Genomic DNA, 144,179 nt, shown 5'->3' on the forward strand with positions numbered 1-144,179 from the left:
TTAATTAATTAATTAATTATAATTAAATTACTTCTCACCCTATTCCTCTATAAACCCAAAAACAACTCATAAAAAAATTACACAATTAACTTATTTTCCAATTAATAACAGATTAATAAAAAATGTTTACACAACTAACAATATACAATATCAATTGAATAAATATTAATTTATACAATTATTAATTATAATTAAATTACTTGCCACCCTGTTCTCCTATAAACCCACAACCCACTACGGGACCAAAACGCAATATTTATATATTTTTTAAATTAACTTCTAAAAAATTATTATTATTATTTATTTTTTAAATGTTTTTATTGATTTTATTAGTTTTACATGCGGAGCGATAGTCATGGTTACTGGGCAGGAATCAACTGTTGTCTTTGCTTGACCATGCTGTGCATAGACAGTCGATCTGCTCCTGTGCGCGTAACGCACGTGACGAGTAATCTATTGGAGTTAGTTTTGCTGTAAAATGCATGATATACCAATCAATCAACAACAAATGGAGGGTAGGGAGCGGAACTTGGAGTTGAGTCGGAGTAGCGTCGTGTTTCTGAAACCGTTGACGTGTGTGAGTGCAATCAGTGGGCCTCCACCCCTTCAGTGGGCGCGCGTGGTAAAATGTTGGTGTGCACTAAGGGAGTACCGGCCTAGTGCCTATGACAAGTCTAAAGATGATGGGTGCCTGCGCAGGCCCACCCCGATGGTTCGGGTGATTTTGTGGGCTGATTTAGCTGATCTCCATCTAGATGAAGCACTACCAGGATTGCGTTCCAGTATGTGGAAATAGGTGTTTTCCTGAGGCCTGTGACTTCCTCCCAACGTATCGCTACACTTTCAGCCCTAGCACATGCGAGTGCAGAGCGCTTCCTAGCCTGTGCTTGCGGGGGGTCGGGAGCTTTCCGCCTTTTCGTAATCATCCGCTTCGCCGCCACAATGCCCAGGTCAAGGAATCTAGAAGTGACTTTAGTGTTACGTGTTCTATGGAACGTGTGCAGCAAGTAGGTGGGCCAGTCAAAGGGGTTCTCTCTACCTGTGCAGGTGCAAAGTGTGTCCGCCACCCCTCTCCAGTACGCAGCTAGGCTAGAGCAACCCCAGAGCATGTGCACGAAGTCTACGTCTGGGCCGGGGCATCTGGGGCAGGTTGCATCAGTGCAAAGAAAATATCTATTGATGTGAGATGGTGTAAGGTATGCTCGTTGTGTAATGTAGTACTGTATATGTCCAAAACGAGCGTTTCTGGGAATCTGGGCTGGACTGGCCAGTACTTTTTCCCAGTCCTTATCTGAAAATGGTCGGCCCAGGTCCTGTTCCCACTTTCGTCTGATAGGGTCTAAACTGAATGCTGCATGTTGGCGGATTGAAGCTGCGAACCACTTCGTTAGGTGTTTACCCTGTCCCATTACATGCAAATATTGCACAGTAAGGTGTGTTTGTGGTTCAGTGGCCAGGTCCCCTCATCTCAACTAAAGTGTGGCTACCAGCGATCTGTGCAGGAGGAGCTTCCCCGCAGGGAGCCCGTCACTTTCTACCAGTGTTGTGTAAGGGATGAGGGATACCTTGTTTTATAAATCCCCTAGTGTTTGTATCCCCGCCGCATGCCAGTGTTGCAGTTCGGCCATCGTGAGTATAGCATGCCTCCTAGGGGTACCGTCAAGTGGGAGCACAGAAGCATAGCGTGTTGTGTCCTGAATTAGGTAGAGGCTTCTGTAATAGCATCTATGGGCCATGCTTAGTAATTGGGATTCCGGGGGTTGCATTTGCGCACCAGGATGGAATAGCGCATGGATCTGGGGTAGTGTGTAAGCTGGGCACGTGGTTGCTGTGTCATTGCGCTGGTGATCTGCCATCCATCGGGCAATCCATTGCAGCTGCAACGCCAGATAGTAGTGCTCAAAGCAAGGCATCACCAGGCCTCCCTGTTTAGTTGGCAAGTACAGCTTTTTCACTGCCACCCTGTGGCAGTTGGGACCCCAAATGAAATCTCTGGCTGTTTTTTCCAGAGACGTAAAGAAGGAAGCAGGCACATAGATAGGCAGATTGGCAAAGTAGTACAGAATTCTGGGAGGGCCACCATTTTAACCAACACTACTGCTAGGGGGAGTGGGCTCCAGAACTGCATCTGGGATTTTACGGCCGCAAGTGCCCCTCCGAGATTACCATCAAAGAGGTCTAACAGTTGGCGGTACACACGTATACCTAAGTAGCAGAAGGTGTCCATGCACCACTGCACTCGCGTGCCATTGAGTGTGAGTGCCGGGTCATGGCATCCCTCTTGAAAAGCGTATAATTTAGATTTGGCTACATTCACTCAGTCCTGAAATGGACGTGAAGTCCCGTAGAATGTGAGCCAAGCGCTCAGGCACCTGATGGATGTCACACAGATATATTAACAGATCATCGGCGTATAGTGACACTTTGTGTGTGCCATCGCCCAGTGGAATGCCATCCTGCAGCTGTGTCCGCAGCGCCTCAGCCAGCGGCTCCATCACGAGGCGGGCAGCCCTGCCTAATACCACGCCTCACTTGAATCGCACCTGAGACATAGGATCCTACCTTCATCCTCACCACTGGGTTGGTGTAAACCAGACGGGTCAGCTGCAGGAAAGTAGGATTCAGCTTGTCTCTCTCTAGGGTTGCGAACATGTATCCCTATTCTAGAGAGTCAAAGGCTTTCTCAAGGTCTAGGATGAGGCAGCCCTCTCTCGGCCATTCATGTGTGGAATAAGTTGTTATCCGAATAAAATGCTGCAGGTTGAGTGAGGTGTTTCGGGACGGCACAAAGCTGTTTTGGTCTGGGTGCAGGAGGGTGGGGACTGCTTGTGCCAGCCTGCCGGCCAGGAGTTTTGCCAAAACTTTATAGTCGGTGTTTAGCAGGGCAAGAGGTCTATAGGAGCTCACATCGGATGGATCCTTGTCAGGCTTGGGCACTGAGATCAGCTGAGCCTCGCATAGCGAAGGGGGAAGTTGCCCCTCATCCACAGCAGTTGCATAGAGGGCGTGAAGTCGTGGCACCAACAGCACCTGATATGCTTTATAGAATTCTGCCAGGAGCCTGTCTGGTCCTGGGAACTTTCCTTTAGCTAGGGATGCAATTGCTGCCCTGATCTTCTCTGGCGAGATCTGCTCACCCAGGAGTTCATTCTGTGATGGCGTCGCCTCAGGTAGTTGTATCTGGCTAAGGAAGGAGAGGAGGGCGTGAGGCTCTTGGTGACTTTGGCGTTGATATAACTGGGTGTAGTGGTGCGTCAGAGCCGCATAAATGTCACGTTGTGTGTATGCTAGGTGCCCTGTGTCATCTTGTAGCGCCACAATAGGTTTGCGGGTGTGTCCTTGGCGAATTAGCCAGGCCAGGAGGCAACCCGCCCAATCGGCTGTGGAGTGTGCACGGGCAGTGTGTGCAGTGTGGTTGTGACAGCAGAGGCATTCCATCAATTCAGCATGTCGTGTACGAAGTGTCTCTAGCTGTTGCCCATCCCTGCCTCCACCCTCCCCTTCCACCTCATATTGCAGGAGTCTCTTTTCTATTTTGGTCAGGTTAGAGGTTAGTGACTTTCTGATGTTCCAGGACGCGCCCAAACAATGCCCCCTTGTTGTAACCTTAAAGGCGTCCCATTCCACTAGCGCATTTCCCGCTGTACACTCATTGAGTTAAAAAAATTAGAGAATCAGCGTGCCTAGAGAAGATCGGAATGGGGAGTCTTCTAGTGCCGCCATTTGGAGTCTCCATGTTGGAGTAGAGGGGCACTCAAGTTCCCAGACAAATTGGAGGTGTTGGGGATTGTGATCAGAGTGTGTATTGCCCAGATATTCAATGTGGCGGACTAGGGCAGTAATGCAGGGTATCCCACTATTCTGTCCAGCCGCACATGCAGTCTCTGTACCACAGAGTAGTGTGAGTAAACCCAGGCATTTGGGTTGTTGGTCCAACAACGCCCAGTGCGTAAGCCAATTTGTGAGTGCCCGTGCATTGGACACTGCTGTGGTCCTAGACAGAGGTGGGAAGGATCTGTCTAGATGCACACTAAGTACTGAGTTAAAGTCCCCTCCCAGTAACCAGGGGATCCCGTTCCAACCAGCTAAAGTCTGTGATAGGCTTTTCAAGAAGAGTGGCTGGCCGACATTCGGTGTGTAGATAGAGCTGAGAAGGATTGGTTGGCCTTTTAGTCACCCACATACTATCGTGTATCGTCCTTCAGGGTCAACCAGTACATTATCGCTGGTAAATGGGACCCCAGCCCTAACCCAGATGAGTACCCCTTGTGAGTGGGCTGAATAGCTAGTGCCATGTACCTGGCCTCTCCACCTTTTGCGTAGGTGCCCTAGTTCTGTATGGGACATGTGCGTTTCTTGAAGTAGCGCAATGTCTGCAGCTCTACGATGTACGTATGCATATATCAAGTATCTACGCGACAGGATGTGCAGACCATGCACATTCCATATGATTATGTTAACCTGTGTCATGATTGCCGTGTATAAGGACTGGACCTGTGTCGGGGGGGGCAAAGGTGCAGCATGTTTGGGTCTGCGTGAGCGTACTCCAACTCAGTGTGTCTAACAACAGGGGACTGATGTATACTAAACTATGCGTAACTGGAAGTGCGAGTTCCAAACTGGTATTCGTCCAAACTGTAACGCCCTTTCAGGGCTTCAACTGTGTCAAACTGACGTATGGTGTGGGGGGTGTGGCGTGGGTTAATGCCAAGATTAAAGAAAAAAAGAGGGAGTGTTTGCAGGCAGTGTTTGCCGGTCTATAGGTATTATGTGTCCCTCTATGTCAGCGGAAGAACACCTGTGACCCCATCAGTGGGCTGCATGCACGGTATACTAAAAGCACTGCATGATGTCTACAGCCTAAGCACAGCATATGTGTGAATGTCTCGTGCGAGCAATTGCAGCATGGCATGTGGTATAGACAATCAACATCATTAACAGGGCAAAATGTCTGTACTTGCATGTGCAGACCCCATCGTTGCTCTAAGCAATGGGAGACTCCTTGATAATGTCATCAGAAGTCTGCGGGTTGACATCAGACAGTCTCATCCCATCACAGTCTTCCAGTCTAGGGGTAGATGAGCCGCTGGCAGTCACCAATTCAGAGGAACTGATTTCCCAGGTAGCTCGATGGGCCTGAGACCCCAGTGTTGCAACTGCCTCCAGGGCGATGCGGCACTCCATTGCGCTCTGTTCAGGTCATTGTGCTTGTAGGAGAGTAGGATCTGCTTCACATGGGTACCCCCACTTTTTGCTGGTGTTTCACTGTTTTCGACATTAGTCTGGCTGTGGCCCTGCTAATTAGGACCCCAGCCTAGCTGCTTCCACTCTAAAATGGTTTCCATGTACATTAGGTACATTTTTAATTGGATTCTGGAGTGCCTTATAAGCCCCTAGTATATGGTATACTATGTACCTAGGGCATAGGTACCTCAGAGGCCTACCGGGGGCTGAAGTATGTATTATGCCACCCCTGGGAAGCACTCCAAAATGACACCACAGGTCTGCTACTGCAGCCTGGGTAATGTGGTGCTTGCACCCCTTACTGTGGTATAGGCTACCTATATCACTACCATTGCACACACATATAAAACCTATAAGTCACTCCTATGGCAGGCCTTGACAATCCTGCGGAGTGCTTGTTTTTTATGTGAGAGGGTGCCCCTGCATGAGCAGAGCCCCTCTGCAGCCTTCGGAGTACCTCCTCTGATGCTGTTTGTGGTGCAGCCTGACCATATACTCTTAAGTGCATTATAACCTTGCGGTAAATGCTAACTTTGGACTGGCTGGATGGAAACATGTCGTGTTTGGTGTCAAACACTTTGGAATACTACCCCCCGCCAGATCTGGCGGCGGGGGTAGCATTCCACCCTTCTAGAGGGAGAGACATGTTCACACTTGTCTACCCGGTAAAGACTTTCTACAGCCCTGGCATCACAAAATGGATGCCTCTGCCATAGACACGGGTCTGACCTCCTGCTGCTGACCGAAACTCCAGCAGGGGAGGCCTGGACAATAGGTTTCCTGTCCCAGGGCGATGTAACCACCTCCCCAGACAGGCAGATGTGTATCGGGGCTGGGAGGGAGCACTCTCTGGTGCTTTGAAGTCCTGCAATGGGGGCACACTCGGTGTCCCTGTGCATAGTCCAGTTGAAACCGGTTGCAGGGGCTACCTACCCCTGCTCTGGTGCGAAACTGGACAAAGGAAATGGGTGTAACCACCCAGTCAGTCATAAAGTCTTTATTCGGTTTAAGTGCAAACCATAAAAGCATACTACAATAAATACATTTTAAAAAATACAAAGTTCATTATAAAAGATTACTACGCCTAAAAAACACATTGACACAAGTAAAATTAAACAGGGCAACGTGTCCGGTTAAAAACATTAAAAGGGTACAGTTCATTTCTTCAAGGAGCGTATTACCACAGTTAAAAAGTTCGCAATATTAAAAGTTTCCCATACATCATTTAACAACTGAAGATATAAAAAAGCAGGTCTCACTTGAACAAAGCCTTTGTTTCTCAATATGGGGAATAAAAAGCGTTTCCTAATATCAATAAAGTGCTCACAAAAGAAGAAAATGTGTATCATATCCTGAGGGGAAAAATTATCACAAGAACAAGGGTCAAGGTCCAGGGCCCTTTTCCAACCTTTCTTATCTCCAATCAGGAGATGTAATTGATTTAATATAAATCTAGTTAGAAGAAAACGGTGATTCGCATTTGTGACAAATCCTAAATAAGGTTCCATGGAGGGTGTTGTTTTACAGAGCTGGTGGGCCCTAACGGTGCCCTTGACCAGCTCCTTCCCTTCCCTATCCATGGTAGATATGTACATAAATGTTTCTTTACACCATTTATTGTCACCTTTCACCAGGGTCTCCGGAGAATGAAACAATTCAGGTCTACCAAGCTTAATAGCCAGGTTCCGAATATATTTCAGCCAGGGTATATGCAACCCATAGTCTAGCAACATACAATCTCTCAGAATTGTATGATTCAGATGTAAATCCGGGTTAAGCCAAATGCGAATCCATTTCAATAGCGGGGCCAGGGCAATACTATCTTCTAGAAAACCGATTCCAAGTTCCTGGTGGACATTATAGTTAGCAGTTGAGATCGGGACTGAAAGGAGGTTTTTTAGAAACCTATCCTCGACAGTCTGAATGCTTTTGGCATTTTTAATGCCCCATATCTCAGCTCCGTATAAAGCTATAGAGAGACACTTAGCCTTATATACCTGGATCAGGGCCCTCATTGGCCTGGCACCTAGCTTTCTGGCAAAACCCACAGTTGCTCTTGAAAAAACAATCTTTTTTGCCGTTATTTGGGTTACCCAAGAATCTCGGTCGTCAAAAAGAACGCCCAAATAAGGAAAAGAAGATACCCTGGATAATTGGTGACCCCCGCATAAAAAGGTTTTAGATTTGGCGGATTTAGGGCCAATGACCATGACATGTGATTTGACAAAGTTAACAGATAGGTCCAAAGCCTTCATAAAATCAGCAAATGAATCGAGCAATAGCTGAAGGCCCACTCCCATTCTAGCAATTAGGGCGGCGTCGTCAGCATATAAAAGGGCAAGGATTAAACATTTCCCTGCACGGGGGATATCATTACATGAGGCAATTAGGGTATTATCTAGTTCATTTATGTACAATGTAAAAAGGAGAGGTGCCAAAATGCACCCCTGCCTAACCCCATTTGATATGGGTATATCTTTTGTACAATTACCCCTTTGGTCATAGCGAACTGTTGCTGATAACTCTCGATGTAGATCCGCTAAGAAGTAGACGATGTCTTTGTCTACTCCAAGGGATAGGAGCAGGGACCACAGTTTTGACCTGTTTACACGGTCAAAGGCCGATGACAGATCCATGAAGGCAACTAACAAGGTTCCCTTCTTGGCCACCGTGTATTTGCCAATTAATAGTTGTAGATTTAGACATTGGTCTATGGTACCCATCCCTTTTCTAAATCCGTACTGGACCTTAGAGAGTTTTCCCGATTCCTCTAACCAACCGTTCAGTTGGGCAAGGACCACCCTCCCCAATACTTTCACGGAAGAGTCTATAATGGAGATTGGACGATAGCAGCTCGGGTCGCCTCTATCCCCCTTTTTAAAAATAGGGATGATGACAGATTTCGCCCACGTCGACGGTAGGCCCCGTTGACATGCGTTTATAAAAACATTAAATAAGATTTTGGACCAGAGTTTTATATCTGATTTAAAAAGATCTGCCGGGACCCCGTCAGGTCCCGGCGCCTTATTGCTTGTCATTTGCATGATAGCGTTTGTGACCTCTAGTTCTGTGAAGGACAGGGTATAACTCTCCAGGTTAAGTGTGGACCCCACCCTCGGACCATCTCCATCATACACCTGTTTAAAATGGGTAAACCATTTTTCTTCTTGAATACCGCAGTCAAGCTCATTATTACTTTTACCATTAAAAAAAGGCTTGTTTACGATAGACCAAAATTTAGCACTATTATTGATAACATCAATGGACAGGAGTTCATTCCATGCCTCATCCCTGATTTCATTTTTGCGCTTGTTCTGAGCCATTTTATAGGCCTTCCTACATATAGCAATTTCTGCTCTATCTAGTGGGACCGCTTTCAAAGCTGTCATTAACTTCCGTTGGGCAGATGAGCAGCTGTGATCAAACCATTTCTCCTCATTTATGGTTTTAACCTTACATACTTTTTTAAGATCACTATTTACCTGACAGCAAATTTTATCATAGGCTGTCAGGACTGCAGCACCAAGGATCCCATCTTGCAAACACAAGTGTATTTCATCCCCAACCTTTCCCCACAAGTTCTCAATAAAATCCTTAGGGACCACCCGACACCATTTCAGGCGACGTGATTGGTCAGTTGGCCTTATGTCCAGGGTTCTGACGGTAGAATTATCTGATTCTCTTTTCTTAAGATCATCAGTCAGAGTTAACTGGACAGGGTTATGATCACTATAAATAGACCATTTTACCTTATATTGACTTACATTATCTACTAAATTAGAGCTAACAAAAATGTAGTCAATGGTGGAACCTAAGCCACTTCCTTTGTAGGTTGGGATGTCATTAATGTGATTGACGGGATGAACCAAGTTGTTTCCAACAAGGAGCTCATCTAGAAACATCCCCTGTGGTGTATGATCAAAATGTGTGTTTCCTTGGTTTGACGGACCTAAACTGTCCCATATAAAACAATTATTAAAACAACAATGAACATTAAAATCACCAAGCACTATAACCGAATAAGGATTTTCGCTAGTTTCATTATACATTTGCAAAAAATCATATAGACTGACTAAATGTTCATTTGGCGTACTCTTAGTGAATGAATTATAAAAATTTACAATAAGCCAATTCCCATTCGAGTTGGATTGAATTTCTACTACTAGACAATAACTCGAACCTGACTCCACTTTAGTGTATTTACCCTCAATGGTCAATGAGATAAGAGTTAAGAGTCCGCCTTTGGCCCTCCCCCTGCAAGAGACCACTGCAGGTGACCAAAAAGCAGAAAACCCATCCAACAAAAAGGTACTTTCAGTGTCCCAAGTTTCTTGTAAACCAATGATTTCATGGCCTAATAATCAGTCCCTCCATGTGGGATCATCTGCTTTGCTGTTAAGGCCAGCTATATTCCAACTAAGGACACTTGTACCTAAGGGCAGCCGAGGGGCAACAACAATATTATCCACATTTTCAACAATGACATTCCTCACTGCAGTCATAGCATTTGTGGTGCCCTCTACGCTTGTGCCTAGCGCAGTGCCCCTAGAACCCTGGTCCTCTTCCCATGTAGAAACTAAATTTTCCCTAGTAGATCTAAAGGTAACCCCGTCACGGTGCAGTCAGTCATTAGAATCTAGGTTACTCAAAGCTTGAAAGCGGTTGGAGGTGACAAGACCTTGAGGAAACTGACCTTCCAAGTAACGTACTCTGCCCTCCAACGGAACACTGATGGGTAAATTTGTCTGTTGTTTGTAAAAATAACCCAGTGAGCAAAGGGTAATACCCTCATCAGTGTGGGGGAGCAAAGTAGCTTTTAATAGAATGTTATTCACTGTGAAGGGATTTCTGAAATTTATTACAACACAGTCCCCCTTTATGGTCTTACGGGAACGCCCTACCCAGGAAACTCTTCTCGTTGTTATTATCTGGTGGGCTAAGTGCACTGGAAAACCACAGTGCTTATTTAACCACGAGACTGTTTTATTTTTAAGAGATTCGTGGGTTTCTTGGTTAATTTTCTGGGCACCATCCTTCAAGGGGGGTACATTTGTCAACACTACAACGAATGGGGCGCAATCAGGGGGTAAATCTGGTTTCACTCCTCCTGTATGCATGCTTACCACTTGCGACTTCGGATTACCCTGGACGAAAATCTGCAATATATATCCTGGACCTTCGACTTTCTGTTTCACCTAGAAGACCGAAGAAATCTCCCTTGGGGTCGAGTGACTCCCCTGCTTGGCAGGCACCAAAGAAGCAACTGACCGGTCTGCATTGCTGAAGCTCCCGTCAGACGCCGAAGTCTTTGCATCACCAGAGGTGGATTTCCAGACTTCCACGAGGCTACCCAGAGTCCACAGCAAAGCTGAGGCCCGTGGCTATTGTGGGTGACGTGGAACCGTGACCCCTGGACACCGTGATCTTTTGCTGCTCCATCATCTTCCTGGTCTTCCTCGAAGTTGTGCTTAGGGCTCAGAGTAGCCCCAGCCTTGAGCACCTCCTGCACCGACGATTGCTGGTCTCCACTCCACGAGTGACCAGTGGGCCAGCTTCCAGTGCGACCGCTCGACGCTCCTTCATGATCACTAGCCCATTGGCTAGTAGGTCCCCATGAAGGCAACTCCTCTTCTGATTGGACTTTCCTGGTTGCTCCAGAAGTGCCCCAACTTACCCTTGCTGGGTGAGTCCCCCAGACTTGATTCCAAGTGACTTGCCATTGCCAAGACTTGTTGGGTCCCTTCTGGCCACCGACACAGCAGCACTCGACAGGCTTCATGGGAAAGCTTGAATCCAGCTCCTGTTTCATCGGTGCCTCCTGGACCTCGTGGCTGAATAATCAAGACACGCGTCAACTCACCTGAAGCACCCAACATTTGTGGGCATTGTTCCATCTTGCACTTGGTCACTGGTAAGTGACCCAGATTCTGTCCCCTCTGCTTTCAGGTCCCTTTCATCCTAGATCCATGCTTGGATCGCTTCGTACACTTCTCCTCTTCACTGCAGCAGCACTTCTTGAGCAGCTTCCATTGAAATCAGCGACGCGACCCGACACCATTTGACACCTATGCACCCGGCTTCCCTGGGTGAGGTAACTCGAGTACTACAGTACTCCCATGGGTGTTGGCCCTAGACACCTCTAATTCCAAAAGGGTTCACTCGTAGATATCCCTTAAACTCTAAATTTTCAACCACGACTTTCCCCATAGAAGTTAACGGCGATTCGCGGCTGTGTTCTCACACTGCACGCGTCCCCCGTGGGTCCCCTGTGTCATTGCCAGGGGTGGTTCCTTGTGGCCCAAACACTTCTACAGGCTCTAGGCCTTGTGTCTAGCTCATTCGTGGTTCTTATACCACTTTATTGGTATATGGTTTGGTACGCCCCTAGGGCCCAAACGTGTATTTGTGCTAATAATGTTGATTACTGACTTAAGTACTTCGAACTCCAGCCTCATACAGAGACTAGAGGGGTGTGTTTTATCTTAAATACATATATTTTAAATATATACCTGGTGTGGTTGTCCTTTCGTTTGGTCATTCAAGAGATTATAGACTGGTAAAACAAGCTGCTTTATATTCCTTCAAGACTTAGCCTGAAGGCTGCTCTCCATAGCTACCACAGGGATAGCTTTCAATAAAGGTTGTCTTTAACCAATCACCATAAGGGGTTGTTTGGACTGATGCAAGGTGCCCACTATAACTAGAGGACTGCATATATCAGGTCAACTTCTCACAGCGGCCATATGTTTTTAATTAACGTGGCCGCGCTGCTGCTCGCTCCCGCAAGGTGGATGCCACCACAAGCACGAGTGCAGTGCTTGAAAAAAGTGAAGACTGATGGCTAAAGGTCCTCCTAGGGCAGCGCATGCGTGCTGCCTAGGTGAGACCTAAAATATGGAACCAGTGCCTGACCTCCTCTCCGACAATTTGTAAGACTGGTCAATGGACGGAGCTGACAGGCCAACAGCACAGAGAAGAGGCCAGCAGCACAGAGACTGCAAGCAGGTGCTGAGGCAGTTTTCTCGTCTTTTTACTTTGTCCCCAGGTACCACTGATTTGTGTGTGCACCACATTGACACTGGCGACAGCCCACTTGTCAAAAACAAACTGCACATGTTCTTTGACCAGATCAGAGCTAGCATAAAGGCAGAGGTGGCTAAAATGCTGGAGTTGGTGATAATTAAGCACTCTGACAGTCCATGGGCCAGCCCAGTGGTGCTGGTGCTGAAACCTAATCCCCAGAGAGAAAAGAAGGAGTTAGGGTTCTGTTTGGACTACAGAGAACTGAATGCTGTCACTAAGGCTGATACTCACTCTATTCCTAGAGCGTATGAGCTCATTGATAGGTTAGGGGTTTTTAAGTATCTGAGTACATTTGATTTTACTTCAGGCTACTGGCAGATTGCCCTCACTGAAGGAGAGGTCAGCATTCTCCACACCAGAGGGACATTACCAGTTCAAATTAATGCCCTTTGGCTTAAAGAACGTCCAGAGAGACATTTCCAGTTCAAAGTCATACCCTTTGGCTTAAAGAATGTCCAAAGGTAGGTGAACAGGGTCCGATTGGGGTTGGAGTAGTTCAGTTCAGCTTATCTGGATGATATAGATGTGTATAGTTTTATCTGGGAGGATCACTTAAACCATCTGAGAAAAGTGTTTCAGGCCATGTGGCTGGCAGGTCTGACTATTATGGCCAGCAAGTGTCAAATAAGGCAGAGTTCTGTGGTGTCCCTGGGCCACCTGGTAGGTGGGGGCCATGTAAACCTCTCCAGGCCAAAATACAAACCATTTTGAATTGGACAGCTCCTACTACCCAGACACAGGTCATGGCACTCCTTGGTCTGACTGGCGACTATCGAAGATTTTTTCACAACTATGGGTCCATTGCGGCTCCACTGACAGAACTTACTTCTCAGAAAAGGCCAATGAAAGTGGTGTGGACCCCAGAGTGTCAGAGTGCCTTTGACACTCTGAAAAAGGCTATGTGTGCTCATCACTAGTGTTACTGGCCCCTGAATTTGTGGTACATACAGAGGCTTCAGAACAAGGGATTGGGGTATTGTTGGCTCAGGTAAATGAGGCGGGCCTTGATCAGCCAGTTAACTTTATCAGCAGGCAACTGCTCCCCAAAGAACAAAGATGGAGAGCCATTGAGATGGAGGCCTTTGCTGTAGTTTGGTACCTACAAAAGCTGAGACCATACCGGTTTGGTACTCACTTTTGTGTTCAAACTGACCACCGACCTTTCAGGTGGCTCATGCAGATGATAGGGGAGAATCCTAAGTTATTTACGTGGTCCATTTCTCTAAAGAGATGGCCTTCACAGTGGAACACAGTCCTGGGGATGCCCATGCCAATGTGGAAGGACTTTCCAGGTTTTTCCACTTAGATGATGAAGACCTCCAGGGTGCAGGTTAGCTACCCATCACCTTTCATCTGGGGGTTGGAATGTTAGAAAGTCATCCTGTTGCCCTGTTCACCCTCATTTTTTGCTGAATGATTCTGTTGGTTATTGACCCTTAGTGTACCCTGGGCTCCGCTTACCTGGCCCAGGGCTGTTATGTTTAAAAAGGTACATGTAATAGGGTACACTTAGAATTGGCAATGCCAGACCCTATAAGTGTCTAGTAGATTATAGGACCCTGGGGGTGCAATCTACCTGTAAGTCCCTAGTATATAATGGGGCATGCGGGTTTCAGGCCCAGCAGATTTCCTGCACTTGCATGTGTGCACTGCTGTGTGCCTGCTGTCCTTTTAAAGGCAGCCTGGCTTTGCAGACTGTATTCAAAAGTAAATCGTGTGAATAAATATGTGAAAGCTGCGCAGTCTCTCAGATCTGCTGCCTGAAATTAAAAGAAGGGGAAGAACTGACCTGCTGGAATCTGTGTCTGCAGCCAAAGGCCTGCATTCTGAATGACTGTGCCTGCTGCACAATTTGATAATACAGCCCTGAGTACTGTGCTTTCCTTCAAGAAGGACTAAGGAGTGGGCTTCCTGCACACTACAGGTGAACAGAACCAACATGAATACTCTCCACCAAGAGTCCCGGTCCTGGATTGTGTCCAGTTGACTTTTACGAATTTGGCCGGGTGCGTTGTGGGAATTGTAGTCCAGACATACCAGAGACCATTTAGGAGATTCCAAACCTTTGAATTGGTGTTCTGGACACTTTAAACCTCCAGGAAGCACCTCCTAAAGTCTTGAGGACTTTAGAGGACTTTTGTAAAAAAGCTCCATGATGTGACAAACGACGAGAATCAAGCCGACTACCTTCAAGCACAACCAAGTTTGGATTGCAGGTTGATCCAGCTGAAATCTTTGAAGCTACAGACTTCCAGGAGTTGACAGGGGCCTCACAGAATGTCAAGCCAGTGAACCTTCACCAAATTCGGCCTACTGTGAGGGGTCGAGCGAAGTCGGAAAAGTGTGAAGGTTAAATTTTGACCAGGGCTCCCACTTAGCGTATCGGACCAGGGCGCCATTGTGGTAGGCCTTCAACTTTGACTTTGTCCCGGTCAAGAGTGACCGTATGCCACAGAGAGAGTGGCGCTATATGTTTTTAAGCAATATAAAGTGGTTAATCTTTAAAAAGCCATATCTCTCTTTTTCTACATTTTATGCTTGTCATGTTGGTGTCTATTTGTTCGTAAAAATCTTTCCTATTTTAGTAAACTGATGTGAGAATTTTGTTGTGTGTTGTTTCTTACTTATTAGATGTATTGATGCTTTTAAAGGCTTTATACATATATCTGCTAAGTTAGGCCTGACTGCTCGTTGTCAGCTACCAAGGTTTGAGCAAAGGGCTCTGTAGTAATTACACGAAGCAGAACGTAGTAAACTGCAAGTCTTTATTCATACAAACTCCTACGGGCACAACGCTTGCTTGTCGCTGCACAGTAATGAATCAACTGTCATCGCCAACTGTCAAACTGTCAGCACCCCCACGTCACGGAGGGCAGCGCGAGACATTCTAAGTGCACCTCGCGCTCTAGCAGCGCGAGGCAAAGCAGGCCACTACATATCTCCTTTCCTTTAGAAACAAGAGAAGCAGAGAGAGAGCAGCGATGAGGAGGAAAAGGACATGGAAGAAAAAGAAAGTAGGAAGGAAAAGAAAAGAAAAGAAAAGAAAACCCGCTAGAGAGTAGGAGGGAGAGAGAGAGAGAGAGAGAGAGAGAGAGAGAGAGAGAGAGATAGAGAGAGAGAGAGATAGAGAGAGAGAGAACAAGTGCAGAAGAAACACCAACATCATTGACGGTATCTAACAGGAATATTAACTGTTCTGGTACTCCTCCTGACAGTGGCGTGGCTGGGAGGAGAATTCGGGACATCAGGTTTACCGTGAGAGATCCTAAGAGAGGCCTCACTTCTCGACCTGGGATACTTGACATCATTGAGCATATTTTTAACTTTCGCCACCTTGTTACTATTCCACCAGTCTTTTCCATTAACTCGAACAGCATTACCACACACTTTATCCACCACTGCAATTTCCCCATACTTGGCTTCTCCTTTCCTTACAAAGCCTGGTTTCTTTATTCTGATCCTGTCTCCCACAGTAAATTCTCTGGTCTTAACACGCTTCCTTTCATCAAAGTACTCCTTTTGTTTGACCTGGACTTCAGCAGACTTGGACCTCACCTTTTCATCCATTTCTTGGGGAGAAGAATACGATTTATTCCATTTAGACATCCAAGCCGGTCTAAACTCGGTACATGGTTTCCTACCTCTCAGTAGTTCAAAGGGGGACACCCCAGTAGACGAATGGGGGGTGGTTCTATAAAACCACAACATAGTCCTAACACTATGGGGAACATCTTTGTGGTGAGCGAGAGCCCATTTGACACAATCAACTATGACTCTATTAAGTCTCTCCACCAAGCCATTGGTTTGAGGATGATAGAGAGAACTACGGTGATGAATGATGGCAGATTCTCTAAGAAACTCTTGTACCTCAGATGATACAAATTGTACCCCGTTATCTGAGATTAAAGTTTGAGGAAACCCTTCTCTCATAAATGTTTCCCTTAAAAAGTCAATGATTTCTTGGGAATCAACCTTAGAGACAAACTTGGCCTCGGGCCACTTAGTGTAATAGTCCACCATGACAATGGCGAATTTGCACTGATGGGGAAGGCTGTGAAAGGGACCTAGGACATCTATGCCGAGTTTCTCCCACGGGCCACCCGGGAGGGGAATGGGAGTGAGGGGAGGACAACTAGTGTGGAGGCTTTTGTCACTTGACGCACACACGGTGCAATCTTGCACCATTTCCTCAATGTCTCTATCCATTTTGGGCCACCAAAAGTACTCTCTTACTCTACGCTTGGTTAATGTGGCACCCAGGTGCCCCTCATGTGCTTTGGTGAGAAGAGTGGGTCTGATGTCCACAGGTGGAACAAGTTTCTCTAACCTGAAGACCAGACCATCCTCAATCGAGAGTTCATCACACACCTTGACATAGGGTTGTAACCAGACATCTACATTCCTTTCTCTGGGCCACCCTTGGGAAATATATTTCATCAGTTTTATAAAGACTTCATCTCCAGCCACCGCCTCCCTCCATTTTTGCTGATCAATAGTACAAACATTACTAAGTTCAACACTGGCTATGATATAATCCTCCTTCTCATCAAAACAGCATTCATCTACGCCTTGTATGTCCTGACTCGTATTAGCAGGCAAACGTGACAGAGCATCCGCTCTTACATTTTTTCCCCCAGCAATATGTATAATTTCAAAGTTGTATTGTAAGAGTTTGGAGGCTAGGCGTGCGATACGGGGAGTGGCCCCCCGGCTGTTGGTGCACCCTAAAATCGCCACTAATGGTTTGTGGTCCGTTTGCAGAATGAATTTCTGTCCCCACAAATAGTTTTTAAACTTTTCAATGCCCCACCAACATGCTAGAAGCTCCTTTTCAATGACCGAATAGTGAGTTTCAGCTTCTCTTAGTACTCTGGATGCAAACCCTACAGTGTGTTCCTCTTTGTCAACCATCTGTGTCAACACTGCGCCCAGACCATAACTGCTGGCATCAACAGTTAGCGTACACTGGACCCCTTGTACGAACGGCTTCAAGGCTTTGACCGTGCTGAGTTGTTCCTTGATCCAGTCAAAGGCGTCCTTGCATTCGTCATCCCACACAAATTCATTTCTGTCTTGGAGCAGCTTGGAAATGGGACGAATTTTTGTAGCGTAGTCTTGAATAAAACGGGCATAAAATTCTGTGAGACCTAACAGAGACTTGACACCAGCTTTGTCTTTGGGAGCGGAAGCATCAACAATGGCTTGAACCAAACTCGGTTTAGGCGTGACACCCTCACTCGATATAGTGTGACCCAGATAATCCATCTTGTCTTTAGAGAATTCACACTTGTCCCTTTTTAGGACCACACCATGTTCCTGAAATATGGACAGGATCTTGTTTAACGCAATGTCGTGTTCATGTTGGTCTCTCGCGAACAACAGGATGTCATCCTGGAATATGGCAACATTCTTTATTCCCTTCAGTAGGTTAACCATGACCCTCTGAAACACAGAGGCTGCTGAGGCCAACCCGAAGGGCATGCGACAAAACTGGAACAATCCTGCAGGGGAGTTGAACGCTGTAAAATGGCGTGAATCCTTGTCCAGTTCAATTTGGTGATACGCCGAGGCCAGGTCGAGTTTGGTGAAGACCTTGGCACCTTCGACTACCCCCAGCATTTCCGATATGTTCGGTAGGGGATGCGAATCCACCCAGATGACCTTGTTTAAATTGCGCAAATCGATGCAGATCCTGAGATCATTATTTTTCTTCCTTGCAACGACTAATGCTGAAGACCAGTCAGACGACTCTATGGGTTCAATAACCCCTCTTTTTTGCATGGACAAAAGTTCTTTCTCCAGGTCTCCTCTGATACTGAAAGGGATACTCCTTATTTTGTGTTTTACAGGTACTACATCATTCTTTATCTTGATCTTGTGTTTGAATCCTTTGATTTTCCCCAGTTCACCTGAAAACACTCTGGGATATTTATTGAGTAGTTCCTCGACCCGTGTTTGGTCCCGAACCACTAGAATCTGTTCCTTGGCTCCAGGGCACAGCATCATACTGAACAGACCTTGGTGGAACCATCCTAATATGTCTAGTCCATTGACAGCGACATATACTTTTCCGTAAATGTGTCTGTTCTTGAAAATCAAAATGTCCTCAAAGTACCCCATCAATTCTATACTTCTCCCTTCATAGGATACAGGCTCACGGTCTGGCGGTTGCAGGGGTCTGTTACCCCATTTTCTCCTGAACAAAGATTCACTGATCATAGTGATCCTCGCCCCAGAATCTACGAGCAGCCTTACACTCTCTTCCCCTACCCCGATGATGGCATAGGGATCGACACAGTCATCAGGGTTACCACTTTTTATGTCCCCTTCCCTAACAACCACTACCATGTCCTTTAGTTCGCACAGGGTGTCATCACTGTCACTCCCACTTGCATCCATGGCACATGCTACCTGTTCTTTCTTATATTTGTGGCTTTGACATACTTTGTCAAAATGTCCCAATTTCCCACATTTGCGACAGGTTGCATTTCTCGCAGGACATGGTCTACCATTTTTCACATGGGAGGGATATCCACACCTGTAACATAAATCTGTCCTTTTGAAGAAATTATTTTGTTGATAATCCTTTTTTCTTTCATGCTTTTTAAAGCGGACAGGGGTAACAACTTCAATACTTTTACTTTCCAGTTCCTTTATGGAAGTTTGTGACGTTTCAATGCTTTTCGCTATGCGAATAGATTCATCCAGTGAGGGATTTTCCAAAGATAAAAGTTTTTGTCTTATAGTTTTATCCAGACACTTCCCTATAAACTGATCACGAATCAACTGTTCACTGAAATTTTCAAATTCGCATTCTGCCACCAACTTCCTCAAAGCAGTAATGTATGTGTCTACATCTTCCTCATTTTTCTGCATTCTTTTAAAAAATTTGTGTCTAGACACCACCACACTGGGTTGCTTATCAAATCTGGCTTTTAATTTTTTCACTGTGTCTTTGTATTCATCATTTTCTTCATCTTCTTCCCCTACTACATCCGGTAAATGTTTAAGGGTTTCTCTCCCTTCATACCCCAGGGAATGGAGTAGTAAAAACTTTTTCCTTTCTGCCCTGAACCTATGTGCTCCTATGGCACCCAAGTAATTTTCAAATGCATCAAACCATTTCCTCCAAGGCACAGGAGGTTCACCGGGTGTGTCCAGGAAAGGAGAAGGTGGAAGAATGGACTGCATCATGAGAAATTTCCTCGTTCTAAGCAAGTCACAACTTATGAAACAGCCCTGTGACCTCCACACGGAAGATGGGGAGAGAAATAATGTTTATATATTTGTGCAACTTAAGGTCGTGCCCTCATAACGTCGTTTTTTCCAAATGTAGATAACCCTTATACTTTGCTCCAAAACATATGTTATGCTGCCCAGGGTTTTTCAGTCCACGATGACTTTCCCATGCTAATGTTATCCAAAATTGGCCCAAATATGCCTGTCGCTTTAAGAGCTGGGCGGGGTTACAGCAACAACAGAGACGCGCGAAACGCCTCTCGTAGCACGTTCCCTCACCTCAGCTTGTTACGAACAGTAACCGGAGACGTCAGGAGGCAGGCGGTCACCGCTTCCGTGAAAGGCTGGGGCAGGAGACCTTCACCGATCATCAAGTGAGGAGTGCGCCGGGCATCCGATACTTCAGGTACTGTAACCGGAGTAGGCTGTGGGTTCTGTAGGAGTCGTACTCGTCGCCAGTAAATCGTGTAGTAATTACACGAAGCAGAACGTAGTAAACTGCAAGTCTTTATTCATACAAACTCCTACGGGCACAACGCTTGCTTGTCGCTGCACAGTAATGAATCAACTGTCATCGCCAACTGTCAAACTGTCAGCACCCCCACGTCACGGAGGGCAGCGCGAGACATTCTAAGTGCACCTCGTGCTCTAGCAGCGCGAGGCAAAGCAGGCCACTACAGGCTCATTTGCAGAGACATTTAATGGATCCCATACCATGTTGGTGGCCTTATTACTTGTGGTAGGTGAATACTTACCCCTACCATTAAACAACTTTCCACCAGGATGCTGCCATCAATTAAACTGAATGTTAGTGAAGTTGCAGTAATTGCAAAAAATCCAAGCCATTCATTAGTATAGTGGTAAGTGTGTGAAAGGCAGCTGGTGGTGCATTTTGGAGCACACAGCAATAAATATGTTTCTTACCTATTGTTAGAAATGGGGTTCTCTAGTTGGCAATGGTTTGCACTGTTTGTCCAAGTATGGAGCCTTCTTCCTACTCAAATTAAGGGGGAAGCACTTCTAAAATAACCCTCGCTCACCCTCTTGGTAGCTTGGCATGAGCAGACAGGCTTATCTCAGAGGCAGTGTGTAAAGCATTTGTGCACACAAAGGTGCCGATTACGATCCTGTAAAAACCGGGTACGAACCGTCGGACGGAGCATATTCTCCGTCCGACGCGTACCCGGTCGTCAAAATTTACAAACATGGAATTACGATTCGCACGGGAACACCATTTCCGTACGAATCGTAAAAAACCCAGACCGAACAAAATAAACCTACAAATGCGATCCGGGAAAGCGCCGACCTGACGTCGGGACGCTCGCAGCCTGCCATTCACGAACCAGGAATTACGATTCGCACCGACGTCATCCCGCACGGTGAATATTTTCTGGCTGCCAAAAACTGCCGGGAAATCAGGACGACGCGAACAAGGACTACCAGTACGCGACGGACAGACAGGACTACGCGAACAAGGAGTACCAGTACGCGACGGACAGACAGGATGACGCGATCAAGGAGGACCAGTACGCGACGGACAGACAGGACGACGCGAACAAGGAGGACCCGTACGCGATGGACAGACATGGACCCGAACCTACGTGTCATCCCGGCCCTCATAGCAGTCGACCTCCTCTACAGGTTCGGACGCAGACGCCGCAGAAGGTCAGAACAACAAAGGGAGGGGGGAAAGTGGGGTGGGGTGGGGGTGGCAGGACCAGGGCAGGCCACAAACCCCCCACCAAAGTCACACAGCACACATGCCCTGGACATACCTGACTCCCATGCTCTGGTCACTACGAGGGGGTGGGGGCGTGTCCAGCTAAGCCAGCGACAGCCACAATGGAAGTCCGTCATGACGCGAACCGGCAACACAACCAGACAGGTACGCCCCGTACCCACGCCTGAAGAGCGTGGGTACGAGTCGTACCACGCCCACACCCACGTCACCCCAACAATGGTGGGACGGCTCGTACCCACGTGGCAAAGGCCTGGGTATGGGCCGCACAAGCACCACATGGCGTGGGGACGGATATGTACGGACCCTACCCCTACCCCGTATGCATGGAGCGTACCCCCACCCCAACAGTGTAAGTACGACCCGTACCCCCACCCGCGTACGTATGGAGCGTACCCCCACCCCAACAGTGTAAGTACGACCCGTACCCCCACCCGCGTACGTATGGAGCGTACCCCCACCCCAACAGTGTTAATACGACCCGTACCCCCACCCGCGTACGTATGGAGCGTACCCCCACCCCAACAGTGTAAGTACGACCCGTACCCCCACCCGCGTACGTATGGAGCGTACCCCCACCCCAACAGTGTAAGTACGACCCGTACCCCCACCCGCGTACGTATGGAGCGTACCCCCACCCCAACAGTGTAAGTACGACCCGTACCCCCACCCGCGTACGTATGGAGCGTACCCCCACCCCAACAGTGTTAATACGACCCGTACCCCCACCCACGTACGTATGGAGCGTACCCCCACCCCAACAGTGTAAGTACGACCCGTACCCCCACCCGCGTACGTATGGAGCGTACCCCCACCCCAACAGTGTAAGTAAGACACGTACCCTCACCTCGAATGCATGGAGCGTAGCCCCACCCCAACAGTGTAAGTACGACACGTACCCCCACCTCGAATGCATGGAGCGTACCCACATCCGTGTATGTCATGAGCGTACATATTGTGAAATTGGAGAGGTGGGTGCAGAGTCCTCCCAGCAGTGCCCAGAGACAGCAGGGGTGGGGGCCTATCACTCCCAGCAGTGCCCAGACACAGGAGTGGTGGGTGCAGAGTCCTCCCAGCAGTGCCCAGTCACAAGAGTGGTGTGTGCAGAGTCCTCCCAGCAGTGCCCTGAGACAGGAGGGGTGGGGGCCTATCACTCCCAGCAGTGCCCTGAGACAGGAGGGGTGGGGGCCTATCACTCCCAGCAGTGCCCTGAGACAGGAGGGGTGGGTGCAGAGTCCTCCCAGCAGTGCCCTGAGACAGGAGGGGTGGGTGCCTAACACTCCCAGCAGTGCCCAGAGACAGGAGGGGTGTGTGCAGAGTCCTCCCAGCAGTGCCCAGAGGCAGGAGAGGTGTGTGCAGAGTCCTCCCAGCAGTGCCCAGAGACAGGAGGGGTGTCTGCAGAGTCCTCCCAGCAGTGCCCAGAGGCAGGAGGGGTGTGTGCAGAGTCCTCCCAGCAGTGCCCAGAGGCAGGAGGGGTGGGTGCAGAGTCCTCCCAGCAGTTCCCATGGAACGCAAAGGGTGGAGTAGTCACAGATACCATGCCCACAAATGTCAGTCAGGTGCACAAAGACCCTGCAGTACATGTCCCACATGTGTGCGAGGCTGGGAGTATACGCATGCATAGCGCAGAAAAGAAAACATGTACACATGAAGTAATGTCAATAGGCCACATACACAAGTACAATGACTACCAAGGATGCCACGAATGATGCAGGTGGAGACATCGCTCAGCATGCATGTGCAAAGGTGAAGGACTACGTCACACACCCAGCTAATGGACACACAGCTCTGTGCCAAAGTCAGGGGACACCCTGCAGGGAAGAAGTCAGGGTACACAGAGGAAGGAATACACCTTGGGACAATTGCAACATGCAGCAACTGCTTACATGAATGGAGAAAGGTAGCTAACACCGTGTGATGGCACACAGATCCCAGGGTCCCCCCTATGAGCAGCACACTACTACATTTCCCACACACCCAACACATGACCAACACCCACAACCATGTAGCAGCCCCACCAACAGCAATGCCAGCAATGCAGGAGTGTTCCAAGGGCAAAAAATAAATAGCTTTATTCAGCATGAGCAAAAAACTAGTATGACGTAAGTCCAATGTCAACAAAGGCCATAGGGCAGTCCAGGAGTCCCAGCTGGATGGGGGACACAGTGGGATGCGTGTCCCCTAGCTTGCCTGCACAGTTACAATCCGTTGTCTTCCACAGGGGTCAGGGCATCATGTGGGGGGGAAGAAACAGGCACCGCAGGGACAGGAGGGTGAAGGGTAGGCGTCGTGGGTGCAGGGATGGAGGACTCCACCACAGGGGGTGGGGCAGGGCCAAAGGCGGAGGCCAGGATCTCGCTGCACACCTTAGCAAGGTCCTCCAGGGACTCCCCTGCACCCGAAGGAACCACAGGCCCCAAGGGGGGGGTCAGAGGGATGGGTCGCAGCGCCACTGGGGGAGGGTGTGGACAGGGGGGGGGACTCAACCACCCTGACCGAGGACTTCCTTGACCGCTTGCGTGGTGGCGTCACTGTGGGGCTCAGGGACAGAGCGGCCATGAAGGAGTCTTTGGGAGAGATGTGGCCAGGAGAGCTGAGGGGAGGGGATTTGGAGGGAGTGGATTGGGTGGAATGCGGACTCCCACTCTGGCTGCGTGTCACACGTTTGCCCCCTGACCCAGTGGGTGTGCCTACTGCACCCTGTGTGTGCGTGTCAGGAGGTGTGCGGCGGACCTTCCCTGCTGGTGTGGTGCCTGTGTCTGTTGTGGTGGTGCATGCTTACGTCTGGGTGTATGTGGGACAGGCATGGGAGTGGGAATTGTGGAAGGAGCAGGGGTAGGGGGTGGGACGTAGCGCTGCAGGAGACCCACTGCTGCAGTCAGTGTGGAGTCTATGGACCTCAGCAAGTTGCGTTGGTCAGCCTGCGATGAATGAATGCCCTCCAAGTATGCCTCCATGTTGTTGAGGACCTGGCTGTGGCCATGGAGGACATTAAGGATCGCAGTCTGACCAATCTGCAACTGCCGCTGGATGTCCACAGACTCAGCATTGGCGGCAGCAGTGGAGACAGGGGCAGGGGGTGCGGTGCCTGGCAGGAAGGAGACATGTGGTGACCGGGCATGTTGGGAAGGGACACGAGCACGTGGGAGGCGGCTGATGCCAATGGAGGGGGCGGTGCCAGATGTAGGGCTGCTGTCAGATGGTGGTGCAGCCACCGCCCACTCTGAGAGATCATCCTCGGACCCGTCAGCTTCATACTCTGTTGTGCCAGTCGACAGGTCCCCGGGTTCACTCTCCTCCGCCTCAGTCCCACTCGAAGTGCCAGCCCCGATGTCACCGCTGGCACTGGTGCTCGGTCCCTCCGCGCCGTCTGTGTCCATGTCTCCCTCCGTGTCCCCCGACGATGCTGTGGGCAGGGTGAAGAGACAGAAAGTAATCATACACCTGTATACATATGTCACATGAGTACAATCTACGTAGGTTACAGTGCATAGCCTGAAACAAAGGATGAGTTACAACTACAAAACAAGGTACATACGTAGGCCCTGCAAGACACAGTTGTGTGACCCACCATGCCATGGAAAAACTATGGAGAGCATGACACAATAGCAAATGAGATGACATGGTATTCTGACTGAGGAGCAAGGCCCTGGGGACAATCCAGCACTGCATCTGCACCACACAGCGTGGCAGGAAATTGGGATGAGCAGGGACCAAATCCAGGAACTAGAGGCACATGCAGCATAGGTAATACTGAGAACATGCCCACCCTGACTGGCACGCTGCACCTTGAGTGTATGTCCAGACAAACATCACACACTGGCCAGTCCGAGCAAGGAGATGACAGGTCTTGACATGTAGGCCATGGCCGCCCCACCCACCCCCTACATGAGACAAATCTGTGGAGACACAGGAAGCAATTACATCTCTTAGTCTGGGTGAAATACACATGGGATGCAATCATTCAAGATTGTACACCAAATACCCAAGGTGCGCCTGTCCAAAGAATCATGTACAAATGGGCATCATCAGATGATTGCTACAAGACACACAGGTATGCTGTCCGGTTTTAGGTTTAAACCTATAATAACTGATAAAACCCCACAGAAAGAGAAATAGCCCTCACCAGTGAAAACATATAAACACTGAAAAAACACCTGCACAACCACAAACTAAATGCCATTCAAAGAAAGGAAAAAGAGAGTGAAAGAGTCATTTTTTTCTTCCTGTAGTGGCCAATACAATGTAACTTGGTTATACAAGCTAGTAGTAAGAAAGCCTGGGCTAACATTAGTCTGCTTGAGTTTTGTTGTTTAGGGATGCCACTAAAATATTGTTTCTTCTTCCTTTTTTTTTTTTTAGTTTTGTCGTCTTTGGTCTAAAGATGCAGGGTTTAGAAGCATGTTTTAGGTCTTGTTTAATTATTTTATAAACAGTAGAGAATCAGGAAATATCAAAATCATATTTGATATTTTGACTGCGTTTGATTCTTTCACTGATAGGTAAAATGGCTGGTTTCATAAGAATCTTTGCTAATATGTGTCATCACATTTACCCACAGAGAATGGGTAAAAACCCTTAATAAATCAGCGCCCAGTTTCTAGTGAGTCAGTATTGATAGTAGGTGAATTGCCACCACCTCAGGCTTTAAACATTCAATGCAAGGTATAGTGATAAGTATATGTGAAAAGAGTGCTATCACCAAGCATCTGGGATAGTGGTTAAAACATGACACCATTCTTTTGGAAAACACTGAACACAGTGTCACTAGGAATACTCTGCAAAAAAGGTTCTTTCCAAGTTCAAAAAAGATTGGAGTGATATTGTTTGTATTTGCAGCGATTCAGCTATGTGTATGAAAATGTTGTGTGATGTCAAAATTGATACGTGAGCTGAAGTGCTTCCCTGTAAGAGATCCTTGCCACTTGTTAGTTGGTATGCTGCAAGCATCTTTACAATCTTCAGAGTTAAGGAGGAATGCTATTGACATTTTTCAGTCCATTCTGGTGCACTGTTTTCTTATGCACAGGAACTAAAACACAAATATTTCTCGCTTGGTGTGCCATCAAAGAAGGAGTCATCCCAAATGTATCACTTAGCTGGTGGTTCTCAGTCCTAGAAGCCACGAATACTATATTTCCCACGTTGCAACCGTTTACAGAACTTTTGCTGAGTGATGATGCCAAAGGCAAGAAATGTGAGGATCTTTGGTCACATATTGATAGTGATGAGAAAAAAGTACACTCTGCTGCATTCTTGGATTTTTACAGGAAAACATAACTGCTGTAGTGGACATAATAAAAAAACTGAAAACACCCTTGTCTGCGAAGTGTTCAGCATAATTGGTGCAGATGTGAAACATCTCCTTGAGAGTAGGCTGGGAGACACCTTTAGTGACTTTGGCACTGCAACATGTTCCATGTTTGAGTGCTTGCCACTTGATATGCAAAGCAATGGTGAAGAGCAATTCAGGAACTTTTATTTTACAATATATGAGAAATGCATAGAAACGTACCTTCACCACCAATGGCATTTGAAGTCGATGAAACCTCACTGTGGTATTCTGTTCTAGATCCCTTCCGTGAAGGGGAATTTCCTCCATAGATTCAAAAGTGATGCTTTAGTTTTGACCTCTTCAATAACTCTGAGGGCATAAGTGCCCAGATCAGCACAAATATTGCAGACCCTGCACTGAGAGTCACAATCTTCAAGTAAACCAGTATTGACATGGAAAGCTATGTCCGTGGCCAGAGTTAAAAAATTGTGTACTAGCTATTTTGGCGTTGCCCATCTCAAGTGTCAATGTTGAGAGGGCTTTTTCACAGAAGTTTACATGGGAAAGAAAGAAAGAGCGCACATGACCAAAGACTCACTGAAGAAGTATTGTATGGTGTACTACAATAGGTTTAATTGCAATTTACTTACACTGTCTATATACCATGCGTATCAGTGCAGAAAGCAAGCAATAATAAGAGCAAAATGTTCCAAAAACACCTGAAAAACACTGTTTCTGTAGTTTTTAATGGCCGAAAATGTGTAACCACTGATAATCACTGTTTTTGTAAGGTATTGAAATCACTTGAAAACACTGAAAAAACCCCACCAGAATTTACCAAAAATAGAAACTGAAAACAGGAAAGCCTACACACAGGCAATGGCCACCGTGAGTATGTACTTGGAAAATCAGGTCAGGCTGGACAGTGGACACTTGTAATACATCTCACGTCAATAAACATGGTGCCAGAAGACAATTTCACAGAGCACAACCTATGCTGTAGACACAGAGATTGTCGACATTCTCGGATTACACACATGATACCTAGGAAAAGATGCCCCTGGGGACAGTAGTGGCCACACAACTCCATGCTCCTGAATGGGAATGACTGCAACACACGCTAACATCCCTGCACTATGCGTAACGCACACTCATGCACATCATGTCACAGGACACCACATGGGACATGCCTGCTGGAAGGCCTGGCACTCAAGAGATTAACTCCCATGTCTGGAATCAGCATTAGTGCCAACTTACATGGAACCCACAAGTCCAGAACTGGACAGGGCACAGGCAAGGTCACTAAACCTATTACACACCACCCCCACACCGGATGCTGCAGGCATTGTACACTCGGAGAAGGTGTCAGGCTACATAACTTTGTGATGGAGTGACTACACAGAGACCAGGGAACACATTGCAAGGTGGGGAAGGGAGGCAGGAGAGGCCTGCAACACTGTGGGTAACAGGATCTGCACAGCACCATAAACCCTGGAAGTGTATCCATGGAACAGTGCACTTACAAATGCTGGTGAAACACAACAAACACACACATGTACCTACCCCCTTCCGGCTGCTGCATCTCCTGTAGGCGCCTGTCCAAGTCAGGAAAGACCACCGCCAGCACACGTTTCTGGATGTGGGAGAGACGGCGGCGCCCGCGGTTTTTATGGCTCTCAGGTGAGTCCCCCAGCAGGACCCGTGCGATCCTCCGTGTCCAGCACCGGATATCCTGCCAGCGTTTCCTCACCTGGGGCAGGCGCCGCTTCCGACCATCCGCACTCCTCACGGCGCTGACGGCGTCCAGCCATATCTTCTCCTTGGCAGAGGCGTCTACCTGTGAGGATGGACAAGTGACACTACCTCAATACACCTGGCACATGTCACAGGGACACAGATCATAACACATTTGCTGTTTCCAACAAGGCATAGTATGCATCCAACGCATTGCACCTTTGTCATAGGGACATGATCCTCTGGGGGAAGGCCAAAAGCAGTACGTGCCATTTAAAGGACACAGGTGGAATGAGGGCAACTACACAAGCAATGCTCCAGGCTCACACTGTGCATCACACCCACCCCTCCTGTCTCTGGGCACTGCTGGGAGTGATAGGCCCCCACCCCTCCTGTCTCAGGGCACTGCTGGGAGTGATAGGCCCCCACCCCTCCTGTCTCAGGGCACTGCTGGGAGTGATAGGCCCCCACCCCTCCTGTCTCAGGGCACTGCTGGGAGGACTCTGCACACACCCCTCCTGTCTCAGGGCACTGCTGGGAGGACTCTGCACACACCCCTCCTGTCTCAGGGCACTGCTGGGAGGACTCTGCACAAACCCCTCCTGTCTCAGGGCACTGCTGGGAGTGATAGGCCCCCACCCCTCCTGTCTCAGGGCACTGCTGGGAGTGATAGGCCCCCACCCCTCCTGTCTCAGGGCACTGCTGGGAGGACTCTGCACATACCCCTCCTGTCTCAGGGCACTGCTGGGAGGACTCTGCACACACCCCTCCTGTCTCAGGGCACTGCTGGGAGTGATAGGCACCCACCCCTCCTGTCTCAGGGCACTGCTGGGAGTGATAGGCCCCCACCCCTCCTGTCTCAGGGCACTGCTGGGAGTGATAGGCCCCCACCCCTCCTGTCTCAGGGCACTGCTGGGAGGACTCTGCACACACCCCTCCTGTCTCAGGGCACTGCTGGGAGGACTCTGCACCCACCCCTCCTGTCTCAGGGCACTGCTGGGAGTGATAGGGCCCCCCCCCTCCTGTCTCAGGGCACTGCTGGGAGTGATAGGCCCCCACCCCTCCTGTATCAGGGCACTGCTGGGAGACATCAGGCATTCCCCCCCGCGGGACCCCCCCCTACAGTACATAGCATGTGTGTCACACCTGGACACAATGGCAGAAGTCACAGTCACAAAAAAGGGACACAGTCTGTGCCAGTGGACACTGAACTCACCTGATAACCTGGTCGCCCATACAGCATGGGGTACCGTGGGAGGATCACATCCACCAAAGCCATGTTCTCCTCCAGGGTGAATGGCTGTGACCTCTCCACAGCCCTTGACATGGTTCCAGGGAATCAGTAGCAGCAGCTGGGTCGTGGAATACAGAGATGTGCAGGCAAGTGCTCCCTCATGGGACCTGGCTGCCTTATATCTGCCTTGCTGGCCCATCTCATGCACAGGAGTACAGAGTGATTGGTCACTCACATTTGCATCCTATGTTTCCTCCAATCCCTTCAAACCTAGCAGTCTGTGGGTTCTCAATCAGTTTTTTTCTCCTGCATGATGTCAGCCCCACAAACACATTGCAACAATGTAGATTCATTCCAACTGACTTCTGCTGTGCACCTTCCTGAACAAAAACAAATTTTGAACTTGGTCACCATGACAACCAGCATGCATGTAGGCCTTAATACTTGTCCCTCATGTGTCCCCTATGTAATTTGGAGCTTCACACATAGGTACGGTGCGTTCCGGGGCCCTAGGGCACCCCAAATGCATAGCAACGGCCCGTACACGCGTGCCTATGTTCACAAAAAAAAAAAAAAAAAGTCAAAAGTCAAAAAGTTTTTATTTTTGTTACGGTACTCTTTCGAGGACCACAAAGTAAAATATACATTATACTTTCCATTTAATACATTTTCAATGAAATTTTCAAAAACTTAAAAATTCTATAACAGATGAATTCATTAGGAGGATTTTTACATAATATTAAAAAGTCTTTTGATTTAACGATCCTACAGGACCGATAGACGGGCTTAAGACATGTTGACCTTGCGTTTACAATTTTTGCATTTGGACATATAAAAAGTAAGTGTTCCAAATTCTGGTTGCCCCCTTGACAGAGGGTACAAATGGCAGAACTATCAGGCCTCCAGGAGGAAGTAAAGGTTTGTACTGGAAGTGTTCCCAGGCGCAACATCATAATTGCACGCCTTGCACCGTGTTGAAGTGAATACTCTAAATAAGGCTGGCATTGTTTGTATTCCTGGGAGGCTGCATAGATCTTATATAATGATAGTCTATTACAATGTGAATAGTCAATCTCGTAGCTCAGTTTGGGAGAGAAATTTTTTAGAAAAAGCTTGAGTTGGGCTGGTGACCATGTAGACAAAATTTCCACACTAACTTTTGCAAGCTGTAGGGCCTTTCGCATATTTGTTAAAAAGGTAATGTGGGTAGAGCTAGTCTCAAATGTCTCTTTTTTTAGTAAATTTCTTAGAGTACCTTCTTTTGAGTGAAGAAGGTTATAGGCCCACCTTATAATACTAGCAGTGGCTACCGCATATGCACTAGTGATGTTACATTCAAGTCTCAAAGCTTGTACCGGGGTAGGTGTAGAAATCCTCAGTAGTTTTTTCAATATTTTACCTTCTACTGAGTCCATATATGTCCATTGTTTAAAAGGAATATATTCCGAGGCATAAGACAAGACCGGTGTGATTTTGGCTCGATAGACTTGAATTAGTGCAGAGAAATGCCTTTGTCCAGTAGCTAAGTATAAGCGGGACAAAGCCCAGGCATGTAGGTCACTTTTCCTTTTCAGGTGATTAATTTGGTTGATGTTGCTCATATTTTGTGAGAAAATTCTGCCCAAATATGTATATTCCGTTACTTGTTCTAACTTCTCACCACCCAACTTCCATTCGTACCTTACCCTTTTCTTCTGGTTTGAAAAAGCAACCACTTTAGTTTTGTTTGTATTTGGGATTAAAATTTTTTTTATAGAGTACTTGAATAGAATATCTAAAAGATTTTGTAGTCCGAATGGTGTTTGATCAAACATGACTATATCGTCTGCGTACAGCAGGGAATGAATATATTCAGTGGCAATCTTAGGAGGGATGCATATCCCTTGCTGCAGTTGGGAAGGTAAGTCACTTAAATACAGTGAGAATAAAATTGGAGCCAAGAGGCACCCTTGTTTCAGGCCATTTGAGGTTCGTATTATCTTCGATAGGCCCTTGTCACTCCCCATTTGGACACGGCACCAGGTGTCACTGTGTAGGTTTACTATCAACTGCAATAGCTGCTCCGGAATGCCCATTCTTCTTAGCTTTGACCACAGGGTCGGTCTGTCCACTCGATCGAAAGCTGTCGAGTAATCAATGAACGCTGCGTAAATAGTTTGTTTTTTCCCTGTTGCGTACTTATCTAAAATAGTTTGGAAGATTGCTACATTATCAGTGACTGAATGATTTGAGCGAAATCCGGACTGAAACTTAGGGATTAGACCCGATGAAAAGGCCCAATTTTTCAGCCTATCCAGGATTTCTGCTGCAAAAATCTTACCTGCTGCATCCATGAGGGCAATTTGCCTATAATTTCCCGGTATGTTTCTTTTTCCTTTTTTATAAATCGGGATTATAATGCTTCCTTTCCAGGAGTTTGGCATTTGACCACTATCGAATATATAATTAAATAGCGGCGAGAGCACCAGTCCCCACTCTTTATGTTCAGTTTGGTAAACCTTGATAGGTATCTGATCGGGGCCAGATGCACCCGTACTCCTTGCCTTCCTGATGTTCATAGAGACTGATATTGCCGATGTATTGTTGATCTTAATATCTTTAGTTTCCGCAGTTTGTTCACCCTCCTTTTCATTATTAATAGACGTATTCTCTTTATATAGCTCGCGGAGGTAGATCTCCCAGTTTTCCTCTGAAACAGGAGTTGCCTCCAGCTTTTTTTTGGATCCCGTCATTATTGCAATCAGTGACCAATATTTACGCTGGTTGTTTTGTTTAGCTGCTTGTTGAATTTCAGTCCAATTGAAGTCCTGTTTCAGTTTTTTCTGTTTAGTTTTTTCTCGTCGTATTTGATTCTTTAATCTGTTGATTTCCTTTTTGTTTGCTGACGAAAAGTTCAGATACTGTGCACGTATCAGCTTATTGAGATGTTTTACAACTGGTTGGTTCCAGTTTTTATTCCTATTTCTCCATTTACTTTTTACTGATCTGCTATGTTCTAACTTATTTTGTAAAGCTTGTTTGAGATTATTCGTTAATTGTTCGAAATTCTTTATAGGGTCATCGGAATATATGTTGGTCAATATCTTAGTTTCGGAAATTAACAACCTCAGATAGTCCAGATTTTCTGTCCCCCAATAAATGCGACGCCTTGTTATGTTTACTTCTGTTTTTGTTTTAGGAAATATTGGCTGATTATAAAAAGAGGACTGTGCAATCCAATGGGTTGAAAGGTATAGAAGAGCATGATCACTTTCTGCCTTGAATATTATTGAGAGTTGAGTCATTTGTTCTTTTGCTTCAATCCCGCATATAAAGTAATCCAGGGTAGAAGGAGATCCATTTCCTTGCCGTGTGTATGCTGCTGGTATGTCACCGTTGATGTTACCGTTTAATATAGTCCCATTAATGCTGAAGAGAAAAGATAGTAGTACGCGTCCTCTCTTATCTGATTTAGATCCTTTTGGGAATTCAGGAAGTAATGTTTCCAAAGATTCCTCTTTGAAAAGACGAGCCCATTTCTTTATCTCACAGTTTGAAATTTTAGCGTTCAAATCACCCATTATAAGATATTGAGATTGAGGTTGATCTTCAATGATATGGGTGATAATCTCCATTAGGCGATCAAACAGCAAATCATTATTGTTACTGGGAGGTGCGTAGATATTAAATAGTAATATTTTTTCAAGTTTGGCTGACGCTTGAGTTCTAAGGGATACTTTTAAACATTGTAGATTGTCTGAGTTTGTATCGATTATTTCCTGTGACCAAGAGTGATCTTCTTTTAATAATATTGCCAGACCACCCTTAGCATGTCCCCTTCTAGATCTTTTTGCCAATGTTTCAAATACATAGTATCCTTTTTGAGTAAAGGTATTAATTGACCATGTTTCCTGGAGGGCAATGATATCCGGGGAGTTTTTGATAGCATGTTTCATTTTTAATTCAGTTTTCCCTGCCAGGTTCCAGGACAATAACGTCAGACCATTGCTAAACTTGATGTTTTTGTGGATTCGCCATTTTTTTGCTGTTTAAGGTTTCTGATAACCATGCCCATGATTTTATTGAGTTCTCAGTGTTACTTGAGCTAGAATTCCGGGACCATACTGACCTCTCACCCTGAATTACTTGTACTTTAAGTGAATCTTTCCTCATAATATTTGATGCTGGGTCTCCCCAATTAAAGCTATTGTTTTCTTTTCTTCTATTGGTTTGTCCTAATGTGCCTTTGTTTAGGTTGTTGATTCTAAGATCTTCCACCGAAATTACATCATAACCATTTTTGTGAAGAATTTCCTTCTCTCTGATTATTATTCCAGGCAAAACTGGGGAATAAAAGGATACCTGTACTAGTTTGTTATTTTCTTTTGTTGGAAAGAGTACTAGGTCAATTTCTTTACTTGTCAGAGAGTTCAGGGATGGTATTTCTTGTAAGAGATTGATTATTCTACCACGATTGAACGGCTCCTTATCTGAGGGGAATAACTCTTCGATAATTATGTGTTTAGATGGACTTACTTCCCATGATTGAGATTTATTATATTGCAGTTCTTTTATATCCGCGATGTTTTGCGTTATTGATCTATTTTCTATCGAAGGACAAAATACATCTACATTTGGGTTTAAGGTTTTTCCTGATGGTATTTTTTGAATTTCTGGAGAGTTCACCAAGTTTACGGGAGTGATTTTTTGGAATTTGAGCTTATTCCCTTTTTTCCTCTGTATTCTCCTCAAGGGTTTTCTCTTCTTCTTCCCCCTTACTTTTTCCCTAGTGTTACTTTTTTCTACATGTCCTCCTTGACTGACATCCTGTTCAGCAGTAACTCCTGATATTTCTGCTTTATTTTCCTCGATTATCTGATCACAATTATTTTCGGATACTTTATTCAAAAAGATAGGGTAATGTTTAGTTTTATTTTCAGTAATGGTTTCTGATTCTTCTTTGAACAGTTTTTGAGTGAATATGTAAAAAGAGGTTTTTCCTTATTTCTTTGACCCTTAGTTTTGGTGTTAATTATTCGTACGTCGTTCGTTTGCGTGCTTGCTTCCTGTTGTTTTGGGGTTGCACTTCCTTTTTTGTGAAAGTCATCTATTTGTTGTGATTTGACTACTCCGGGTTGTTTTGGTGAAACTTTAGTTAGATCTTTTTTCTTTTTTCCTTCAACCAGGAATTTAAGTATTCCTATTTGTACATCTAAAGTATCATCCGAGTTAGCCAAAATTTGACCAAGATGGGTTAGTACTGATTCCAAAATTTCTTGCAATGAAAAAAGTGCTTTTGACAGAGGAGAGGCTGTGTTTTCAAAGTTTGGATTTATAAAATTATGATCTGATAAGCTGGCCAGATTAGAATAAAGGTTAGGCGATTTTTCTGGTGAACTAGTTAATGGGAGTTTTTGACTTAGTGATATTTCAGATTTTTCTTCTTTTGATTTTGTATTATGGTTTACAGATGCATCGAAGAATAAGTCATTGCCCTGATTTTTTATAGGTGTTATAGATGTTATTTGGGACGTATCAGGGAGTGATTTTTGACATTCTTCCAAAAGAGAGAAATTTGCCACATTACTTTCTGTTGTTATTTGACCTTGTTTCTGATCTGAGAAATGTAACGAATCGTGATCAACCTTATTTGTTGAAGAAACCAGCTTATTTTGATCATCAGTGGAATATGGAGATAGATACTTTTTCTTAGAGAGGGTAGAAAAGTATTGACTTATAGCTGGGGTACTTGATATTTGACCAGGTTTTATTGATTTGTCAACAGATTTTCTTACAGCTGCATCTGTCCCCATACGTCTCATGTAAATTGTCCGTGAGCGTAGTTTTTTTAGAGCCCTCATACTTAGAGTCGGAAATTTACCTTCTCGCTTATGGTAATGGCAGCAGGATTTGTATATTAGTGATAATTTTACTTTTGATTCACGATCTCAGATGATCAGTAGATAGTAGGGCGCTTTTTTAGCGTCGAATCAGAAATTAGATTGAGTACTGACCTCGTGTACGCAACGTTAGTGGGATGGCCCGTCCCGTCCTCGGTCGTCCCCGGACGGCCACAGACGGCCCGCCCTTTGTCCGGGCTTCGTTCCGCGCTTGGTCCCGTGCGCGTCCCGCGTCGCGGGAGGCTGATCGGTATTTGTACGTCTCGTCAGTGGGCGTGTCCGTGGGTGTGTCGCCTGGGGGAAGAGGAACCAGCTGATCCCAGCTTGGGATTCTGGTCCTCGCAGTCCCCCAGGTTAGGCGCGCTGAAATTCTTCTCCCAGCCTCAACCCTTCTGACTCCAGCTGGGAGCGACAGGCAGAGCGTGCGGATTGCAGCTCACGCTCACACCAGCGAGTCAAGGGGGGGCGCGCCACGGAACAACACACAGCAACAACGTCAGCTCAGGCACAGCAGCTCAGGGAGTAGCAGCAGATCAAAGGAAACCAAATAGCGGTGAGTGGCGCCCGCGAAGCGGGTGTCACGAATTTTTATCCTGCCTCGTCAGTGGGCGTGTCCGTGGGTGTGTCGCCTGGGGGAAGAGGAACCAGCTGATCCCAGCTTGGGATTCTGGTCCTCGCAGTCCCCCAGGTTAGGCGCGCTGAAATTCTTCTCCCAGCCTCAACCCTTCTGACTCCAGCTGGGAGCGACAGGCAGAGCGTGCGGATTGCAGCTCACGCTCACACCAGCGAGTCAAGGGGGGGCGCGCCACGGAACAACACACAGCAACAACGTCAGCTCAGGCACAGCAGCTCAGGGAGTAGCAGCAGATCAAAGGAAACCAAATAGCGGTGAGTGGCGCCCGCGAAGCGGGTGTCACGAATTTTTATCCTGCCTCGTCAGTGGGCGTGTCCGTGGGTGTGTCGCCTGGGGGAAGAGGAACCAGCTGATCCCAGCTTGGGATTCTGGTCCTCGCAGTCCCCCAGGTTAGGCGCGCTGAAATTCTTCTCCCAGCCTCAACCCTTCTGACTCCAGCTGGGAGCGACAGGCAGAGCGTGCGGATTGCAGCTCACGCTCACACCAGCGAGTCAAGGGGGGGCGCGCCACGGAACAACACACAGCAACAACGTCAGCTCAGGCACAGCAGCTCAGGGAGTAGCAGCAGATCAAAGGAAACCAAATAGCGGTGAGTGGCGCCCGCGAAGCGGGTGTCACGAATTTTTATCCTGCCTCGTCAGTGGGCGTGTCCGTGGGTGTGTCGCCTGGGGGAAGAGGAACCAGCTGATCCCAGCTTGGGATTCTGGTCCTCGCAGTCCCCCAGGTTAGGCGCGCTGAAATTCTTCTCCCAGCCTCAACCCTTCTGACTCCAGCTGGGAGCGACAGGCAGAGCGTGCGGATTGCAGCTCACGCTCACACCAGCGAGTCAAGGGGGGGCGCGCCACGGAACAACACACAGCAACAACGTCAGCTCAGGCACAGCAGCTCAGGGAGTAGCAGCAGATCAAAGGAAACCAAATAGCGGTGAGTGCCTATGTTCACTATCAACATGGGTGTCCTCGCGTATGCGTACTCGTAGTGGTACGGGCCGTACACACGCCTGTACGCTCACTATCACTACGTGTAGGCATACGCGAGGACACCCATAGTGATAGTGAGCGTACAGGCGTGTGTACGGCCCGTACCACTATGGGTGTCCTCGCGTATGCGTACTCGTAGTGGTACGGGCCGTACACACGCCTGTACGCTCACTATCACTACGTGTAGGCATACGCGAGGACACCCATAGTGATAGTGAGCGTACAGGCGTGTGTACGGCCCGTACCACTACGAGTACGCATACGCAAGAACACCCATAGTGGTACAGGCCGTACACACGCCTGTACGCTCACTATCACTACGTGTAGGCATACGCGGGGACACCCATAGTGATAGTGAGCGTACAGGCGTGTGTACGGCCCGTACCACTATGGGTGTTCTTGCGTATGCGTACTCGTAGTGGTACGGACCGTACACATGCCTGTACGCTCGCCATCACGATGGGTACACATACGGCAGCACTCCCATAGTGATATGGGAACGTACACAGGCCCTCTTAGCAGCAGTAATGGTTTTCACACATCACAGTGGTGACAGGCAGCACACAGGAAGGAATAGGGCGGACATACTTGTCCATGGATGGACATACTTGTCCATGAATGGACATCAAGGCATTGTCTGTGCATTACTACATGTGTGGGGCACAGGTGTGACAGGCTGTGATGTGGCACATTACTCCTGAGTCGAGAAGGCACCAGATGTATGATGAGATGTGTACAGATGTAATGTGTGATGGTGCAATGTGAGCCAGGCATGCCCTTGACTCCTTGGACATGTGTGCATGTCGTACTGCACACTTGGGATGAGCGTCACTGGCATGGCACGGACACCAACACACGCAAGTGTCCCCTGATGGCCGGAACAGGGGTTACCACACATGACTTGTCACTACCCACGGTGCACGATGTGGCTATGTCATGTATGTGTGGGGGCTTCCCATTTGGTTGATGTTGGAGCACCCTCAAAAGCTGCAGCTGTTGCAGCAACCAACATGTGTCTGTGTGTAGATTGACATCGCACACTGTTCCGCACACCATGCCACATGTGGTTTCGGATGTGAGGTGCGCATGTATGCATGGGACACGGAGTAGCGTGACAAGGACATGACTGCATCCTCTCAATGAATGTGTGGTGAGTCATGTCATGTGCACCTTCATGGCAAGGTGTGTGGGCTGTCTTAGTGTAATGTCATGTGACCTGTGGCTCTAGTGTTCTGCTACCAGTCTCTGCAATCTGCCTCCTACTTCTGCTGATGTGTGGGTGTATGTCACTCCTGTCTTGCGTCTGACTGTTCACTTGCACTGGGACACAGCTAATCCCATGGCATGGCATGTGGAGGTTCACAATCTCCGTGTGTAGCTGGGTCTTGGTAGGAGTGTCACCTGGCAGGCATACGTGTCCAGGGCATGTGGCACATACCTCACTCTGTATGTAGCATATGTGTATAGACAGAATAACATGTGCTCAGTACAAATGATTTGTTGTTGTGGTGCACTCACTCTTCCGTGTCACTTCCAAATTACTGCAGAGCGCCGCCTCTTCCCCGAGCAAAGCCGGACTTGGCTGACATGCGGGAGAATGATCGGATCCGGTGCTACCGCTTCCCCCAACTGTTGATTCTGGAGTTGACGGCGAGACTGGCACCACACCTGCAACCGCTGCACAGGTATCCTACGGCACTGACACCCAAGCTGAAGGTAATGGCAGCCCTACATTTTCTAGCCACGGGTACCTTTCAATATACCATAGCTCATGTTGGTGGCATGTCCCAGAGCATGTTCTGCCGTGTGCTGCATGATTTCTTAGAGGCCATGTTGATTCACCTGGATGACTTCATCAAGTTCCCCACCCCTGAACAGATGACTGGGGTCAAGCGTGGATTCTATGCCCTGGGAGGGATGCCCCATGTCATTGGGTCCATAGATGGGACACATGTAGCTTTGGTACCACCACACGCACGGGAGGTAGCGTACCGCAATCGGAAGCACTACCACTCCATCAATGCCCTTGTGGTGTTGTCTGTCCAACATGGTGATTTCACATGTCTGTGCTCGTTTTCCAGGATCAGCACACGATGCCTACATCATGAGGCGTAGCAGGATGCCTGAAATGATGATGCAGCTGCGCAACGAACGAGCATGTGTTGTTGGTGGGTACAGTCTGTCTGTCCTGTATTTTGCGTAGACTTCCAGCACGACCACTTCTCCTGTTCTAACGATGTCCATGTGCTTCCCATGTAGGGGACGCTGGCTATCCCAACATGCCATGGCTGCTCACACCTCTCCGCAACCCCATCACGCCGGCCCAGCTCCGCTACAACACCGCCCATGGCTGGACAAGGCGAGTGATAGAGAGGACGTTTGGCCTGCTGAAGAGCCGCTTTCGGTGCCTCCACAAGACCGGCGGCGCCCTCCCACATGCCCCTGCGAAGGTCTGCAAAATCTTCATGGTCTGCTGTATGCTGCACAACATGGCAGTTGAGAAAGCTGTGCCACTCATCCTGGATCAAGATGACGAGGACCATCCACCCGTGGAGGACGAAGGGCTTGGCAATGGGGCTAGTGATGTGGAGGATGTGGAGCCGCAAGAGGACATCCGGACTCGGCTCATACGCGACTTCTTTGCTTAGTGGTGAGTACCAGTGTCTGAGTGTGCACGCATTGGTCCCCGTGTGGCATGTGTTGTGATGTGTGTCTCCACCTGCATGAATGGCACGTGAGTCAGAGGTGTGTGTGGGTGTGTCACTGGAGTGATGGTGCCAGTGATGGTTGTATTTCCCCAGTCATAATTGTGACCTAGCATGTTGTCATCCATACATGTGTCGAGTACATGCACATGCAAGTGGCTGTGGTTTTTGTGGCTGACTTCTTGTGTGTCACTCTTCCCCAGGTACTTGCGCATGCCATCTGCTGCTTGCATTGTTGTGGCACTGCTATTCCTCATGGACACGTCATCGTGGGCTGACTCAGCGTTACAGGCACGGACACGTTTGGAATTCTCCTTAGGGTAAGGGATGCATCAGGGGTGTATTGGGTGTGGCAGTTGTTCACGATGTATGCACACTGCCCCTGTCGATGTTTGGTTCCTCTGCAGCCATGTAGCGTCACCATGGGACACGACATGCAGCTGTGTACACCTGAATAGATGTTCTGACTGGTTGACAGTCATCAGTGATGGGATAGTGGATTGTGATGATGGCATCAATGTGTGTGACACTGCCCTCGGCCACATACGGTTAGCATTGGCTTGACATGGTGTGTGACTTCCACATCAGCGGATCAATGGTGTATGGCAGTCTCTCCGTGAGCAGCTGTGGGTGTTTAGCTGTTAGCCGACAATTGTGTGCCAGTTCCATGGCTATCACGCATTTGTGCTGCAGAAAGGGGGTGCCAGTGTTGGACCCACATGTTACTCCACAAGATGTGTTCATGTGTACTTCAAGCTGCCTCTGCAATCCCGAAAACATGACTAATAAAGGTGTCCCTATGCCTCCAAGGTGCCTCTTCTCAGTCAATGCTGGTGTGTTGCCACGGTGCATCCAGCATGTCTAGCATGGTTTTCCCGGATAGTGGCTATGTGTCGATGTGTCGAGTAGCAAGATGCAAGCTGTGTGTGTGGGCTGAGACTGTGTATTGGGCATTATGTCCATGACTGTGTGGGTATTGTGACATGTGCCGTCCCCATGCATCCACCGTTGGCCAGGCCCCCATTCTCTGCATCCACCGGACTCAAGCTTGCAGGACATGGTTCTGCCACCTGTCTACACATACCTGGGTGCCCCCCAGGACACTCCACATGATCCCTGACCTCTGCGCATGACTGTTTCTGTACTCAATGTGTCTGTCAGCACGGTTGTGCGGCCACCCCCTCAGCTGGTTGGGTCCATCACGGGTGTGTATGGTGCTCCATGTCTGTCTTGCCTAATACACTGTGACCCGTGTGTCCTGTGCCAGACTCAGGCCCCAGGGTGTGGATGGTTGTAGTCAAAAGAGAACTCAGGCATGTTTAGACTTTACAACACACATGTAAGGTAATAATGTAACCAGCAGGCATCTTCTCTTCATGGTGTGATATTTTATTTGGTGGGGGGGGGGATAAAGTGAGGGGCTTTCCGGGAGTTTGGAATCCAAAGTTCAGTAGGGGAGTTGGTGTCCTTGTCATTTGAAATCCTCAGAGTCCATGCCACAGTCTTTGTCAACATTGGTCAGACAGTGACCAGCAGGGCCATGTGGCAGGGAATGTCTCTTGATGCTGTGATGCTGTTGCTCCAGTGGGCCAGGTGCCAGGCCAGGTGTCCTGGGAGATGGTGATGTTGCGCTGACCCTCACGGTCTTTTCCGTGGACGACCCGCCCTCCTACGGGGACCCTCAGAAGCAGGCCGTGACGACTTCTGGGATGCTCCATCGGATGTTTCCTCCTCCTCCTCCTGCTCCCTCCCTGTGGGTGGTGATGTTCTCCGCCTTCTGGCACAGGGAGGGTCGGCCATGTTGTCGGCCATCCGACGGAGTGTATCGTGAATTCCCGTGTACGCCGTCACGAGCTCAGCCTGTCCGTCCTCCATCCTCCGTTGGTGTTGCAGTAGACAGGCATGTAGCTCCGCATGTTGCTGGGCCTGCTGGGTCTTGATCCCCTCGAGGACAGACACAACCTGGGCCAGGCCCGTGGTGTCCTGCCGGTATGTGTCCAGGATGTTACGGACATGGGAAAATACCGGTTCCCCAGCCAACTGGTCAGGCTCGCGCCTCCGCCGTCCTCCACTCCCACCACCCCTGCCCACTTGCACCTGGCCTGCCCTTGTGGGTACATCGGGTCTACGGGACCCCTGAGGGGTGGCATTGGCGTTGTCGCCTGCCTCCTCCTGGGTGCCCGGGACACCGTGTCCCTCCTGGCCAGCCTGGTTGCATTGTGGTGGTGGGGCAGGGATCCTGGGTGTCTCCTGGGATGTGGCAGGAGTGGGGGTGGTGGTTGGCACAGTTGTACCTGACGCAGGTGCTGCAGGTGGTTGGACACCAGAGGGGCCAGGTCGGTCGGGCTTGTCCACAGAGTGGTGAGAGTGGTCGCTGCCGGTGGGATCGGGCTCCTGCAGATCCTGGTCCTGTGAGTCTTCCCCCCCAGTGTTGGGGGGTGAACCACGACGTTGACCTGTGTGTGAGAGAGACAATGTTAATTTTGGTCCATGCAACATCCATGTTTCATCAGTTTCAAAGTTGGCACATTTCCTCTTGGAATTAGGATCTGTCTTGCATTCCACTCACAGTGCACTTGTGCATGGGTGTGTCCCTTGTGCAGCACTTTGGCCCCTTTAACTATGTGTGGCACAGTCTTACTTGCTGCGTCAAGTGTGACTGCAGTCAGCAGTGGAGTGGGCAGGTGTGGCGAGCCATGCATTGGCGCATTCCGTGTAGCACTGTACATGTGCACATGGAGTGGATCCACACACTTATATAATGCAGGTAGCTGTCGTTGTGCTCGTGAACAGGTTGTGACATGGCCCTGTGTTTTGCCATGGGGAAGAGGGGGGGTTCTGGCACTGGCCACCCTTGGCTACATGCACGCGGTCTACCTGCTGACGAGCAGACATTCCCACACACCACACGGCTGATTTGCTCTCCCTGTGTCTCCCTCCCTCTCTGTCCCCCTCTCCCTCCCTCTCTGTCCCCCTCTCCCTCCCTCCATGTGTCAGCCTCCTCCCTCTGTCCGTGTCCCTGTGTCTCCCTCCCTCTCTGTCCCCCTCTCCCTCCCTCTCTGTCCCCCTCTCCCTCCCTCCGTGTGTCAGCCTCCTCCCTCTGTCCGTGTCCCTGTGTCTCCCTCCCTCTCTGTCCCCCTCTACCTCCCTCTCTGTCCCCCTCTCCCTCCCTCTGTGTGTCACCCTCTGTCACCTCAGCCCAGCTTCCTGGCCACACACTGTTAGCAGATCTTTGAATGGCCCTTGGCTTGTTGATGTGCGTTTGTTTCTGATCTCCAGGCACCCATTGGGTGTATTGTGTGTCTGTGCGCTGCTGCTGTGGTGGTGTGTGCTGCCACTCTTTCACAATGTTGGCTGTTCATTAGCTGCTGTCATGTGCAAAACAGTGCCTTCACCCCCATGTGTTGATGCAAGGCGTCCGCCATTTGCTGGAATGTCTTTCCTGTGTGGGTACACACTGTTTGTCTGGCTGTGACCTAGGCCATATGGGCAGAGGGCATTGTTGTCTGCTTCTGAGTTGCACTATGTGATTTTTGGGGCCCACCCTCCCGCCATCCGGGTTACCGTGTCATGTGTCGGTGTCTTCTGTGGCCTGTGACTTGACATTGTCCAGCTGGGTGCATGGGGCATGGTGGCGGCAGTGGCATGTGCGTGTTCATGGAGTGTGGTTGAGTCATGCGATAGGTTGGGGTGGTTGCGTGCCTGTTAGTGATTTTGGTTGTGGATGACGTTCCCCCCATGTGAGGTGCGTTGTTTGTGTACTCACCCGGGTCTCGGAGTCCTCCTAATCCTTCGACTGCCTCCACCGGCTGTATGGCCATCACCCTCTCCTCCCAGGGCTGGTAGTGTACGGGTTTGCGGGAGGGCCCTCCTCCAGTGGCGTTGGCCTGGTTGTGTTCCTCCAGCATCTTGGCTTGGACCCTCCTCCGCAGATCGTACCACCTGGATTGGCATTCCTGCCTGGTCCTTCTGGTGTCCGCAACAGCATTCACAGCATCTATGATGGTCTGCCACATGGCTGTTTTTGCTGCCATGCTGGTGTTTCTGACCAATGTTCCAAAGAGCTGTGGCATCGATTAGAACCTCCAACTCTCGGTTACTGAACTTTGGATTCTTGGTAGTGGGCATGGTGAGGGGTGTGGATGGTGGGGGGGGGTGGATGGTTGTGGGTGTGTGGGTGTGGTTGTGCAGGTGTGTGTGTGTGTGAATGTGATGAGGGGGTGTTTGTGAAGGTGGTTGTGTGAAGGTGTGCAAGTGTAAGGTGTGGTGTAGCTTGTAGTATGGTGCTGTAGGTCTGTGGTGTCTGGCAGCAGTGAGTCTGTTGCAATGGCTCATGGTTTGTGTGTGTGGGCCCTTTTTATTGGTCCATTGGTGGGTGTGGCTGTGTTTGAAGTTTGGGTGGGTGTGTTATAAGGAGTGGTGGTGTATTGGGCCTCTGTTTGTTTTTGGCAGTTTCAGGTCAGTGACTGTGTCATTTTAGTGGTTGTTGGACATATTTAGTGGCTTTGTGCCATTCGAATGGTGTATTATTGTGTTGTTTTGTTTTGTCCTGGTTGTGTACGTGCGTTTTTAGCGTGTGTACGGTGTGTACATGGGCCATTTGGTTGTACGGTGCTGTCCTTGTGTGTGGCTTGGTACGACTCGTACATGCGGTCGTGATGTTGGGGCATGGGGTGCGCTCCGTACTTAGGAGGTTGTGGTGGGGGTTCGACTCAAACGTACTGGGGTGTCCATACAGGGGGGTACGACACGTACAGGGGTGGGGGTTCGACTCGAACGTACTGGGGTGTCCATACAGGGGGGTACGACATGTACAGGGGTGGGGGTGCGACTCGAACGTACTGGGGTGTCCATACAGGGGGGTACGACTCGTACAGGGGTGGGGGTTCGACTCGAACGTACTGGGGTGTCCATACAGGGGGGTACGACTCGTACAGGTGTGGGGGTTCGACTCGAACGTACTGGGGTGTCCATACACGGTGGTACGACTCGTACAGGGGTGGGGGTTCGACTCGAACGTACTGGGGTGTCCATTCAGGGGGGTACGACACGTACAGGGGTGGGGGTTCGACTCGAACGTACTGGGGTGTCCATACAGGGGGGTACGACACGTACAGGGGTGGGGGTTCAACTTGAACGTACTGGGGTGTCCATACACGGTGGTACGACTCGTACAGGGGTGGGGGTTCGACTCGAACGTACTGGGGTGTCCATACACGGTGGTACGACTCGTACAGGGGTGGGGGTTCGACTCGAACGTACTGGGGTGTCCGTTCAGGGGGGTACGACACGTACAGGGGTGGGGGTTCGACTCGAACGTACTGGGGTGTCCATACAGGGGGGTACGACTCGTACAGGGGTGGGGGTTCGACTTGAACGTACTGGGGTGTACATGGACGGTGGTACGACACGTACAGGGGTGGGGGTTCGACTCGGACGTACTGGGGTGTACATACATGGGGTCGGACACATACAGGGGTGGGGGTTCGACTCGAACGTACTGGGGTGTACATACATGGGGGTCGGACACGTACAGGGGTGGGTGTTCGACTCGAACGTACTGGGGTGTACATACATGGGGGTCGGACACGTACAGGGGTGGGGGTACGACTCGAACGTACTGGGGAGTACATGGACGGTGGTACGACACGTACAGGGGTGGGGGTTCGACTCGAACGTACTTGGGTGTACATACATGGGGGTCGGACACGTACAGGGCTGGGGGTACGACTCGAACGTACTGGGGTGTACATGGACGGTGGTACGACACGTACAGGGGTGGGGGTTCGACTCGGACGTACTGGGGTGTACATACATGGGGGTCGGACACGTACAGGGGTGGGGGTACGAATCGAATGTACTGGGGTGTACATAGACGGTGGTACGACACGTACAGGGGTGGGGGTTCGACTCAAACGTACAGGGGTGTACATACACGGGTGGGGGTGTACATACACGGGGGGTACGTCTCGGACGTACGGGGGCGGGGGGGAGTGTTGGGCGCGTATGCGGGCACATGTCTCCATGGTTGCTATGGGAGTTCGGTGCGGACGGTGTTTTTTCCATACGGTTGTAACCTCGGACGCACGGGATGGATTGTGATTCCTCGGTCGGACTTCACCTTTAACATTTGTACGGTAAATCGTACGAGGACGTGTCGGACACATTTTCCGACCCGAGGACGTGTGGTAAATCATTCCCGATGCGGTTCGTATGGACTTTTTACCATGCGAATCGTGATTGCCAGTTCGTACGGCACTTGTACGATTCGTACGGTAAAAAGACCGGATACGAGTCGCACGGGGAATTTTTTTACCGGATCGTAATCGGCACCATACCGTGATACAGCGAAAACACTACAAATGGATGCCATACCAGTTTAGATAAATAATTGATCTTTATCTAAACCAAACAAGACCAAATGGCAAAATTCACAATACAGTAATCACAATGGGACTTGTAAAAGGTGGAAACAGTTCTGTCCACAGCAAACTCTAGATGCGACACTTTCAACAAAAATTACCTGGGCTGCATAAAAAAAAAAGCAAGAGCAGCTGCAGTGAAGGTGATGCGTAGGTACCTTACTCCAGGAATGATGATGCATTGGTTCCTTACTGCCACGCAGGGGAGGTGATGTGTCTATTCCTTACTGAAGTGGACGTGATGCGTCGGTTTCTTATTGTGCGGGAGGAGATGCTTCAGTTTCTTACTGCGGCCCCAGTGTCCTTGTGGACTTGCCACCCTGGTGCGATGCATGAGGATCGAGGATGCGTCGGTTTTCGGTGTAGCAGCAATGGTGCTGCGCTGATTTCTTCAGCCAGCCTGACTATGTGCTCGACATTGTTTATTTTAGCCCGCTTCCGCTACATCTGGTTACCTCACTTACTCTTCTGTATCTATTTTTCGTTGTTTATATTGATTTGTTTTTCATGTTTATTAGTTTGAGATTGTTTACCCTCGTGACTCTTTCGCTGTCCTCTTTTTATCTTGCTTACTGTTTAGTATCCACCTTTGCAACATCACGTGACCGCACGTAAACTGTTTAAATCAGGCGTCTAAGTCCGTTGGTTCACCCTTGCCTGTGGTCCATATCCGCCGATACTTTTGATTCGTGACTCAACCAAGTAAGTTATTTCTCGGTCCCTCGACGGCGTTACATTCATTTCTACGCGTTCTCAGGCTTTTTTGAGTAACATTCAGTCCCTTTTCTTCTCTCTTTTTTCATCCTTTCTTTAGTGGTCAACAATTGAATACATGCAATTATCCTTGGTTTGCTATGAAGCTGTTAGCTCTGCCTGACTTCTGTCATTTGGCATTCGAAATTTCGCTAACTGTTTGAATTCTTATATCAGTATATATATCCGTTGGAACTGCACTGCAGGTATTTATTGGCATTTTCCCTATGGCGGTGTGTGACGCTTTTTTATCGCCATCATTTTTATGTATATATATTTTTTCATCCATCAATTGTTGTTTGGTTTATTATTTTTCTGATTACTTACAGAACCCTTCGTGAACTTCATGGCCTTGAATGGACCTTTTTGGCATTTCTTCCTTGACGTATTTTGACTACCTTGGCTTATTCTTTACTGTAAGCGGCGCTTTTCATTACTAGGTATGTCTTGAATGTCCCCCCTTCTTGCGTTTCCTCCTGTTATGTTTTTGCACCAGTTGTCATTTCATTCCTTTGTATTTCATGATTTATAATACGCTTGAGTATTTTCATTTGTGTTTTGTTTGGTCTGTTCTCATCTAAACAGGAAGTATTCTTCATGCTTGCTAACTCTGGTTGGACCTTACGCATTTATCTATCGTTTTGCACGATTATCGAAACAGTAAGATTCCTTCCTTTTCTTTTCTCTCTCTTTTTCTTGTTCTTGTTCTTCTTTTTCTTTCTTTTTCCCTTTTCTTTCTTCTCTCTTACCGCGAAACATCTTTTTACATCATTGGTTGTTTCTCTTGCTTTATCACTCTCTATATATCACTTCGACGTTTGTTTTTTTATTTTATACTTCCTATCACTGGTTTAACTACATTCATCATAGCATTTTCTCCCTCTCTTATTTTTTCTTTCTTTTCACACATCTACATATATTATTTGCTCTTATTCTTCTCCTTTATCTGGCACTCTCACTATAGATTGGTTTTTGACAGCACTTCTCTGTTATCAGTATAACAATTGGTGAAGGAGCACTATGTTTTTAAGAAAAAATTATTTAGAAGAAAAACAAAAGGAAAAAATATTTTGTTCAAATTGTTGTGCTTTACATTGTATTCTTTGTATATTTATAGGATTAAAGACATTGTGGCTCTCCTGATGAAGACGCTTTATTAGCGTCGAAACGCACGTTGAGAACATCTCGGCCTCAGCCACTCCTGTTTATATTTTCTTGTATTTGTACTCTGCTATTTGATGGATTACATATGTGATTTGTTTCATGCTGTGTAATGTACTGTCTATTTTAGTGACATTTTTCTGAACCGTATTCTTAATTGCATTATCTTTCGTTATCAATTTATTTTCATCATTGCGCAATTTGGATATAATAAATTTCATATATATTTTTTTAATATCACGAATGCTGTGTCTCCTTCAACAATATTAATGTCTTTTCATTGAATTATATTGTGTTTTGTATTTAGACTGCCTAGGTGTTTAAATTCATATTGCTAGACCTGGGATCTTGCATGGCAGAGTACATGTACAACGCAGGCAGCACACTGGAGGCCAGCCAGGAGCTCATGAAGCACTGGCATGATCAGATCTTGTCAATGCCAGAGTATGCTCCTGGAAAATTGGCATGGTTGTTGGAGCCTGTAGCTCCTAGGGCCCTCCAGGAGAAGGGGGCTGGCCCTGACCATCATTGAAAAGAAAGGTGAGGTTACCTACCTGGTCGACCTTAACACCACCAGGATCCTCCATAGAGTCCTGCATGTTAATATATTGAAACCCTACCATGACAGGGCAGACATGACCATGTTACTGGTCACAGATGAGGTGAAAGAAAGAAAACTGAACCAGTGCCCATCCAGTAAGAGAATGAAAAGTAAACACTAGTCTACATGTTAAAAGAATAAGCAGCAATTCTTCAGAAAACATAGACTAACTTTGACCTCTGTCTTTGAACGCACAACAAATGTGAAAAGATAAAAAACATGTGAAGGCATTTTTATTACTCATTCACTTTCTAAACTCCAGCATGTGTGTTTTGGGGGGTGCTGCAGCACCTCGAGCACCCCTAATTCTAGTACCTATGAGTCGTCCAGAAGAGGCACCTAGGTCCTAGGCAACTGGAAACAGTGAATACTGATTGCCATCTTATTTTTCCTTGGAATTTTTGAATTTACATTTAAAAAAATCACATCTCCTGTTCATCTTATTGGATTTTTGTTGTTTTACTATTAGAGTTTTCTAAATGGTTCTGGCCATCTTCCACAGGTCGGGACGTTAAAGTCCCCTTTTTTACCATTTCTATAAGAGATGCTCCCAGGTCACCTCTGTAGTGAGCAATGAAGGCCATATTTCTTAATTGTCCTTCCTTGTAGCAACCATGCCTTTCTTAACGCCCAGCTCTTTTGTCTGTGACTCTATTCCTGCTGCTCAGTCCATTACTAGTAATTTCCAACCTGAGAAGCCAGCAGCATTTCTACCCCTTCTACTCAAAGCAGTAGTCTTTCTCTGACTGTTCACCCGGAATTACCTGGCCCAATTCCCTCTGAACAGGAACGAATACTGTCCAGGCCAATATAGTCCTTGGTGGCCATCAGAGTAATTCAATCAGTTGCCTCAGCATTATTACCAACAGCAGCCTTTAAGTCACGACCTTCACCCATGACTTATTTTGTTTTCCTCAGTGGCAATGGAGGAAGCAGTGGAGCCAGGGAGAGTGTTCTTACCATCAAGCTCTCAAGATGGCACACTTCTGCCGCAAAGACAGTCTGAGCAAACTTAAGAGCAAAATATGAAGCCTCAAAAAAACGTGAGTGAGTGATACAAACAATGTTGAAACCTATATCGTTAGTAAATACATTAAAAAGATGTGAAACTTAGGGGCATATCAACAAGGGCTTTATCTCTGCTTTTTTGGCTTTATAAGCCAAAAAAGGAGAGATAAAACTAGCGCCCTATCAACAACAGGGTGCTAACATGCAAATTTGCATGTTAGCACCCTTTTACTCTACGCTTCCCCTTGCATCTCTAATGAGATGCAAAGGGGGCGTTCCAGAGTAAAATAATAGGAGAAATGTCGCTAAGCGACATTTCTCCTATTATCAAGAATGTCGCTAACCCTGTTAGAGACAAAAAAAGCAGCGCTAACCGCGGTTAACGCTGCTTTTTTACGTCTGGTATTTTTCAGACTTAGCCATGATATCCTATGGAAGGAGGATATCATGGCTAAGTTTGTCTGTCCCTATCAACAAGGTAACGTGAGATTATCGCTGGGTTTCCAGCGCTAATCTCACGTTAGCCTGTTAGTGTGAGGATTTTTATCGCTATTGAGATAAGCCTTGCTAATAGCACGCTATCTCAGCGATAAAAATTCACGCTAGCCGGCGATAATTATCCTAGCGCTAAGTGCGCTTAGAGATAATTATCGCCGGTTGTTGTTGATATGCCCCATTGTTTATTAAAGAGGGAACCATTCAACCCATTATCCTAATGGACAGACATGTTTCTTTCATTCAAGGGCAAAGCTGTTGTTGGTGCATGGAGTAGATCAAACGGTATGTTGTAAGGCATAGGATGCCTTTAGGGTTCTTAAAAAGTAGGTTCTGCATTTATATTCCTAGGCTAAATCTGTCTCTACCTATATTTTCCTTTTCCATTCATTCATGAGGTAGTAGGCACTTTTCCTGCGAATGGCTGTAGTTTGTTTTAACTTACATTTACAGTACACCGTTTTGACAAAAACATGAAATACTGAATTGAATGGAATAGAAAATAAAGAGAACCATGTTAATATTATATTGATATCTAATACATGTATTTGTTAGTTATTAGAATTGTTATACTAGTACCTAACAATTATTAATAGTGGATTTATTTTTTAACCTTAATTTTCGCAATGCTCCATTGAAATCTTTGTTTGGAGAACTGTAAATAAGAGGGATTAGGACATGAATAACAGTGGCACACCACAGCAATCAGTTTGTTTCCCTCCATGTAGTACAGTGAAGCTGGACACATCTGCAAGCAGACTGTGGTCCCGTGAAACAATGTAATGACTGTCAGGTGGGATGAACACTGGGAGAAGGCCTTGCGCCTCCCCTCGGTGGAGCGGATTCGCAGGATTGGGGATATGATGCAAACATAAGAGGCAACGGTTAAGAGGAAAGAGCTAACCACCAAGATGACGCCTTCCACATAGGTCACCATCTCTATGGCGTAGGTTGCTGTGCATGAAACTTTCATCAAGGCTGTGAGATCACAGAAGAAATGGTTAATCTCATTGGAACCACAGTAGGATGACAGAAATGCAAATAGTTCATGTGGCATGGTGTCTAAAAAGAGAACTATCCAGGAAGCCAAATGAGCGGCACACATGCTTGATTGTTCATGATGACTGCATAGCGCAAGGGATTGCAAATGGCGGTGAAGCGGTCATACGACATGGCCATCAGGAGGCAAAACAATGTGCTGAGCGAACCCATAAAGAAGTACATCTGAAACACAAACCCAGTGACTGAGATGCATTGATTCTCTGTTATGAATGTCAAGAGCATCTTTGGCACAGTCACAGACATGTAGCAAATGTCAAGAATTGATAGGTTGATCATAAGGAAGAACATGGGGACATGTAGTCGATGATGACTAGGAATACAACTAGGACATTTCCAAGAAGTGCCACAAGATAAATGAAAAGAAATACAGTGAAAAGGATGCCCGGGAACTGAGGTGAGACTTGAAATCCTAGAATCAGGAACTCTAAAACGGAAGTGTTGTTTATCATGTTCTTGTTCTTCAATTACATGTGCTAGATAGGAAGAGAAAAAAACATTGATGGCCAAACATCAAGAGCTCAAATGTCATTGGTAACTTATAAAACACCTCATGGTATTTCTATGGCAATGTTATATTAAAATATTTTTAAGGTGCTGTGAATAAAGAAGTAAAATCATCTGTGCTCTGTGATTCCATGAGGAAGACTCTATCCTTCTCTTAGGGTCTTTGCCAAATAGTCAAATAATTCTCCAAACCGACAGCCATCCACCTCTCCCAAGAACTCTGTGACAGACACTCAGATGTCTTCAACAGCAAGATCACCAACATCTACAACAATTTCAACAGCCAACCAGACACCCTCAACCCTGAGAGTCTCAATCAACACCAGCCAAACCATTACCACCTGGTTGCCGCTCACTGCCCTGACCACCACATCCATCGTGTCTTCCATCCACTCCAGGGTGTCCACCGACCCTTGCCACCACCACCGCTACAACCTTGCAATGAACCCAATCAGCATGCAACTCACCCGTATGCTCAACACCTCCATCTACAGAGCAACCTTCCCAGACAGATGGAAACATGCAGACATTAGACCCCTCCTAAAGAAAGCATCCACAGATCCAAACAGTGGAAAAATTACCCGCAATCTCCCTGCTCTCCTACCTGGCCAAAGTACTCGAGAAAACCATTAGCCAGCAGCTCACCGATTTCCTGTAACACAACCACCTACTTGACGAATCTCAATCAGGATTCAGTAGCAACCACAGCACTGAGACTGTGCTGACTGCTGCTACAGATGACATCAGAACACTCCTCGAGCTTTTAGAGACTGTGGCCCTGATCCTCATTGACCTTTCTAAGGCATTCAACACAGTCTCCCACAACACCCTCATCAACGGATTCTACAACATAGGCATACAACAAGATGTCCTAAAGTGGATAGCCTCCTTCCTTAAAGGATGCACACAGGACAACTGACTGCCTCCCTTTACCTTCGCATCCAAAGACATCATATGCTGCATACCACAAGGATCATCCCTCAGCCCAACCTGTTTAACATCTACATGACACCCCTCACAGACATCATCAGATCCCACAGACTCAACATAATCTCCTAGACTGACGACACTCACTGATCTCTTGCTCACCAAGGGCCCCTCCAATGCCAAAACCAAATTCTGAGACATCATGACCACCGTAGCCAAATGTATGAGGGACAACTGCCTCCAACTCAACTCCAACAAAACTGAAGTACTGATCTTTGGGAAGACCACCTGTGCATAGGACCACAGCTGATGGCCTGCAGTACTCAGACTCACCCCCTCGCTGACCACCGATGCTCACAACCTCCGCATCATCCTTGACAGCCAACTGACTATGAAACAAGCAATACCAAAGGGAATGATGGACGGAGCGTTTGAGCAAATCAAACACTCACCCCCAGTCAACTGATCTGGGTTTAATCCATCATCATTCTTTAGCTCACTCCACCACCCCAGTTCAGACATGGCCATATGCAAATCAGTCTGACCCTGTGCCTCATGGGAACAGTCCAGCCCAAACTGCCAAGCCATGTCTTCCCTGGACCGGAAACAAGCATCATGGGACCGGTTTCGGGTTCATAACCCTCATCAGCCAGGCTATCTTGAATCCAGTGGCAAAGTGAGCAAGGGATCCACGTCTGGACATACGCTGCCAACTTAGGGCGAACAAAGCAATACCAAAGGGAATGATGGACGGAGCGTTTGAGCAAATCAAACACTCACCCCAGTCAACTGATCTGGGTTTAATCCATCATCATTCTTTAGCTCACTACACCACCCCAGTTCAGACATGGCCATATGCAAATCAGTCTGACCCTATGCCTCATGGGAACAGTCCAGCCCGAACTGCCAAGCCATGTCTTCTCTGGACCGGAAACAAGCATTCTGGGACCGGTTTCGGGTTCATAACCCTCATCAGCCAGGCTATCTTGAATCCAGTGGCAAAGTGAGCAAGCGATCAACTTCTGGACATACCCTGCCAACTTAGGGCGAACAAAGCAATACCAAAGGGAATGATGGACGGAGCGTTTGAGCAAATCAAACACTCAAACCCAGTCAACTGATCTGGGTTTAATCCATCATCATTCTTTAGCTCACTCCACCACCCCAGTTCAGACATGGCCGTATGGAAATCAGTCTGACCCTGTGCCTCATGGGAACAGTCCAGCCCGAACTGCAAAGCCATGTCTTCCCTGGACCGGAAACAAGCATCCTGGGACCGGTTTCGGGTTCATAACCCTCATCAGCCAGTCTATCTTGAATCCAGTGGCAAAGTGAGCAAGCGATCCACTTCTGGACATACCCTGCCAATTTAGGGCGAACAAAGCAATACCAAAGGGAATGATGGACGGAGCGTTTGAGCAAATCAAACACTCACCCCAGTCAACTGATCTGGGTTTAATCCATCATCATTCTTTAGCTCACTACACCACCCCAGTTCAGACATGGCCATATGCAAACCAGTCTGACCCTGTGCCTCATGGGAACAGTCCAGCCCGAACTGCCAAGCCATGTTTTCCCTTGACCGGAAACAAGCATCCTGGGACCGGTTTCGGGTTCATAACCCTCATCAGCCAGGCTATCTTGAATCCAGTGGCAAAGTGAGCAAGCGATCCACGTCTGGACATACCCTGCCAACTTAGGGCGAACAAAGCAATACCAAAGAAAATGATGGACGGATCGTTTGAGCAAATCAAAGACTCACCCCCAGTCAACTGATCTGGGTTTAATCCATCATCATTCTTTAGCTCACTCCACCACCCCAGTTCAGACATGGCCATATGCAAATCAGTCTGACCCTGTGCCTCATGGGAACAGTCCAGCCCGAACTGCCAAGCCATGTCTTTCCTGGACCGGAAACAAGCTTCCTAGGACCGGTTTCTGGCATTTCAGCCGTCTTCAGCCAGGCTTGCTTGAATCCAGTGGCAAAGTGAGGAAGGGACTCACGTCTGAGCATACCCTGCCAACTTATGGCGAACAAAGCAAAACGAAAGGAAATGACGGACAGAGTGTTGAACATTGCAAGCACTCACCAACAGTCAACTGATCTGGGTTTAATCCATCACCGTTCTTTAGCCCACTCTGCCACCCCAGTTCAGACATGGCCATATGCAAATCAGTCTGACCCTGTGCCTCATGGGAACAGTCCAGCCCGAACTGCCAAGCCATGTCTTTCCTGGACCGGATACAAGCTTCCTAGGACCGGTTTCTGGCATTTCAGCCGTCTTCAGCCAGGCTTGCTTGAATCCAGTGGCAAAGTGAGCAATTGACTCACGTCTGAGCATACCCTGCCAACTTATGGCGAACAAAGCAAAACCAAAGGAAATGACGGATGGAGTGTTGAACATTGCAAGCACTCACCCCCAGTCAACTGATCTGGGTTTAATCCATCACCGTTCTTTAGCCCACTCTGCCACCCCAGTTCAAACATGGCCATATGCAAATCAGTCTGACCCTGTGCCTCATGGGAACAGTCCAGCCCGAACTGCCAAGCCATAACTTTCCTGGACCGGAAACAAGCTTCCTAGGATCGGTTTCTGGCATTTCAGCCGTCTTCAGCCAGGCTTGCTTGAATCCAGTGGCAAAGTGAGCAAGGGACTCACGTCTGAGCATACCCTGCCAACTTATGGCAAACAAAGCAAAACCAAAGGAAATGACGGACAGAGTGTTGAACATTGCAAGCACTCACCCCCAGTCAACTGATCTGGGTTTAATCCATCACCGTTCTTTAGCCCACTCTGCCACCCCAGTTCAGACATGGCCATATGCAAATCAGTCTGACCCTGTGCCTCATGGGAACAGTCCAGCCCGAACTGCCAAGCCATGTCTCTCCTGGACCGGAAACAAGCTTCCTAGGACCGGTTTCTGGCATTTCAGCCAATCACCTGTGTCAGCTGCATTTGTTTTGCTCGCTTCTATGCCTTGCTGTCTCACAATAGACAACATGTTATAGAGGGGGTGGACAGATTCCGCCCATTGTGCAGTCTCAGTTCTGGAGTTTATATGTGACTGTGTGTGAGTGTGAGTGTGAGTGTGAGTGTGAGTGTGAGTGTGAGTGGGTGTGTGTGTGTGTGTGTGTGTGTGTGTGTGTGCGTGTGTGTGTGTGTGTGTGTGGGTGTGTGTAGGTGTGTGTGTGTGTGTGTGTGTGTGTGTGTGTGTGTGTGTGTGTGTGTGTGTGTGTGTGTGTGTGTGTGTGTGTGTATATATATATATCCCACCTTCCCCCCATTGGATTTCACTGTTCATGGGAATTGATGTAAATGTTGACTCCTTATCATCGCTCCTTGTTGACTAATAATGGTCCTTACGCCCAATGGCGGGTGCTATTTAATGATTATACCTGACGATTGAGATAGAACAATCTCTGCTCTAGCACTCTCATAATCCACATTTACAATAGCATAAGACGAGAGCTTAAGAATGTATATCGTTCATAAATAAAAAACAAAAACAAAACAACCTCCATTAGATCTAAAGTATAAACTTTGTGGTCAATATATGTACAGCACACTATGTCCCTTTAGAGGAACACGGTTGAATCAGTCCCATTCAATATCACTCACCCTCAGCTAACACAATGGCACAATTGTCAATCTCTCAGTCAATGGGTCTGTTTCTTAAGATGACCCTTTATGGGGGTCTTTCTTGAGTTCAGTAAGAAATTCAAGTATGGCTGATGACATTGAATAAATTGCTCACAACCTTGAAGTGGGACCCGAACTGATAACAGATGCAATTATAAGATTTGACAGCAGATAAGGAAACACAATTCTGCCAACCTACCCAAGCCACCCTTTTACTGTCCACTTTTTGCATTCAGGTCCATGATTACCAGTTTGACCATAACTGTGTCATCTCTTCTGCTTTGTTGTGCCTGCCAGCGTCTATTGCTTTGCTGTGCCTGCCCAGCATGCTGCCTTGCAGTGCCAAGTGCATGTGTTTTTAAAATAATTGTATTTTTCAGTATTCCTGATAGGGAATTACTCAGGACCAGATCCGCCTGCAGCAAGAATTTCTCAGCAATAGGAAAATAGAGCTATGTGTCAGAGATGTACAGCTACAGAGTACCCCAGCAGAATCCTTAAACACACCATTCAAAAAGGAGATTTGAAAAATAGAAATCACTTGTTATGGAAAGACCAATTAAGAAGGAAAACAAACTATCACCAGATTCATACCACTTTCAATCAAGGATCTAGCAACATCATGGAAACTATTTCCAAACGTTTTGAAAGTGGATAAGCTCATAATGAGGAAACTTATCCAACATGCACCCATCACATATCATACAGGCAGGGCCTTAATGAACATATTCGTATCTGGCTTCCTCAATGCACGAGACACCAGCACCAGGCTTCACCCATCAGTAGGCTTTTATAGGTGTTGGAGATGGAAAGCTTGCTAGAATAGAGGTAATGTATAGAGCACAGGCTAATAAGAGCAAAGAAAAAAACATATAAACTGCTCTGCAGATGTTTATATCAGCGTTCTCCAGTGGCCATGTGATGTGTTTCACATTGGTGCCACTATTGGTCCAGTGTGAAAACAGGTGCAGGAAGGGATAAGAGCAGCAAGCAGCCAGGCACATCATACATGCCCTTAACATTGACAGGGCCCTGCAGAATCAGAGATGGTACTCAGGGGATGGCACTCAAGAGATGCTACTCAGGAGATGCCGCTCAGGAGATGCCACTCAGGAGATGCCACTCAGGAGATGCCACTCAGGAGATGACACTCAAGAGAAGGCACTCAAGATATGGCACTTCGGAGATGCCACTCAGGAGATGCCACTCAGGAGTCTAGATTCCAACTATTCCATCGCACTGGACACCAAACATCTGCTAGGTCACATTGGTTGACGTCACTGGACAGACTTTTTACACCTCTATTTTGTTCTGTATCATGTGGGATCAGTCATTTCCTGTATCGTAGTATGATGTGGTAAACTTCAACATAATTTAATGTTTGATATCTATGTAGCACTTTGATAGTTGCACGTCATTACTTCGGATTTGATTCTTTGAGTGAGTTGGTCAAAGCAACAGGACAGCACATATGTCCTCCTCTCCTGCAGTCTCCTCTCATCATCCACATATAGATGCCTGGCCCACAGGGGCAACACTTGAATTATTTGGTTACACTAGCAATAGGCTAAACATGAAAATAAATAGCAAGAATAAACTCAATTTCTTGAACCTTACCAAAGGGTCTCTGTATACCAGTGCAGGTCTCTGTGGTGCAGACAAAGATGAGTCTCTGTTTCCACGAAGTCCCACCACGGCTGGTGGCTTTTTATCCTCCTTGTCCTGGCTCGCCTCCAGGAAGAGGCAGCAAAATTATTTGGAAATCCAACCCTGACCCGGCCTCACAGGCCTGCTGCCAAAGTGCTGCCCGGAAGCTCCCGCTTCTTGATTAATCAAGTGCTCAGATGACAGGAAACAACAAGCATTGCCAGCAATAGGTCTCGCATTTGAATAAGTTAGAGCTGTTGACATTGTAAATGACAATGTCTTTTATCTATGTGTTATGGAGTGTATGTATGTGGTGTGTAGTTGAATTATGTGGGTAGGATTAGAATTGTTAATTGTGGAATTGGGTGGTGTGAAGTTGTGTGGTGTGGAATGGCTTTGTGTAGTATAATTATGTGTTATGTGGCATGGTATGCATTAGAATTATGTGGATAGTAATTATGTTGTATTGAGTGTACTGGAATTGTGTGGATTGGGATTGTGTGTTATAGAGTTGAATTATGTGGAATAGTATTTTGTGTTCTGGAGTAGTATGTAGTAGAGTTTAAGTATGTGGTGTGCTGTTGAATTGAATTTTGTGGCATGATGTGAACATTGTGGTGTGGATTGGATGTATGTGGTGTGTTGTGCAATTGTGTTATTGAGGTGAAATATGTGGGTTGGTGTTGAATTATGTGGTGTGGATTGGAAATGTGTGTAGTTGAAGTGTGTGGGGTGGAACTATGTGGATAATGAACACCAACATGTGAAAAACAGCACATCACAGAAGCAACCATTTTCAACATTCACGCAAGATGACCTATGCAAAAGAGCAAGTAAGGAAGAACACAGCACACGAAGGCGCACATACAAGGGATACAACTCCACTAGGATAACCCTTTCACACTGATCCTCACTTAATTGGTGTGTGCATAGGAGAACCATGCAGCAACCCTCAGTTTTGGCAGAACAGAGTAGTGCTGCAAAACATATTGAAAAAAGCACACAGATTAAAAACAAGAAACATAAAAGGAGTAGTAACATAACTAACATAATACAATGCATTTCATTCTGAAGACGAAACCACTCATTGTTCCCAGTCCTTGAACTGGAAACATAGAAGTGCAGGTACTCCCTCCCCTTTTCCCCTCACACAGGAACCATGTGAGGGGTTTGTATTCAATGGCGGCGCATGAGGGAGGCAAAGCGGCAGAAAAGGGAGTCACAGTGGCAGAAATGGGAAGCACAGCGGCAAAAGAGAGAGGCACAGCTGTAAAAGGGGGAAGCACAGCGGCAAAAGGGGGAGGCACAGCGGCAAAAGAGGGAGGCACAGCGGCAAAAGAGGGAGGCACAGCAGCAGAAGAGGGAGTCACAGCAGCGAAAGAGGAAGACACAGCAGCGAAAGAGGGAGGCACAGCAGCAGAAGAGGGAGGCACAGTGGCAGAAGAGGGAGACACAGCGGCAAAAGAGGGAGGCACAGCGGCAAAAGAGGGAGGCACAGCAGCAGAAGAGGGAGTCACAGCAGCGAAAGAGGAAGACACAGCAGCGAAAGAGGGAGGCACAGCGGCAGAAGAGGGAGGTACAGTGGCAGAAGAGGGAGGCACAACAGCAAAAGAGGATGGCACTGCAGCAGAAGAGGGAGGCACAGCGGCAGAAGAGGGAGGCACAGAGGGGAAAGAGGGAGGCACAGCAGTGAAAGAGGGAGGCACAGCGGCAGAAGAGGGAGGCACAGCAGTGAAAGAGGGAGGCACAGTGGCAGAAGAGAGAGGCACAGTGGCAGAAGAGGGAGGCACAGCAGCAAAAGAGGGAGGCACGGTGGCAAAAAACTGAGGCACATCGGCAGAAGAGGGAGGCCCAGCAGTGAAAGAGGAAGGCAAAGCAGCAGAAGAGGGAGGCACAGCGGTGAAAGAGGGAGGCACAGCAGCAGAAGAGGGAGGCACAACGGCAGAAGAGGGAGGCAGAGCAGCGAAAGAGGGAGGCACAGCGGCAGAAGAGGGAGGCACAGCGGCAGAAGAGGGAGGCACAACGGCAGAAGAGGGAGGCACAGTGGCAGAAGAGGGAGGCACAGTGGCAAAAGGGGAGGTACAGCAGCAGAAAAGGGAGGCAGAGCAGTGAAAGAGGGAGGCACAGCAGCGAAAGAGGAAGGCACAGCGGCAGAAGAGGGAGGCACAGCGGCAGAAGAGGGAGGTACAGTGCCACGAGGCAGCACAGTGACTAAGGAAGATGGTGAATTGCATCTATAGATGCCTATCAGATGACACTTGTGTACGCTTTATATGATGATGTCCGTGGACTAGTGCTCTGCTATTTATCAGTAGATGTCCAACCCCCACCCTATACACCATATAGCTTTGTCAAATATGATGTGCAAATTAATAGTTCCTGCCCTTAAAAGTTTAGGTAGAATGATGTCCTAATGTAAAATGGTCTCTGTGCTCACAGTCCCAGATGCTAGAGCAGTAATAGGATGTAGTGAAAGTTCAATACTATTTATTTATTTTTAAAAAAAGAGTATTTAAAGCGCTACATTTTTGAATTTCTAAAAACTGTATACATATTTTCCAAAACAATATTTCTCCACCTACATTTGTTCCAGTAAAGCTGATTTGTCAATGGAAGTGGTGTCGGGGAGAGTTGTAAAGGGAGAGCAAAAGTGTGATTTTCAAAGTCCGCAGGGAATTTTGTAGGAAGCAAGGGAGCAAAAACTGCAGCCAGCACAGCTCGACATGAAATGAGGCGTTTGGTGCATGTCTCTCGTTTGGTTTGGTGCATGTCGCTCGTTTGGTTTGGTGCATGTCTCTCGTTTGGTTTGGTGCATGTCTTTTGTTTGGTTTGGTGCATGTCTCTCGTTTGGTTTGGTGCATGTCTTTCGTTTGGTTTGGTGCATGTCTCTCGTTTGGTTTGGTGCATGTCTTTCGTTTGGTTTGGTGCATGTCTCTCGTTTGGTTTGGTGCATGTCTTTCGTTTGGTTTGGTGCATGTCTCTCGTTTGGTTTGGAGCATGTCTTTCGTTTGGTTTGGTGCATGTCTCTCGTTTGGTTTGGTGCATGTCTCTCGTTTGGTTTGGTGCATGTCTTTCGTTTGGTTTGGTGCATGTCTCTCGTTTGGTTTGGTGCATGTCTCTCGTTTGGTTTGGTGCATGTCTTTCGTTTGGTTTGGTGCATGTCTCTCGTTTGGTTTGGTGCATGTCTCTCGTTTGGTTTGGAGCATGTCTTTCGTTTGGTTTGGTGCATGTCTCTCGTTTGGTTTGGTGCATGTCTCTCGTTTGGTTTGGAGCATGTCTTTCGTTTGGTTTGGTGCATGTCTCTCGTTTGGTTTGGTGCATGTCTTTCGTTTGGTTTGGTGCATGTCTTTCGTTTGGTTTGGTGCATGTCTCTCGTTTGGTTTGGTGCATGTCTCTCGTTTGGTTTGGAGCATGTCTTTCATTTGGTCTGGTGCATGTCTCTCGTTTGGTTTGGTGCATGTCTTTCGTTTGGTTTGGTGCATGTCTTTCGTTTGGTTTGGTGCATGTCTTTCGTTTGGTTTGGTGCATGTCTCTCGTTTGGTTTGGTGCATGTCTCTCGTTTGGTTTGGTGCATGTCTTTCGTTTGGTTTGGTGCATGTCTTTCGTTTGGTTTGGTGCATGTCTCTCGTTTGGTTTGCATGTCTTTCGTTTGGTTTGGTGCATGTCTCTCGTTTGGTTTGGTGCATGTCTTTCGTTTGGTTTGGTGCATGTCTTTCGTTTGGTTTGGTGCATGTCTCTCGTTTGGTTTGGTGCATGTCTCTCGTTTGGTTTGGTGCATGTCTTTCGTTTGGTTTGGTGCATGTCTTTCGTTTGGTTTGGTGCATGTCTCTCGTTTGGTTTGGTGCATGTCTCTCGTTTGGTTTCGTGCATGTCTCTCGTTTGGTTTGGTGCATGTCTTTCGTTTGGTTTGGTGCATGTCTCTCGTTTGGTTTGGTGCATGTCTTTCGTTTGGTTTGGTGCATGTCTTTCGTTTGGTTTGGTGCATGTTTTTCATTTGGTTTGGTGCATGTCTCTCGTTTGGTTTGGTGCATGTCTTTCGTTTGGTTTGGTGCATGTCTTTCGTTTGGTTTGGTGCATGTCTCTCGTTTGGTTTGGTGCATGTCTCTCGTTTGGTTTGGTGCATGTCTTTCGTTTGGTTTGGTGCATGTCTCTCGTTTGGTTTGGTGCATGTCTCTCGTTTGGTTTGGTGCATGTTTTTCGTTTGGTTTGGTGTACGTTTTCTCATCAGTTTTGGTAGAATTTAAAATAGAAGGAACGCATTATATAGATTCTGTTCTTCATTTACTTATTTTTTTAATCTGATAAAGTAATTGCTCAAAGGTTCCCAAAAATCAGTGATAGCTGCCCTTGTTTTTCCCAAAAGGAGGGTTTTGAAAATGAGATTTGAAAAATTAAATGAAAGGCTCCGCTTAAATAATGCTTGGGGATGTTACCTTTCAGCTAAGAGCAGAGTTGTATTTTGATTTTGCTGCTTCCCTTTGTCCTGCAACCTACATGGGTTTATTGTTGAGGGCACTGAAATCCAAATTTACATACAGATAGGAGAAGGGCTTTGTTTACCAATGTGGCCTATGAGATAAATGAGTGATCTTGTCTAATGTAATCCAGTACCTATGCAAATTGCTCCAATGTCATGGAGCTGATTTTGCACCATATGGGATATAGAGGTTTGGGGGATGGGTGGGGAGTGCAGCTCTTGTGCGATAATTTATTCACAGCTACACTTTCATTGATCTACCCTGCTTGTATCTTATGTATTTGATGTTTGTTGTTTTTTCTTTTTTTCAATTAAAACCTAAGCCCACTGTTCTTTTTACATGAGCATTTTTACATTAACCAAATGAAATCATATTTTTAGAGGTTTACAGTAACGCATTTTAAGATGATGAAATCATTAAAACCAGGCATTGTTCGATTTCATGGCTGAAATCGAAAACATTTCCACTGCTCTCTGTGTGGGAGTTTTTTATTGGCTTTCGTGAAAGTGCTGCTGGTCTCAGTTTTGTCTGCTACGTGACTATGCGCTGCATTCCTGTGATGTTCTGTGCCATGCAACAACGGGTAAGAACATTCCAGGAGATCTCGGAGGAAACCTGTTATAATTACGTCCTTTTGCCCTACATAGTTTTCCCTTATATTACTTTCTCCTCCTTTGGAACATTCCTCCCTTCTCCTGTCTTCCCTTCCTCCCCCAGCTGTTGGTATTTCCCTACTGTTGGCCGAGAGGCTACCTTAGAATGTTGGTGTGAACGTTCCTAGGTGAACAGCTCTAGAGACGATCTGTGGAGCACTGTGGAGGTGGAATAAAGAGGTTCTTACCTGCATCGGCGTGTTGTCATCTTTATAACACAACCCTTTAGTGACTACTGATGTATTTGCAATTTTTTTTTTTGCCTTTTCTTTAAATATATAATTTTGAGAAGGAACCGCTTTTACCATTCACAACAGGACTACACTTCCCACACTGCCCTGCTGACCAGTGCCCCAGGAGGCGCCGTCATTCTATGGTGCCCGGAGGCGCTTAAAGGCAGGTGCGGCTCCCACTTTGTGGGACGCGCAGGCAAAGCCCGGGCCAAAGGTGGGCCCGTCCGAGCCCGTCCGAGATCGGAGGAGGCCGGACCATTCTCCTTTCATTTTCTGCCAGTGTTTACGTGATCTAATCAACTGAGTCAACACAAGGTACTGTGCTATTACTGAAACATCGTTCAAGGGGGATAAACTCATACTCGGCAATAGAAGTCATCTTGTACATTACGAGTGGAGGCGTAATCCCTTTCTTATTGAACTAGTTTGATCTCTAACAGTCCTGGACATTATCCATTGTGACTAATTGAGTCAATTTGGTGTGTTTGTGTTTCATTTGAATGTTGAAAATGGGGAAAAGAAAACTACCCTGTTCCTAATTAGAGACACAGACAAGTAAATCCAAAGATGCAAAAATGTCCCTACTTAACTACTTAACAGGGGCAGTGGGTGTCATAGAAAAACAAATCTCCACAGTGGAGGAATCATTAAGTGTGGAAGGTCAGGGGCTAATAGGAATTAGTCATGAAAAATCACCATGAAATATAAATACCTGTAATGAGTCCGCTGAGATAAGCCCACTTGAAACTATAACTTTAGGGGGGTGTAGAAATGACTGTATCCAATTGGTAATTGATGAAATCGATGACGCCTCAGTAAGTGGTCAAAACGTAGATACCTCACCTACCCCAAAGAGGCAGTGTAACTCAGAGTTACCAAAGAAGCCTGATATTACTCAGGCAGCAAATCATCAGGTTCACCTCCCGAATGGCCATTCCAAATATACGTCGATTAGACAACAGGGGAAAAAGGGTAGTTCTCCGAAGCAAGAGGGTAAAGAAAGTACCTCATGCCCCAAAAGTGATAGTAGTGTACACGCACTAATAGGCAAGAATAATATGGAAAATCTCCTTACAGAACTAACAAGTTATATTAAACTCCATATAGGTAGTATAGTTTCCAGGCTAGATAGAATAGAAGCAGACTTAGAGAAGATCATTGAAAACGTAACCCCTATCATAGGGTGTCGGAGTTCCTGCAGATCGGGTACCTCAAGCAGTTCAGGTATTACGACTAGTCGCCACACATCGGCTTTAACCAACAACCCAGTACTGAGGGATAATAATACACTGAATAGGGATAGGGCATAAAAGAACATTGTTAAGAGTACACATAGCAACACAAACATCACAAGAGAACTTGTAGAGACTCGTACGCCAGGGAATAGAATTCCAGAGAGGTAACATGGGGGTAGGCCATTATGCGAAACAACAACTGCACTGTCCTCACTTACATCAAGCCCTCATGAAAGTTCTCAACATGCATATAATCTTGACCTTCCTCCAGCTGCAACTCCTTTTACTGTGCTTCTGGCCAACATTCCAGTACTTAAACCAGGTGAACTTGAAACATGGACTGCATTGAGAAACAAGGCCATTCACTGCCTGGGAAACAGAGTAGGACTGACCTCAGCTATGTTCAGGGCATTTAAGATGATAAGGCGTGTACCCTGGGTAGGAACACGCAAAAAAAACCTTAGAGGGGATTGTATTATCATCTCTCTAGGTTCACCACTATTAGTCAGTGAAGTGTTGACCAGATAGGGGAAAAAAACATCACATAAGCAGGTATAAATATCCTTCCTTTGGGATATTTCTACCGACCAAACTGGATGAATAGGCAGAACGAATTCCAATCTAGAACACAGCTATCTTCCCTAATGGATTATAATTTGCAGGTGTCAAACAGATTTGCATCCCTCCAATCATTAGATGAGAATGAATGACTATCTGATGAGGTAGTGTCTATGCCTGATATAATGGAGTATGACGAGACTCGCACCACCACTAACAGAATAAAGGGCCCGAACCCAGATAGGATAGAGTATTTGGACCCAATGTATTGCGAGATCGAGTTAGGGACTAGCTTAAATGATTCTCCTGAATTAAGTAACCCTAGTCTTACTAGACATGGTGAGCGTATGAGGCTCGAACAGGCTAGTTACCTAGATTTTATTATAGAAACACCAATTTTAAACAAATTAACAATCCAGAAGGCCATAAGCGTGCTCTTCTGGAATGTGGCTGGCCTTCGTACTAAAGAAAATAACCCAGCCTGGTTTGTTTTTATTGATGGTTTTGAAATCTTGTGTTTTCAGGAGACCTGGTTGTTGGAGGAATTCCACATTGAAGGATTTAAAACGTACCACATCTCAGCAATTTATTCAAAACACAGTAGACATAAGGGGGGACTCTGTCTTTACATCTCAAATCTACTGGAGGTCCAAAAGATTTCCCTGTCAAAAGCTGCAAACTATTATCAGATAGTTTTGATGTACATGGATGGACCCAAAATGCATTTTAAATATAATAAACTTCTATAACAATATAGAGAAGGCAAACTTGGGGGATATCCTAAGACAACTTAGCAAGGATATCAGTAAATTGAGTACCCCAATTGACTCAGACATGATTACTATTTGGGGAGGGGATTTCAATGTTAATCTATGCTCAAAATCAGGCTTCGGGGCTTGTGGCCTGATGATAGAAAAGTATGACCCATTGACTCATTTTGACCATTCAGAAAGGGGAGAAAAGTTTAACGAATTCATGTTCTCCCATGATTTTGGCTTTGCAAACCAACTGTGTTCACCTAGAGTGGATTTTAATTATACTTTCATAGGCAGAAGGTGCCAATCTATAATAGATTTTTTTAACTGTCCCTAACTGCAATGCAAATTGGGTAGCAAATTACAAAACCTACTCAAACGTCATGAGCGACCACTTGCCGTTAAGTATTGATATAGTATGCCCAGATACTATTGTTGAGAAAACAATGAATAGATTAATGTGGACTAAAGATGTTCACCTCTACAGCCAAAATGGTCATGCCTTGCGCTGGGAGAACTGTGATCCTAAGGAGCTGACTAAACAAATTATATCTAAGGCTTATGATCCAATTTTAAAATGCAGGAAGACTGGACCCATGAAACTATTTTAAATGTTGTAAATAAAATCAAGAATAGTAAAAACCGTAAAAATGGATGGTTCGACTCAAAATGTACTCAATTAAAAGTGGCTCTCCATAGGTCAGTGAGAGACCAAGATGAAATTAGAGAGAGTAGGAAGTCCTATAATTTAGCACGCAATAGCAGAAAGAATGAGCTGAAAAATCAGGCATGGACGGCACTACATGAAGCATAATTGAGCAAAGACTGTTCCCTATTTTGGCGGGCAGTCAATGCACCATTTTTTTAAACCAAGAATGTTGCGACAATTGCTGTCGCAATACAAAAAAAGACATGGGTGGATTATTTCTCCAATGTCTATAGCTGCCGGCCGCAAGAGGAATCCCCTCAGAGCCTTTTATCTTCCCAGGTGGAAACCCCTACTACCTTTAAACCTATTGAACTCCAGTTCTCCCATGATGAGGTGATAGAGGCATTAAATGCAAGTAATGGAGGTAAGGCCCCTGGGCCTGATGGGCTCCCTATTGACCTATTCAAATCTACTCTACCCCTGTGGTCACCCTTGACAACTAGGGTCCTACAAGCCAGCTGTGCAAAGGGCTTCATCAAAACATGGTCAGAGTCAGTAATTATTCCAATATTTAAAAAAGGAGAACATGACAATCCAGCATGTTATAGTCCGATTTCCCTACTCGACTCCTTAATGAAGATTATGGGTAGAGTCGTTCTGAATAAATTACAATCCTGGGCTGAAAAAAATAATATAATAAGCGATGTACAAAAAGGGTTGGGGACAAATGAGCACGTTCTGAACTTAAATATTTTGATAGCGAAATACACTAAGGCTAAGGGTGGGAAACTTTATGTGGCGTTTTCAGATCTAACCGCTGCATTCAACTGCGTCATTCAAATTAAATTATGGAGTATTTTACAAAATATGAAGATTGACCTGGTCTTAACTCAGTTCCTAAAGCAACTGTACTCCGGGGCTACTGCTAAGGTGCGTTACGGTATTAATGGCGAATGCACCGCGCCATTTACCGTGGACAGGGGGGTGAGACAGGGGTGCGTTCTTGTGTCGTTCCTTTTTGCTCTGTATACCAACGCCTTGGAGCAGGAGCTTGAAGGAGCGGCGCAGGATCCCCCCTATGTTGGCAAACGTCCGATAGTATCCCTCGTTTACGCAGACGACGCAGTCCTGATGGCACGCACGAAGTTGGGATTGCAGAAAGCCCTTAAAATCTATTCCCACTTTATGGATAACCTAGGCCTGAAATTAAATGCTAAAAAACATTTCTAATGACTTGTGGAAAGGGGAGAAATAAATGTAACAGCAGTTATCTGGGGGACAACAGGGTGGACTCCACACACATCTTTACATACTTGGGTGTTTTATTTGCAAATACAGACTCCTGGGGTCCGGCGGTGAGGAGTAGGAGTCAGTTATTCATGAAGTCGACTTCTGCTGTCGCCAATTTCTCCAAGAAAATGGGAAAAAGTCCCCCGTCCATAATTCTTAAGATTTATCATGCCAAATGTATTACCATTGCGACTTTTGGGTTGGGAGTGGGGGGTTACCATGACGTTTCTTTGATTCAACGTGTGGAAAATACCTTTCTAAGGTTTATTTTAGCTGTTCCAGCTAGTTCTCCAGTTTTTAATTGTCATAGTGAGCTGGGCATCTCTTATGTCTCCGACATTATAAAAATGCAACCTGTATGATTATGGCATCGTGTATGGACCACTAGTAGCGCATAAAAAGAAAACAGTAACCCCAGCACACATTTCATATAATGGGATGACAGCTGTAGTAATAGTATGTCATGAAAGTACAGGAAATCATGAAATGTATTTCCTATTGTCCTTTATTCTTCTTTTTGGCTCCTTGGATTTCAGTATTTTTTAATACAGGTTACAAGCCATACAGATAATAAGCCAACACGTGTTTCGTCGCCAACAGGGGATTAACCCCGCGACTTTTCCAAGGCTCCTGCGTTCTGTGTTCAGTTCTTTTTTTAGTGTGGTGATAATTCCAACCCACATGTTCTGTAGGTAAATAGTTGTGCCTCAAAGTCAAAAATCAGATCCCAAATATGGTCTGGTGTCGTGAATCGTGCCGGTGAGCTCTCGGCTTGTATCCTGACTGTTAGAAGGGCGCCCTCCGGGAGCCCGATGGTGTCGGACTGACCACCCTGAGGACCACCGTTCCATAGGCGAGTAGCCGAGCGCCGCTGAGAAGCCAGTTGTTCGTAGGAGGTGACCTTGCTGCCCTTGATCCAACCTTCCAGGGCTCTGCTAAAAAAAGTCTACGTATTCCACCCAGGTGGTACCGGGGAGCTTCTTGCAGTCCCGGAAGCGTTGGCGGTACATCTCTGGGGTGAGCCCATAGCGGGTGTGCAGGGCCTCCTTCATATGGTCATAAGAGGTCATCACTGCGTCTGGGAGCTGTAGCAGGGTGTCTCTGCCTTCGCTGAGGAACCGTCCCCATAGGCCGGCACCCCAATCTTTCCGGGGTACCCGATGGGCGGTCATGGCTACCTCGTAGGCCTTGAACCATTGTTGGATGTCGTCGTTCTTGTAGTACTCTTTGACGACATCCTTGGGGATATGTACTTTCGCCTCGGCCGGCGGAGGGGTGTCTCGGTTTCCGGGGGTGCCGGTCTCTCCATTTCTGGACTTGATTTCAAGTTCTTTAAGGCCCCACTCATGCTCGAGGGTTAGCCTCCTCTCTTCCAGTTCTCGGTGCCGCTTTTTCTCCTCTATTTCTTCTTGCAACCGCAGTTGCTCTAGGGCCAATTTTTTTTCGGCTAGTAGGAGTTAACCGTCCAGGCGGAGTCGGGCGAGCTCCAACTCGTGGGTCCTGACCCTCTCCCATTCTCGTATCTCTTCCGGGGAGAGGCCGGTCTCTATGCTGGTTGTTCTCCCCTCTGCCGGGGCTGCGGTTGGTTGCCGGTGTACGTTTGGTACCGGGTTTTCTTCGGTTTGGGGGGAGGCCGCTTCGGACTCTACCCAGGTCTTTAGAGCTTTTTGTAGGTCCTCTTTTGTGTTTAATCCGGTGGTCGCGATGCCTTTATCTTTACAAAACTGTTTTAGTTCCTTATGGGTATATTCCTCCAACCGTTCTTGTTGGAACTCCACGGTTGGGGTGGTCTGTTGGTCGTTCATGGTTACCCTGTGTCTGGGTAGGTAGTGGGTGAGTTACTCGCTGGACGATCTGCGTCGGGCTCGGATCGCACCGCTGGCCACCAATGTTAGAAGGGCGCCCTCCGGGAGCCCGATGGTGTCGGACTGACCACCCCGAGGACCACCGTTCCGTAGGCGAGTAGCCGAGCGCCGCTGAGAAGCCTCCTGGCGAGGTCCTTCTCCTATGATCGTATCAGCCAAGCAACCCCACCACCACAAAGGGACACAACCAGGGTATCAATTCTCATAAGTCTTTATCGGTAATCAAGGCAGATTTCTGGGGTAATATTTACAGGTGGATCGAGGGATCCAAAAGAGTCTCAAAGTCTGGTAGGGATGGGGTAGCGGGACAGTCTCAGTATTGGCCTGGGACGGGAACACCCTGCGCCTAGCTCTCAATCCTCGAGCCGGGGGGTTCCGGGAGCCGGGACGTCGTCCGCAGGGCTCGGGGGATTGCCGCGACGCAGGTCGAGCCGCGACGAGGTCAGCAGGGCTTCGATGGTTTACTTCTGCGAGGTCGAGCCGCAACGAGGTCAGCAGGGCTCCGATGGTTCACCTCTGCGAGGTCGAGCCGCGACGAGGTCAGCAGGGCTCCGATGTCCCGCGAGGGTCTTCTTCTCAGCAAGGGGGGAGCCGCGACGCAGTCAGCAGGGCTCAGAGTTCCAAGTTCCAAGTAATGAGTCTCTCTCCGTAGGGTCAGCCGCGATCCGATCAGCAGGGCTCTCGACTCCAGGATACAACTGCCGTCCTGGCTTGAGGCTGCCCCAGATATAGGTCTGGAACCCTTTGATGTCCGTACCCTTGTGCCTGGGGGGCGGAGGGGCCGGGATGGGAGAGGCCAGACACCCAGCGGGAGAGGCGCCAGCGCCCAGGAAGGCCGGAGGGCGATCGAAACCAGGCGTTGGGGGACGGTCGGGGGTCCCATCGAAACTCCCCTCCTCCGGGATCGGTGGAGTGGCCACTTGGTGCCCCCCTGGCCGGATCTTGGTGCCTCGAAGTCGGGGCTTCGCTGGGGCCGAGGCCGGGGCGGGCCGTGTCGCGTAGGCTGGTTCGGGTAGCAAAGTACAATCCGGAGGGCCTCCGAAGGGTGGGGGCTGCCCCCGTTGGGTCGGGTAGGAGGGTTCGGGACCACGCCACGAGGCCAGGTCCAACAGGCGTCCCCCCCAGCTGAAGGCGGGGAGAGTCACCCATCGTCTTGGGGGTTCTCCTCGCCGAGGCGGAAGAAGCGGGACAGGCCGTCGGCGTTGGCGTGGTCGTTGCCGGGCCGATGGTCTACAGTGAAGTCCATCCCCTGCAGAGAGATGGACCATCGCAACAACTTCGGGTTCTCGCCTCTCATCTGCATTAACCACCGCAAGGGTCGGTGGTCGGTTTGGACCCGAAAGTGGGTGCCAAAGAGGTAGGGCCGGAGCTTCTTGAGGGCCCACACCACGGCAAAGGCCTCCCGTTCAATGGTGCTCCACCTCTGCTCCCGGGGCAGCAGGCGCCGGCTGATGAAGGCCACCGGCTGGTCAACCCCCTCAGAGTTCACTTGGGACAAGACAGCCCCGATTCCGTACTCCGAGGCATCCGTCTGCACCACAAACTCCTTGCTGTAGTCGGGGGCTCGTAGCACGGGAGCGGTACACATCGCTGTCTTGAGGGTCTCGAAGGCCGCCTGACAGCGGGGCGTCCAGTGCACCCTCTTGGGCTGCTTCTTGGATGTGAGCTCCGTGAGGGGGCCCACAATGCTTCCATAGTTCTGAATGAACCGCCTGTAATAGCCCGTGAGTCCCAGGAAGGCCCTCACAGCGGTTTGGGTGGTTGGGGGCTCCCAGGCCACGATGGCGTCGATCTTTGGCTGGAGGGGAGCCACATGGCCGCTCCCCACTTGATGTCCCAGATAGGTTACTGACCCTTGGCCTATCTGACACTTGCTGGCTTTTACGGTAAGTCCGGCCCTTTGGGGGGCGGTCAGGACCTCCCCGAGGTGCCTCAGGTGCTCGGCCCAGTGGCTGCTGAACACCGCAATATCGTCCAGGTAGGCGGCGCTGAACGCTTCTAGGCCAGCCAGTACCTTATTTACCAGCCTCTGGAAGGTCGCTGGGGCATTCTTCATGCCGAAGGGCATCACGCAGAAGTGGTAGTGGCCATCGGGGGTGGAGAAAGCGGAACGCTCTTGTGCGCCGGGGGTGAGCCCGATCTGCCAGTATCCGGCGGTGAGGTCGAAGGTGCTACGGTAGCGGGCTGCTCCTAGGCGGTCGATCAGTTCATCTGCTCGAGGAATGGGATGGGCATCGGTTTTGGTGACAGCATTCAATCCCCGATAGTCCACGCAAAACCGGAGCTCCGGGGTGGTGCCGGGGGCGGCAGCTTTCGGCACCAGGACCACAGGGCTGGCCCAGGGACTGTCGGAGGGTTCGATGACCCCCAGGGCCAACATTTTGGCGAACTCGGCGTGGATGCAGGCCCACACTCGCTCGGGGACCCGGTAGGCTCGGTGTCGCACGGGGGGGCTGTCCCCGGTGTCGACGTCGTGGACGCACCAACGGGTGACTCCGGGAGTGAGTGAGAAGAGAGAAGCGAAGCGATGCAGCAGTCCTTGACAATCTCGGCGCTGATCGGGAGTCAGGGTAGCGGAGAGGATGACTCCCTCCACGGAGCCGTCCTTTTCGGAGGTGTTCAGGAGGTCGGGTAGGGGCTCGGAGTCGTCCTCGGCCCCATCATCCGTAGCTATCAACAGGCTAAGTTCTGTTTGGGCAAAGTGGGGTTTGAGCCTGTTGGCGTGGAGGACCCGGAGGGGGTTCCTGGGGGATTCCAGGTCGACCAGGTAGGTGACGGGGCTCTTCTTCTCGACCACCTTGAAGGGCCCGGTCCACTTGTCTTGGAGGGCACAGGGGTCGACGGGCGACATGACCCAGACCTGCTGGCCTGGCTCGAACTCGATGGAGGAGGCGTTCTGGTCATACCAGCGTTTCATCTCCTCCTGGCTGGCCTCGAGGTTGGCTTCGGCCAGTTCCCTGAATTTCCGGGTTTGGTTTCGCAGTGTCAGGAGGTACCGGTAGACGTCGGGGGGAGCATCTTGGATGGTGGTCTCCCAGCCTTCCTTGACCAGGCTGAGAGGGCCTCGGACAGGGTGTCCGTACAAGAGTTCGAAGGGGCTGAACCCCAGAGACTTTTGCGGGACCTCCCGATAGGCAAACAGGAGGCAGGGCAGCAGGATGTCCCACTTGCATCTCAGGGGATCCTCCAGGCCCTTGATCATTCCATTCAATGTCCGGTTAAATCGTTCGACTAGACCATTCCCCTGGGGGTGGTACGGGGTGGTGAATTTGTAGGTTACCCCGCACTGTTGCCACAGGGACCGCATATACTTCGAGATAAAGTTGGTGCCTCGGTCGCTCACCACCTCCCGGGGGAAACCTACTCTGGAGAAGATTCCCATCAAGGCCCGGCCCACCACGGGGGCCGTCACTGTTCGGAGAGGGATGGCCTCGGGGTATCGGGTGGCATGGTCGACCAGGACGAGGATGAAGCGATGTCCTTGGGAGGTTCGGGGGTCCAGGGGCCCCACGATGTCGATCCCCACTCGCTCGAATGGGGTGTTGACTATTGGAAAGGGCTGGAGAGGGGCTTTGACTCTTCCCCCGCTCTTCCCGCTGGCTTGGCAGGTCGGGCAGGTCCGGCAATGATTGTCCACGTCCTTCCGCATTCGGGGCCAGTAGAAGTGAGTCACCAGGCGGCTGTACGTTTTGTCCTGCCCCAGGTGCCCGGCGAGGGGCACATCATGCGCCAGATTGAGGAGGAAGTCCCGGAATCTGAGGGGGACCACCAGCACGCGGCTGGCCCCCAATTCTGCGGTCTTCTGCTCGCTGTAGAGGAGGTCATTGTCCCAATAGACCCAGTGGGTCCCTGTCTGGTCTCCGGCAGCCTGGGCGGCTGCTTGCTGTCGGGTCCCTTCGAGGGAGGGGCAGGTCTTCTGTTCTTGGTGGAACTGCTCCCTTGTGGGGCCACCTTCTTGGCGCCATTGGGCGAGTTCGGGGAGTTCGCCGAGCGCGACGACCTCGTCCGGGGTGGGTTCTGGCAGCCCGGCCTCGGTGTCGGCTTCTTCTTCGACGGAGGGAGGGGGTGGTTCGGGCCACTCCGGCTCTTCGGGGGGAGCCTCTACGCTTGGTCGGATGGCCCGGGCGGTCGTGGACCGGGTGGTTGCGCAGACCCATTCGGGCAGTCCCAGCATCCCCAGATGCTCTCGGCGCTCGACGTGTGCCCAGGGGGAACTCTCCAGGTCATTCCCGAGGAGGCAGTCCACGGGGGCGTCGTGGCGGACAGTTACTTTCAGCATGCCCGACACTCCCCCCCACTCGAAGGGGATCCGGGCCATCTGGCACAAGCTCTCGGTGTTGTCTGCCGACCGGACGGGGCACAGTACATTAGGCAAGATCTGTTCGGGGGTCACCAAGTGGCAGCGGATGGCTGTTACGCTGGCTCCGGTGTCTCGGAGGGCCTCGGCCCGGCGTCCATTAATGGTGACCCACTGTTGGTACTTCTGGGTGTTGTTCGGGATGGGAGCCCGGGGTACCATTTCCCGGCTGCCCAGGCATACCAATGTCATGGCTGCGGGTTCCCACTCGGTGGGCCCGGCGTCGTAGTTCTCTTCCTCTTCTCCCCCTTCCCCCAGGGCAGCGGCCGCCAACTGGCAGGGGGGGGGGGGTTGCCCGGTGGTCCCCGCCCGTCGGTTCACGGGGCAGGTAGGGTCACTGGCATAGTGCCCTGGCTGTTGGCAGTTGTAGCACGTCACCGTTGGTCGAGGCCCTGGTCGGGCTGGGGGGGCCCCTCTTCGGGCGAGAGACGGGGACGTGCGGTTCGAGGGTGGTCCCCGGGGAGGACTCCGGGGTGGCCCCGCTGGAAAGTCTCTGTTCCTGTTCGATCCCCTCCTCCGCCCCGCTGGCGGGGGGGCCCCGTGGTGTTCCGTTGGTACTCCCCCATCGAGTTCCGAGGGACCCGGGTGTTCACCCACCGATCGGCCTCGGCGGCGAGCTTCCGCGGCTTGGTCAGCTTGCTGTCGAGGAGGTGCTGTCTCAGCTCGATGAAGCAGTTGTTGGAGAGGTGCTCCCATACAATGAGGTCGTACAGTTGTTCGTAGGAGGTGACCTTGCTGCCCTTGATCCAACCTTCCAGGGCTCTGCTAAAAAAAAGTCTACGTATTCCACCCAGGTGGTACCGGGGAGCTTCTTGCAGTCCTGGAAGCGTTGGCGGTACATCTCTGGGGTGAGCCCATAGCGGGTGAGCAGGGCCTCCTTCATATGGTCATAAGAGGTCATCACTGCATCTGGGAGCTGTAGCAGGGTGTCTCTGCCTTCGCTGAGGAACCGTCCCCATAGGCCGGCACCCCAATCTTTCCGGGGTACCCGATGGGCGGTCATGGCTACCTCGTAGGCCTTGAACCATTGTTGGATGTCGTCGTTCTTGTAGTACTCTTTGACGACATCCTTGGGGATATGTACTTTCGCCTCGGCCGGCGGAGGGGTGTCTCGGTTTCCGGGGGTGCCGGTCTCTCCATTTCTGGACTTGATTTCAAGTTCTTTAAGGCCCTGCTCATGCTCGAGGGTTAGCCTCCTCTCTTCCAGTTCTCGGTGCCGCTTTTTCTCCTCTATTTCTTCTTGCAGCCGCAGTTGCTGTAGGGCCAATTTTTTTTCGGCTAGTAGGAGTTCGCCTTCCAGGCGGAGTCGGGCGAGCTCCAACTCGTGGGTCCTGACCCTCTCCCGTTCTCGTATCTCTTCCGGGGAGAGGCCGGTCTCTATGCTGGTTGTTCTCCCCTCTGCCGGGGCTGCGGTTGGTTGCCGGTGTACGTTTGGTACCGGGTTTTCTTCGGTTTGGGGGGAGGCCGCTTCGGACTCTACCCAGGTCTTTAGGGCTTTTTGTAGGTCCTCTTTTGTGTTTAATCCGGTGGTCGCGATGCCTTTATCTTTACAAAACTGTTTTAGTTCCTTATGGGTATATTCCTCCAACCGTTCTTGTTGGAACTCCGCGGTTGGGGTGGTCTGTTGCTCGTTCATGGTTACCCTGTGTCTTGGTAGGTAGTGGGTGAGTTACTCGCTGTACGATCTGCGTCGGGCTCGGATCGCACCGCTGGCCACCAATGTTAGAAGGGCGCCCTCCGGGAGCCCGATGGTGTCGGACTGACCACCCCGAGGACCACCGTTCCGTAGGCGAGTAGCCGAGCGCCGCTGAGAAGCCTCCTGGCGAGGTCCTTCTCCTATGATCGTATCAGCCAAGCAACCCCACCACCACAAAGGGATACAACCAGGGTATCAATTCTCATAAGTCTTTATCGGTAATCAAGGCAGATTTCTGGGGTAATATTTACAGGTGGATCGAGGGATCCAAAAGAGTCTCAATGTCTGGTAGGGATGGGGTAGCGGGACAGTCTCAGTATTGGCCTGGGACGGGAACATCCTGCGCCTAGCTCTCAATCCTCGAGCCGGGGGGTTCCGGGAGCCGGGACGTCGTCCGCAGGGCTCGGGGGATTACCGCGATGCAGGTCGAGCCGCGACGAGGTCAGCAGGGCTCCGATGGTTTACTTCTGCGAGGTCGAGCCGCGACGAGGTCAGCAGGGCTCCGATGGTTCACCTCTGTGAGGTCGAGCCGCGACGAGGTCAGCAGGGCTCCGATGTTCCGCGAGGGTCTTCTTCTCAGCAAGGGGGGAGCCGCGACGCAGTCAGCAGGGCTCAGAGTTCCAAGTTCCAAGTAATGAGTCTCTCTCCGTAGGGTCAGCCGCGATCCGATTAGCAGGGCTCTCGACTCCAGGATACAACTGCCGTCCTGGTTTGATGCTCCCCCAGATATAGGTCTGGAACCCTTTGATGTCCGGACCCTTGCGCCTGGGGGGCGGAGGGGCCGGGATGGGAGAGGCAAGACATCCAGCGGGAGAGGCGCCAGCGCCCAGGAAGGCCGGAGGGCGATCAAAACCAGGCGTTGGGGGACGGTCGGGGGTCCCATCGAAACTCCCCTCCTCCGGGATCGGTGGAGTGGCCACTTGGTGCCCCCCTGGCCGGATCTTGGTGCCTCGAAGTCGGGGCTTCGCTGGGGCGGGCCGTGTCGCGTAGGCTGGTTCGGGTAGCAAAGTACAATCCGGAGGGCCCCCGAAGGGTGGGGGCTGCCCCCGTTGGGTCGGGTAGGAGGGTTCGGGACCACGCCACGAGGCCGGGTCCAACACTGACGGGTCCTCAAGGAGCCAAAAAGAAGAATAAAGGACAGTAGAAAATACATTTCAAGATTTCCTGTACTTTCATGACATACTATTGCTACAGCTGTCATCCCATTATATGAAATGTGTACTGGGGTTACTGTTTTTTTGTATTGAGAATGTAGCAATTGTTGCATTAATTTGGGAAGGCTAGTGGTTCTCCCCACCTTTCAGCACCATTAAAACACGTATTAGTTTGAAACCAGATAGGGAGTGAACTCCCCCTTAGAGCGTCATCTCCCCTAGATAGCATACCACTGCCCAATAGTAATCACTAGTAGTGCGTGTTTAAATAGAGAAATAATCAGGGACGCAATGAATTTGGACCATGCTGGCAAGATTATGTGGTTAAATTACGTTAAAAAAAGTTTTTGTGACATAAGGCATTCTGATTATTATTTGAATCCAGAGAAAATGTGCACCATCCCTTGAAAGGAACTCAAATTAATTTGTTTACTCATTTAAAGTCTCTTAGAGCTACCTCTAAAGAGATGGTAGTTCAACATCAAATGACCCTCATCACGTTTGATATTCAACCCTATCTTTTATGTTGACTCAAGGGATATGATAGATATCTCTTGACTCGATTCCGGTTCAACAGGCTCCATCGACTTGTTAGTCATCCAGAAATTAATGATTGGTCCAGAGAACTTTGCAATTGCCCTTGCAATAAGGTGTCACCACAATCTACCATCCATGTGACACTGTTTTGAAAATGTTATCCAAGGGAAAGAACAAGATGGATCCTCGCTTTTCTAAAACAAGCTGATTGGAGACAATGTAGACTAGCTTTTTTATACTTACAATTTTTAGATAGTTATTTAACAATATCTGTTACGTCTGGCTTTCTGAAAAATATACTTGGAATCAGAAAAATTGTAATTGAATTAACTGGTTGTGATTACACTCAGGCCCCCATTACTATGTAAGTTTACTGAAGGCACAATACGCACTTTGTAATAGATAATGTATTTTAGATTAATGATTATATCAAATGTTTTTAAATGTTTTTATGACTATGTATGCTTTTGTGATTTTAAATGAATAAAATCGAATAAAGCTTAATTTGAATTTGATTTTGAGAAGGAAGCAATGTTGTCTGTGGATGTGCTTAAATCAAAAGATTTACACATAACACATTCCCTGGATATCTGACATATATTTATTAATTGTATTTATTCAGGAGAACATAAAAGCACCTTGTTCTGTTCTTCATGTCTGAAAAAGGGTAGTTCACAGTTCTCTCCAGTACAGCCATTTCAACTGCATTTTGTGACATAAGGCATTCTGATTATTATTTGACACCAGAGAAAATGTGTACCATCCCTAGAAAGGAGCTCAAATTAATTTCTTTAGCTCATTTAGAGTCTCTTAGAGCTACCTCGGAAATGAACAAAGAGATGGTAGTTCCACATAAAATGACCCTGCTCTCGTTTGATATTCAACCCTGTCTTTTATGCTGTATCAAGGGATATGATAGATTACTCTTGACTCGATTCAGGTTCAACAGCCTCCATCGACTTGTTAGTCATCCAGAAATTAATGATTAATCCAGAGAACCTTGCCCTTGCGATAACGTGTCACCACAATCTACCATCCATGTGACACTGTTTTGTCAATTTTATCCAAGGGAAAGGACAAGATGGATCCTCCCTTTTCTAAAACAAGCTGGCTGGAGACAATGTAGACCAGCTTTTTTATACTTACAATTTTTAGACACTTATTTAACAATATCTGTTATGTCTGGCTTTCTGAAAAATATACTTAGAGTCAGAAAAAGTTTAATTGAATTAACTGGTTGTGATTACAGTCTGGCCCCTATTACTATGTAATTTAACTGAAGGCACAATACACACTTTGCAATAGATAATGTATTTTAGATTAATGATTATATCAAATGTTTTTATGACTATGTATGCTCTTGTGATTTTAAATGACTAAAATCAAATAAAGCTTTATTTGAATTTGAGAAGGAAGCAACGTTGTCTGTGGATGTGCTTAAATTAAATGATTTGCACATAACCCCTTCCCGGGATATCTGACATATATTTATTAATTGTATTCATTCAGGAGAACATACAAGCACCTTGTTCTGTTCTTCGTGTCTGAAAAAGGGTAGTTCACAGTTCTCTCCAGTAGAGCCATTTCAACTGCATATGGACAGTCGTGATCACAGCTGAAGGGCATGGCATGCATATAATAAATAAACTGATTTTGAGACATAATTAGAATTGTTTCTTTGCTTACATAGCAGGACACTGCACTAGATGGATGTAAAATCATTTTAATGATTATGTATGAATGGAAATTGACTGTTCAGCCATACAACTAAACCTCCTTTCCTGTCATAAACCTTGCAGTCTTCCATCCTGACACTGCCATGTAGTTTATTTTTTTCCAATATTGTTTATTGCCTCCTGGTTCAAGCATCCACCATCAGTTTGCTCGGCTACTCAGAGACAGGCATTGTGCAGCTTGGGTTACAGACCAGTTATGGGAATTTGTTTTCCATGTTACATACCAGTTCTGGGAAGTTTTCCAAAGTCATTGCTTTATCTGCTTTGATAAAAAAAGAAGTGACTTAGACTGATAAGCCTCGTTTTAGATAGTGCCATTATTGGCAACATTCCCACCCACAGTGTGAGCATGCATGAATAAATAAATACACAACACAACTTGTGTTATGGGAAAATATTGTTGCAGGTTTATTCCATACAAAATTATGCAATATGGTGGGTTATCTTACGGGCGATCCAAGGGCAGGCAGCTGTAACTAACCTATGCTGGCCTTCCCACCTTGATGAGCCAAGCATTGTGGAGAACCCAATCAGTGCCAAACCTTTTGGGTGATCCTCTTCCTGGATCACATGACACATTGGTCCCTTATTACTCACGCCCCTTTCAGGGCAGAGCATAGCAAGACAAAGCCCCGGTTGGTCAGGCCCCCAACCGCCCGAAGCACTAATGTGGCGCCAACACGGTTTTCCAGGAACCTGCCCTGAGGCTCCTAGTATTTGGCTCTGGCACCCCTATTGAGCTCGTGCAGATTACCCTTCTGTACCCATCTACTTCCAGATTGCCCTGTAACTCCGCCTGCAATGACAAAAGAAAACATTACAATGTTCTACGTACTTTGCCTGCCAGCCCCACGCCGGGTAAGCGGTAGGGTGGGAGACGACGTGTCCGGCGCACAGAGGTTGTCGAAAGACAGGGGGAGGTATAAGTACCCTTTCCCAAAGGAAGTGACGCACATAGTGCGCCAAGGCGAAAGGACTCCTTCCCCGAGTCCAACCACTAGACTAGGAGGGGTGGTGTTTGTGCCCAAATGGCACTAAAGGGCCACCCTTTTAGATGGCCCCCTGTGGGGACCATGGGTAGCCACATAGTGTCATTATTGGCAACATCCCCACCCACAGGCTGAGCATGCATGAATAAATAAATACACAGCACAACTTTTGTTATGGAAAAATATTGCTGCAGGTTTATTCCATACAAAAGTATGCAATATGGTGGGTCATATTATGGTCGATCCAAGTGCAGGCAGCTGTAACCAACCTATGCCTGCCTGCTCGACTGATGAGCCAGCACCACGGGGAACCCAATCAGTGCTACACCTTTTGGGTGACCTTCCTGGATCACATGACACATTGGTCCCTTATTACTCACGCCCCTTTCAGGGTGGAGCATAGCAAGCTAAGCCCCCGGTTGGTCAGGCCCCCAACCACCTGAAGGACTAACGGGGCGCTGACGTGGTTTTCCCGGAACCTGCCCCGAGGCTCCTGGGATTTGGCTCTGGCACCCCTATTGTGCTCGTGCAGAGGTACCCTTCTGTACCCATATTCATCCAGATCACCCTGTAACTCTGCCACAGCTCTAGAGGTGGCCACCGTCGTCGCCAGAGCCCCCCATCCACACAGCTGCATTCTCACCTGCAACCTGCCATTTCAAGGCCTCCTGCAAATCCAAGGGGAAAAGGTCCATTCCCACCTGTGAAAAGTGCACCCCCAACTTTCCACAGTCACCTATGGTGTTCGTCTGGGGTAGCCCATGCCCGATGAAGCAAAGCCCCATGACTCTGCGAACTTGCGCATGGCACTGTTCATCCTTCTCCGGGACTGTTCGACTGCCTCACATGACCTGTAAGAATGTGATGGCCACCCAGGAGGGGGTTCTACTCTTAGCCATAGCTATGTTACCCTTCAGGCTAATGTAGACTTCAACCTCCTGTAACCTGTGGTTGCTATCCCTCTAACACTTATGTGCCTAACACCTGTTTCCAGAATTTATGGAACAGCAGCACACTTGTTCAGATGACCACTTCCATAACCACCCTGTCTACTCTGGCTATGAGGGCGGGGAATTTCATGCATAGCTGAAACAACCCGTAACCGGCCCAGGGAGCAGCGTGCACATACTTCATTGAATTTGACCGGACATTTGTACAAGCATTTTTGATTACTCAACCATGGAGACCAAGAATGCTCGTCTTGCACACTTTAGTGCCGCTACCACACCCTGGGTGGAGTGACAACTTCCTCCGTCTACCAGGCTTGCTTAACTATCATTCGATCACGTGTCCCTTGGAGCTCAATCCAGCTATAGACTTAGTTCACTTTGTTATCCCTGGAATGATTGCCCTCCTTTAAATCAATACAGAAGGGGGTGGTGATGGACGGAGCATCAGAACCAATCAAACTCTCACACCCAGTCAACAGATCTGGGTTTGATCCATCACCGTTCTTTAGCCCACTCTGCCACCCCAGTTCAGACACGGCCATATGCAAATCAGTCTGACCCTTCGCCTCATGGGAACAGTCCAGCCCGAACTGCCAAGCCATGCCTTCCCTGGACGGGAAACAAGCTTCCCAGGACCGGTTTCTGGCATTTCAGCCGTCTTCAGCCAGGCTTGCTTGAATCCAGTGGCAAAGTGAGCAAGGGACTCACGTCTGAGCATACCCTGCCAACTTATGGCGACAAATCGGTACAGAAGGGGGTGGTGATGGATGGAGCATCAGAACCAATCAAACACTCACACCCAGTCAACAGATCTGGGTTTGATCCATCACCGTTCTTTAGCCCACTCTGCCACCCCAGTTCAGACATGGCCATATGCAAATCAGTCTGACCCTGTGCCTCATGGGAACAGTCCAGCCCGAACTGCCAAGCCATGCCTTCCCTGGACCGGAAACAAGCTTCCTATGACCGGTTTCTGGCTCTCCATGCCACTGGAATCAAGCTATCCTGGCTGAAGAGGGGTGAAACCCCGAAACCGGTCCTAGGATGCTTGTTTCCAGTCCAGGGAGGACCTGGCTTGGCAGTTCGGGCTGGACTGTTCCCATGAGGCACAGGGTCAAGACTGATTTGCATATGGCTGGGTTCAAACTGGAATGGCATGGTGAGCAAAAAAACGATGGATTTAGGCCCAGATCTCTGTACTGGGGTGAATGTATGACATTGTTCTGCATTCTGTCCATCAATTGTTGTTTTTGCATTTGTCACCCCGAGTGGGACGGGTATGCTCAGACGTGAGTCCCGTGCTCTCCATGCCACTGGAATCAAGCTATCCTGACTGAAGAGGGGTGAAACCCCGAAACCGGTCCTAGGATGCTTGTTTCCAGTCCAGGGAGGACCTGGCTTGGCAGTTCGGGCTGGACTGTTCCCATGAGGCACAGGGTCAAGACTGATTTGCATATGGCTGGGTTCAAACTGGAATGGCATGGTGAGCAAAAAAACGATGGATTTAGGCCCAGATCTCTGTACTGGGGTGAATGTATGACATTGTTCTGCATTCTGTCCATCAATTGTTGTTTTTGCATTTGTCACCCCGAGTGGGACGGGTATGCTCAGACGTGAGTCCCGTGCTCTCCATGCCACTGGAATCAAGCTATCCTGGCTGAAGAGGGGGTGAAACACCGAAACCGGTCCTAGGATGCTTGTTTCCAGTCCAGGGAGGACCTGGCTTGGCAGTTCGGGCTGGACTGTTCCCATGAGGCACAGGGTCAAGACTGATTTGCATATGGCTGGGTTCAAACTGGAATGGCATGGTGAGCAAAAAAACGATGGATTTAGGCCCAGATCTCTGTACTGGGGTGAAGGTATGACATTGTTCTGCATTCTGTCCATCAATTGTTGTTTTTGCATTTGTCACCCCGAGTGGGACGGGTATGCTCAGACCTGAGTCCCGTGCTCTCCATGCCACTGGAATCAAGCTATCCTGGCTGAAGAGGGGTGAAACCCCGAAACCGGTCCTAGGATGCTTGTTTCCAGTCCAGGGAGGACCTGGCTTGCCAGTTCGGGCTGGACTGTTCCCATGAGGCACAGGGTCAAGACTGATTTGCATATGGCTGGGTTCAAACTGGAATGGCATGGTGAGCAAAAAAACGATGGATTTAGGCCCAGATCTCTGTACTGGGGTGAATGTATGACATTGTTCTGCATTCTGTCCATCAATTGTTGTTTTTGCATTTGTCACCCCGAGTGGGACGGGTATGCTCAGACGTGAGTCCCGTGCTCTCCATGCCACTGGAATCAAGCTATCCTGGCTGAAGAGGGGTGAAACCCCAAAACCGGTCCTAGGATGCTTGTTTCCAGTCCAGGGAGGACCTGGCTTGGCAGTTCGGGCTGGGCTGTTCCCATGAGGCACAGGGTCAAGACTGATTTGCATATGGCTGGGTTCAAACTGGAATGGCATGGTGAGCAAAAAAACGATGGATTTAGGCCCAGATCTCTGTACTGGGGTGAATGTATGACATTGTTCTGCATTCTGTCCATCAATTGTTGTTTTTGCACTCCTTTAAATCAAATCATCAATCAACTTACTTTTGGTCACCTTAAGATTAAGGGTGAGACATACATACCCCGCATGGCCAGGGAGTCGTGCATATATTACCAATGATACTGTTAGAATCTAATATTCCCAGTTGCAAGTATTGCCACAGCCCCCTTTTGCGGGCAGCTGGGACCACACTGCCTCACTGCACGTTACCTCCTACCTCATTCAACTCCATTATGCCGTTGTGTGTCCATGAAAAGTACCTGGCAGGCTACTATCTGATGGACTAGGAGTAAGTGACAATCAGAAAGTGTGTTCCCTTGTACTTGCCCTGAATCCCTTATTTCTTACAGAAATTACACCTGCTCGGATGGGAAGGGAGATCTAACCTTAACCACGGATATATTACCCTTTAGGCTAATGTGGGCTCCAACCTTCTGCAACCTGCAGTTTCCGTCCTTCTAGCACTGTTTGTGCCTTAACACCTGGGTCCCCAATCTATGGGACAGCAGCCCACTTGTTAGGCGACAGCTCTCACAACCCACCTGTCTACTTTGGCTATCATGGTAAGAATGCTTAACTGAAGCAACCCGTAACCTGCCCATGCAGTAGAGTGCACATATTTTGTTGCGGTTGACCTGACATTTGCACAGTCCTTTTTGATTGCTAACTCATGGCGCACAGGAATGTTAATAACTAGAAAAATGTGACAATGAGCAAGTGTGTCCTTATGCACTTGCCATGTATCCCATATTCCTTATGGAAATTTTGCCTGCTCAGTTCCCTCTGTGGTGAAACCCCCTCGGCTTTCCAAGTTTTTTATTCTGTCTGATTTAATCCAGTGTGCCCTGTCTGCAATATGGTGCCTAACATTCAGTATTGACTAAGCCCTTTTTAACCCCATACTAGATTATTCCCAAATGTAGGGGTTCACACTGCCCACCCTGTGCAGTCCCAGCAGTGGAAAGTTACATTTTAACTTTCTTGAAAGTGTACTTGCTATTTATCCCTCCTTTCGTACAGGAATTTTGCCTTTACAGTTTAATCTGTGGTATTCGCCCCCAGGCTTCCCAGGCTGCATACTGCTGGCCATGTGCGCAGCTGCTGATGTTAATGAGGGAATCTACCGGTTGAAACGTGCAATAAGACACAGCACACCTTAATGTGCAACGTTGTAAGTGATTAAGTGCCTAACTTAAATCTCTCCCCCTTGAAAAGATACCACAAACCACATTGGTCATGAGAACCTTAAGAAGCACACAATTTTCACCTGGGTATACCTCTAAATGAGAATGGCTCTACACAGTCGTAAGGCCAGAGACACACATATATTAAACCTTTTTACTGGTTTTTGCCACTTGGCACCCTTCTGGTTGGTGATGAGGAACCTCCTACCCAGCATAAGCTGACAGTCTAGCGTTACAGTCACACCACCCTTGTCCCTTGCCTCACCCCCCCATCCTCCTGTGCAATAGTCATACTGCTAAGTGGGCAATCAATTCAACATCCCTCCTTTCCTGCCTCCTCAGTTTAATCTGTGGTGACTGCGCCCAGACTTCCCAGGCAGCTTCATTGCTGACAATGTGGCAGTTGCTGACATTGAGGGAATCTCACGCTTGCAACTTGCAACTACAGCAATTATTTAAATTAAAATTATACCATATCTGAATGAACTATGCACCGGTAATTGAGCGCTCACTTGTGTAGTTGCTGTAAGCCACCAGGTGGGTAGCTTTTATACCCAGGGATACCTAAGGCAACGTTTCAATTCTGAAATGATGGGACTGTGCAAGAACTGTTAATAAGTCTTCACCTACATAAGTCACCCAACAAACAAATTGGCTCTGACTACCCCTGTGTTCTGGTGCCAGATTTGGAAAGGCGTTTCCCATGTTCTGTCAACTCCTGTGCTGTTCTGCACACACTCTTCCCAGGTCATATAAGTTGCATGATCTAAAACTGCACAGGTTCACTTTTCCATCACCCATGCCATGCCCGTTTTTAAAACACCATTTGACCTTCTTGCGCAAGTGGTCATTTGGCTGAAAGCCCAGTAGGACCTAGCCGCGACAATGAGTTGGGAGCTACCTCATTGTGAGGGCCCCACTTCCGGAGAGGTTAGAACATGTGCCCTTCCGCCAGGAGGGTTTCTGCACTTAATAAGACCATTATTCCTTCAAGGAATTCCCCATGTGTTCTGCAGAAAGTCTGGCCCTAATTCTGACCTTGCCTAATTATTAAAAGGATTGTTTTAAATCCAATTTCCATAAATGTATTTGTTATTGAGGGCAAAGTGTGAAAATCTATCACCGACATTTGCAGAGAAATTGTTTAAGTTTCTTATAACATCCAAAAAAGGTTTGTTTTAGCTCAAAAGAGAAACTCCAATATGAGAAGTGGGCGATTGTCACAGATTATTTTCATTATATTAGTCAGCTGCTGCTGTGTTACAGTATCGAAAGCACGTCACTGTCCCTGAATATTGGATGTAAACATTGGGAATTTGGACGAGGTGTGTGCGCTCTCCGTAACCTTCCTCAAAGTGGGCATGAAAGAACTGAACTGTATGAATTAAAAACTGTTCCAAACATGTGCCCCCAATCAATTTGGCCCAGGGTGGCTGGTAGTTCTACAACATGTGCTGTTGATTGCAAGTAAATGCACTCCTGACCTCAAACCTTCAGGATGCGTGGTTTTAATGCGTCAGAGCCCCCCACGTGTCCTGAAGAAGGCTGTGCCCTGCCGTTGCCTGGTATTTGCCGCTATGTCATTGCATCCTTATATCTACTACAAAATGTGCACTACACCTACAACAAGCCCATCTATTGGCTTTGTCAATGCTTATTAGTTGCATAAGATAAATAAGCCACAATTATAGCTTTCTTGCATAGCATATTGAAAATGCATCAATTTTGAAACAGTGAGACTGTGACGCATTTGTGTTTGCAACCTTGGGGGTTCCCCTTACTAAACACTTGCAGCAGGGTGCATATCACAATGTGGAGGTCCCCATGATGGTGCACACAATTGTCTCCACACAGGGACTAAGGTGCAACTTCTACACCCTCTCGTCGACCTCTCACTGGAAATAATTTTCACCGCGTGGACCACAAAAGCCTATGGGCCTCTTATACAGGAATGCAGTAATTACTGCTCCGGACCAGCATGAAAGTGGTGAAGGGAAGGGGATTCTCTTTACTCCCCGAGCAATCCTTGCACAATATATAATTGCAGCTGGAAGCCAAAGGGTTTATCACCTACAGTGGTGCATAGACCCCTTGCAGCCAGCCACGTGTGAGAAATGTGATCATCGGACCCAAAATTAGCTTGTGTCATCCAACTGCCAAACGTATGACATGCCATGCACAGGCCTTGCTGACGTGCAGACAGTAGTCGGTGGTGTTAAAGCTAGGCTGGCTGAATCATCCCCTTAGTAGGAGACACAATGTGCACAAGCTGCGGCCATAACAGCACCAACCCTGCCCCTCAAAATGACCAACTATCTATACAGCAATACATCAGAAGGAGAGCAATGGAGGAAAGCTCACCAACAGCTCACAGCGCATCTCGCGAGAGCCCACCACATCAAGCCTGATGACCCGGATAGGCTTCAAGAGCTCACGCCTAGGCTGGGCAGGAACCCAGCTCCTCAGGTCCCCATGACCATATCACCCTGGGTTGCCCCCATCACGCAGCGGTCCAGACTCCCCGCAGAAATGAAAAAGCCGGCCAAACACGCAACACATCCGACCCATACTGCTGTTGTCCGAGAGATCCTGGTGACCCCCACACCGAGTCATGTGCAAACTGTCCGGGCCGACCTGGCTCAACAACTATGCAACTCAGAGGCCCCAGCTCTCAAGTTCCTAAAAGCTCGGTCCAACTATCGCCATGTCGGGTTACAGCAGAAAGCAGCTTAAACAACTGAAGCTGCTGCAAGTCCCTGCTTTTATGAGTTTGGAAGGAAAACTGGACAACACGTTCAGTGAATGGGAGAGAGAAACGGGCCAGGCCAAACTACACCTCAAAACACAGCGCGCAAGATGTACAAACTCAGTGACGCTGCTCATCTAGCGGGGGCCGAGGAATAGTTGAGGTCCCATGTACCTTTAGACCACAAACATCTTTACTGAGGAGGGAGACTATGTTCATGCAGTGGCTTTTGAGTTTGCAAGGCATGGGGGGAATATGCAGAGGTCCTTCATCAGGACATGCAGACCTCCGCCTGTACATAGTCCCCCTTTCCTTGCAAGCCGTGCTCTTCACCCTTTCTCTGTCGATGTTATAGCGGGTAGATGACAGAGCATGCCTGCCCTTGGCCTCAGGCTGTACCAGTCCTGAACTTACTACCTGGTTTAAGTTTACAACAAGGCTGTAATAAGCTGAGCACAATGAAACTAAACACTCCTTTCCTCTCAACATCTCTGGACAGTCCTTATTTTGTAAATGCGCATGTGCCGCGAACGGTGTGGGGGGGCACAGCCCCCATAAACATTATTAGGTCATCTAATATGATCTAACACGGTCCGGAATACGGCAGTTTTCAAACATTACTATCGCCATTCCTCTAGGCCCCTTATCTGACGAGCTGGAAATTGAGATGTTCCCAATTATCCTTACAGATAAACATGTCAACTAGCATGATAACCACGCAGCACCCTGGACCCACTAAAACAAGCTGCTGGCTAAAACAGGCCTTACGTTACCCCGCTGGGAAAAGAGGGCACTGTGAAACAAATAACCATGGGCGTAGCACTATGCTAAGCTCGCGGAGCATGTGTATTTTGCGCATCTACGCGCTATGCGAATTGCACATAGCACAGTGCAAATATGCTTAGCGTATCGGGCATTTTTTGCTTGCTCGCAGTCCTCAGCATCAAGTTGGCAACCGCGAGTGAGCAAAATAACATACCGGTAAGACTTTTTCCTTGTTCGCGATCAGCAACATCAAGTTGCCGATCACGAGCGTGGAAAATAAACCTCCCAGCGAGATTTTCAACACAGTGAGTGACGATTTCTCATTGCGAGTGATCGCTTATGCTCGCGACCGCTCACGATGAGAAGCTACTAGTCCGCGTTGAAAAAGCTGCCGCTCTAGTACAAATCTACTCGAGCACCAGAAAACGATCGCTTGCACTGTGCAAGATGCGGTTGCAATGATTGCACAGTGCCGGATGCTTGTCCGCACTGTGCAATCAGTGCAAACAGCATTATTCCTACTGCACTATGCAGTTTGCGTAGCTATGCGTAGTTTGCATAGTGCACTTCGCATAGCTACGCGTAGCACTACTGCGCGATCTACGCCCAGGGTTAGTAACAAAGCCCCTTTGACACGAGTTAGAAGTTAAGACCTGGATTAAGAAAGTGAACATGCTGGGAGACCGTCCCTGCGAGGAAGCGTGACATTCCTGGCCAGAGATCTACGACCTGCCGGCGGGCCCTCGAGACGTCTCACTTTTATGCCTCAGTGCACACATATTCGTGAAAATTGGTATTAAAGAAGGTATGCCGTTTAGTGCAAAAACAAAACACTGATGCTGTCTGCACAGGCCCCCAATTGGTGCCGCAAGGTCAGCATGTCCATCAAGTAATGTGGATCACAATGGGGACTGCCCAAAAGCTTGAACCTCTGATGGTGGTTCATTCAGCCCAGGCGAGGGAGAGGCCCACCCCGAGGTTTATGCTCCCCAAGAGGATGCCTGGGATCTGCATCCAATGGCTCAGTCACACCAACCAGACAAATAAAGCAGCGAGCCATCATTCCAGATGTCACTGCTCCTGCAGTAGCTAGAAGAGGAAGTGACAGTGTGTGGCAACCTTTATAGTTTCTTTCTTATTTCGAACCCACATGTACTGTATTTTCAGAAACACCCAAAATGATGTCAGAAGGGAAGGCGGACCAACAGCAGCCAGCAACCCTGGAGCCCCTGCAATCCCCACAGCAAAAGGCTCCCCCAGCATCACAAGCAGGCAGCACACAAGAGCCAACCAGCAATGGCTCGGTGCAACGCGCACTCCCCAAATATGGCAGGAAGTGCCCAGCTTGTCCTCCATGTGACAAGCGCACAGAGCAGAAAATGTACGAACTTCAAAGTTCAAATGTCTACCTAAATCACCTTTCTGCTTCCACGTGTAGCACCACCACACACCTGCAACACTTACCTGTAGTGCAAGGAGACCTCAGAGTGAGCGAACAAACCAAAGTGCAAACTTCACACCCAATCAACACTTTGCAATTCTTATGATACATGTGATTGGCAGAGGTCTATCAATGCTCCAGTCATAGATCACCTAAGAAATTAGCATTACCACCCTCTTCAAATTCAAAATGACTTCCATAATGAGGCCACTGCAGAGCAAGTATGCACCCTGAGGCCATGACAATGCAAACCCAGAGTGCCTAGTCCACGCTTAAACAAAGCAGGAACCCATGCACCTGATGGGGTCACGGGCCACCCACCCCCACCTCAACTGAAGGGGAGCATGCGGTTCACACCCGACTGGGGCCGCTCAGGACATGGTGAGGAGACAAGCAGAGGCGTGCCTCCCCCACCAAGATGCCAAGGTAAGACCCGCCCACAGGCCCCCGCTACCGCATTTAGTTCCATTATGGGCACAAGACCCCCACCCACACCACAGCAGAATAAGCATGCATGAATAAATACACCACACAATTTTTTGTTTTGGAAAAAAGATATTGCTGCAGGTTTATTACATACAAAAGTATGCAACATACGGTGGGTTATCTTACGGGCGATCCAAGGGCAGGCAGCCGTACTTAACTATGCTGCCCTGCCTTTTTCTGTAGCCAGCCTGCTTCCAGATCGCCCTGTAACTCCTCCTGCAACGACAAAGAAATTATTACAACATCTTGCACCCTTCCCCTGCCTGTCCCATGCCGGGTAAGCGGTAGGGTGGGGAACGGCGTGAAAGGGCAGCAAAGAGGGTCCAAAATGGAGGTGAGAGGCCTAAATATCCCTCCCCAACCCCCAGGTGCGCCGGACATGACGTGTCTAGAGTGCCCTGTAAGGGGACTCCTCCTGGAGTCCCGCAGGAAAGTGGGGGGGTTGGGGGAGGAGCCCAAATGAAACTAAGGGTGGCCGCCCTCTGAGGTGGCCCCCTGCGGGGGCCGAGGGCAGCCGCATAGTTCCATTATAGGCACAAGACCCCCACCCACACCACAGCAGAATAAGCATGCATGAATAAATACACCACACAATTTTTTGTTTTGGAAAAAAGATATTGCTGCAGGTTTATTACATACAAAAGTATGCAACATACGGTGGGTTATCTTACGGGCGATCCAAGGGCAGGCAGCCGTACTAACCTATGCTGCCCTGCCCGCCTGATGAGCCAAGCACTGTGGGTAAACCCCCAACCAGCACTACCTTTATCGGGGTGATCCCCTTACTGGATCACGTGACTCATTGGTCCCTTATTACTCACGCCCCTTTCATGGCGGAGCGTAGCAAGGCAAGCCCCCGGTTGTTCAGGCCCACAACCACCCTAGGGACTAGCGGGGCGCCGACGTCATTCTTCCAGGACCCTCTCCTGAGGCTCCTGTGGGTTTGGCTCTGGCACCCCTATTGTGCTCTTGCAAAGGTATTTTCTGTACCCAGCCTGCTTCCAGATCGCCCTGTAACTCCTCCACAGCTCTGAAGGCGGCCCCGTCGCCTACCGAGCCCCCCACAAATCAACAGCACTTTATTCACTTGCACCCGGCTCCCTCCAGCGTCTCTTGCATGTCCAAGAGGAACAGGTCCATTCCAACCTGTGACAAGTGAACCATATCGTCATCAAAATAGCCTCTCACCTTCATTTTGATCAGCTCATGTCTGATAAACCCAAGACCTCTTTGGTCCGTGAACTTGCGCATTGCACTGTTCACCCTTTTGCGGGAATGTTCAACGGCTTCGTTGGACTTAGCCCCGTGCCAGGCCAAGCGTGGCACTATTTCGGACCAAAAAAGCTCACATTGTCCCATGCGCTTGCTAATCTCCCCCAGGTCAGTCTTCATGGCCTGTAAGAGAGCACCCCTGCCCATGGAAGTGAGATTGTTGCCTCCCAGGCGTATTATCAAGATGTTGGGAAAGCCTTCCCGCCCTGCCAGGCCCTGTTCTAGCCTATTGAGCAGGCTGGACCATCTCATGCCGGGGAAACCCCACCAGACCATGTTAGTATGTGGGAAACCCTGCATCCACTTCCTGCACGCCGCCCACTGGGCCAGTCTGGCGACAAACGAGTGGCCGATCACCCACACTTGGAAACCTGACAAAATAAACGGATGCAATTTTCACACACTTATTTAATTCTTTTTGTATTTGCAAAGCATTACATGTTATGCTGTTCATCTTCACTGCACACATATATACAGGACGCAAAGTCCATCACTGTAATCCACTGCACACGTATTAAAACAGTCCCTTGTCGCGGGGGGGGGAGCACATGACACGCTGCCAGTAGCTGTCCCACTCAAGGACGAATGTAATGCTTGAAGCAACGGGATTCCCAGCGACCCATTTTCTTTATGCTTTCCTGTCCCATGCCCACCTTAAATGCTGTGGTAGCAGCCCCTATCCTAAAACCTCCTGCCGGGCCAGGAAAGCCCTGCCCGCCCGAGGCAAACTCCCATCACCTTATCCATTTGAAATTTAGAGAGAGGCACTTGATCCATATGTATCAGAAAGTAACCCGGGACCTTAGGGCGGATAGCCAAGTACTCTTTGACTCTCCCCACGGGGCAGTATCTTGGGTCACCCAGTGGCATTAGCACTATGTCCTTCCCCTTCCCGGCTTGGTCAGTTTTAGACCTCCTGAGGTGGATCACCAGCCTATCTGACACACATACGTCGTGGCTGCCTAATGTGTCTCCTGACTGGTCATTTTTTGCCCTAGCCACCAATTCGCCAGTTCTTAATGCCCCAAAGAACGAAAGGCAAAATGCTGCTGCGAAGAGTCGAGCCTCAAAATGTGAAACGGTGACCTGTTCTACTACGTCTAGCATTGACACTGAAGTGTGTGGAACTCGATGGGGGCCCTGGTGTCGGGTACTCTGACTTCTTCTCTCGCCCACCCTTTTAAGGCTGCTGAGATCAGGAAGGACTTGGTGGGATCTTGTTCACCTCTCAATTTGGCATCATGGGTTACAGCTGACAAATGACCCCGCACTCACGAGTGGTTCTTCCCCTGCCTTTTTGCCCAGAGTACGAAGCCCTGCACCCGATGCTCTAGGGGATGCGCGGCTTGGCCCAGTGTCATTGAAATGTTGATAGCTAGTTTCTGTATCTTTTCCTGGTCCCTGGTGCCAGAGAACATTCGCCCATCGCTCTTAGCTGCTGTTCCATCTCAGCAGTCTCCATAGCTGCGCAGGGAAAGGAGTCATCGTCGCTCTCGCTCGTGGCCAGGCCTCCCGGAAACAGAGCCACTGAAATCGAGAGAGAGCGTCAGCCGCTACATTCTTTACCCCCTCAATGTGGCGTGCCCTGAACTCTACATTGCAGCGCATGCAGGCCCTGATCAGCTCCCTTAACAGACACAGAACCAGAGGGCATTTGGCTGTCTGCCCATTGATGGCTTGTACCACCGCCATGTTATCAGACCAGAATACCACCCTCCTGGCTGACAACGCCTCTGGCCACAGATGTAGTGCGATGACAACGGGAAATAGTTCTAGTGCTGTTATTTTAGCTGTTATGTTCTTCCTACGCCAAGCATTGGGCCATTATTGAGCGCACCATTCGCAGTCCATTATGACGCCGAACCCCTCCCTGCCTGACGTATCCGTGAACAGGCAAATGTCTGGGCTACCAGCCCAGCGGGATCTCCAGATGACTGTGCCATTAAAACTCAGCAGAAACTCGTGCCACATGCGGAGGTCCTCCTTTAGACCCTTCGTTAGTCCAACCATGTGATGCTTTTTTTGCACATTGGCTGTGGCCCTCGCTAGTCTCCTTGCAAAGACTCTGCCAGCCGGGATTACCCTGGATGCAAAGTTCAGCTTCCCTAACAGACTCTGAATGACACCCAGGGGGGATTTGTCCTTGCTCAGGAGAGCCTGGATATCCGACTGCAAAGCCTGCACCTTCTCGGCAGGGAGCCTGGACACGCCCTTGACCGTGTCCAACTCGATACCCAGGAAAGTGAGGACCTGAGCCGGACCCTTGGTTTTTCCCGGAGCCAGGGGAACCCCTAGGGGCCCTGACAATTCCTGAAAATGATGAAGTGCTAAGCTGCAGTCCTGGGTCCCTGCTTTCCCTATAAAGAGGAAATCATCCAGATAATGCGTGACCCCCCTTGTGTTGTATGACCAAATGAGTGCCCACTGTAGGAAACTGCTAAACGCCTCAAAGTAAGCGCAGGAAACTGCGCAACCCATCGGCATGCATTTATCAAAGTAAAATTTGTTCTACCACTTAAAGCCCAGCAGATGGTGACTTTCAGGGTGCACTGGAAGCAGGCGGAAGGCCGACTCTATGTCAGCCTTAGCCAGCCATGCACCCCTCCCTGCTCTTCTGACCATGTCTACCGCCATGTCAAAGGAACAGTACGCCTTCTGGGTAGGATAAGTGATGTATGAGGCGGAAAGACCCGGGTTGCTTTTTGGGTACCACCCCCAGGAGATACACCAAGAAATTATCAAGTGGGGGGGGAAGGAATGGCCCTGCCACCCTCCCCAAAGTCCTCTCCTTCATGATTTTTTCATGCACTACATGCGGAAGTTCCCTGGCTGACCTCAGGTTTTCTGCGTCCCTGACAACTAGGGGGCCCTGGTATGGGATCCTGAATCCATCCATGAACCCCTGAGGCAAAATCTTGCTGTCCTTTTCGCTGGGGTACGCCCTGAGCGAGGGGATGAGGGTGTCAATGCAAATTGGTGAGGGTCCCTTTTTCTGCGGAAAACATACAATCAGTGAGGTCAGGCGCTATGGGGGTGGCAGGGCAATCGGCTCTGGGAGGGATGGGGGAAAGGTGGGAAGGAAGGGTGCCACTCTGTCTGCCTTGCTACTTGGGTGGCATGCTGGCAGCTGGCTGGTTGTTGCAGGACAAAGCTGTATGCCCGGCACCACACTTGCTGCAAATGTGGGCAAACTTGCAGGCCTTGCCCCAAGAGCAAGCCCCTGCATTGTACAACCTGCAAGAGTTTGAGTTAAATCACTTGCCCCCCCTTCCCTGACTGTTTCCCCCCCGTCCTCCACGAAAGGACTGTTTGAAGGGACGCTTCGCCACTTGCTTCTGGCCCTTGTAATTTACCTGCTCCTTCTGATTCTTTGATGCCCCCTTGATGTCTGCCGTAAATTTCCCCATGTGTTCCACCCAGAGTTGAATTTCTTTCTGGTCCCAGCTCAGGTCTGGACACATCGCCATCCTCTTGCGGAATTCACGATCGTAGTTATACCACCCGAACCCCCCTGTTTTTTCCACCTCATCGTGTATTATGCGAGAATATTGCCACATTGCGGGCGCCTGTTCTGGGAATTTCTCAGAAACCACTGCTGCCAAATTTGCAAAGGTATCACCCCAGGTCTTAATTGTCTTTTCTGGCCAAGACTGAAATTTCACCTTTTTATCCTCTTCTTCCCCCCCATTTTTCTAGTATCCTGACCCTCTACCCCGATCATCAGAAGGGTGAAGATGTCCACAAATTCCCTTCTCCATATCCCTTCCTTAGCTGCCTGCGGTACTTCCCAGGCCAGGGAGCAGCATCCTGATTTCAGTGGTGCTACTGTGACTAACGGCACCGCCGCCCCAGTGCTTACCTTGTCTGACGCTGACGGCACTGCGGGTTTGGGAGTGTCTAAGGTTTTACCCGCCGGCGGGGCAGCTTTGTCTGTCGGGCTGGGGATGGGGAAGGGAGGGGCTGCTGGTAGCGGTGGTGTGGGTGTAGCTGTTGGCGCGCTCGTGGTAGCATTGTCGCTCGCTACTGGGGCCTCCCTATTGTCGTGCTCTATTGCCGTTTGCGCAGTGAAACCTTGCTGTGACACTGCTGTTGCTGCGGTGGATGCTGAGCCTGGTACCTCCTGAACACCTGTGTGTTCAGCAACTTCGCCCCACACACGCACAATAGATGATGTACTTTCCCCCCGCGTCACATCGGCCACTGGGGGGGTGTCTGTACTGTATTCACCAAACGTGATTTAAAGTCGTCCAAGATATAGACATAGAGTCCATCATCTTACCGAATTTATCAGAGTTTGCATTGTTGACTGGGATCAGTGGTGTCGGGTCGGCCGGGATGAATGCTGGCACTGCTGACCGTATGGGGGCAATCACCCTAACTCTCTGGGATGGCGGCTCTGCTGGGAAATCCTTGTTTGTCGGCCGGCATGCACGCTTAGACCTCCCGGGCGCCGCCTCAGCTTGCCCAGCTGGACCCGCTGCAGGAACATCCTCAACTATACCAGAATCTCCTTGTTTTCGGGTGTCAAGCATCTCTTTAGCCCAGGAGACTCCTCTGGTCTTTGCCATTTCCCAAAAGTCTGCCCATATAGCTTCCTGCGACGTGCTGGGCTGCGACTCTTCCACTATGGTTGTTTGGGAAAACAGGAGGGGAGGGGATCCCTGGCTATCCATGCCTCTGCTTCGTAGTGCCGAAACTCTACTTGGGTCCTGCAGAGATAAAGGATCATGAGTATCTGACCTCCCGCGGTCTTGGTGCCGGCCTGCAGGTTGAAACTTTCCCCCATAACGGCTCTGTTTAACAGCGTCCCCCCCCTCAACTTTTACCCTTACTTACTTTGATCTTTGTCACCTGGCTCACCCTAGCTTGTCGACACGTCCACAGTCGCTTCTGTACGCCCATTATCGATTGCCCTTGTTGGGAGGAGTGCGATGACAGTGTCTGCCGGCGAGTGGGGGGAGGGGGGGTAGGCTTCTCTACTCTGTAAATAAAACAACAGGTAAGTGCTTATCCGGCTTGCCGACATTATTTGGAGGCGATGTGAACATGGGGGGGCTTGGTGATCATCGAGAAAACGGTAGAGGGGGGGTGTAAGTGCGGGCTGTACACTTGCTGTACCCCAACCAATTATGCTGCTTGGTACCACACCTGCCCTGCTTCCCCCGCTACTACTGAGTCCTGCTTAAAACTTACTGATTCAGACATTAGAGTGGCCTCCTGACAGTCCTCCTGGTTGTCGTGAGCAAACTGACGGTGAAACCTTGGTGATAAAAATACAAACATTAAATCACCCTCGATAACCTCCCTAAGGCGATCCCCGCAGGGCTACTAGGCGGGTGTTATTACTGTATAATGAAAAGACACAATATTTTCCCAACCTAACTGAAGGAAATACCATTGCCTACATTGTAGACTGAGCACCCAACAACACTGAAAGACCAAGGGTTGCACACCTAATCATCAGTGTAAGAGGTTACATTAACCATTAGGACAGAGTGACGCTTTTGAAACCTTTTTCATTTTTTCCCCCCTTCCTTCGCTGTACCATCCCCCATGCCACCCGGCATTGCAATACCTTAAAACTTGTGCCTACGGCGATTGGCCGCGCCCCAATACCTGCTGTGTACTTGTGCGAAGAGAAATCCCGCGATAACGGCAATGAACGTCTGTAGTGGACCTGGCCCGGGAGACAAGACATACATTAAGAGACTTCCTAAGCACTGCTTGTTTTAGCGATAGTCCAACAATCATTTGAGGGGGGGCGGGGAAGGATGGTCGGTAGCTAAGGATGTAGATTAGTGTTTGCGGGCACCCGCTGAGTCCGTTGTCGAACAGTCTCCCGTCCCCCCCGTAGCTTGCATAACTCCTGTAAGAGAAAGCCAGCATCATTAATTCCACATTATGCCCCCGGGCAAATTACCGGAGGTAGCGTGGGCTGCACAAGTAAGCTCACAAACACATCCTGGGTGAATAAGCAACCATCCCCATAGCCCCCACAGGCCCCTCCCAAAAGCGGACAATGAGACGCTTGCACTCAACCCGAGCGGGTATCCGAGTGCTTTCACATGGCACCAGGTAGTACCTGAGGATCAAAATAGAATTAATAATTTTGCCACATTGTGACACTTTGACTGCGTTTGCGACTGGAAACTTTGCCCTGTGAGATCCTTTGTCACCACACAGGCACCAGACTTACCATTGAGCTATAGCTCCTGGTAGTTACTGCATGATTACACATTTCCATTTGACAGGCACTGCGCGAGTAATTGATTTACGCATGCTGCAATCTGCCACATAAAAATCCCCAGGAGATTGGCCCATATAGCACTTGGGTACTCATATTAAGAGGGAGGGGGGCGGGCAGGCATGCCCCCGAAAAAGTTGGTTCCCCAGCTACAAGGTCCGCCTCTTTAGCCCATAAAGTTTGGTTCAGCTTTTAACGGAAGTGAGCTATCAGCTGAGTGAGCCAGTAAGGAAGCACCAAAGAAGAGCCACGGGGGAGTGAGCCTATGGCAAACTGCGGGTGGGATTAAAGTTGTTTTGCTGATTACTGCAGGTCTTGCATGTGAGAAGTTGGCCTGATATATTCTGCCCACTAGTTCTAGTGGGCACCTTGTACCAGTCCAAACAACCCCTTATTGGTATAGGTTAAAGACAACCTTTATTGAAAACTATCCTAGTGGTAGCTATGGAGAGCAGCCTTCAGGCTAAGTCTTGAAGGAATGTAAAGCAGCTTGTTTTACCATCTCTTGAATGATCAAATGAAAGGACAACCACACCAGGTATATGTTTAAAATATATGTATTTAAGATAAAACACACCCCTCTAGTCTCTTTATGAGGCTAGAGTTCGAAATACTTAAGTTACAAGTCAGTAATCAACAGTAGTAGCACAAATGCACATTTGGGCCCTAGGGGTGTACCAAACCATATACCAAAAAAGTGGTATAAGAACCACGACTGAACTAGACACAAGGCCTACAGCCTGTAGAATCGCTGGGACCCCAAGGAACCACCCAAGGTAGTGACACAGGGGACCCACGGGACCGTGTGCAGTGTGAAAACACAGCTGCGGGTTCCCGTTAGTTTCTATGGGCGATGTCGTGGTTGGAAATTTAAAGATAAAGGAAACTTATAATGGACTCAGAACTAAACCCTTTTGGACTTAGACAGTTCTAGGGACAGCACCCATGGGAGCACCAGAGTACTCGAGTTACCTCACCCAAGGAAGCCGGGTGCACAGGTGTCTTTTGGTGTCGGGTCGCGTCATCGATTTCAATAGAAGCTGCTCAGGAAGTGCTGCTGCCGTGAAGAGGAGAAGTGTCCGGATGGATAAAAGCCTGGATCGAAGATGGAAGGAACCCAAAAGCAGAGGGGACAGAGTCTGGGTCACTTGCCAGTGACCAGGGGCATGATGGACCAAGTCCCACAGATGTCGGGTGCTTCAGGTGAGTTGATGGGTGTCTTGACTCTTCAGCTACGAGGTCCAGGAGGTGCCGATGATGTCCATGAGCTGGATTTGAGCTGTCCCACGAAGTTTGTTGAGTGCTGCGGTGCCCACGACCAGATTGGACCCAACAAGCCTTGGCAACGGCAAGTCTCTTGGAAGCAGAGAAAGGAATGCGGATCAGACCAGCAAGGTCTGAGGAACTCACCCAGCAAGGGTAAGTCAGGGCATGTCTTGAGCATCCAGGATAGCCCAATCAGAATATGAGTTGCCTTCGTGGGGACCCACTAGCCAATGGGCTAGCAATCGCAAAGGAGCCTTGAGTGGTCGCACTTGAAACTGGCCCATGGGTCACTCGTGGAGTGGAGGCCTGCAATCTTCGGTGCAGGAGGTGCTCAATGTTGGGGCTACTCAGAGCCAAAAGCTACCCACCATGCCCCAATACACATCTGCCTGTCTGGGGAGGTGGTTACACCTCCCTGTGACAGGAAACCTGTTGTCCAGGCCTCCCCTGCCAGAGTTTCGGTCAGCAGCAGGAGGCCAGACCCGTGTCTGTGGCAGTGGCATCCATTTTGTGATGCCAGGGCTTTGGAAAGTTTTAACCGGGTAGACCAGTGTTAACTTGTCTCTCCCTCTAGAAGGGTGGAATGCTACCCCCTCCGCCAAGACTGGCGGGGGGGTAGTATTCCATTATGTTTGACACCAAACACAACATGTTTTGATTCAGCCATTCCAAAGTTAGCATTTACCGCGAGGTTATAATGCATTAAAGAGTATATGGTATGGCTGTATCACAGAACAGCCATAAGAAAGTATTTCCAAAAGCTGCAGAGGGGCTCAGCTCATGCCTGGGCACCCTCTCACACAAAACCAAGCACTCTGCCTTCAGGATTGTCAAGGCCTGCCATAGGAGTGACTTATAGGTTTATATGTGTCTGTGTATATATATATATGTGGATATATGTAGCCTATACCACTGTAAGGGGTGCAAGCACCACCTTACCCAGGCTGCAGTAGCAGACCTGTGGTGTCATTTTGGAGTGCTTCCCAGGGGTGGCATAATACATGCTTCAGCCCCTGGTAGGCCTCTGAGGTACCTATGCCCTAGGTACATAGTATACCATATACTAGGGGCTTATAAGGCTCTTCAGAATCCAATTAGAAATGTACCTAATGTACATGGAAACCATTATTCATATAGAGGAAGCAGCTAGGCTGGGGCCCTGATTAGCAGGGCCACAGCCAGACTAAGGTCGAAAAACAGTGAAACACCAGCAAAAAGTGGGGGTACCCATGTGAAGCAGATCCTACTCTCCTACATTGCAGACAGCGCTTGCGCTGTATGCTCGACCTAAAAATAAACCGCATAGCAATGCATAGTAGTGCCTTTGTTAAACGCAAACATTTATTCTCTCTTTTTGATTTTATCTCTTTTGGAATAATCACTATTACTTTCTTTTTGACGTGAGAGTGCCATTGTGCAGTTTCAGTGCTCAGACCCAATTGGTAAACACCTTTAGGGAGGTTATTTACAGTTTCAAGAGTAATGTTCAGTACTCTTGATGTGCGGACAGCAAGTAATATTGAGTCCTCTTGCTGTGGGAACAGCATGCCTGGAGGCTGAACGAGTTCACAGTCACATGACTTCTGAACTTTGGCACCAGAATGTTGTTTGGCTGAGTGTCAAGGTTGCACACTGAATCAGCAGACACTGGCGTCATAGGGTGAGAAGGCAGTGTTCAATCAGTGTTAGTAATGTGGGACTCAGAAAGCTCATGCAAGTGTCCAGGAGTGAGCATGTCCATTAGTGTCATTTGATGTTCTTTCAGTATCACTCTCCATGTGTAGTCCTGTCTTATTTGGGTATGTGCCTCTTATTTATCAGCCAGTTCACAAATGTTAGCTGCTATTTTATCCAAAGTGGAGCCCTTCTTAGATTTCGACTTCATGCCACTTCACCTCCATAGAGAAGCCAGGGCCACAGTGTAGTCAGTGCTTTGTCCCATGGCAGTGGGAATCAGTTTGTGGAGATCCTCACCTGTCAGTTTAAAGGTAGGATTGTGTTTGATGGGTAGATCTCCAGGAGATCCGCCCACAAACTCATCTCATCACTCTGGAGGATAAGGTGGCCATGCTGATGAAGCCAGGTTGTGGGGCATGATAACAATGAACAGCACTGACCAAGCAGATGACAAAGGGAAAGACAACTGTGATGCACAGAAATTAGAGGGCTCAATGAATAAAAGCGCCTTTCCTCGGCCACCCACACCATCCCTTCCACAGGGCACAGCAGACACAACACTATATTTTAAAGGTTGTCAGGTAGTAACAGCCCACTGCCACTAGGGTAGGGGAACAAAATCAAATGCCCTCAACAGGGCAGTGCAGCCACGGTATCAGGGAGAAGCTCACAAATGTCCAAATGCACCAAGCGCTGAATTGCAGCCCCAACAGCAGCGCCAGAAACCATGAAAGTGACAGGAATGGGCGTGCACACCTGCCTAGTACACACAGGAAAGTTGAGTAAATTGGTGATGGTGCCACGTAGAAGTGTCCAGGTTGGGCATGGGTGAGAAGCACGTACAAAGAGCAGGAGCATGTAAAGTCTAGCGTTGTCACTAATCTTCTTTTCTCTGTAATGTGGCGCCCATAGAGCTCTAAGTAGGTACCTCTGGTTCTAGGCCAGAACACATTCACTCTTAGTTGTGCCTGAATGTGTAAAAGACCTGTCATCGCGACCTTTTACTGTAACACGCTCCATCAGAGGGTCATTCCATTCTCCTATGAAAACACACCCTGCTCAAGTGGAAGGATACAGCAGATGTGCCCACTTGGACATCTGGGTCACCCGTTGCGGTTGATTTACGTTGTTGCTGAGGGATTGACAACATTACAGTGTTGTTGCATCATGGGGATGAAGGGTTCAAAGAGCTTCATTGAGATGTGCCTAACAGTACTGCAGCAACACTGGAGCTTTCACTGCTTCATGGGGATTGTGGAGAATTACAGCTACAGCACCACTGACAGTGATAATGCTGCAGACTATGTGGCTCTCTGCTGCAGTAGAGTGGGGTCTCTTCTGCAGAAGACCTGACTGTGTCACTGATGCAGTGGGTTTGGAGGTCTCACTGTTGATGCAGTTGTTTTGATCCTCTCTCTGCTGCAGTAGAGTGGGGTCTCTTCTGCAGAAGACCTGAATGTGTCACTGATGCAGTGGGTTTGGAGGTCTCACTGTTAATGCAGTTGTTTTGATCCTCTCTCTGCTGCAGTGGAGTGGGGTCTCTTCCGCAGAAGACCTGAATGTATCATTGATGCAGTGGGTTTGGAGGTTTCACAGTTGATGCAGTTGTTTTGATCCTCTCTCTGCTGCAGTAGAGGGGGGTCTCTTCTGCAGAAGACCTGAATGTGTCACTGATGCAGTGGGTTGGAAGTCTCACTGTTGATGCAGTTGTTTTGATCCCCTCTCTGCTGCAGTAGAGTGGGGTCTCTTCTGCAGAAGACCTGAATGTGTCACTGATGCAGTGGGTTGGAGGTCTCACTGTTGATGCAGTTGTTTTGATCCTCTCTCTGCTGCAGTAGAGTGGGGTCTCTTCTGCAGAAGACCTGAATGTGTCACTGAGGCAGTGGGTTCGGAGGTTTCACAGTTGATGCAGTAGTTTTGATCCTCTCTCTGCTGCAGTAGAGTGGGACTTCTTCTGCAGAAGACCTGAATGTGTCACTAATGCAGTGGGTTTGGAGGTCTCACTGTTGATGCAGTTATTTTGATCCTCTCTCTGCTGCAGTAGAGTGGGGTCTCTTCTGCAGGAGACCTGAATGTGTCACTGAGGCAGTGGGTTTGGAGGTCTCACTGTTGATGCCTTTGTTTTGATCCTAAATGATGCTGCAAAGGTGGAGATGCATTGATGTGGGTCTTACTCCTAGAGAGGATTTTGCTGCCAAAGACGCAATAGGATGCAAAAGTGCACCCATTGCCCAGAGTAAATAATAATTGTGCCAGGGTTTTATTGCCCAAGGCAAAACTGTGAGAACTTAATAACCTTCCATATCTAATGTGATTAGAATGTTAGTACTTGACCCAGGGATTGATATCAGTATGGCTGCCATTTTCTGTTTCCATAATGTCCAGTGCATTAATCAAGAATGATTGAGCAGAGAAAAAACAAACATCTGTTTAATGTTGGCAAAAGGTAAAATCCTTCCTACGTATTTATATTATCAAAAATGTGAAATGGCTAGCATACCATGCGGAGGCACTAGTGACCACAGAGTGAATCTGCCTTACATTCTCATTCTGTGAACATAGTGTGATGCATGTTGTAATGGGACAAGTGATCCCACACCTTGGTGGTTCATTGTGATCCGCGGTGACAAACCCGGTGCCATATTATTACAGTGCCACGGGGGTGCAATGGGCATTTACATTGGTATAAGGGAAGGGGCCGCAGATATTTGTGCGGCCCCTTCTGTAATACCAATATTGTTGACACACATATGGCGCCAGCCTTATCTTCAGAGGACATTCCCTCATTTGCATGGGTGCGTATCCCATGCAAATGAGGGAATCTCTTTTCCTCTGTGCCCTTGCTGTATTACAGATGCGGGCGCTGAGGCAAAGAAGCTCTCAGGAGGCACACTGTCAGTATGCCCCCTGATGGCAGCCCTCTGGAGTGGGTGAAGGGGGTCCCATGAACCCCCCAGATATCCCCTTGCAGGCAGGAGCAGTCACTGTGAAAACACAGAGCGTCTTTAAAGCAGCCGCATACACAATAATGTGGTGCATTTTCCTGGATGACAATGGGCGGACCTTTTGAAAGGTGAGCCCAGCGCCATGCAGGAACATTTTCCTGCATTTGTAATATGGCCTGGAAGCTCTAACTCTGATAACTATTTCCAGTGTGAAATCTACCCTTGTGGCATTCAGTCTCAAATACAGACACAGAGTTTAGAGCATAGTTCCCTAGGTCTACCTTCAAGAATGCCAGCAGGTGATGACAGCCCAAAGGCCAATTCTTCAAAGTAATTTCTATGGTTTATTTGGCCATTGGCATAGATGCTGTCGTTCATGGAAGGCACTGATTGATAAGTCACACACCTCTGTGAGATGGGTGTCTAGAGAATCTTAACCTTTATGAAGTAACTTTGGGAGTCAGTGATCCAAGATCCTCTCATGTTTATCAACAATGAACTGATATTTCACTGAATGAAAGCACAAGCTCCAGCATGGAGAAGAAATTCAATGTAAGGGTCTCTTGTTGGAGCACAGCTGGGAATTATGTGGCCAGATGCGTGCTTTGTACATCTGACGTACATCTTTTCTAGTAGATGGATTTTAATCATATGGACACCGATAGCTATTACATTTTATCAGTAATGAACTTGAACTTTGCTGGTCTCAATATTTAGGCAGAGGTGGATCAGGAGATTTGGGAGGGTCAAAGATGGGATGTAGGATGATGAGGAGGACCCAGTGATGTAATTTGCAATTTCTAGTTATATTGCAAGAGAACCTTGCAGACAATGCACACATTGAGAAGCCCCTGGCGCTGGCTACCAGAATGGCTGATTAGAGCTGCAGCTCCGTGCAAGCCCTGTGTGCCACAGCCCAGAACAGCATTTAACCATAACTAACACCAACATGAAACGAAGAATCCATGACTGGAATGTTCGCAGAAGCAATGGGGCCGATGATCGCCGTTTGAAATGACTATATGTCTCCAATAACGGCTTTTGAACGAGTTCGACCCGGGCACACAAAATGGCGCCTACTGATTGCTGGCCCATCCTAACGGAGCCACTCTGCTGGTGTAATCCTAACATTGAAACATCCCCTGGAGAGACCGGAAGGTAGATGCCTCCCTGACTTGCGGGGGTGATTTCTTCCCGCGAGTGTCACTGAAGTTGGAAATCGATTAAGAGGCTCTAACACCGGGTGACGTTGCGTAACTTTCCAATACCTGGAGATGGCCCGGGCACGGTACTGTGGTGCAGGGGCGAGGTCTGAAGAGGCTGAAGGAGAGCAAAGGCAGCATTGAGGAATTAAACCTCCGCTGAGCATACAAAAAACGTCAGGGATGTGAATTTTCAATCAGACTCGCGGCACTCCCTGAGACTGGGGAAGCAACTCCACAAACTCTTGGACACATAGATTTGCTTGCGCTGAAGTAGGAGGGGTATAGCACGATTTCCCAGGTCCCGGGATCCCTGCTTCACGAAGCTGAGATCCAGGGTGAAATTGGCAGCCATTAATCGAGAGCAGGTAGGATTCACGAGTGCGGGACCCCACGCAGCTTTGAAAATTGCGCACAGCAGCTTGAGGAGCCAATCGGCCAGTGATCCGGGGTGCGGTTCAATAACAAAGGCACACTGACATAGCAACCGGTGAGTGCCCCCCTTACCCTAACAGTGAGATATATCCAGCCTCCAAGATCTTGGAGGAGATGGGGAGGATCATTCCATAGCACTGCCTGGAGCACAGGTGGGCCAGGCAATCCCGGAGGGAGCCACGCTGCCAGTATCCGTACATCTGGTACAGCGGGCAGAGGGACAAGACAGCGACAGATGAGAGGCTGAACTGGATCGTTACAAATCTAGAGATGATTGAAGACCCTTCTGCTACCTTTCTACTGCAGCACAGGAGTGACTTGGTCTTCTGATGAACCTATGCTGGATTTATGATGGGAATCTTATTGGATCGTTCCCTGCCGTCTGAAGAGTTTCCCTGCCTGGAATTGGGCGACCGCTACATCAAGGGTGCTATATTTTTGATTTATTACTTTATTTTTGTGTTTTCCTCGTTTCCCCGCTGACTACTGTTTGTCCCATGAGAAGCTTCGTCATGTCCATGCCCATGCAGTTACCTAGGATACCTCTCAAAACATAACAGCATTGTATCGCCGGCATCTAGGGTGATGCATTTCTATATGTGCATTGATGGACTCCAGCACTCTACCGCTTTCATTGCACCATGGTTACCGCTTCCGTTCCTGAACTGCTTAGTCCATCACGCTCCTCCATCGAGTACTCCTTCCATTAGTGTGCCACCCAGCCTATCATACTGTATCTCGCTAAAGCAATGAGGAATCTAGGAATGCATTGAGGCTTCGGAGTACATTGGAACATTCATTATGGCAATAGAGAAGTAAGGAATTCTTTGCGCCTTTAATGTGCAATTAAGAATTCTCTATTTTGCAGTATTATTTTTGACTGTGTGCGTTAAGCTGGGTTTTGAGGTGCGGGAAGAGGAAATCAAAGATAACTTTTCACATCGGATTTAAGAGTATATTTGGATTTAACTTACTCTGCTGTATTTACCATTCTACCACCTTCATTCTTTGCTTGCCTCCCCTATTCCTTTCCTCTCTCCTCTGAATCTCTCTCCCCTGCCTGCTCTGTTTATCCTTGTGCCTATGCTCCGCTCAATCTCCCTCCCTGTTGCCCTTTTAAATTACCCCCTTACCCCTCTACACACCATGAACCAATGGATGTAACTCGTAATTGACATACCTCTGTAACAATGTGTAACTTGTAACCGATGTAACCCTACCAGCCTGACTCCCTAAAATGGCCCCCTATAGTATGCCCTTGTCCAAAGCACTCTTACTCCCCTTGTTGGGGATAGATCCAGCATTTTTGCCCTGGAGTCTCAGAGACCCCTCTGAGAGAGTCCACAGTGACAAGGGAGTCTCACATAGTGGAGGACTGGGATTGATCCCCTTACCACTGGGAATCGTCTCCTACCCTGCCGGAAGTTGGACACTGTGTTCATGCTGGCTTTTCTACTCCCTCCCCCTCCCCCTCCTCTTCCCTCCTTCATTCTTCTAAGTGTACCCGTGACCAAAGCACTCCTCTCTCCTTGTTGGGGAGGGATCCAGCATCTATGCCGTGGAGTCTCAGCGTCCCCGCTGAGAGAGTCCACCGTGACAAGGGACTCACACAAAATGGAAGACTAAGAATGATCTCTTTACCGCGGGGAGCCATCTCCCACCCAGCCTGACATCAGACAGTTACTTCCTCTTCTCCTCGCTGTGTCTCCTGCCCCTTCCCCCACCTCTTTCCTTCTTCATTCTTTGCTGGCCTCCCCTATTCCTTTCCTCTCTCCCTTGAATCGCTCTCCCCTGCCTGCTTTGTTTATCTTTGTGCCTATTCACCGCTTAATCCCCATCCCCGTCCCCCTTTTACCTTACCCCTTACCCTTCTACACGCCATGAACCAACGGATGTAACTTATAATTGATGTTCCTTCTGTAACAATGTGTAACTTGTAGCCTATGTAACTCTCCTCATGTAAAGCGCTCTGATACCTCCGGGTCTAGCCAGCGCTATATAAAACTCAAGTAAATAAAATGTAAGAAAAGAGTGATTCATAATTTGTAGGTGACAATGTGTGTTTGGCTGTATCTCAGTTCTAATGGATCCTGGTACTTATTCTAACAAGATATGTTGTGACTGGGCTTTCACATAGCATTGTGTACCTGCCAATGAGGTGCAGTGGTGTCCAAACACTAATGATCTAATATTTGGCCTCAGGCTTTGTGCTTGATCTTCTCCAAGAAATGAATATCCTCGCGGTTGTAGACAAAGTACCTGGATGCTTCAATATCTAAACACTAAAGCTCAATCTTGCAATTTCAGTATTTGTCAAAACTGCTGGAGAGAGCAGTTGCACAATATTAGCATTTCCCATAAAATTCTACAAATCTCGGCATCTCTACCCAATTCTAGCATGGCACATCATCAATCCACCTCTGTCCAAACTTTCCTGCAAATTATTTTGAACCATTTCAAAATGAGGAATAGAAATGATCTTTTCAGAAGGCTTTCTCTGAGAGCCTAAGCCCTGCCTCTAACTGCACCACTGCCAAGTCATGTCTCCTGTGATCAGCCCCAGAGGTCTGGCTGTCCTGTTTCTATGAAGTTGACAATCCCAAGCCAGCTGCACTGTCAAAAGTCATTTTCACATGCAGATTTTGATTCCACCCTTTCCTTTCCCAGGAACAGGCCTAAGCAATGGCAAATGACCATGAAGTGCGGGAGACCTTTGTTCCTCCAGCTTGTAAGTAGAGTAATTTCTGTGGCCCAGCAGGGAAAACAAAAGCCTGCAAACAAATTATGATCTAATTAGAAGCTAAGTCAAGGGAACTAGGGTAAATCCTCAAGTGCCCAAAGGGGTTGGTCCTATGGCGTGAGTGGAATTCAATCTGCACTCAGGGTCTGTTATTAACATAAAATCAGTGTGTCAACCTAGCCTCTAGTCCTAGGCATTGCAAAATTGTACTTCGGTGCAGATTCTGCCCATAAGGTAGAATGAAGTAAGCACACACCCTCAGTTAAGTACCCCAGACATACACTATGAATGTCCATTTACTTTGAGGCTACACCGGATCAGCACCAGTCTGTTCTTCAACAGGCTACCTGTGCGTGGAAATGAGGCTGAGGTAGACAGAATTTTCACTCACTCAGTCTGAACACATGTGCACTCTGGTGTGTGCACAAATTCACATGTACCCAACCCAAGCCTCTTACCGTAGTTGCACAGCAGCAGACCTTGTTGTAAAAGGTAAACAATGGTGGCTAGCACTCTCAGTTTAATTTAACAGAGTATACCATGAGTGAGCTTCAGATATTGAGAATTAGCTCCCCCATAAAAATATATAACCTTTTCAAAAGCATTGATAGATTGGGGGTGGAGTGAACTGATCCTGAGTGTGATAAATATCCCTATGATGGCAGCTACCCCACCCCTAATCTATCAATTCTTTTGAAAAGGTTATAGATCTTTATGGGGGAGGAAGCTCTGTGATGTAATGTGCATGATCGTGGTGGCAGGCACAAGTGTTCTTCATGTACTCTATTTTCAATAGCTTTTTGACAGTGAGTGGTTCTCAGACCAGATTGAGTATGAGGGATTTGAGACATGCATATGCTAAAGGCTCTCTTAGGCTGAGCTGCCAGCTGCCTTGGGGATGAGAGTTCTGCAGCTTTAGTATGAACTGTGAATGGAATGTGATGCAAATAGTGGCATAGATTGCACATTATAACCCTGGAGTCATGATTACAGCCCTATACTGTACTGTACCTGCTGCATCCTAAAGTTTCTTTAGCCTCCTCTGATGTACCACCCACAGAAATTGACTAAATACTTTACTGCACTATATAGTAGACAAACACATGCAAAATATTCTTGAAAAAATATACAATGCAAATAAGTGAAAAGCGGATACAAATATTGTTTTACCTCTAACAAGATATATTTACACACCTTGTTACTACAACATTGTAAACAGATGTGCCTCAAACTGGCCCTTTATCAATCCAAACTTATTCTAGTTTACTAGTTCAGTACAAATTACACTTGAGGCTGCTTCATCATCTGGAGGTGGTCATGTCAACAAAACAAACAGGAGCAAGATTCAAAAGGGGTATTGCTGGCAAGGTGACTTTGTTGGGGGGTAGATATGCAGTTGCTTATTTGGCAGCTGCAGTTCTGGTTTATAATGCAGCTACTGTGGGAGTAAGAGACGTTTGTAAATGTAAATGTGCAGATATTTATATAGCGCAAATCACCAACCGGTCTCTAAGCGCTTGCTTAGGGAACCCGTCCTGGTATTCCCCTGTGAGATAACCCAGCGGGGCATACACAAGGTGAAAGCCAGGCATCCCGCCGCGAGGGGCCATTGTGGAGATTAAGCAAGCTATTGCCCAGAGTCGCAGAGTGTGAACCCATGAATCGAGTATGCACTGGAGCGAGAATTATCGAGTCCATGGACAATTTATGGACTCAAGACCCAGCCGAGCTGGGAAGTGAACCCTGGTCCCGGGCTGACCTCTGCTTCCAGGTCTGCCTACTCTAACCAGTGAGCCACACTTCTCCACGTTTGTTGTAGAGGGAGAAGGTGGGGAACCGCAGTAAAGTTTCAGGAGTCTCAGGCTAGTCTGGGGCCCTTATTATGAGTTTGGCGGTGCAGGAGCATGACCGCCCCACTCCTCCACCACCAAACCCATGTTTGAACCACCTGCCAGGTTAGGAGTTTTCTCCTGTCTGGTGGGCGTTCCCAGGGCGGTGCCTATGAAATAGGCACCAATGGGAACGTCAAAGGCACATGTTGTGCCCCCCTGTGTGCATCCAAATGGAATGAGGCACATTTTGTTTCCTCACCGTCACTCTTTCAATGGCAGTCGCACTGCCATGAAAAGTGTTGCGATGAGGAAACTCATATTAGTTGCGGGCTGCAGAGGCCCCACCAAGCATATTCAGGCCTCAGGACCACCGCACAACCACCAGAGAACAGCGATTGCGGCAGTCCAATGGAGGCCCGACAGCCATATTCATAATTGGGCAGTTGGGTCACTGCCACCGTGAGTCTGGCTGTCCTTGGACCACCAGACTCATAATAAGGTCCTTGGTTTTCTGGGCCCAGATCATGAGTCAAGCCCATTACGACAAGTGTCACAGGACTTAGGCTGAAAAACTATTGCGAACAACAGCGGACATGGTGACTGCACTCCCTGCTGTGTTCCCTTCGTAATTACTTCAGCACTATGTCCAGATGAGTGTGCACATGCAACTCCGGCACCTGCCATCGTTGGGTGCCAGCTGCTAGGCAGAGGGAGAACGAAAAGATTGGAGTGGTGCACTACTTCAATAAGTCATTTAGTCTTGGTATATTGTCTCAGTAAATCCTTTAGTTTTCATGAGTTTCTAACAGTAAAATATACCAACCAACGTGTTTCGTTCATATACAATGAACTTTTTCAGGGCATATAATGATATTTGAAGAAAGGGGGAAAAGGGTCCTAAGTTCCCCCTGGTGTTCTGTGAGAGCTAAACGTGAGCTCTGTCCATGGCGTGAAGTCGTGGCAAATCTGGTAGCGGACGTGCACAAATTAATGTGTCTGCGTGGGCCTCCTTGATAAGGGCCAGCACTTGATGGCTCTGAATAACTGGAATCTGCCGTCGGCTCCGTTCAAAGAGGACCTAACCTTACTATGGAAAACTAAAATGAGCATGAAATACACAATTTTAGCACTTGACTCTCAAAGAAGAATCAGTGACAGTAGAAAACGTATTCAGGGAGGTGGTGTTGTGCTAGAGACAAAGAATTCAAGAGACAGCAAATAACATTTCAAACATCAATGTCTAGCTTTGCTTATTAACGTAAATGTACTTTATTTATTTAGGACTCTGTGCAATTTACCACTGCTAACCAGTGCTAAAGTGCTTGTGTTCACTCCCTTAATAATAGTAACATTGGCTTACATCTGATTGGCATATTTAATTTACATATAAGTCCACTGCAGGGTAGCATACCATATACCCATGCCCTATAAATTAAATGTAACTAGTGGACCTGCAGCACTTATTGTGCCACCCTCTTAAGTAACACTTAAAATATGTCCAAAGCCTGCCATTGCAACCTGAATGCAGTTTAAAACTGTCAATTTAACTTGGCAATATAGCCCCCAGGCCAAGCTTTAAACTCCCTTTATCTTGGTAAGCACCCATTGCGCAGGGTGCATTGTAATTAAAAGGTTGGGCATGTACTTTTAAGTTTTTCACGCCCTGGTAGTGAAAAACTCCTAAATGAATTTTTCACTACTGTAAGGCCTACCTTTTCCATGGAATAACAGTGGGTTGCGTCATTTCATTTAATAAGTAGGCCTGGGCGAAAATTTCGTTCCGTTCGCGGAAATTGCGATAATTTGACATTTTCGCATTCCACGGAAAGCGCGAAAATGTCAATTTCCGCATTCCGCAGCTTGGCGATAATTTGTTTCTTGCTCGCGCTGTAAAATAATACATTCTCGCGCGCGATCGCCTTACCTGAATCCCTGCGTTCGCCGACAAGTTTTCTTGATCCGGTCGCGTTCTCCATGAGATGTTGTATTGTTTTTAGCCATTTGTGCTGTCTCGCGACAGTTCGCGCCCGCAGTGACGTCATGCATCGCGCGAATACGTCTTTCTTTTCGCGATCATGCACCGCGAGACAACTGAAAACAAGATGGCCGCGCCCGCGAGCAACTACATGGGTAAGTTGGCGACCCGCAACCTTGCAGAAAATCTCGCGAACATGCGGTTAAAAAAACTTCCGCATCTTCGCGATATTTCCGCTTATTTGCGATAATTTTAAACATTTTCGCGATAATTTGCGAAAGTCACTTTCGCAAATTCCGCCCACCCCTATTAATAAGTGATACCTTTTTATTGGGACCAGAGAATCATTACATGTATGGTATCTATTAAAATGTAATGAAAAAAATCCTCTTCAATAGTAACATCCAAGTTTTTAATTACCAACTTGAAAATGCTGCTTTTAAAAAGTTGGCATTGTCCTGCCCATAGTCTTTTGGCACCTGTAGCCTGTCTTAGGCCACATGACTGGGTAACGGGCAGTTAGACTTTGTGAATTCCTCCCAGCCACACAATGGAAGGATTGGGTATGCCTGAATGGGTCATCTGCTGGCAAAATGAGGGGAGGAGCTTAGCACACAAAGGGCTTGTTACCAATGTATTGCTCCCGCAACCACCATGGGGCAAGTGCAGGGGAGTTAAGGAATTCCAAGCACTTCAAAGAGAAACCTCTGGCATCTTCTCCCAAACTTCAAATATGGCACAAGGTAAAAATCTTGGACACCTGACCCGCTCTTCTGTTCACTTCTGGACCTGAAGAATAGAATGACTTGCAGGGAACTTCCTGCTTAGCACTCTGCAAGATTGTTTTGCTGTACATGGAAGGACTAATTTGCTTCCTGGAACCTGCCATGAACCCTCGGACGCCAGCCCTGCTGTTTGAGCCCTGCTTCTTTTCTAGAACCCAGGACTACCAGAGTAGCTCCAAGCATTAGTCTGCTGGACTGTTCAGAGCCACAGAGCTATAATAGGCTCTAACATCTTCTACCAGCACCTAGATCGAGCTGGAGTGAGTTCTGACCCCAAGTGATGCCCCTCAGGTCCGGGACCCTTGGTGTGGCTTCAGTTGAGCTCTCCTGAAATTTGTGGCCTCTTTATGAACATGAACAGATCATTTCACTCCACAACTTCACTGCTGCCCCACCCACCATCATGAAGTTCCAGTGAATCAACCCTTCATGCTACATCATCGACTGCTCGCAGTGAGCACCACCGTGAAGCTCCAGTCCTCTCCATCCACAACACTGACAAGATCCTCCCTCTGCAGAAACAACCATCCATGACATCCGGCTGGCCCTTCACACTACTTTGACAAATGCCCACAAAGCTCTACCTGCTGTATTAAACCCCTTCCACCACGAATAGAACTATGCGCTGAAATGAGGAGGTAACTTTTTCGTCAGGTCTTATCTGGTCCCTGCATCTTACCCATGCTCCATCATGGTTGGCCTGAACATGTGACTTTCACATAGTCTAGCATGACCAGATAGCAGTGGGTGGCGCTTTGTGCTTTTTTGAGCTATTTTTCACTTTAAAATTTAAACATTCATAACTTTGGTTGAACTTATTGGATTATTGGTATTTTGGTGTTAAATAATTAATTAAAATGTACTCTGTTTTACTAAACTTGTGTGGGATATTTCTCGGATTGTATTTTTACTTTATTACTGTTTGTGTGCTGCCTACATACTTTACACATTGCCCCTAAGTTAAGCCTGACTGCTTTTTGTGTCAATCTACCCAGAGTTAAGCACAGGTTAATTTAGGGACGTTTTGTGATTCCTTCTGCCAAAGATTGTGGCTGTTGCTTGACCTGGGCTCACACCCCAGTCATACAACAACACAATTTTTCGCACAACGCAAGTACCCATGGCGATTACAGGGACAGTCTCTGAAGGTACAATGTCCTGGCCAATTGCAAAATGATGGGAGAATTAAATTGATATCACATAGGGGGAACCAATCCTGCTGTTAGGCTCACACATAGTCAATGGATTCCCTTCCCACCACTACCCCCTTAATTCGGATTTCAGTTTGCAGTACCATCTGTCTGGGAAAGATTATGCAGTCTCTTCACAGGCCATGCCTTCAGAGTGTCTGTCAGCTGATGCAAGCCTGATCTTGGCACTGTGCAGGACCTGCTAAACACTGAAACGCTGACTCCAGCTGACAAAGTGCTTGATGAGGGCTGGTAACCACAACCTTTAATTTAGTAGAAGATGAACCAGCCCCATTCCATTGAGAGTGCACAAGAGCGGGTGAGGTGGGGGTTGCAGGAATTGTGCTGCTTGAGTCTTAATTGGACAAAATTGCAAAACTCCCCCACCCAAAAAAAAGGTGCCTAGTCTTGTTTTCAGGCTAGTCTAGACATTTGGCAGAGTCCGACCATGTCACATGGTCATAGCATTCAGTCGTACTTCAATACATCTTGCATACTTGGTGATTGCAACACGCCTTCAGTTGAGTTCCAGGGCTCCCACTGTGACTACTGCAGGAGAGACATTTCAGGGCCTCAGTAGCACCCTCTTTATCCTGGTGTGGGTCAAGCCACATGTGTGAATAGTTTAGCCTGCTAGCCACTCATGAGCCCATCACAATCCTTCTGAGAAGCATTTCTTACTACAAAATGCTCTTTCCAAACATTTTCTCTCAACTGCTATCTCCCTCCCCTAGCTTTCTCCCTCTAAGTTGTATGCTGCCAGCCCCTCCTGACAGGCTAATCAGATCTTCCCTAGGTTTTGGGTCCACACCTTGCCACAGGAGTTGGCAGTCAGTATCGAGAACCCTGGAGCTCAGATGATCCTCCCAGTCACCAGTGTTGTGAGACCCAGGGCTCATGGTAAACAAATCTTGGTACAATGACAAAGGTTCAATCCCATCATTACACACTAGTTGAAGACAGCGGGCCTGAATCACAAAGGTAAGTGTTGTAATCTTACTGTTACATGGTACATTCCACCCACCCCTTCCTTTCCCCTTAACTTGGTTTAGTCCACTGGAGCTTGACTTAGAATGTTGACAGATGTCATTGTTTTTCCGGAGAGTTTGATGATCAATAAAGCAGACTGGGAAGCTCCTCCGCTGTCTGTCATTACTACTTTTTAACACTGGCGACCGGTTAGCTGCGTAGGTGGCAGCTGTGATCATCTCCCCTTTCTGTACTCTCTCCACTCGTGTTTTTGAGGAACAAGGAAAAGAAGATGTACTACCTCATCCAATTGCAGTGAACAGAACGGTTAAGTGTACTTGCTCAGGAGGATCGGAGGTCGTGTAAATCTGTGGCTGTTTACACCTGTGGCGTTCAGAGCCAATCACGCTCTTCAGGACGTCCCGCGAGCCTTCAGAGTGAAAAGCAGTACGACTGGAAGTCTCACTGTCATCCAGGCAGTGAGAGCGCATTGCTGTGTGGCATGGCGGTTCTGCAGCAGAAATCCTGTGACACATCAGCAGCGTAAGCAGGTGCTCTGGAAATCCTTGCGTCTGAGGAGAGAACCTCTTGTCTAGTGTGGGGCACTGTAAGCGGATCGAACAGCAGCCAGCCTGTGGTGGGAGCTGGCGGTGCGTCAGCTGGCGGTTCACTCATGACAGGTGCTCCTGTCAGCTGTGTCTAAGGCAGCGTTAGCGAGTGGGAGAAGGCGCAGTAAGGAGACAAGTTACCACACGGAATCCTCGAGCGCCCCTGTCAACAGGGTAGGGTGAGGCAGCATTCAGCGTTGGGAGCAAGTGCAGTGAGGAGACTAATTGCCATCCGCTCATCGACGAACGCTCGAGTCAGCTGGAGGGATTAGGCTGCAGTCAGCATGTGGAAGCAGGCACACTGAGGAGACTCTTTTTCTCGCCTTCATGTGCAGCTCCTGACTAGGTGCCTCTGAGGCAGCGTCATGTGGGGCGTTGTCACTATCAAAATCACCTGCACTATAAGTGACGTGGAAGACACTGTCCCTCTCCAGCACCTGAACAATAAAGTACACACACTGCTTGGTGCGATGAAGGAGTATAGGCACACATGTAGAGTGTAATACACAACAAATCCTCCATCCACAGACTTTCAGGGGTTAATTCTGATTGCGCAATAGCTAGGGTGGCAACTCTACTCAAGGTCTATTGACTTTACAAGAGACAGAGCTACAGCCTTGAGCTTGCTGTTAAAACGTGACCTTGTGTGGGAATCTGCATGGTTATTGAATCATCCTATGTTTTCCTTGTAGTTATGATTGGAGCTAACGTAGACTAGCTGTGTGGGGTCTGGCATTCAGCTCCTGTAATCCCTAGTGTATGCTTTCCCTCCACACAGTTTTTCTGCAATGTCCTTTCATTTATGTCACTACACTGTGTGTAACTTCTATACCATGATGGCAGCAGCTAGCGTAACCCAATCACCCACATTTTTAAAAAAAATAGGAGAGCCTGAGATTTTCTGGAAGGAGTGGGTCAAACTCTGAGTTGTACTTAATTGCCATAGGTAGGGAGCGGTTCAGTGCTGTGCGCAAGCAGCAGATCTTGCTTCACAATCTGGGCATTCAAGGGCGCAAAATCTATTAAACATTACCTGAACCAGAAACCCAAGATGGCGAGGAAGTGGGAGGTATGGATGATTTTGTAACCATTATGGCAAAGTTAGAAACACATTTTGAGGACAAAATAAATCTGGTTTTGGAACGGCACACACTTTTTAGCAGGTCCCAAGGAAAACAGGAATCAGTCACCAACTACATTGCTGCATTGCGTCGTCTCACCCAACTTTGCGAATTAGTACGTACCAATTAGTACGGTGCACAAATAATGTGCGCATCCAAGAAAAGCTATTAGCAAAGAATCCCTGCCTTCGTGAAGCAGTCAGTATTGCCAAATCAGTGGAACACACTGCCAAATGTATAAAAGAGATGAAGACCACGACGGAAGTAGTAGCTAGTGTCCTAAGAGGAAGCAGAATTATGTCAAGTAAATACACAGAATAAAGTACAGTACACAAAACCCCTGGGAATGAAAGGAATTACAGGTGCTACAGGTGTGGCAGCAGCAACCACTTTGCAAACAACATTCATTGTCCAGCCAGGGGTGTCACCTGCAAGAAGTGTAACAGGAGAGGACACTTCGCAAGGGTATGCAGAGAAGGCGAACCTCATCATAGAGAAGGAGGGGTTTCAGAGGGAACAATGAGCAAAGAAATTAAGTGTGTTTTGCCCAGTAAGAGGAAGTTCATTTTCCAACTCAAAGAAGTTACTAGTACTGTAAACGTAATTTACCCAAAATGTGATGTGAAACTAAACGGCAGAATGGTCACCATGTTTTCTGACTCATGCTCTCCCTTTATTTTGCTGAACTGTAAGGACTACGATGGCATTGACCAACAGGAGAATAAACATCTGCAGAAACCGGACATCATCCCCACATGCTACAACAAGGAGCCTATACCCCTTTTAGGCATGGAAGAGATGAAAATTGAATTCAAAGGAAGAGTCACTGTATACATTGTTGAAACAGAATCAAACCTGCTAGAGTGGAAACACCAAAAGGAGCTGGGAATCATCCTTAACCCAAACAAAGAAGAACAGGTACTACTAACCGATCAGATTTTGCCCAGCACCAGCATATGCGATGATTTCCTAAATTGTTTGAGGACAAGTTGGGACTCCTTTGAGATCACCAGCACAAAATAAAACTCAAGGCAAATGCTAAGCCAGTGGTACACAAGATACGCCCTGTACCACACCAGATGAGAGAGCCTTTAGAAAGAGAGCTAACTAGATTGTGCATATTGGGGGTCAAACAACCTATAGACAGTTACGAGTGGTTGGCGCCCCTTGTAAACGCAGCAAAGGCTAGCGGAGATGTCATTAGTATGTGTGTGGACTTAAGAGGTCTAAACGAGAACATCTGGGTCGAGAGGTACCCACTCCCCAACATAAATGAGATGCTCAGCACTGTGAGGGAAGCCAAATTATTTAGCGTCATTGATCTGTCGATAGCATACCATCAAGTGGACTTACACCCTGACTCTAGGCCTCTCACTGCTTTCATTACCCACCAAGGAGCCTTCATGTTCAAGAGGATGCCATTTGGTCTAGCACCCGCCGTGGCAATATTCCCAAAGATTATGCACCAGATCCTAAAAGTGGCAGACCAAACAATGTGTTTCCAAGATGACATTCTAGTATATGGGCGTACTGTGGAAGACCATGACCGTACCCTTAGACTCGTATTCAGGAAATTGATGGATGCTGCGTTGACAGTGCAGAAGTCCAAGTGCCAAATAAGAGTAACCTCCGTCGACTACCTTGGACACTCCATTTCTGCGCAAGGGTTTAGACCAAAATCAACCTGCTGCAGGCTGTTAAGGATAATCATTACCCCCAGAATAAGGACAAACTCAAGTCAATCCTAGGTCTGATGGAGTACATGGCCAAGTTTGTCAAGGATTTTGCATCAAAGTGTAACCTCTTACGGGAACTGATAAAAAGAGACAAGGACTTTGAATGGCTTGACCAGCACAAGCACATCATAGATACATTGAAAGAGGCAATATTGCAGTCACCAGCCTTGGGCACTTTTGACCCAGCGAAGAAAACCGTCCTTACCACTGATGCATCGAAAAAGGGGTTAGGGGCTACCTTCTCTCAAAGAGATGGTAAGGGTGAGAAGATAATTGCATTCACTTCCAGGTGACTCTCCAAGGCAGATACCTACTATTCCATGATAGAAAAGGAGGCACTTGCAGCATACTGGCCAGTAAAACATTTCAAATTCTTCCTGTGGGGCATAAACTTTACCATCAGTACAGCCCATAAGCCCCTTACCTTCATCTTTACAGTGAGAGGTTCAGCAAACTGCACTCCCTGGATAGGGAAATGGATCTTAGGGCTGGAGAATTTCAACTTCGGAGTGGAGTATGTTCCTGAGGAGGTGAATAAAATTGCTGATTACCTGTCGAGAGCCCCTTTAGAAAATGAACAAGATGAAGAAATGTTAGATAGCCCCATCATGGCAGTGGATGAGCCAGCACTGACGGAGGAACTATGGGAGGAAGGAGAAGGGGAAGATAAAGATTTGCAGAAACTTAAAGGGTTCATGTTCGAAGGATGGCCCAAGAAATTTAGCGAATTTGAGGAAAATCTCCGACACTTTTGGGAAGTGCGTTATGAGTTAAGCATTATAGGTAACAGAGTCTACCGCCACAACAGGATAGTTCCACCCGCCAACCTCAGGAATAGAATTATGGAACTAGCACACGAAGGGCACTTAGGACGCAGCCTTACCAAACAAAGAGTGAGGGAGAAGTTCTGATTCCCCAGAATGGATGCCATGGTCGAGCAGTTAGTAAAGGATTGTATTAGCTGTGCTTGGAGCGACAAAAGCAAAGCAATAAGGAACACACCTATATCCCCAGTTGAAGTACCCATTAAGCAATGGAGTAAACTGGCCATGGACATCATTGGGCCCATGGACAATCTGGGTGTCCAGAAGAGGTTCTTGTTAGTGCTAGTGGACTGCACTTCTCATTGAGTCTCATATAAGTTCGTCTATCACATCAACACGAGGGATGTCCTCGAATTTCTAAAAGATGTGTTTGCAAAGGAAGGCATACCATCTTCGCTGGTCACGGACAATGGAGTACAGTTTACTTTGCAGCTCATGATTGACTTTCTTGTCAAAATGAACATCAAGCATGAGAAGACGGCCTTGTATTGCCCCAAGGCCAATGGCCTGGTAGAGAGGGCAAACAGACTCATCAAAGATCACATTCAGCTAGCCTCCACCAATGGGTGGGAAATAGAATCATCCCTGAGGGACTGCCTATGGGCATACCACACCTCCCCCAATCTAATAACAGGTATTTCTCCTTTTGTATCCCTCAGGTGGAGAGAACCCTGCACTAAACTCACCCCCAGTTGGTTGAAGGGCGGGAAGGCGGCCAACTCTAATCTGGTAGAAGCTAGCGAGAAGGTCAAACTGCACCAGGAAAAATACAAAGGCTGGTTTGACAAAAAGAACGGAGTCAAAGCCCTGGGGTGTTGAGTAGGTGATATGGTGCAGATGAGGAGGAATGTAAAAGGGGCAAACAACATGAGCATGTTACCCTCCTTGTCGCATAGCCAAAACATTCAAGAATGTAGTTCTACTCGAAAATGGACAATATTGGAGCTGTGACAAAGTTATAAAATGTAGTGTGTTTTCTGTTGGTGAATAAGGGAGATGTGTTGTAATCTTACTGTTAAATGGTACATTCAACCCACCCCTTCCTTTCCCCTTACCTTGGTTTAGTCCACTGGAGCTTGACTTAGAATGTTGACAGATGTCATTGTTTTTCCAGAGAGTTGGATGATCAATAAAGCAGACTGGGAAGCTCCTCCGCTGTCTGTCATTACTACTTTTTAACAGTAAGCTTCCAGTTTTATGTAAGATTACTCTTTTTCGGTATTCACAAACTACAATGTAATAATAACTTTACGACTGTGGAGACTCTGCAGTCAGAGCAAGGAACTTAGCACTTAAAATGATTTGACAGGCCTATCTTTTTAGGTACGAAAGGGGGTGGTGATGGACGGAGCATCAGAACCAATCAAACACTCACACCCAGTCAACAGATCTGGGTTTGATCCATCACCGTTCTTTAGCCCACTCTGCCACCCCAGTTCAGACATGGCCATATGCAAATCAGTCTGATCCTGTGCCTCATGGGAACAGTCCAGCCCGAACTGCCAAGCCATGCCTTCCCTGGACCGTAAACAAGCTTCCTAGGACCGGTTTCTGGCATTTCAGCAGTCTTCAGCCAGACTTGCTTGAATCCAGTGGCAAAGTGAGCAAGGGACTCATGTCTGAGCATACCCTGCCAACTTATGGCGAACAAAGCGGTACAAAAGGGGGTGGTGATGGACGGTGCATCAGAACCAATCAAACACACACCCAGTCAACAGATCTGGGTTTGATCCATCACCGTTCTTTAGCCCACTCTGCCACCCCAGTTCAGACATGGCCATATGCAAATCAGTCTGACCCTGTGCCTCATGGGAGCAGTCGAGCCCGAACTGCCAAGCCATGCCTTCCCTGGACCAGAAACAAGCTTCCTTGTTTCCCTTGTTTCAAAGTGAGCAAGGGACTCACGTCTGAGCATGCCCTGACTTATGGCGAACAAAGCGGTACAAAAGGGGGTGGTGATGGACGGAGCATCCTATCTTTTTAGGTACAGAATTCTCCGCCCCGACTTCGGAGTCTCCACAGTCGTAGAGTTATTATTAAATTGTAGTTTGTGAACATCAAAAAAGACCAGTCTAACTTTTTATGTGTGGAGTTCCCCTCCCAGATTATGGGGTCTCCATAGGAGTAAAGTTCTTCTTAAATCGTAGTTTGTGAATATTGAAAAAGAATATACAAATGTATAATTTAACTTTTGTGAATGAGGCCCAGACTGGTTATTTCAGAACATTAATTATTTGGCTGGTTCTGGACCATTTAGTATCTTTATGGTGTCTACTTAGACTGGTCCAGCCATAGTCTTTGACCAAAGTGTTATCAGGGAAGTTGGGTGAAGCTGAGGTTCTCCTTTCAGGAGAAACCCAAAACAAGGACTCTAAGTGTATGCAGGCTGTCCCAATTAGCTACATTTGAAGAATAGGAGGCTATGAGACAGAAGTGACAACCTCCTTGACTTCAAAGGGACCCATTGTCTCCTCTCTTGAATATTTTCCAATCTGGCATTCTAGAAGGATCCTTGGAATATCAGTCAGTCAGTCAGTCAAAACTTTTATTTCTGTATATTACCATAAAAAGACATAAATACATATTTACAATACAAATTGATAAAAATGAACATTTACAAATGGTATAGTCCATCAGGAATAAGAGCCTGTTTTAAAAGTTAAATGAACATTTAAAACACAATTAAAAGCATTGTTAGAGGGACAAAGTAATATCAGTACAATGTAAACACATAGAACAATATCCCATCCCTACGCAATCTCATATCTTAGCGAGCTTTCGCTACAACGCTAAATTCATCTCTGTGGGAACAGTTTATAACCTATCATATTGTAATTTTTTACACCTTGAGTACCACATGGAAAGGAGGATTCTAGCCGTCACAAACACTATGATAGCGGTAGTGTCATATTTAAGGATTCTGAAAACCTCCTTATAGTCCCTAAGGCCCCTAGACTTGCAGAGTTGGATGATCCATTTTGCTCTTGCCTTGGTGTAGAGAGGACAAAAGAGCACGACATGCAACTCTGTCTCGCAGATATCGACACATTCAGGGCAAGAACTCATAGGACAGGGCACGCTAGTCCACCTATGGGTTAAAAGCCTCAGTGGTAAGGAACCATGTCTGAACTGGATGTATAATTTCTTGGCCAGTGGGGGCTGGATAACATCCAAAAAAGTTTCAAAGTGAGGACTGGTCTTAATGTCTAGAAAGGTGTTGGTAAGCCTGCCCAAGGAGGAGTTTAGTAAGATTTCCTTTCGATACTGCTGGAGAGCCAAGATCAGTGATTTCGTAGTCAATAAAAGGCAAGACTCTTCAGGTGACATCCACAGGTCCCTCTTACCTATGGCATAACAAAGGTTCTTGACGTACATTAGCCATGGGATTTTCCCCAAATTCCCTCTTGACAGGAGATCACCGAGATCCTGCCTGTAACTCGCAAGCTCGGGTGTTGACCAGAGACGTCTCTAATACAGGAGTGGGCGGTTCAGGACGATCTCTTCAATAGGAACTAGTCCTAGATCCCATCTCAGAGGGATTAAGGGGGTACTCATTGGTAATTTTAAAAGCCGCCTAATAAAAATATTCTCGGTTAAGATTAGAGGGGCAATACTACAGTGGCCCCAGAGCTCTGTGCCATAGAGCGCGCCACCTCTTGCTTGGGATTTATATATTTCCAATGGGGGGCCCAAGGGCTTAGAGGAGGAGTTATTAAAGACCTTCAAAATACCCCCCACAGTTTGTATCAACTTCAGGTTGGCCTTCACCAGATGAGACTCCCATTTCCTTTTATCATTAAGGGTTACCCCCAAGTAGTCCAATGTGGACACACGGTCCAGCTCTATTCCTTCCATCCGGGGATGAGGACAGTTAGCCGAACTAGGGCTGAAGACCATAAATTTAGTTTTGGATAAGTTCAATTCCATATCCCTTATTTTACAAAAGGAGCAAAATGCCTCTAGTGTACGCTGGATGCCCATAAATGATTTTGACAATAAAAGCGTGTCATCCGCGAACATTAGGGCAGGTATCTTTCGCCCCGCTAACCTTGAGGAATCCAGATTAGTAGCGCACAATAAATGCTCAATCAGCCCATTAATAAAAAGAGAGAATAATATAGGAGCCAGAACACACCCCTGCCTCACATCCTTTTCGACTGGAAATGGACCCGAGATTTCCCCACATCTCCTGTATCTCACCCTTGCATAGGTTCCATCATGCTTTTGCTTAAATAGATGGCACAGATAAGGGGGGGCGCCCATCTCCAATAATAAAGCCCACAGCTTCTCCCTTTGGACCATGTCAAACGCGGACCGAAGGTCCACGAAAATCAAATACAAGTTGCCAGCACCCATAGAAACCGTCTTCCAATAGACCAGCTGTAGCCTGAACAGTTGATCAATAGTGGAGACTTTTGCTCGAAAGCCTGCTTGAAGAGAGGTTAGGATGTGATGTTCCTCCATCCAACTCTGTAGTCTTGTTAAAAGCATGCGAGCAAACAGTTTCTGTAAAACGTCAATCAGGCTTATGGGGCGATAGTTGGCCGGGTCCAAGGGGGAAGATTTTTTGTGGATGGGTATAATTTCGGCACCAAGCCAGGTGTGGGGAATCTCAAGGACCTGCAAGATAGCATTAAAGTAAACCCAAATATAAGGAGCCCAGATTTTTTGTTCGCTTTGATATAAATCACCTGGGATCCTATCGAGACCCGGGGCTTTCCCCGGTGAAAGGGTACGAAGAGCCAACTCGATTTCCAGAAGGGTACACGATTGACTCTCTGAGTCCCCATATAGAGTAAGCCATAAGAATATCATTTGGTTTGGTTACTAGATCTAATCCACAGTCAGAGTTACTAAGCGAGTAGAGGGGCTTGAAGTGCTCTAACCAAACCTCTTCGCTAAGATTAGGAATGATCGCAGAGGGACTTTCTGCCGAACCAACTCGTACAAGATTCCAGAATGCCCTAAAGTCACGAGCTTCTAAGGCTAGCTTCATACTTTGCCACCTTGAGTCCTCCCACTCGGATTTTGCCTCTTATCAGATTTTTATAGTTATCCCTCGCAGCCCTGATGCTTGGCTGGGTACCCAATTTTACTTCCCTAATCAAAGCACTCTTGGCCAGCCTACAACTTTTATTATACCAGTGGTCATTCTTGGTTAACCTAGACCTCTTTGTCGTGGTACTATAAAAGAAGCCAGCCAGAGAGCCAAGGAGTTTATTGTGAATGGACTGCAGGTTCAGGAGATACTGCTGGAAGGTATCTCCATTGAGACTCAAGAGGTGGGAAACTTCTGCCAAACAGCAGGCAACGTGGCGATATCATTCCGCCAACTTAGCCTCCTCAGTCGCAATGTTTGCCCACCTGATGTGTCTACCACCTGCCGCTAAAACCAAATTCACACTGCTTGTTGTTACTAGACCCCTAAAGACACTACGACCCCCGATATTATTTACCAATTCTAGTGACAGGAGATTATGGTCACTGTCGACTCTAGGGATGACAGAGAAAGCTCCCAGATAGCCCCAGAATTCAACGTTCACCAGAATATAATCAATTATTGAACAATTCCCGGGTCTATTAAAAGTATATGAACCCGGGACATCAGGAAGAAGTCTGCCATTACAGGCCCTCAAAGAATGTAGAATAGCTAGCTTATTAATCTCAAGGGCCAGAGGCAATAAACGTTTTTCCGGGTACATATTACAGTCTGGGATTTTATAATTTTCGTCCTCATCCAAGGTCACTGGGGGGATCCCAAGGAGGGGTTCAAAGTGGCAATTAAAATCAGCACCTATAATTTTGTGGGACAAAGGGGGAAGAGAGTGTAGAAGAGTGTCTAAGGCAACCAGGATCGATAATCCCAACTGAAGGGGGTAGGGACGCAAGTAGACGTTAAGTACTACCAGCGAATAACCAGCGGGGAAGGTGAGCACTCGACATAGAATATCTGGGCAATGAGTGTCTATGGTCTTGGCTGAACAGCCAAGATGAGAGGCAACCCAGATAGCTAGCCCCCCTGAGGGTCTTCCCCTGGCTCCTTGGGCCGCAGGTGCATAAAAGGTCGCATAGCCTACCCTTGCTGGGGTGGACCTTAGCCACGTTTCTTGAAATAAGCATATATTATAGCTATCCATAAACCCACCCCACTCTGGATTAGGGAGTTTGGACCCCAGTCCAGCCACGTTCCAAGACCCTACTAGGGGTCTACAGGTCACCTCTTGAATGGAACAGTCCTCCAAGAGGTCACAAGCAACAGAACAGGGAGATGCTACTGAGTCTGGGGAACCTGACTCCATTGTCCCTTGTACTAAGCTGTTACTTTGAGGGGATGCGGGGATAGCGGATGCTCCTATCCTAGTTCCGTGTGCCAGATTAAGGAGGCCCACCTCCAAGCTACAGCCACCCTTTACCTGGCCTCCTTTTATATGCGTAGCCTTCCCTTCAGCCTGCCTCGTAGGTGGTGGTCAATCCACAAAGCTAAGTGCATTAAATGAATTGGCAACCAGAATATTATAATAAAAGTCCTGGGTGGCTTGATGGAAATAAGGTAGTTCTGTGGGCCTTGGAACACGAGAATGCGTGTAAAAATACCCCAAGTGACAGGTGTTAATGGAGCCTTCTTTAGTCAGCCCTCCATGATCCAGTATATGGCCCACTACTCTCGGATCCCTGAAATTAATTAGGACACAGTCCCCACAGATATCTTTAGGTCTGGTCCCCAACCAAGAAACTCTTCGCACAAAGAGAATCTCCCCCCCGACCTACTCCATTCAGTGGTCTATGATTACTTAACCAGTGAATAACTTTATTTTTTAGTTCATGATAGGATTCCCCCCTATCGCTCAACAATGGAGGTACTCCCGTGAGCACCACCACATATGATGAAGCCTCGGGGGGGTAACTGCGGATAGGGAGGAGATTTAACCAGACCCTTTATGCCAGTGTTCACAAGCGGGTTAGGTTGCAGCCTGCCCACCCCTAGGCTCTGTGTTCCAAGAGCCTTTGGAATGGGGGGTTGATCACAAAGGGCTGGACCAGTGGCTGCTCGAGATGTGTTAGAAGAGATAGATGGACCAGGAGCAATAAGGGGTTGAGCTGGCATCACCATAGGCAGCTGGACTGAATCTTGTAGTGTAGATTGTTGAGAATTACAGGGAACCTGTAGAATGGCTTTGCTAGTCATGGTAGATGTTCCCAAACCCCCCAGGCTACCAAGATCTCGCAGGACGCAATTTGATTGGATTTTCCCTACACCTTTATTATTGATCAAAGTTACTAGTCTGTCGATCTTGGTCGACAGAGATTTAAAATGAGCATTTAGAGTCTGGTCTATGTGAGTCTGTAGATCTATTATTAAGTGAGTGGCCCACACAGACGGACTCGAGATAGGTGGATGGGAAGCAATATCCGGTTGACCAGGAATGGATAGAGATGGCATTGCAGTTTTAACCATTTTTTTTGACTAACTTCTTTTTTTTTTTACCTTACTCGCTTTTTATGTGCCACAGGAGATACCATAGAAGATGTAGACAAAGCAGCTTCCACTGGCACACTCTCAACGAGTGGTGTCTGAGCACATGGTAGGTGTATAAAAGAGGGCAACATGAACGACAGGGCTTCCACATCATCCTGATTTAGTAAATCTGCAGAACAATCATCCAAGGACGATGTAGGAGGGATAGCAGGCGTAATTGACAACTGCCTTTCGATGTTTTCAATTGCTGTAGCTACCACCCCAATGGTTTTCTGGAGCATTTTGTCTATGGCTGTGAGGCTCAGGAGCGGCGGATTCGAATTTGCTAATTGCCTAGTCATTGGGCGAGTATTAGAAGGCTTACAATGTTTCCCCATGATTAAATCGCAAGGGACTTAGGCACACAATATTCCTAGTGAGTATCAGCTAATTAGCTAACACAAACAAATAATTAAAATGAGAAGGTTATAATAACAAGTTTTGACTGCTTCGATACAAAACAATAAGACAGATAAAATTACCACATATGGAAATGGTGCGAAGTCCAACTAGTCCCCTGGCACTGATTAAGGGAATGGCCCAGCCCGGCCTCCTTCGGCCTATGACGGGCAAGGATGGGCCCGCCCTTGGCCCGGGATTCACCCGGGCGCGGCCCACGCGCGTCCTGCGCTGCGGGGCTACTGGTGTGCTTTAATCCCTCCCCGGCGCTGCCTGATGACGATAATGGCGGACGCCAGGGGCTAGGGATGCTGGTAGTTGAAGTTTATCGATGGCCGTTCCCCTCACGGCAACGGGAGAAAAGTGCTGGCTTGCGGCGGAGAAGTTCCCCAAAGGACGCCGTTCCCCTCACGGCAGATAGAGAGGCTCGATTATGGCACCAGGTACGATGAGCGCGCATTCTAGAAGGATCCTTGGAATGTCTGAAAGGACCCTTTAATTTAATTCAGCTGTCTGGGCTCCCTCTCCTTTCATCTTGGGCACCACTAGGTTTTACTACAATTTAAATAGAGGTCTGCATGGCCATGGCCACATGCATCACATATTCTTCACACAACTTCAACTCACCCATAAGACACACTCGCTCTCCACATCTTGCACATAATAGGCAATTGAATTGGATGCAGGGAGTGCCAAACAATTGAAAAAGATGGTAGATTCTGGTAGGCCCGGGATTCGCCCGGGCGCGGCCCACGTGCGTCCTGCGCTGCAGGGCTACTGGTGTGCTTTAATCCCTCCCCGGCGCTGCCTGATGACGATAATGGCAGACGCCCGGGGCTAGGGATGCTGGTAGTTGAAGTTTATCGATGGCCGTTCCCCTCACGGCAACGGGAGAAAAGTGCTGGCTTGCGGCGGAGAATTTCCCCAAAGGACGCCGTTCCCCTCATGGCAGATAGAGAGGCTTGATTATGGCACCAGGTACGATGAGCGCGCGTCCCGCGCTGCGGGGCTACTGGTGTGCTTTAATCCCTCCCCGGCGCTGCCTGATGACGATAATGGCAGGTGCCCGGGGCTAGGGATGCTGGTAGTTGAAGTTTATCGATGGCCGTTCCCCTCACGGCAACGGGAGAAAAGTGCTGGCTTGCGGCGGAGAAGTTCCCCAAAGGACGCCGTTCCCCTCACGGCAGATAGAGAGGCTCGATTATGGCACCAGGTACGATGAGCGCGCATTCTAGAAGGATCCTTGGAATGTCTGAAAGGACCCTTTAATTTAATTCAGCTGTCTGGGCTCCCTCTCCTTTCATCTTGGGCACCACTAGGTTTTACTACATTTAAAATAGAGGTCTGCATGGCCATGGCCACATGCATCACATACTCTTCACACAAAACTTCAACTCACTCATAAGACACACTCGCTCTCCACATCTTGCACATAATAGGCAATTGAATTGGATGCAGGGAGTGCCAAACAATTGAATAAGATGGTAGATTCTGGTAGGCCCTTTCTCTAGAAAACAAAACTTTAAAAGGAAGCTCTGCTTAATAAAATCATTATGACTTCAACCTCTGTCCTCTACAGTCAATTGAGGTGATACTTGTCACACTCGTGCAAGGAGGGTGCACATGGTTTGCTGCTCCATCCTGAGACCCCTGCTCTGAGTCATATTCAATGTCAAAACAAGCCTCAGCACACATGCTTGATTGTATTGAGTACGTAGGTATAAATTTAAACAGTAAATCTAGCTATGGTGAACTTGAGATGGGTGTCAGGTTCTCTGGTGCCATGCAGAAGGAAATATCTCTTGTGAATGGTTCTCCTAATTATGTTTGAAGTTAGATGGACCAGTGTGGGGTAAATCTATTAGCAGTGACAACAAAATTCACCTCCTTGCTCCATGAGAACACACCTATAACTCACACATAAGAACACACACACACAACTCATCCTGCATATAGACCGGTAAATGAGTTGTTTGCACGCTCTGTTAAACAATTTAAAACGCTGGTGAACACCGGTAGGACATTTTGCTAGCAGGGCACAGGTCAAAAGGCATGCCCTGTGTACTAAAATCAGTATCACTGTTAGTCCTCCACAGCCCAGTGAGGTGACCCTAGTGACACTCACTCAATGAGGGTACAGATGGTTCAGCCACCCATCCTCAAAGTCCTTCTCTAGGTCTCATTCCATGTAAAAACTGGCCTCAGCACACACAGACGATTGTGGTGAGTATTGAGACATGATTTAAAACAGTACATCATGCTATAGTGGCCTTGGGGAAAATGTTGTGTTCTCTAGAGCTATGGATAGGGGCCTATCTATTGCGTATAGTTCTCCTAATTATACTGTGAGTTAGATGGACCAGATAGGATGGCTTTCCTTAGCAGTGACAACAAATTGTACCCCCATTCTCAAATATTGATTTTCCTTATTTTTTTAGACCATTTATCTGTAAGAATTAGCCCATATGAACTGCTAAACATATGGTCCAATAAGCATTTGTGTTGTATTAGGCTCTCATTACAAGCTTGCTCACTTTTCAATGTGATAACTATCACATCAACATATGGGGCGGTGACATTAATTTATTACTTAACCCTACACTAGATTTGAAAAACCTGCACTGGGTTTATAACACTATTGCAGGATGCAGTACCAACACATTTCTTCACTCTGATCAACTTGTAGATGGCTGGTGTATAATATACAATGACCGCAAATCATATTCATTTTACTCCTCAGCACACAACTCGCACTCTCAGATCAACTACTGGCTCTAATCAGTTGACTCAGTCTCATGAACACAATCTATTAATCACTTACCCCAGACTCTATCTGACTGCTCCCTATTGGTGTTGGGGCTTGCACTACTTGACCAACAGCCTGCTGTCACCCCCTAGTGTTGACCCCTGCTCCTCTAACAGACCCAGAATTCACAGCTGACATAGCGACAGCCATCAAGGAATTTTTTTATACAAATATATTGTCATACTGTATAATATGGGAGGCCTTCAAGGCTTATATTCTGAGCGTATCTATAGCAAAACATGTGGGGGTCTGGAGCAGAGCTACAATCTCTGAAGAACCAATTGGCCACAGCTCAACACACCTGTGAGACATCTAGGGACACTTACACTCTGACCACATTAGATGTCCTTCAGGCTAAGTTTAGAGTGGCAGCAGATTGTGAGGTGTCCTTTCTAGGGAAAATGTGCATGTGTGCATGTATGGGTAGGGTGAGAGACCCAGCAGAACATTATCATGGTTACTTAGGGGTGCTCAGCCCCTGACAGTTGTGCAATCGCTTAGAACAAGTACTGGAGAACCGGTACTCTGCAAAGCAGCAATTCTCTAAGCCTTCCAGGAATACTACACATATCTTTATTCCAACAGGCTACACCACTCACCAGCTCAAACTGGTTCCCTTCTGGATAACATTACATTGGCATTGGTGGAGGGTGGTATGCAAAAATATTTACTAAGACCCATAACTCAGACTGCAATCAACCTAGAATAGACCGCTTTGCAGATGGCATGGCCCCTGGCTCTGATGGCCTCACAATTGAATTCTTAAAATAACTTATGGGGCTTTTTACTCCTTGTCTGCTGGAGCTCTATACTACAGCTCTTGATATGGGTGCCCTTACCCCTACTTCAAGGGAAGACTTTATTTCCATCATTTTAAAACCTGTCAAGGACCCTCAGGATAAGGCTCTTGTAGTGTCAGTATTCCTGCCACAGCTTACCTCTCTTGACTATCACATTAATAGCTAGCTGCAGCTGGTGTTACCCGGTTTGTTTGAAAAGGCTCAATAGCTTTTACAAATGTTTTATCATGGATATGCAAGGTCAGGTATCAGGCACCATGGAATCATAAAAAAAATCCACTAGAATAGCATCGAGCAACCAGCATAGATGACCTCAATGTGACCCTTCCGGAAGACAGCCCTCATCAAATGAATCCCTTGCACCTGTTCCTTGCAATGAGCACTAAGAATGTGATGTTTGTGAAGTTTCTAAAGCACCTTCTAGAAGGCAGCCTTATACAGTTAATTATCTGCACCTATTCCTTGTTACAAATAATTAGAATGTGATCTTTATGAAGGTTCTAAAGCAGTCCACACTTACCTGTTTCCTGGCTTTCAGGACTCTGTCTTGCAGATCCGTTGATCCTCCCACTTCAACCGTACCGCAAAAAACATCCTGCATTAGTCTTGCACCTGGGTGGAAAAAAATAACAAGAAGAAAAGAAGAGACGCATTAACAGACTTGATTTGACTATGTGCAGTATTTTTATTCAACTTGTACATACCATTGGCAGGGCTCTGCCAGAGAGGACTTGGATGAAGCTAACCCCGTCCAAATTTGCTTGTGGGGTTTATGGTGAAATCATACTCACTACAGTTTTGAAAATGTTTTTGTTTAATATAAATTCCTATTGGGATTTTATGGGTGGTACAAAACAATCGTATAAAACACTTGCAGAGGTCTGGTATACTCTTAGGCGAGTACAGTAAGGGAGAAAAGACAGAAGACAGACCAGTGGGAATAAAGGAGAAAGGGGAGAAAAAAGAGAGAGAGTATAGTATGTCACCGGATATAGAGTACGGCTGTATGCAAGCTAGGCAACAGCACAAAAACAAAGCAAACATCACGCCCAACGCTTTAGCTACCTTGGCCCAGTCTGACCGAGGGTGAGAAGGCTCCCGGTAGGCCTACTGGATCGGCCGATCATGGGGGTTTGTGGGGTGTGAGGAACCTGTCCAGTGTCTCCCACATCCCTCTGGAAGAAGCCTTCCATGGGGAGTATTGCAGTGCTAGAGTGTCCGCACCTCTCAGGTCAGTAATCCAGTTTAGCCAGGATTGGAAGATTCCTTTGCTGGAGTCTTTCCATGAATTCACAACTGTTTTGATCACCGAGGTCAGCAGGAGGTCCATAAGATCCTTGTCGTGTTCCGAAGCCAGGTCTGTTCTTATACCCGCTGTGATGATGGAGAAGAAGCCCCTGTTCGCCTTGTGTTTAAAGATCTCGTCTATAAAGTCAAACACCCTTCCCCAGAAGATCTTAGGTGTAGGGCAGTGGAAGATTAGGTGTGCTAAGTCCCCTTTGTGTGTATTGCAGTTCCAGCAGAGGTTGGTCTCTCTGATGCCCAGTGTGTGTAGGCGGTCCGGGGTCCAGTATGCCTTATGAAGGAGCCAAAACTTAGTTTGTGCGAGGACCGGGGTGATCTTATTTTGTGTGGCTGAGGACAATATCTTCCCCCACTCCAGCTCGCTTAGCTGGTCCCTTATCTGTTCGTCCCAGTACCCGGTCAGTCTGGCGTTGAGTTTGGTGTTGTTTGGGCACAGTAGCTTATAAATGCGTGATACTTTGTGGCCTATGGGGTTCGAATCAGGGGTTCGAATCAAGGACACAGTGGTAAAACTAGCTGCGTACGCAGACGACATACTAATAGTAACCGAACAACCTAAAAAGTCGATCAAGGCCCTCATGGATACAATTATTCAGTACTCCAGCCTTTTAGGCTACAAGCTGAACAATGACAAATCTGAATGTAAACCCTTAAACATTCACTGCTCCCAAGATGCACTGGGGGACTCTGGGTTGACCTGGCAGACAGGCAGCATTTAGTACGTAGGCATACTGTTCGGATCGGACCTATACAACTCCCTCCGCCACAACGAAAAAGCACTACTAGAGAAGGTTAAAAAACTCTTAGAGACATGGAGCCCTAAATTTATCACGTGGTGGGGTACAATAGAAACTATAAAAATGATGATCACCCCTATGGTCAACTATCTGCTAAGCATGCTCCCGCTCCTACTAACAGACGATTTCCACTGGAAAATCGATAACATGATCTCAAAATTCATATAGCAGTACAAGCGGGCTAGGATCAGCATCAAGAAGTTGACACTACCTGAACAACAGGGGGGCCTTAATCTCGTGGACTTCCAAACCTACCAACTAGCATTCCTGGCAAATCAGGGCTCACAGTGGGTGTCCTCTACACAGGGTTACTCCCCAGTTTGGCTTCAGGTAGAGAGAGCCATACTAAACAAGAGACACCCCCTCACCTGCTCACAACGAACACCTACCCCTCCGCGTCAAAGCAGATTTTCAAAAACACCACGATAGCTATGCAAAAAGTAGACAAAACACTGGGGACCAGTATCAGGGGCTTCAAATCTGAGTCGCTATGGGCAAAGAGCAGAATCAAATATAGGGGAAAGAGCCTCAACTTCGATACATGGATAGAGAAAGGCATGTCCTTTCCGCATCAATTAGACAAAGGCGAGGGCCCCATCACGTTCTCCGACCTGACAAATAGCTTCCAACTAAGGGACATAGACCTATACAGATTTCTAAAAATCAAGACAATTCTATCTAATGCCAAACTACAGAACACACCACCCACGATCTTCCGATAAAGGATCCTCTATGGACAATCTAAAGAATAACTAAACAGCAACAAAACTGAAGGTTGGTTGAGATTTGAAAATCTTTTGTGAAGTGATACCTTAAGAGATAGAGTTGATACTACTCTAAAGCCTTATCATTTTTTTATTAATAGGTACCATATTTGCAAGGACCATTCATCAGACTAGTGTGGATGCCTGTGTTGCTGTTGAGTAGATGAGCCACATCATCTCTGACTCTACACTCTCTCCATCCCAACCCGCTGCCACTGGAGCAGTGTCTCCGCCTATAAACAGAGGGCAAGTTCGGGAGAATTCGGGAACTATCATCGCCGCCCACTGGAATCATCTGGGATCAAGGTAGGTGGCTTATGACATATAGGCTGTTATCTCAGCTTAATGAGGCAAATAAAATATGAGCCCAGTCCCGGCCAACTTATTAAACTCATAAATGACCAAGTTGGTAATAACTGATCAGTCTGGTTTTATCCAACTTCTAACAATCTGCATAGACTCCTCGTAATGATCCAATCCATCAGCCTAGAGGTGCAGGTTTTCTCAGTGATGTCAAAAAGGCATTTGAATCTCTTGAATGCCCATTTGTTTTTGCTGTCCTGTGCTGCATGGACCTAGGCAAATACTTCTTTCTCATGGCAGATTTATGTATGCTGGCCTGATGGCTAGGATGCAGGTTAATGGCTATCTTTCTTCTCCTAGGAGTACGTGCTAGGGGTGCCCCTAGTACCCGATATTATTTACTGTCACCATGGGGTCCCTGGCCACTCATCTGGGAGAGCAGCACAACCAGAATTGCACTGCCTAAGCGCTGATTTCTACTCTCAGCATAGATATCCTTTTATTGTTAAGGATCCATGAACTAATTTGACAATTATCATTCAAGACCTGCTATGATAATTATGTTGGACTGCAAATTAACTGATGGAAATCCAAAATGTTTCCTGTAACCGAGTTGACCTGGAGGGTCACTCTGGAGTTCTCCCTGGAATAGAGGGAGGTTTCAGTTTGATATCTTGGTATTTGTGTGAACAAAGACAAATAAATAATCTTAAAATAAACTATGATCCTGTAATTAGCAAATCATCAACACAGATAGAAGACCGACAAGAGCCTTCCTCTCTCAATGACAGGCACAATTGCCTTGATAAAGGTGTTGATTCTCCTCAAACTCTTGTACCAATTTCTTAACATTCCCATACCCCTAGGGAGACAATTATCTGCAAACTAACCTGTCTTCTCACCCGTTAACACGGGGCAGCAAAACACCACCACTGAGTTGTTATAGACTTATGTGAGGGCTAGGTGTTTGCAGTTCCAAACCCTGGATAATATTTTCTGGCCACCAGGCAAATTATGCTATTTATTGGGCATGGCGCACATCTACTGAGTTAGATATGCTAGGCAGTAGTCTACTTTCCACTGCTCTAGCTTCTGGGATGCCCAGACCTAGTAAAGTCATTGAACCTGTCCAGTGCACCCACCGGGCAGCAGGGTCACTGGCCATGCTTGCAGGTTACTCTATTGATTAGATGATTTGCATGGTTAATGAAATAGTATCCACACAATTGAAAGACATGCCACTCTCCCTACTCTTGGCATATGTGGTGGATATTCCCCACCCCAAGAGAAAATTGGCTGTACTCGTCTTAGCTATTGCTCAAAACAAGGTCATCAGTACATGGCTAAGGGGCCCACTTCCCGGGCTCTGGAAATGGCTTCAGGATTTTGTATATTGTTACCTGGCTGGAGTTTCACTCTGCCTAATTCTGTGAAGTCATTGATAAACTCCGCTAAATTCCATGGAGTTCCACTAGCAGGGGGAGTTGTATTGGTAGTACTGGCCATGTTGTAAATATTCTTTAGCCTAAATGCCCAATTACAATTTTATGGGCCTTTTCAAAAAAGTCAAGTCACAGGCAAGAAGGAGCTCTCTGCCCTCACCAAGAGGGCTTATGTATAGAGTGAATTGTTTTTCTCCAGTCACCTAGGATAGGCACTCATGTGTTGTGTAAGGTATGCTGTTCTCTAGACAGGACAGCAGTTGAGTGGATGGGACCACCATAGTGCTGTATCAAGTGCGTGCTGGTAGAAGACGGTGCAGTGGAGAAGACCAGCATGGTGGTGAACTACACCACTAATGGGTACTCCTTGGACTACGTGTCCACCACCTTCAACAACGTCTCAGCCCCCGGGAAGCTGCAGCTGTCACCGTGATGGAGGTTGGCAATTGGCACTGGCGGGGACTAGAGAGCAGGATTGAAGGGCTGCTCCCCAGGTAGGATGTGCAGGGGGTCATCGGGCTGCTGACTGTGCAATATAAATTAGAGCAGATGCTGACCTCGGCTGCTGGTTAGGACTGGACCTAGTGCAATGCCCGAACTACCAATTAACGCACCTGAAGAACAATCATGGGTTCTTCTGATGTACCGTGGTAGGGGATAACTACAGATACAAATTAATTAGAGAGAAAGGGTTCATAATTGGGACCAATTTGACATATAAACCAACTACTAGCTTTAGGTCACAAAATCTTAACACACCTCTGTCTCTATGAAGGGTGTCAGGTACTTAAGCATTCAAAATACAGTGTTCATTTCTTGTGATGATTTTCAGACAAAAAGTGAGTGATCAAAAAAATCAGTGCTCTTCGTAAAGTGCTGAAGTATGGTTCAGCACAATCAGCAGCTGACACATCGATGAGCAGACATGCATCATGATTTATTATCCTAAGAAAGGACTTTGTTGGCATCCTTGCAAAGTCATTTGGGATGTCTCTTTCCATCTTTTGTCAATCTTTTGATTAAATCAGTTATTCCCAGTGTTTGTTACTGAGTTCGCTGTTCCAGTTCTATTGAACACTTACTTGCTGTACTTTAAATGTGTGGGGCATGAGATTTTTTGGGCTGGGTCGGAGGCAGGGCTGGACTGGCCGTAGTGGGCACCAGGCATTGCCTCAGTGGGCTGGAAGGTGGGGGTCAATTTTGTGCCCATGGGGGCTGGTTTTGTCACAGGGGGCCGGTTTGCAGCAATGCAGCAATATTGCCCCCTGTAAGTAAAGTGGAAGTGGTGCTTCTTGCTAGCACCGCCCCCCCAACTCCCAGTGCCGGTCGGGCAGCAATATGCCAGGTCTGGTTGTGTTATAATTTATAAAGGAGCTCTCTGTACCTGAGCAGAAGCTGTTGCTGCTGAAGGTCCTGCCCGAGCTCCCATTACCAGACTGGGAGTTCTTGATTGCGTCTTCGGAGACACAGCACCAGCCGAGTCGGGATGTGGCTGTGGGCGGACACCTCCTCCTTGTCTGTAGCTCTTGGCGGCTCCACGTTGGCCTGAATGGTGGAATTGGAAAAGTGTTTGTGCAGGCTGGGCTCCATCTCCTCAGTGCTCAGCTAAGCCGCTGCCTGACCAGCTGTATAAGGCACGGAAAGCGGCCCTAGAAAGTCATCTACAGGGCTCATGCCTTAGCCACCTACGCCACCACCGAGTAGTGGTGACCTTCCCAGCCCAACAGGAGGGTGTAAGAGAAGAGGAGCTGAGGCCACTGAAAGCAACTCCTTGTACTCCTGTCACTCTCACACATTCCCACTGGGTTATCCAGGGAATGCTCCAACTGCCAGAGGATGGCGTGGATCATACAGAGGCAAGGTGCAGACTCCATGGCCCAACAGCACTTCGGAACATTGTGCATCACACTAGGATTGGGTAAAGTGCCAGGCCAGTTCTGCCAAGTACCAGGCATCATGCGTTAGACTAACGCATTTCAGTGTGGTACTCCACATTACCGCACTGAAATTCATTGTCACGCATATCTGTGTTGTGTCTCAGCTGTCAATGAAAGCACCAAGGCAGCTGGCAGCATGCCGCCCGTGGTGTGTACTGAGCATGCTGTGCTCCCGCAGGCTTCGGCTATCGCACTGTGAGCTAAGGCAGTGCTGTCAGGCTCACCCTATAATGCGCTGCTGGCAGACCTGGAACTTTACTTTTAGTTTCTGCCAGCCAAGCCTGAACTTGCTGTAGGTTGTGTAACTTTAACTTAAGAGGTAGAAGAAAAAGTTTAATTAATATATCAATTTTATTTCGGATCTGCGATTCGCACCTGTACGTCAAAGGCCATTACCGGCCACCTTCAAGGCTCATTTGCCTAGTCTAGTTGCATCCCATACTCTATCTAGGTACAAAGACAGTGGCCTGTCAGTTTACCATGGTGGCAAAAAAGCTTACCTACAATACGTGATGATCCCAAAAGCATGTTGCACTATGGACTAGAACAAGCTGCTTCCTATGAACACATCAGGTCAGGCCTTGCTTCTTCAAGATTGAGTGACTTCAAAAGATAGCACAGAAAAATGGAGTCTCACCTGAGGAGGCCGGTCATGGAGACCAGCTTTGGGAGTGAGTCCTGCCTACCCTTCCACCATCCATATTACGATGCGTCTTTCCATCAATCCTTTTTCTGGTGGGGTCACCAACATGCGCAAGTCATCAGAATCGAAGGAAAGAGGTGTAACCTTACCTTCTTTCAGGGTCCCTCCATGGAATCCCCCTTAAACGCTATTGTTCAGGAACTCCCTTTGCTGCTGCTCCCTGGCCATGACGATCAGTGACCCTGTTGTACCCGGAATCAAAGGTAGGTTTCTTTGTCACTTATCCTATTTAGTGTTTGGTAATATTTTCTTTTGCCTTGTGTTATTCTACATGCAACAAAATGGACAGTACATAATACCTACTTACACATTATGACATACAAACATACATGTGTTTTATGATAGTGATATGTAGTACTGTCTATACACCAGCAGGACCTCACAACGTCATGCCACTGCCAATAGGACACCACCAGCACAAGATTTACATCTCAATCAGAGGGGATAAGCCAGCTCAACTGCGGCAGAGTACTTACCGTCAGCCAGTAGGGAAGACCAGGCTGTGGTGGGAAGCTGCCCATAGCTGCAACAGTTAAATATGGTGTTCGGACCACCATGAGCTTGACGGAGTACTAGGTACCACCGTTGTGGCAGGACAGCTGTAAGACCGCCAAGATCAAAATCAGGCCCTTAGTGTTATTTCTTGGCCATGAAGAAGAATTATATTCTCTTGGTTATGTATTGTATAAACACTGCACTCATATTGGTAAAGAATGCTCTGTGAAACAGAGAAGTGCAATTTGAAGATGGGCTGCACCTACAAAGGGTGGCCTATGATCAACTTCTACAAAACTTTTGTGTCATCATGAGGCTCTGTGCTATGTGACACAAAAAGGTGAATAACTCATATTAAATACTTTATAAATAAATATGTACTATTTTAATGTAGTTTAACACAAATGTTTGCTTTCATATGTTTACCTATTTTAAATAAATGAATTTATTCAGCATTATTTTCTATGAGTTAAACCTGTCAGCCTTAGAGTGGTCTTCTCACAAACATTGTATCTGCTTGCCTCCTCATTTTCTGGTTCTTTTTGTTGGCCTTAGAACTCTGAGCACTTTACCACTTCTGACCAGCCATAAAACGCATGTGCTTTTCCCCTACATAAGGTTACATTTGGTATATCCACATTTGGGATATTTAATGTAACTGTAAGTCCATAGTAGAGTGCACTACCTGCGCCCAGGGCCTGTAAATTAAATAATACTAGTGAGGCTGCAGCACAAAATTATGCCACCCACACAAGTAGATCTTTAAACATGTTTCTGAACTGCCACAGCAAAGCCTGTGTGTGCAGTTTTGCTGCCATGTCAACATGGCATTTAAAACCCCTTACCAAGCCTTAAACTCCCCTTTTATTTCATATAAGTCAACCCCAAGGTGGGCCCTAGGAAGCCCATAAGGCAGAATGTGGTGGATGAGCGTGTGGAATGCCATAGAATGTGCCAAGAGAACCACAGGTTTGTTGGCAAAGACCACCCAGCGTGATTCTCCGGTGGCAAGTATGGTGGTTCTCCGTGAACCCCTGACAATTATTATTTTATAATTAATAATTAACACTTCTTAAGCCCATGGCTACCCTAAGGCATCCCAGCACTAGCGGCAGAACTGAAGAAGGAAGGAGGTTTACAGGATAGTGTTCTGGAACAGCCATTTTTTCAAGTGCTTTCGGAAGGTAAGATGGTGGGTCTTTGAGCGCAAATGCAGGGGGAGGGGAAGGAGTAGCTTTGTCATGTTTCAAATGTTTGTAATGGTAATGATAAATCCTCTTTGTTCCTGCAGCCTGTCTCGAATAGCTATCTGGGTTGAGTGACATCTTGACTTTGTGCATTTCCTCTAGACAGTCAGACACAAATGAAGTTTAGGTGTGCCTTTGTGCCCGTCTTCATCCTGCTGTCTTGTTCTGGGAAGGATTGTAGGGAGGAGCTGACCATTACACTTAGATAGGCAGTGTCCTCCCCCCACACACAGGGTTGATTACTCTCCTGTAGTGTGTCTAGAGCCAGGGCTGGGAAGAAAGTACCTTTGTGTTCTTCAAAGACCCTTCTTTGAAGTCACACCCACATCAATGGCACAAATGGGTATAAGTACTCAGTCTTTGGCCCCCACCAAGTCAGACATGTCTGGACCTGTAAAGAACCTCTTGCTGTGCTGCTATAAGGATCGTCACTCTGCTCTAGAAGAACTGCTTTTCTGCTGTTCTGCCCTCCTGCCTGCTGCTCTGTGACCCTGCTGAGTGAGAGCTGGATTCTGCCTTGAACCTAGAGTGATCTCCAAAGACTTGTTGGCTTGCCTCCTGTTGCTTGAGACTAAGGGATATTAAAGTCTCATCAGCTGTTCCTGTGCATGGTCTATTGGAAGTAGACCCAGGTGTTTGCTCTAGTAAAATCGACTCATCTCCAGTCTGCATGAAGCATAACCAGCACATTGACCCTGTTGCACAAACAGAATCGGTGCATCACACTCGGAACCAGAGCATCGCCTTAAAGAACTGCTACATCGCTGCGGTGTGGGAAGATCAATACAGCCCCTTGACTGTGTGGAGAAACCCGGTGCATAGTTTACGTAATCAATTCTTCCTGGCTTAATGAATCAACTTCAGAACCGGTGCTTCATGACCACTTCAACTCGACTGCGGGATCGACACCGACGCATCGCTCGGCTGGGTGCAGAGACAGAATATCGATGTGGAAATATCAAATTGCAGTAATATCAAGGCAAGAATATCGATGGTAGAAAATATAGAGGTTAGTTTTCTCGTTAAAAATATTGAATTTAATGTTATTGAAAAATATTGATTTTGTAAATGTTGATGTCAAAAATATAGTTGTAAATAATATTGGGGTCTATTATGATGGCGGGCGGACAAAGTCCGCCCACCATCTTTTCGGCAAATGGGACCGCCCGCTATGTGTGCGGCGGTCCTGCAAATGCAATTAGGATGTGCCAGCCACACTAGCAGGCGCATCCCGCATTTTTAACATTGCGGCAGGCGGTGCTTTCAGCAGCACCCGCTGCAATGTTAAAAAGGCATTTGTGCATTTGCATGCAAACGTGGCTGGCACTACTCGGTGCCTGCCATGTTGTGCATGCAAATGCAGGGGGGTACCATAGGTACACCACATGTGCACCCTCCACCCCCCCAACACCCTGGGGGCCCTCAACGGGCCCCCACATGCAGACTCCGCATGGAAAGTCATATCACCGCCTGCATCTTGATATGGATGGCGGTGTCTTGCAGACATCCTAAATAGTTCCAACATCCTCTGACTTTTTGGACATATCTCGTCCTTGACTCAGATCACATCGGAAAACCTGAATTGGGTAAAGTTCCTAAGGACACATGGAGATAGCCACGGTGACTCAACTCTTCTTGGATTAGCTAGGTGGGACAGAGACGTAAAAGAACCCTGCCAACCGAAATACCAGCTCGTCTTCAAACCTCATAATGAGGGGCAGGGGACAGCATCAATTCTGAAAGGCACTAATCACTACAGAAAGCAGAGGGAAAACACTATAGAACGACCAAGTACACCAATAAACATTTTCATCTTTCATTTGGATAATCAGCGGAGAGTGCTAATGGGCCAAACTATGCAGGCTACAATGTAGGATCACTGGCAGCAGCATTCCTAGCAGGAGACAAAACTTTGGCTGCGTAAGAAGGAAAATTGTCGGGCGGGTAGATCACCATCAACCATTAAACACTGACCTCCACCAAGAATTAACCCTTGTTTCATGGAACATTGCAGGTCTAAGCAAAAGCGCCGGGAACAAGGAAATACCGGACTACCTTGCAAAAGGGGCCATTATGTGCTGCCAAGAAACGTGGGCAATGACATCAACCCCTAAAGCCGGCTTCCATGAACATCGTATAACTGCCACAAAAACAAAATATCTTCGGACGGCCATCAGGGGGTCTCTCGATCTTCATAAATCATTCACGTAAACTCAAAACCACAAGAAATGGTGAAAGTAGCATTGATGAAAATAATTGACCTCCAATGAAAATTATATATTTTCATAAACATCCATATGTAATTACTGATGCAGATATTTAAGACCCTGAATTCCATATTTATCAATCTAATGTGGGAAGGAACATGACACCAACGAAACAACAGCTAATGGTCCTAGAGGTGGGATAAAATTTCTCTGGCCATGTGCTACAGTACCTTGAGGCACCATTCCAATAAGTAAAGGTTACCTTGGAAAACAAGCGACTGAGAAGACACAGTGGGCCTGATTCACAAAGGTAAACGTGCACTTTTGTGTAGGTTTACTAGTTTTTTTTATATTGAACAAGTTTATTTTACTAATAATAATTTTACGACTGCAGAGGCTCCACACATAAAAAGACAGATCTACAGTGGAAAAATGCCACAAAGGGTTGGTGATTGCTTTATTTCCTCATCTTGTTGCTGTAAAATGTAATTAACATATGTGTCACATAACCATTGAATGTAATGCTGTGTTGAAAAGTCAATCTCACAAAATAAATGTAAATTTATTTTAAAGAATCTCTGTACTCATCCCACATTATAATATGCTTGTCTTAGTAAAACCTAGAATGTTTACAAAAATCTGGGGTAGAGAAATAATTTGGCTCCAAGTTTTTTGAGTACCTTTATTCATGAAAACAAATATATCAGTATGTTGAACATGCATTGAAAACATTATAAGAAAAGCAGATATATTTTAACTGATACAGATATTTGACAGAAACAACGCATACCATAACATCTTTTTTTGGTCACCAAAGAGCACACAAGTGATTTAATAATTTTGAAAAATATTGATCAAAATTGCTTCACATGATTAATTTGTTTGGCTGTAATGTTGAACATTAATCTGCAAAAACAGAGAGGGACCCCGCAATCCAAAGGGACAGGGTACCGCACATAGACTCTCCAGTCATCTAAAAAGCACCCTTTGGGTATGTCTCACTCAACCTCAAAAACAAAACATACTTTGCTTATTGCAGTCACCAGTGCAGGATGGGGCTCCTCACCACATATGTGTTCACAGCTCCCGACTCTGGTGATAAAGATAAGTATAACATTAATATAATGATTCCCCACACTCATGAAAGACCAGGTACTGATACTAACTGCATTCACAAATTGTATCTAGAGGTTTCTGATGTCCCTACATAAATCTTTCAGTTTATTTTGTCTACCTCACTCCAAATTATAAAACCCTGGAACTGAAAAAAAAGTTCTTATTAGGTATGGATACTATTTTTTGTAAATAATGAAAAGAATTGTGAAGTCACGGGGTCCTACCTTGATGTCTCTTGGGAAACGTGTGGTATGATGAATGCAATAAGTATGATTTGGCTGTGAAGTTGAGTGAGACATACCCAAAGGGAGCCTTTTATATGACTGTATAGTCTATGTTGAAGATTATGACATGGGTGGCTCAGGAAATGGACATCCTCCTTTATAGACATAATAGAAAGACAGTGTTGTATATGCAAATACACTGAATTCTTTCATTTCTATTGTCAGCTAGAGGCTGGGTGAGTGTGTGAACTTTTTAGAAGAAACCTATTCCGAAGTTTTAATTTTACTGAGTTTATAAAATGAAATATTGTTCATGTGAACTATGTAAGGGTCTTACACTAATCCAAAAACAACATTCCCATCTAATAATATGTTTTTCTCAATCTTCTTTTTGATATGAAGGGTTTCTTGGCCATGTGAAGCACATCTCATTATATACATTGTTTGGCAGTACATGTCTTGCATTTTACTTGAAGCAAAACAGTAAACATGTCTAATATGCTGCTGTTAGGGTATGTTTTAGGCGGTATCTCTTTTATGTTTAATTTTCTGTGATGGCATTCTATTTATGGAGCAATCTGAGGGATTTCGGAGGAAAGTGCCACATTTATTGCTAATATTTATGAGACTTTACTGAATTGGTAACGGATGTTTAAACTGTGCTGTGGCCATGGGCGCTGTTTTCATCTAAACATCAAAAGAACTGGAGCTAGAGGAATGTATGAGCAGCCTCAAGCAGATTGGTTTCCAAATTCTAGAGCCATGAAACAAGATATTTTTGTCTGGTATAAGTTTGTCATGTCTTTTATTAGAAGAAAAAACAAGAAAGTTACAACAGTGAATAGCACGAGCTGTGTTGACAACATTCAACGGCAATTCCCAATACCATCTTTGTACTTTTTGTGTTCTCGCAGTTCACTATTGTATCTTTGAATGGCCTTTTTGGCCAGCTTTTAAAAATTTGAAAAACATTTTTGGGAGTATAAATTACAGCACCAACCACAATTTTTGTTAAGCAGTAAAGAGAAGCCAGCA

This window comes from Triturus cristatus, chromosome 7 (assembly GCF_964204655.1).
Source record: "Triturus cristatus chromosome 7, aTriCri1.1, whole genome shotgun sequence".
Lineage (NCBI taxonomy): Eukaryota > Metazoa > Chordata > Amphibia > Caudata > Salamandridae > Triturus > Triturus cristatus.